Source organism: Salvelinus fontinalis, chromosome 20 (assembly GCF_029448725.1).
Source record: "Salvelinus fontinalis isolate EN_2023a chromosome 20, ASM2944872v1, whole genome shotgun sequence".
Classification (NCBI taxonomy): domain Eukaryota; kingdom Metazoa; phylum Chordata; class Actinopteri; order Salmoniformes; family Salmonidae; genus Salvelinus; species Salvelinus fontinalis.
The window spans coordinates 30047862-30182049 of NC_074684.1; the positions used below are offsets into that span (position 1 = coordinate 30047862).

Genomic DNA, 134188 nt, shown 5'->3' on the forward strand with positions numbered 1-134188 from the left:
GGAAAGGGAGTGCCAGAGTTACCTCTGCTGCAGAGCATAAGTTCATTAGAGTTACCAGCCTCTGAAATTGCAGCCCAAATAAATGCTTCACAGAGTTCAAGTAGCAGACACATCTCAACATCAACTGTTCAGAGGGTATGAATCAGGCCTTCCTGGTCGATTTGCTGCAAATAAATCACTACTAAAATACACCAATAAGAAGAAGAGACTTGCTTGGGGCAAGAAACACGAGCAATGAACATTAGACTGGTGGAAATCTGTCCTTTGGTCTGATGAGCCCAAATTTGAGATTTTTGGTTCCAACTGCCGTGTCTTTGTGAGACGCAGAGTAGGTGAACGGATGATCTCCGCAAGTGTGGTTCCCACCGTGAAGCATGGAGGAGGAGGTGTGATGGTGTGGGGGTGCTTTGCTGGTGACACTGTCAGTGATTTATTTAGAATTCAAGGCACACTTAACCAGCATGGCAACCACAACATTCTGCAGCGATACGCCATCCCATCTGGTTTGTGCTTAGTGGGAATATCATTTGTTTTTCAACAGGACAATGACCCAAAACACCTCCAGGCTATGTAAGGGCTATTTTACCAAGAAGGAGAGTTATGGAGTGTTGCATCAGTTGACCTGGCCTCCACGGTCACCCGACCTCAACCCAATTGAGATGGTTTGGGATGACTTGGTCCGCAGTGCTCAGCATATGTTGGTAACTCCTTCAAGACTGGTGGAAAAGCATTCCAGGTGAAGCTGGTTGAGATAATTCCAAGAGTGTGCAAAGCTGTCATCAAGGCAAAGGGTTGCTACTTTGAAGACTCTAAAATCTATTTAGATTTTTTTTTTTTATTGGGTTACTACACTATTCCATATGTGTTATTTCATAGTTTTGATGTCTTCACTATTATTCTACAATGTAGAAAATAGTACAAATAAAGAAAAACCCTTGAATGAGTAGTTGTGTCCAAAATGTTGACTGGTACTGTATATCCAAGTATTTCATTTTTATAGAAGACACACACTGGCCAATAAAACTTAAATGATGCTGTGTACAGATGGCTGTGACATTACTGTGCTTTATGTGGTGGGAGCCTGGGAGGGTCTCCACAGATGACAGCATTGGAACATCCATTGGAGACATTATACAATTTCCTTTCTTTCCTTTCCCCCTGACCCCCTCCAAGGACAGCGGGGGTCTTTTGTGTAACATAACGATCTTGTTGGGGGGGGGGGGGCGTTCTCTAAGGGTTGCTTTTTTCCCCGGTTGCAATTACTTAAAAGTCACATTCTTTACTATAGAGTTCTGTTGCTGGACCCTTTGTTTACGTTCAGGATAGGACACAATGTACCCTCTCAATCTCTTTCATATACCATTTCTTTCTTCCTCCCTTTTCCATATATAATCATGTATGATTTAATTCTTCCTGAAGGATAGGCAGAAAACATGGTTTTCATGGTTAAAACAAGTTTAAAGAAAGCTATTGGGTCTGGTTCCAAATGGAGAAAGTCTGCCTTCGGATACCACAATCTTAAATGTTCCAATAATGTTTTTTTCCCCCCATGTAACAGGCAAAGTAGAGGACATTTTTTTGGTAGGGACTGTACAATTTTTTTTACCTCAGTCCTTGATAAATTCATCAACAAAAGTAAATTGGTTGGAAACAAACTAAAGTATGTAACATTATGCTGCATAATCTCTGCAATAATACATAGATGAGTGCATCTGTGCATTTGCAGGTTGATTTAAACCAAAACCTAAACTCAGCAAAAAAAGAAACGTCCCTTTTTCAGGACCCTGTCTTTCAAAGATAATTCGTAAAATTCCAAATAAATAAACAGATCTTCATTGTAAAGGGTATAAACACTGTTTCCCATTCTTGTTCAATGAACCATAAACAATTAATGAACATGCACCTGTGGAACGGTCGTTAAGACACAAACCGCTTACAGACGGTAGGCAATTAAGGTCACAGTTATGAACACTTAGGACACTAAAGAGGCCTTTCTACTGACTCTGAAAAACAACAAAAGAAAGATGCCCAGGGTCCCTGCTTACCTGCGTGAACATGCCTTAGGCATGAGGCAAGGAGCCATGAGGACTGCAGATGTGGCCAGGGCAATAAATTGCAATGTCTGTACTGTGAGATGCCTAAGACAGCGCTACAGGGAGACAGGACAGACAGCTGATTGTCCTTGCAGTGGCAGACCACGTGTAACAACACCTGCACAGGATCGGTACATCCGGACATCACACCTGCGGGACAGGTACAGGATGGCAACAACAACTGCCCGAGTTACACCAGGAACGCACAATCCCTCCATCAGTGCTCAGACTGTCCCTCAATAGGCTGAGAGAGGCTGGACTGAGGGCTTGTAGGCCTGTTGTAAGGCAGGTCCTCACCAGACATCACCATCAACAACGTCGCATATTGGCACAAACCCCCCGTTGCTGGACCAGACAGGACTGGCAAAAAGTGTTCTTCTCTGACGAGTCGTGGTTTTGTCTCACCAGGGGTGATGGTCGGATTCACGTTTATCATGAGCGTAATGAGCGTTACACCGAGGCCTGTACTCTCAACACTGTGCGTTACAGGGAAGACATCCTCCTCCCTCATGTGGTACCCTTCCTGCAGGCTCATCCTGACATGCCCCTCCAGCATGACAATGCCACAAGCCATATAGCTCGTTCTGTGCGTGATTTCCAGCAAGACAGGAATGGCCAGCGAAAAGCCCGGATCTCAATCCCATTGAGCATGTCTGGGACCTGTTGGATCGGAGGGTGAGGGCTAGGGCCATTCCCCCCAGAAATGTCCGGGAACTTGCAGGTGCCTTGGTGGAAGAGTGGGGTAACATCTCACAGTAAGAACTGGCAAATCTAGTGCAGTCCGTGAGGAGGAAATGCACTGCAGTACTTCATGCAGCTGGTGGCCACACCAGATACTGACTGTTACTCTTGATTTTGACCCCCCCCCCCCCCTTTGTTCAGTGACACATTATTCAATTTCTGTTAGTCACATGTCTGTGGAACTCGTTCAGTTTATGTCTCAGTTGTTGAATCTTATGTTCATACAAATATTTACACATGTTAAGTTTGCTGAAAATAATTGCAGTTGACAGTGAGAGGACGTTTCTTTTTTTGCTGAGTTTAGTAACTAAACTCCACTTTGTATCTCTGAATAGTACTAAAAATTAAATGAATGGAAAGTTTTAATTGGAAAAGCAATAGAGAAATCAAGGGAACAATTGCCAGCAGCAGGACCATCAATATCTAATCAATGGATCTCCATCCCCCTATTTGCCAACGGGCTTTCCATTTATATGACAAAGAGTATCATCAGACTGTTCTTGTAAATCACAGGGAAGTTGGGATGTTAATATCAGTCATCTTTATGGCTACTACGTATAACAGAGAATTGATAATCTTAAACAAAGACCTCTAATGACCTCATAGTCCCTCAATTGAAAGCCTAACATTGAGCTAGCTAGGCCTACACCACAGTACAGCAACTCTCCACTATTTCCATCTCCAACTACATAAAGTACACTACACTTGATACTCTGTTTAAACGCTCCAGTGAAGATGTTTAAAATTACAAATGGTTTTAAATCCAGCCCCATGAAATAGTGTGTGTACCAGGAACAGCAGTTCATGACCTTGCATGCAAGAACTGAACCCATATATCAATTACACAGACAAAATTCTACACAACTATACCGATGGATCACAGTGTGTTTCATGATCAAAATTGGATGTCGTAATATATTATACATTTACATTTTAGTCATTTAGCAGACACTCTTATCCAGAGCAACTTATAGGGGCAATTAGGCTTAAGTGCCTTGCTAAAGGGCACATCGACAGATTTATCACCTAGTCGGCTAGGAGATTCAAAACAGCGACCTTTCGATTAATGGCCCAATGCTCTTAACCGCGAGGCAACCTGCCACCCATAATAATAGTGACGGATGCGGATATAGTTTTAGAAGTTCCATTAGGAGGGAGTTGAGGATTTTACCCACTGGGCATACCAGTATCATAACCAAGTACTGTGGAAATTACAGTAAAACCTCTCTCCAGAGACACGCTAGCAATGACGTCATTTTTGTCTGCCATAGTTTATATTTAGACCATAGGATTTCATTCAACTTAAGGGTGGGCATGTTTGTTGAAGAAAGTTACATCAGAGTGTAAATGATGGAATGCCATAAGATTATAAGGTTATTAATTACCTAATGGATACAAATCTGATGATGCTGTGAAATATCTTAATATTGTTCAGTGAAGTACTGTGAAGAACAGTATGTTTTGATAGTTAAGAGAGTGTGTTGTAAAAGTTTTTATAAATTCCTTATTGTTCTGGCTTTTGTGTCAGGCTGTATAATCCCTCATATTAAGAAATAATTCAGTTTCTTTTTCATATTTAGTGTATGACTCCTAGGCCATTGGAAACACTCAATAGGTTTTTGGCTGCAACAGCATCTCTTCAGGGCTACTGAAATATTGCACTGTGTAAAAGTAAAACATTTGAGAAAAATGTATAGTTGTTGTATTGTAGTTAATTATGTTTATAAATAGATCAAGTACATTAAATACATAACGATGTATTATCATAGTACATTTCATTTAATTAAAAAGCTTTGTTTCATAAGGTATTTGACAGAGAGACCCACCCATCAGAGAGACCCACCAAGGACCCAAGACAACATAGGCTTGATCTGTTAATGTTATTGATTGTGGCCGAGCAAGGTTATGAATGGGTGGGGAATGATATAGAAAAATGTATCTCGTCATTTGCGTCAAATGGTCTTTATTCATGTTTTTCTTTCAAATTTTTAAAAAGAACAAGACACATAGGGAGCAAAATTAAACCAGTCAAGTTGGCTGTCTTAACTTGTGAATAATAAACTAAATTAGTAACTTACAAAAAATAAATGGAAATTCATTATAATATGAATAGGCTACATGGGAATAACAGTTATGTTTGCAAGTTGAAAGCCAATGAATTGGGCGTATATGTTTTACATGTTAAGCTGAGCAATGAATGGAATAGGAATTTCAATGTCAATCTGTTTGTCACTCACTGTCACAAAAGACTCAGCATTTCTGGTAATATCCTGAAGGAACTCAGTGACCTTGGTGTGGATGGCATTAATACTCTGAATCATGGAGTCAATCCAAGACTGGATGTCAGCGTTGAGCTGCTCAATGGACATTTCAGCAAAGAGGTCGCGATATTCTCTGATAATTCTCTTGGCTTCCTCGATCTGCTGTGCAATATCAGACATGGCATGGGAGTCGATGGCTTCGCTGAAGACGTCACTCATCCATATGGTGAGTTTCTCCACATCCTGAGATTTCAGGGAGACAATGAGCTCTTCGGTTTTCTGCACGGTTAAGCGCAGGAATGCAGACAGCCTGCTCACAATATCCTCCAGAGGGACATCTCCGATTCTCTTCACAATGATGATCACCTGCTCCTGAATCTTCTCAATGGCAGCTATCAGGTCATCCAGGATTTCTCTCCCGCTGACCAGGTTGCTGGAGCCAGGAAGAGTGAATTTGATGTTTCTGATCAGTTCAAGGAGATCTGCACTGTGGGAGGCAAAGAATTCTGGAACCTTCTTGATAGCTTCCTCAACCAATTCAGCAAAGAATCTACTCAGTTTCTGGTAGGCCTCAAGACCGGACATCTTTCCCTCAAGTCCAGGAACCTGGAACTGGGTCTCTCTCAGGAACTTGATGGCAGCATCGAGCAAAACCTGAACATTCTTCTGGTACTGCCTGAGGACGAACATGACGCTGTCGGAGAGCTTATCTGTGATGACTGTAAGGTCCATAGCTGCAATGTTTTCTGCAGCCCTCTTGTAGATGACCTTGCCCTGATCCGAGATCTGTTCTATGCTACCCTCAAGTCTGTCGGCTATCTTCTGGGGAGCAGACAGGATATCCTCCATGCAAACTGCTGACATGATCTCAGGCACCTTCGCCTTCACTACCAGGAGAATCTCAGTGGGAACCTCGATATTCCAGGTGGTCTGAATGTTCAGCTTCTCAGAGTTGATCACAGACATTTTCAGGGCCATGATCTCCACATCAGTGGTGGGTTCAGACTGCATGAGAGAATGAAAACGGAAACAGAAATAAGTGAGTGAAACAGCATTGTAACATGCTCTACATGGCTGTCATGAACACATTGCAAACAGTACTTATCGAGCCATTGAAATGTACACAAGTCTTACCGGGTATCTGCCGTAGAGTCTTCCTTTCACTTGGGCTGGTTTCTTGGCCTGCAGCTGGAGTCCTAGGAGTCCGGCATTTGGAGAAGACACAGAGATGATGAGGCCTTCCTGGGCATTTCCAAAGACCTCCTGGTTGACTTCCAGAGTCCAGAGGGTAGGGACATTGACCTTAGCTGTATTTGTGATGGAGGCATCCATACCGTCGCTATTGAGGCTGATGGTGCTGTCATGGCTGCCCTCAACACACATCGCTTCCAAATTCAGGATAGAGGCCAGTTTCAATCCATTGTTCCTGTTCAAGGTGGCGGTACCATCAATCTTGGCCTTCAGAGCATCAAACTCAGAGGTGGAGAAAGCGTCAAATCGGACAATGATGTCATCCTGATTGAGGACAGCAGCATTTGCCTTCACTGTCAGCACAGCTGTCTTCATGGAGAACTCGTAGGTCAGGTCACCAAAAACAGGGATCATGATGTTGCTCTGCATTTTGGGCAGAGTGATTTTTGGCAGGGTGAGCTTGCTAAGAGCAGATGGAACATGCATAGTAGGCATTGTGATGAGACTGAAGTCAGGCACAGGAATGGTGAAACCAGACACTTCAATATTCAACACTGGAACTATGTATGCCGGAACAGTGAGAGTTTTGGGTAGCTCAATGTTGTATTTCTCGTACTCTGTCTTTGCCTGGTCAAATGAGGTAGAGAGAATGGCAACAGCCTTGTCCCTTCCAACTATCATGTTCTTGTTCAGACTTCTGGTGTGCTTGTTGATGGCATTGAAGATTGGCTCCATGTCAATGTCAATGGTGATCATCTCAGGGTTCTTCTTGTATGTGAGCTTGGTGTCCATGTCAAAGGTCTGCTGAGGTGTGGTCAAGAGCACACTCAAACCGGTGTCTTCCCACAGAGAGAACTCAGTCCTACCCATGAATTCTACAGCTCTCTTGGGAATGGAGATGGGCTCCATCAATGCATCAAGGTTCACTTCTCCATTGATCTGGGCGAAGACGTGGATTTCCTGCTCACCGTTGTCCATTGTGAAGTAGTGTGAGTATTTGTACTGGTTGAATCGTGCCAGTCCAGTCCAGCTAGCCTGCTGCACTCCAGAGTTGAGGGTAAAGGCTAAGTCATTCTGAAGATCAATCTTTCCAGTCAGCTTGAAGGGAAGCGCAACCTTGGTGTTTTCCTTGTTCTTGGTGTCAAACACAAACTCATAGGGTGTAGCGATGAAGTTGATTGAGTTGGAAATAATTCCCTCAACTTTACCTACCAGCTCTGTGTTGCAGTAGGCAGTTACCTCAATTTTCAGATCCTGCACCTTAGCCTCTGCTTTCAGTTCAGCAACACTGCTCTTGATGAAGGGAGTTTTGGTCTCAGTGTTGGCTTCAATGATGATGTGACTGAAAATGCTGGCTTCAGCATTCACATTCTGCTTCATTTTCAGGTTGTTGGTGTCGGTTGCCCCAGTGAAGATCAGTTTGACAGTGTTGAGGTTCATTACAATCTGCATGTCATACTTGTGGGTTCCTTCATCGGAGTAATCCTGGATGGCAGATTTACCGTTACCCTCATTGGTAAGAGTCAGAGTGACAATGCCACCTTCCAGGAGAGCAACTGCCTTCTGGGTAATGGCAGCCTCGCTGAAGATGTTGAGAAATGGGAGGTTCACATTGTGGTTGTAGGTAGTCTCCAGTGTGGTAGAGACTCCATTCTCCATGTCGAAGAAGGCATTGCTAACCAGCTCGGCGGTGTAGGGCTCAGTTGTGGCCTTGGCATTGGTCTTGGAGGAAGCCTGGACTGATGTGCCGTAGAAGGCAACTGTTCCTTGGTGGTCCACGGAGAACTCCGTGTGCATGATCTTGATGTTCTCAGAGACAGACAGGTGGCTCATCTTGGGCACAGCAATGTCAACTTTGGCATCCAGGGTGTAGGCGAACAGATCAAAGGTAGAAGTGGCCTGAGATTTGAGGATAGCGTAGAACTCTGGTGTCACTTCGGTAGTTGTGGCATTCCGGAACTCAGCATTGGTGCTCATACTGTAGTCAGGTGAGATGACACTGAACTCTCCGTTGAGTTTTCCGAAACAGGGGACCCTGCTCAGTTCGATGACTTTCTGTTTCAGCTCCTCGGCGAATGTGTTATAATCAAAAGACCTGATCTTCTCGGTCAGTCTATCGAAATAGACACTGATGTTGTCTACCATTTGCTTGAAGTCAAAGGCATTCAGTTCATTTACAAACTCATTCACATGTGCCATGATTTTGTTCAGCACGGCTTGGATATCAATAGACTTAAGAGCATTGCTTGCTGACTGAATGTGTTCTCTGAGCTGGTAGGACTTCATGATTTCCACAACCTCATCCATGATGTTCTCAACCATCTTTTCAACCTCGTAATTGGACAGGATCTCTTCAATTTTGGTGCAAACAGCATTCATCTTGCCAGTGATGTCATTTCTCTTGATCCACCTCATAATAGTGTCCCTGATTGACTTCAGGACATTCATGATTTCTTCAGTGGGAATCTTAGCCATCAGTGTAGGAATGTGGCTTTCAATGGAATTGAGGAAGTCCTTCAGGTTCTGAATGAACAGGTTGATGTCGAAGCTCTCAACAACTTGTTTCAGTTCACCCACTTTCCCCTGGATCTTGGCTCTAATTTCGTATTTGGTGTCAATATCCAGCAGCAGGCCTTTGCTGTTTTCCATCGTCATCATCGTGGCAATTTTGACTTGTTCAATGACTGCAGGGAGATGCTCAACAAATGGCAGCTGAATGAAATGGCTGTCAACATTCTTCTCGTACTTCAGGGAACCAGAGATGGCGTATTCCTCGTTTTCAACGGCCTTGTTCAAGATGGTGGTGAAGACAGCTCCTGTCATCTCCATTCCCATCGTTTCAGCATTGTTCAAGGCGCTAAGCTCTTGGTTGAATTCATGGTTATTCAGTTTGGATGTCATCTTCATTGAGGCATACTGCTCCTGAGGAGTCAGACGACTGGTGATCTTGTTGTCCAGGTTGGTCTTGACATAGTCTCCATTTTCCAGCTGGAGGCTGGTGGAGGCCTTCCATTCATGGGAGTGGGAGAAAGCCAGGGGCTCTGCCTTCAACAGGAACTGGTTGAACAGCTCAATGTTCTGAATTCCAAACATATTCGGAGTTCCGTTGGAGTTGAATAGAGCAGAAATGTCAACCATGAATGGCTCAGCGACAACGTTGACAGTGCTGTCCAAGTTCAGTGCTTGAGAGTTGATGCTAGCCACGCTGTTGAACTTGGTGGACAGACCAGCAATCTCGAGGTCAGCGGTGTGTGTCATCTGAGAGAGTGCATATTTTCCATTGGTGTTGCACTTAGCAGTGGTGGTCATGTCAGCAAAACTGATCTCATAAGTGTGCTTGAAATTGGCCTCTTCGGAAGAGACTCCCTTCAGGCTGCCGGTCAGTTCCATCTTGTAATCCTCTACCTTGAACATAGCCTCGTTGACAAAGTTAATCTCTGTGATCTTGAGGTCGTTTTTCACATTCACAGCAACACCCAAGCGCTGAATGTCAACAGAGATGTCGTGCTTGTAGGTGTTCTCCTTGTTGAAGAAGTTCTCAGTCTTGGAGCGGAGGGCCAGGGATTTAAGCGTGAGAGTCAGGCTGTGTGTGTTCTCAGTCTCCATTTGATACAGTTCAGCAACCAGCTTGTTGGTGAGGGCCAGGCCGTCTTCATTCACCTTCAGGTTCACTCTGTTCATGGTGTTGGCATCGAAGAGATTGCCCTTGAAAATGCTGTTTAGGTAGACCTCAGAGCTTGCCACTTTCCCCTCCAAGTTGAGGTCGGCAGTGGTCTCCCCAAAGGCCCCCTTGGTATTGATGGACACATGGGCCCCGGTGGTATCGACTCCACCATTGAAGACATTCTCGAAGGTTATGGGGCTGCTTTGGGCGGTGGTGGTGGCACTTGTTGCTAGACCTTCCTGGTTCAGCGTCAGAGCAGCCTTGTGGAAGGCGCGGCTGCCGAGGACATTGACGGAAGCGTCTGCATTGATCTCCAGGCTGGCGGGGTTCAGGGCTCCGGAGAGCAGGGAGTAGGCACGATTCTCGGTATCATCAGCCTGGTTTTCTACCCTGATGATGGCTTCATCCCTGGAGGCGGTGAAGTCCACTTTGCTGCGGATCATTTTCTCTTCAGCCTTGGTCACAGAGTCGGACTGGATCGTCAGCTGGGCCTCTTTGTAGCTGATGCTGAACTTGGTGGTGTGCTTAATGGGGTCGTTGTTCAGGTTGGTGTTGGACTCAATCAGAAGCTGCTCATTAGCATAGCCGGCCTTGAGCTTGTTGACAATCTCCAGGATTGGGGAGTTCACCCTCAGTGTGGACTCAGCTCTGGCTTCTTTCTTCATGTGTTCGTAAGAGAAAGACTGGGAATAGGTGGTGCTGGCGGTCACGGATCCAAGGGTTACACTACCATCCATGTTAGCATCTCCAATGAGCATGTCAGAGGCCAGGGAGGCCTGCGAAGTGATGTCCAGGGATGTCTGCAGACCCAGAGGGCTGAAGACCTGAATCTTGTGGTTGCCTGTGGCTCTCACTTTGTCTGACATACTGACGGTTTCCATTACCTCAAAGCTGGTGTCAATGAGCTTGTGGCTCAGGGAACCATTCAAAATCGCATTCAGAGAGTCTTCTGGCATGTCAGTGATGAGGGCAGTTCCTGTAATGAGACAAAACAAGGGACATGAAGTCACTATAGTACACACAAGGTAAATCAGTCAAACTGACTCAAGGTAGGTTATATTGTATGATCTAATTTGAAGTTATTTTGTAACATGTTTCTTCCTTTCCAAACATGATAATATGGCAATCTGTAAAACTACTAAACATTTCTGATTTGGAAGTTCAATTAACTTTTGTTAAGGTTATAAAAATCAAAAAAAGTTTTTAAAAAGTTAAGAGAAAAGGTTTACCTTCAGATGTGAAAGCGAGGAGTTCAATGGGACTGTCAGCCACCACCTTAAACTTGGCAATGTAGCTGGGGGTCTCCACAGAGTTGTTGCCACCGGAGACCATTCCCTCCCAGTTATAGTAGTTGCTGTTCACCTTAGCAGACACTTCAACCATTCCGAAGAGTGGCACAGTGAGCTTGTAGTCGTTGGGGATGGAGAAGGTGGGGACCTGGACCTCCTTGGAGGCAAGCTCCAAACCGACCTGGGGCACGGACAGATGTGGGGTGGTCAGCATGGCAGGGATCCTCAGCTCCTCAGATGACTTTCCTCCGAATGGCATAGGGATGGTGATGGTGACACGGTCCTTGTTGAACTGGTATTTGAATGTGCTCTCACTGTTGAAGGAATGAAATAATGCAAATAGTTTGTTACTATCAGACTATGATACTGGACACTGACATCACATAGAAAATTACTAGGCTCTATAAAAAAGAGACCCCAAAAAGAGTTTACTGCTTTCAGATGTACTTACGATTTCAGGAACAGTCTTTCAGGCATTGCGGGCATCGCCAACTCTGGCATGTTGTCCTTCAGTGTCTCAACCATGGGAACATCAAAGGTGATCTTGTCCATCCAAATGTTGACGGCCTGTTAAAAAACTATTTTGTTATGCGTTGATCTGCCACCATTGGTTTGACTTCATTGGAAGAATAAAACATGGAAAGAATTGAGGAGACTGTATGAAAAGGATTTGGGTGTTGTCTTACCTCAAGAGATTTGGTGAAGATGTGACGCATTTTCATGTCGGTCTTGACCACCTGCTTGTCCAGGATGTCCTCAGAGAGCTGCTTCAGCCATGCCTGGAGGGCTTCGGTATGAGGGATGAGCTTTTGGATCTCAGAGCCCATGTCGGACACCAGCTGAACCTCAACCTTGTTCTCATCTAAAAGGAAAACATGTTGCATTATTAGTACATTCAACTTTGAACCTTATGTCCATTGCATACTAGTCAAATAATCATACCACATAAAGATAGACCTCCTCCCTACACAATGGTGTGTTATGAATTTGTAGAATAAGCGTACCGTATTTGAAGATGACTCCCTGAACGGAGGTGGTCTCAGGGAGCTTGATGTCGCTCCTGAGCTCCAGGGTGAGTTCCTCTGCACTCTTCATAGTGGCAGTGATAGCTGCGTCAGTCTTGAGGCCAGGGACAACCAGCTGGACCTGCAGCATACTGTCGCTCATGGCCTCAAGCCTGGAGGAAAGAAAACCATCAGAATCTCTTTGTGATTCAATTCATTTCCAACATGTGCTGATCTATGAAGACATGAACCAATGAATGTGGCTAAAGGGGAGGGCTTTTGCGTTTACTTACTTGGCGCGGCCAATTAGAGACAGCTGAGGGATGTTCTTGTTGGTGATGTCGATGGTGATGGACTTTCCATTGGCTCTGCTGTCGGTGAGACCAATCCTGATTCCAGACTCCACATCATAGTCGGGGATCTGGATGTTGGTGGTCAGGATGTTCCTGTTCCTGTTGTATTTCATGGTGGCGGTGGCCTCAGTGGGTTTAGCACCTAGACAAGGAGGAAGAGAGTGAGTTGATTTTAACCACTGATTCACACCAAACAGTATGAACCATGGGAAATGTAGTGCTTGGACAGATGTTCCTACCCTCCGCTCTCAGTGTCATCCTCACGGTGTCAACCTTCTGGCGTCCCTCCTTTCCCTCGCTGAGGAGGTCATAGGCGAAGGTGGCGGTGTACTCAGAGACCTCGCCAGTGGGCTCGATATCAAGAGCAAACCTAGAACAGAGAGACTGTTGTTCAGTATGATGCTAGTTTGATCTTCAAATATGGTGCATTAGCAATATCCTTCCATAAACATTTACATTTACATTTACATTACATTTAAGTCATTTAGCAGACGCTCTTATCCAGAGCGACTTACAAGTACATACATTCATACTCTTTTTGTACTAAAAACACATCCAGACTCCCTCAAATGTTGTACTTACTTAGTCTCTCCATTGAGAGGGAAATAAGGAGCAGCAGCGTTGTCACCAGCTAAGTTGTAACGGACGGTGGTGCAGTACTTCACTCCAGAGGAGAGAGGGCTGCAGTTCACGACGTTGGTCCTGCCCTCATTCATGGGGGGGATCAGAGTAGCCTGACCAGAGGTAACTGTCAGAATTCTGTTGCTGTTGTTGAAGAAGTGCAAAATAACAAAAATGAATAACAAATAATGTGACTTTTGATACATTTACTCAATTGAAAATGAGAATTTGTTTTGTTTGTTTTTTATGTACCTGACTCTGAAGAGCTGGGTGGAGCCCTGAGGAGCAGGGATACCCAGCTTGATCTGGTTCTGCTCCATGGTGATCTTGGCGTTGACGGCGCTTTCGTGGTACATGTTGGTGTGCATCTCCACAACGGAGCTGGTAAACTCGGGGATGTGGACTCCCATCTGGGTCACAAACTCCACTCCCACAGAGGGCATGAAGGACACTTCCTGCTGTTAAAAGATAGCAGTGAGAGGCACATTAGAAAACTCTTGTACATAAATGCCTTCATTATTATAAATGTTTCATATATTATTATTACAAATGTTTATTACAAATGCTTGAGAATTTTTATACATTTCTACAAACAATTCGATACAAATGTATTAATAGTATGAAAACTACTGTTACTGAAAACTCAACAAAAAATGGAATTAGAATCTTGTGAAAGAATGTTGATTGAGTGCAGGAAGATAGCAGAGAACAGAGAGTGAGATATTTACCATGTTGCGGTGAAAGCGGAGGCCTCCCTTAGCTCCAGGAGCAAAGGTACCGGACAGAGAGAACTTCAGAGGGAAGCCAGAGGCAGTTGACAGGGAAAACTTGTTGTCCATGAAGATGTAATGGGCGAACACTTCATTGTCAGTGCCTGCCACCATCTTCTGCATGAACTAAACCCAGGAAGAAATGTAATCAATGTCATAACAATTAATATATATAAAATATACCATTCAGCAGATGCTGTTATCCAAAGCGACTTAAAAGTCATACATTCTTGAAAAATATTATAAACATTAAATTGTTCTTAGCAGGAAATAAAACAAGAGGGTTCTTCACACTTGGAGGTACACATATATGTAAACATGTGAATTACCTGCGTGGGCATGTCCTTGAGGAGGATCTCAGCGTACATGGCTGCGTATTGTGCAATGCCCTTCAGCTCGCTGCCCTTGATGTATCCAAGCTCAGTTCCCATGATCCTCAGATAGGCCATGGCTTCAGGGGACTCCTGAGCCTGCAGATCCTTTGCCAGCTTGTTGAAGTTGCGGATAATCTCCCTCATGATGTTCTCTGGGACCTGAAGAAAATATTTGAGAAGAGTTAACAACGACAATAGTAACACAAACTGAATGCAGGGAGTAATAACTTTTTTTTTTTACAAGATGTGTGGTAATCACCTTTGTTTTCTCATTCTTCAATGGGGCAGCGAAGTTCTTCAGAACCTCGTTCACCTGGTCTGGCATCTTGTCTCCAGCCCAGTACATAGCCTTGGATACGGTGTCAGGGAAGAACCCGCTCTTTCCGAACAGAGCCTCAATGGTTGGCTCAAAGTCTTTTCCCTCCATGCCAATCTATAGACAAAAAACCAAACAACAAACAGTCAATGCAATGTAGAGTGGATATAACAAAACCACACTACAAACCTATTATTATGGGTTACTAGACATAAAAACATCTTTCTGTTATTACATACCTCCCACATGTCCATGTTATAGCCGAAAGCCTTTAGGGTAGTCTCAAGCATGATCTCCTTGGGCAGTTGGCTGGTGGGATCAAAGATCATGTTTCCTTGCATGCTGGTCTTCATGTTGTTCATGGCAGCATCCATCTTGTAGTTGCGAGACATAGTAGTGTAGTCACCATGAGTGGTTGCAATGGTAGGGTCAGCGAGGACATCAAGGATCTTTTCGCCCAGCCTGGAGATTAGGATTACAGTATATTAAAGATCAGTACTAACACTAGATACTTCACTTTTTTGTAAAATATTATGACAGTCTGTTTCAGATGATATTTATACATACTTTATAGTCTCAGGGTCATTGGAGTGGATGATGTTGTAGATGTGAGAGGTCACGAAGGCCTTGACCTGCGCATTCTGCTCCTGGACCTCTGGTTTCTGCTCCTGCATCGACGCCTTCAGTATTTTCTTCACCAACTCCAAGTCACTTGCCTCAGGTGTCCTCATCAGAATCAGGTAGGCTGCCAGTCTCTTCTGCACAGCACCCTTAGCGTATGAGCTCACCCTGTGGAGGTTAGATCGCACCTGGAAAGGAAAAACAAAATGGCAGCTAATTAGTCAATGTATTCTTGAATGGAGAATGTGTGCCACAGTATAGCAGTGCATGGCCCTTATTCATAAAGTCTCAGAGTAGGAGTGCTGATATAGGATCAGCTTGTCTATTTAGATCATAAAAACATTATATAGGGACCTGATCCTAGATCAGCACTCCTACACTCCTTTTTATTCCTTCAAGTTCATTTTGGAGTTTGTATATAGTTTACCTCATCGGTCACAGACATGCGCCTGAAGGCCTGGATGGCAGCGAGCTGGACCTGCAGGGTTGTGGTGGGCTGTCTCATGCACTTCAGCAGGGTGGTCTTCACGGTAGCGTCGGCGGCCTCCATGGCTTCTCCTATGTTTCCAATAATCTGGAGTCCATTACAAATAAAGAGAGAGTCAGATAAGCAGTCAAAGAAGTCAAGCTTTCCATGTCATGTGATTAGGTGGGAAGAAGAATCTAAATAGTTGAGCAACAGGTGACAACATACCCTCAGGGTCAGGAAGGTCAGCTCCTTTTCTCCAGCACAATCAGCACCCAAAAGGGAGGCAAGGAACTCAGACACAGCAACGATCTCGGGGGTGACTTTGCCCTCAGCCTGATAGAGCCTAGTAACACAAAACAAGAGGGTGGCAATGAACATTTGGACCATAATGTTCATTAAACTAAATTGAAACCGTCAGTCATTGTCTATCAGTCAATAACCAAGTAGAGTATACATTTTGAACTTACTTTCTGACGACATTGCCTAAAGCAAACATGATGGGCTTGCTCTGTTTGTACTGAGCCATGCTGAGCATGTCTTTGACAAGGAGGCGGGAGGGGTTGGGCAGGAGTCCCAGGGCATAGACGGCGGCGTCGACTTCCATAGCTTCAGGTTTGAAGGTCCTGAGGTGCTGGAGCATGGCACTGCTACACTCAGGGGTACCGCACTGGGCCAGGGCCTGCCAGGTCAGGGCGTCCGATACGGACACCATCTCAGGGACGGCAGGGCTCATAGTCTCACCCTTCAGTCCCCGGAGCTCAGACACGAGTCTCTGGAAGGTGCTGGCGCGCTGGTGGCCCTGGTTGGTCTCGGACAGGAAGCTCAGTTCCCTCAGGGTGGCAAGAGCAGCATCTGCTGTCTGGATGACAGCTTTGTCCTCAGCAGCCTCCATGGGTAGACCCTTGAGGTTGGCCTCATCTTTAGAGAGTAAGATAGAAGACATTTAGTTTTAAAGGTCATTCTGCAAAGGCCATCTGGTACAGTACACATTCTGTACTTATAATTTGGGTAAAAGACCAATTTTGTCCATTTTTTTTTTTTTTTTTTAAAGGTTGAATAGTAAAGGGGACAAAAAAATGAAATTCTTACTGTGGTTGAAAACTCTTTCGTTGATCTTGCTAGTCTCCAGGAGAGTCAAAGTCTGTTTGACCAGTGTTGACACGCCATACTCAGTCCTGCATTTAGGAAGAGGATTGAAGAACATGTGACGAATTTTAAACTGGCCAGGATAAAATCTGGGCTAAAATCATTGCAGACTCAGTATTCTATTCATAGGATTAAACAGATTTGAAGTTGTCTGGATTTACTGGTGGGAGAAAGGCAGGAAGATGTGCTTCTCAGTACAGGATCCAGCAGTCATGTGCTTCTTCTGGTTGTCAAACTTGTAGTTGCAAGTCTGGGTGCTGCTGATCAGCTTGGACAGTGGGTATTGCTGTTGACAGGGAAGTACAATTAAACACTTTGTCAGGAACAATAATCATGATGGGTTTATGGTGTAAATCAAGGTTCCCCTAATGACGTGATTTTATTTGTCCCCTCAAGTAAAAAAATAAATTAAATAAATTAAATAAAAATCTGTTATATATTTTTTAATTGTTGGACATAAAAGACTAAAAACACAAGCAAAACAGCTCCAAGTGATTTTAATTTGGGAAATCTTTCCAACAATAATAGAGAGATATATGTGAATGTATACAAATGTAAGCAATGATGATGTTTTAGTAAAATATTTGAATCTGTTTGAGCTTCTTGCGGTAAATTTGCAGTCTACAAATTATTTGCAATTATGTTCGGGCCCCGTGACCTTCCGCTCAAGAAACAAATTGGCCCGCGGCTGAATCTATGATATGATATTCTATTAAAATGTAATGCTTAGTCGAAGAATGACCAAATGTTTTTTTGTAACTGATCGCCATAAAGTTCTCTTTTTGCAAGTTCCCCTCTTACCATGCCAGAGATGATAGCCAGGGGGCTGGTGTGGTCCTTCTGGGCAATGAAGCGGTCGCATTTGGACAGGTCCCTGGTGACGGTCACGTCAGTGGCGATGTCTTCTTTGGAGTTGACAGCGAAGTTGGTGCCACAGACTCCATGAAGGGTGGCCTGAACGTTGAGAGTTTTTTTTTTAAGTAAATGACGAACATACATCCATTTCGATTATTAAGTTAACACAATATACTTCGGTTTCTGTGATTCCTTGTCACATGACTGATACCAAGAAGGATATTTACAGATTATAGATCTAGAATGGTCAACTCAATAAGATAGACCACAGATGGACACACAAAGTTTTGAGATGAAGCTATTAAGGACTTTGACCTGCAGCTTTATCTATGGTGCAGTCATTCTAGGTAGTCATTCTAACAACTTGTTGTTTGGTATTTATCACCCTAGATAGCGGCATCTTATCTGTTTATTATGTCATTTGTATCTTGATACATCACAAACAAAATCAAATTGCCTTGATGACCCAGACCTATATGGACCTGATGACTGTTATGTCACGTCACCGACTAATTGGCTGTGAGCTGGCAGGTGAGGAAATTGCCTTGGTCAGCTCTTACCATGTCCTTGTTCTTCTCTTCCTCCAAAGCAGGCACGATAAGGGCTGAGACAATTCCCCTCTTGATGTTTAAGATGGTGGTGGTCTCATCCTCCTCAGGGAAGAGTTTCACACCTGTCTGTCCCTCAACCATGACCTTCAGGGGGTTCCTGGACAATAAAGGAGTGATCATCTTATTACGTATACTCTTATTCTGAAATGAAAAGGAATCTCCGCACATTCAGGATCAATGCACAATTGATTTTCTATTTATTTACGTTGAGCTTTCGGTAGTCAAACTTTCATCAGAGCGAACTAAGTATACTCGTATTCTATCATCAAGGGTTATCAAGCAATAGTGATAACGTACTTCGCCATGGCAGCCTGGAAAGCCTCAGCACCAGCAGCGGGCGCGAACACAGCGGAACCCTCAGTGTCGACGTGGATGACCTCGCTCAGGGAGCACTCTGGGGTGCGCAGGATGAAACTGCATGTTTGGGGCACATCAATTTCGACCTGTGAGAAGAAGGAGAAAAGGAACGCTCAGAGGACTGTCCCTTTAATGTCCCCTTCTGTAAGGGAGGAATGGAAGTTGAGTGAGAGCACGGAAGAGTTGCTGGAGGGCTCTGGGCTCAGCTGTCTGTCACGTACCTTGCAGGTTACTTTAGGGCCATTCTTGAGGTTGGTAGCTCCATTTACGCCATTAAGGGTCTCTGCTTCATACTGGTACAGAAATCTTCTGAAGTTCTTGAACCTCTTTGCCACTAAAAATAAGGGGGCATAAATTACTAACGTTGCAATTACAGTTATTAGCAAAAGGGAGCAATACGTAGGGACATGTTATGAAAGACATCTAATCTCTAGTGAGATAAGGAGTTCTGGACTCTACCTTTCGCATGATAAAATTGATTGTGTTGACTTTTGGCAAGTCAACATGACACTGATCGATGATCTCATCATAGAGTTCAAAGTCACACATTTCAGCTAAGACCAGTGCAAATTGAGTAGACCTAGGTGAAGTAATGTTCCCGAGAACCGTTGTGAGTACTAGACTACAAGGAGTTGAAACAAAGATTTGCCTCTTCCTCTATAGTGATAACTTCTCACAAAATCACTCTCCTTTTTTGTTTGATATCCTGTTTTGGGTTCTGATGACGTCAGAATTAGTATACGTAAATTATCAGAATTTTCCCAGAGAAAAAGCTAAGCATAAGTTTTGTCCCATCCTGTTCATTCACTCTTTTTAAATGTTTGCAAATTAAGTATAGTCTATAGGCTAATTCACAAAAATTCCATATCATGGAAGTATTGACACAACTCGCTTAGCATCTTACTCTGGAAAACCATGTAGCTATTTTCATTGTAATCCTGGGGTGAAACTAAATAGCTACAGACAGTAGCTAGCTAGAAAAGTCAACCGATAGTGAATGGTGATATCATCATAAGACTTCAAAGTCACACATTTCAGCTGACCAGTGCACGTTCAGTAGGCCTAGGTGAATTTTAGCAATGATCCCTAGAGTTGTTGTGATTAGGCTACAAGGAGTAAACGTTATAATAAAGATTTGCTTATTCCACTATGGTTTTCGAGTGGAGTCTGGAAGAATACATATTTTCATTGTAATCCTGAGGTAAAACAAAATCCCCTGAAGCTTGATTCCTAGCTAGCTAGCAATATGGTTGTTTCTCCTCTCTTCTCGTTGACATTTTGCAACTAACTTGTTGAAAACCCATTTTTCCCTAGAGACCATTATCTACTGGAAGAATACCGTCATCTAACATTTAAATAAATAAAAATAAAAACTTACAGAGACAAGTTGGAGATTGTCCCTCAGAATTCCCAATATCTTGCTCTGTGAATAATGAAAATAAAAAAGGATTAGGAAAAAAGTTGAAATACCAGTGCACAGAACATCATCCATTACAGCAATTGCCTGTCTGTAAAATGTATTCAGAGTATCTGCATATTTTCATTATATATATAGGCCTATATGTCAATGACAATTTAAAAAAGTGTAAGTAAGCTACCCAGAATTAGTTATATTGTCTCTTGTTAAATGTAGACCTATTTCAACACAACTGGATGTTTGCCGCACAAAACTACCAAAAAGTTGTGTAGAGAATGAAAAGCATGTATTAAAAATGGACCTCAAAAACAATGTGTGAATTGCGCTGTACTTACGGGCCAAGGCATAGGTGCCTAGCAGCAGCAGAAGGCAGAGCTTAGTATCCCCCATGATGGGTTGGAAGAAGCTCTGTAAGCCTTCGGGATAGAAGAGGAGGACTTCACTCTTTCAGTAAAGATTGATTCCTCTGCTTTGGCTCTCTGCTTTTATAGTTCTCACAACCCTCTTTCAGAGATCCAGTACTGCCAGAGTGCCGCCCTGGTTCCAGAGTTCAGGCAGTCCTTGTGGCAGGGCAAAGGTAGGCCTAACTCATTTCACAAACACTCCCAAGACTTGTCAGTCAGCACTGGACTTGATTGGACTCTCTGATTGTATTAGATTAGCTTTTTATTATTATCATTTTTATTTGATTTACAAACTAAGGTTTTTCATGCTTTAGAAACAAGTGATTGAAGTAAGGGGTTGTAAAATAAACCTGTGTGTTTTTTTAAACATTGTCACTGGTGCTCAAGCACTGTAGCACATTATTTATCATTGTTACATGGGATTTACTGTACACCTGTTCTGATATTTGTGTTGTATCAATTAATGTGGTCAGATGAGATTGGTTACCAGCAAGTCACTCAGAACATGCCTAATAACATGAATGATCTACTCTACCAACCAAAATAGGTTAGTTGAATGGATAAACGTAATTGAAAAAAATTGTATTTCAGTCATTTGTTTGCTGTATGCTTAATTATACTTCCCTGGAAGTCTATCTACAAGACCCTGAATGCTATTTTTCCAAATGAAAATCATATGTACACGTTTATAATGGACAGAAGTGTAAACAAAGGCCTTGTAATATGTACAACATAAGGCAACAGTAACACAACCACATTTCAGTTGATTAATATAGCGCCCCCCCTGGGCCAATCAAAGGTATTTTGTAAATGCCGGATCTTTATGGCAAGATTAATCATTTACCCAAGTTTAGTTAAAATCAGGCCAGTGGTGTCTGACATATTGTGTGTCTAACGTATGGATGGACAGAGACGGATCCATAGTTCCCCCTTTCGCCTCCATAAAGAAATCTATGAACCTCTTTGATCAGGATTCCCACAGAAGTGCACTCAGTCAGCGGGATGATATTGGCTAGAGTGAGAAGATAACTTCATCAGGCAGACGAACATAATGTGAAGTTGCATAAGTCCTTAAAAGAGTAACCTCAGGACTGCAGAACACTATTATGTACAGAAAATGTTTTGAGTGAACATTTAAGGCTTCATAGATAGCAGTCATAATTCTAAAAAGCAGGTTAAGAGAAAAAGTAGTCAAAGGAAACTGACTCTCAGTGCTTCAGTGTGCACACTTATATACCTTCAATGGCTAAATCAACTTGGATAGAAATCATTTGAATTAAATCTAAAAATTTAAAGAAATACAAAGTAAATCAATGTTTATTAACTTACTTCACAGTTGATTTTATGGCAAATTGAAAACTAGAGGCGACCAAGTTTGTGCTGATACAAAGCTGTTTTATTTACTGGTACTCCTTTAGGCATGAACAATGATTACATGACTGATTAGGCGACATTAACAATAGGTTTATGCCTACCTTAAGCGTTTAAAATAGACCAGGGAGCTCAGAAAGGGGGACACAGAAGGGACATACTGTTGGTCCCATACAGACTAGGGTTGAACATGGGTTGTAGGCCTCATTTTGAATTCAAATGTTTTATGCTGTTCATTTGTGTTGGCATGAACACTTTGCACAACTGCTGTTGTGGTAACACTTGAAAAATGTTCCTCCCCCCTCCTAGCACCCCTCCTCCCAAAAAACCCCACCAACAACAAATAAACAAACAAACAAAACAACATCAGAACAAACACACAACAACACAACTCCAACACAGTGGTGTAAAGTACTTAAGTAAAAAATACTTTAAACTATTACTTAAGTCGTTTTTGGGGGTATCTGTACTTTACTATTTATATTTTTGACAACTTTTACTTTTACATTTATTTTCTTTAGCAATGTACTTTTTACTTCATACATTTTCCCTGACACCCAAAAGTAATCGTTACATTTTGAATGCATTGTAGGACAGGAAAATGGTCCATTCACACACTTATCAAGAGAACATCCCTGGTCATCCTTACTGCCTCTGATCTGATGGACTCACTGAACATACATGCTTCGTTTGTAAATTATGTCTGAGTGTTGGAGTGTGCCCCTGAATATACGTAAATTTAAAAAACAAGAAAATAGTGCTGTCCAGTTTGCTTAATATAAGGAATTGGAAATAGTTTAGATTTTTACCTTTGACACTTAAGTATATTTAAAAACAAACACTTTTAGACTTTTACCCAAGTAGTATTTTTCTGGGTGACTTTACTTTTACTCAAGTATGACTTTTGGGTACTTTTTTCACGACTGTATCTACATGCATTTTTGCAAGGACGTAGCATTGGGCTCAATCACCTTCTTAAAACCACAAACTCTGACGACCCCTGGTGGCATTTTCTAAATGACCCATAATATTGTATGCTGCCTGTTATATCTAGCTTAGCTGTAGAAGAACGCACATCTGCACGGTTTCACATTATACAGTGGCTTGTGAAAGAATTCAGCCCCTTGGCATTTTCCCTATTTTGTTGCCTTACAACCTGGAATTAAAATGTATTTTTGGGGGGTTTGTGTCATTTGATTTACACAACATGCCTACCACTTTGAAGATGCAAAATATTTTTTCTTGTGAAACAAACAAGAAATAATACCCCAAAAAAACGAAAACTTGAGCTTGCATTACTATTCATTACATTTACATTTACATTTAAGTCATTTAGCAGACGCTCTTATCCAGAGCGACTTACAAATTGGTGCATTCACCTTATGACATCCAGTGGAACAGCCACTTTACAATAGTGCATCTAGATCTTTTAAGGGGGGGGGGGGGGGGGGGCAGAAGGATTGCTTTATCCTATCCTAGGTATTCCTTGAAGAGGTGGGGTTTCAGGTGTCTCCGGAAGGTGGTGATTGACTCCGCTGTCCTGGCGTCGTGAGGGAGTTTGTTCCACCATTGGGGTGCCAGAGCAGCGAACAGTTTTGACTGGGCTGAGCGGGAACTGTACTTCCTCAGTGGTAGGGAGGCGAGCAGGCCAGAGGTGGATGAACGCAGTGCCCTTGTTTGGGTGTAGGGCCTGATCAGAGCCTGAAGGTACTGAGGTGCCGTTCCCCTCACAGCTCCGTAGGCAAGCACCATGGTCTTGTAGCGGATGCGAGCTTCAACTGGAAGCCAGTGGAGAGAGCGGAGGAGCGGGGTGACGTGAGAGAACTTGGGAAGGTTGAACACCAGACGGGCTGCGGCGTTCTGGATGAGTTGTAGGGGTTTAATGGCACAGGCAGGGAGCCCAGCCAACAGCGAGTTGCAGTAATCCAGACGGGAGATGACAAGTGCCTGGATTAGGACCTGCGCCGCTTCCTGTGTGAGGCAGGGTCGTACTCTGCGGATGTTGTAGAGCATGAACCTACAGGAACGGGCCACCGCCTTGATGTTGGTGGAGAACGACAGGGTGTTGTCCAGGATCACGCCAAGGTTCTTAGCGCTCTGGGAGGAGGACACAATGGAGTTGTCAACCGTGATGGCGAGATCATGGAACGGACAGTCCTTCCCCGGGAGGAAGAGCAGCTCCGTCTTGCCGAGGTTCAGCTTGAGGTGGTGATCCGTCATCCACACTGATATGTCTGCCAGACATGCAGAGATGCGATTCGCCACCTGGTCATCAGAAGGGGGAAAGGAGAAGATTAATTGTGTGTCGTCTGCATAGCAATGATAGGAGAGACCATGTGAGGTTATGACAGAGCCAAGTGACTTGGTGTATAGCGAGAATAGGAGAGGGCCTAGAACAGAGCCCTGGGGGACACCAGTGGTGAGAGCGCGTGGTGAGGAGACAGATTCTCGCCACGCCACCTGGTAGGAGCGACCTGTCAGGTAGGACGCAATCCAAGCGTGGGCCGCGCCGGAGATGCCCAACTCGGAGAGGGTGGAGAGGAGGATCTGATGGTTCACAGTATCGAAGGCAGCCGATAGGTCTAGAAGGATGAGAGCAGAGGAGAGAGAGTTAGCTTTAGCAGTGCGGAGCGCCTCCGTGATACAGAGAAGAGCAGTCTCAGTTGAGTGACTAGTCTTGAAACCTGACTGATTTGGATCAAGAAGGTCATTCTGAGAGAGATAGCAGGAGAGCTGGCCAAGGACGGCACGTTCAAGAGTTTTGGAGAGAAAAGAAAGAAGGGATACTGGTCTGTAGTTGTTGACATCGGAGGGATCGAGTGTAGGTTTTTTCAGAAGGGGTGCAACTCTCGCTCTCTTGAAGACGGAAGGGACGTAGCCAGCGGTCAAGGATGAGTTGATGAGCGAGGTGAGGTAAGGTAGAGGGTCTCCGGAAATGGTCTGGAGAAGAGAGGAGGGGATAGGGTCAAGCGGGCAGGTTGTTGGGCGGCCGGCCGTCACAAGACGCGAGATTTCATCTGGAGAGAGAGGGGAGAAAGAGGTCAAAGCACAGGGTTGGGCAGTGTGAGCAGAACCAGCGGTGTCGTTTGACTTCGCAAACGAGGATCGGATGTCGTCGACCTTCTTTTCAAAATGGTTGACGAAGTCGTCTGCAGAGAGGGAGGAGGGGGGGGGAGGGGGAGGAGGATTCAGGAGGGAGGAGAAGGTGGCAAAGAGCTTCCTAGGGTTAGAGGCAGATTCTTGGAATTTAGAGTGGTAGAAAGTGGCTTTAGCAGCAGAGACAGAAGAGGAAAATGTAGAGAGGAGGGAGTGAAAGGATGCCAGGTCCGCAGGGAGGCGAGTTTTCCTCCATTTCCGCTCGGCTGCCCGGAGCCCTGTTCTGTGAGCTCGCAATGAGTCGTCGAGCCACGGAGCGGGAGGGGAGGACCGAGCCGGCCTGGAGGATAGGGGACATAGAGAGTCAAAGGATGCAGAAAGGGAGGAGAGGAGGGTTGAGGAGGCAGAATCAGGAGATAGGTTGGAGAAGGTTTGGGCAGAGGGAAGAGATGATAGGATGGAAGAGGAGAGAGTAGCGGGGGAGAGAGAGCGGAGGTTGGGACGGCGCGATACCATCCGAGTAGGGGCAGTGTGGGAAGTGTTGGATGAGAGCGAGAGGGAAAAGGATACAAGGTAGTGGTCGGAGACTTGGAGGGGAGTTGCAATGAGGTTAGTGGAAGAACAGCATCTAGTAAAGATGAGGTCAAGCGTATTGCCTGCCTTGTGAGTAGGGGGGGAAGGTGAGAGGGTGAGGTCAAAAGAGGAGAGGAGTGGAAAGAAGGAGGCAGAGAGGAATGAGTCAAAGGTAGACGTGGGGAGGTTAAAGTCACCCAGAACTGTGAGAGGTGAGCCGTCCTCAGGAAAGGAGCTTATCAAGGCATCAAGCTCATTGATGAACTCTCCAAGGGAACCTGGAGGGCGATAAATGATAAGGATGTTAAGCTTGAAAGGGCTGGTAACTGTGACAGCATGGAATTCAAAGGAGGCGATAGACAGATGGGTAAGGGGAGAAAGAGAGAATGACCACTTGGGAGAGATGAGGATCCCGGTGCCACCACCCCGCTGACCAGAAGGTCTCGGGGTGTGCGAGAACACGTGGGCAGACGAAGAGAGAGCAGTAGGAGTAGCAGTGTTATCTGTGGTGAGCCATGTTTCCGTCAGTGCCAGGAAGTCGAGGGACTGGAGGGACGCATAGGCTGAGATGAGCTCTGCCTTGTTGGCCGCAGATCGGCAGTTCCAGAGGCTACCGGAGACCTGGAACTCCACGTGGGTCGTGCGGGCTGGGACCACCAGGTTAGGGTGGGCGCGGCCACGCGGTGTGAAGCGTTTGTATGGTCTGTGCAGAGAGGAGAGAACAGGGATAGACAGACACATGGTTGACAGGCTACAGAAGAGGCTACGCTAATGCAAAGGAGATTAGAATGACAAGTGGGCTACACGTCTCGAATGTTCAGAAAGTTAAGCTTACGTTGCAAAGAAATAAAATAAAATACAAGATCTTATTGACTAAAATGATATAGTACTGCTGGCTGGTGAAGTAGCCTGGCTAGCAGTGGCTACGTTGTTGAAAGTGAAGCTGGCTAGGTAACCTCGACAATTTCACTAAATTTCTCTAAACTACACAATTATCATGGATACAAGGACAGCAAAGACAACTAGCTAACACTACGCTAATCAAGTCGTTCCGTTGTAATGTAAGTTTCTACAGTGCTGCTATTCGGTAGAAGTTGGCTAGCTAGCAGTGTTGGCTAGGTAGGAGGACGGCAGCGCGGCAGGCGAAAAATAGCTGGCTAGCTAACCGATAATTACTCAAAGCTACACAATTATCTTAGATACAAAGATAGCAAAGAAAACTATGTAGCTAGCTAACACTACACAAGTCATTCATCCCCCCCCCCCAAAAGTTAATACTTTGTAGAGCCACCTTTTGCAGCAATTACAACTGCAAGTCTCTTGGGGTATGTCTCTATAAGCTTGGCACATCTAGCCACAGGGATGTTTGCCCATTCTTCAAGGCAAAACTGCTCCAGCTCCTTCAAGTTGGATGGGTTCCGCTGGTGTACAGCAATCTTTAAGTCATACCACAGATTCACAATTGGATTGAGGTCTGGGCTTTGACTAGGCCATTCCAAGACATTTAAATGTTTCCCCTTAAACCTCTCGAGTGTTGCTTTAGTAGTATGCTTAGGGTCATTGTCCTGCTGGAAGGTGAACCTCCGTCCCGGTCTCAAATCTCTGGAAGACTGAAACAGGTTTCCCTCAAGAATTTCCCTGTATTTAGCACTATCAATCATTCCTTCAATTCTGACCAGTATCCCATTCCCTGCCGATGAAAAACATCCCCACAGCATGATGCTGCTACCACCATGCTTCACTGTGGGGATGGTGTTCTCGGGGTGATGAGAGGTGTTAGGTTTGTGCCAGAAATATTGTTTTCCTTGACGGCCAAAAAGCTGAATTTTAGTCTCATCTGACCAAAGCACCATCTTCCATATGTTTGGGGAGTCTCCTACATGCCTTTTGGCAAACACCAAACGTGTTTGCTTATTTTCTTCTTTAAGCAATGGCTTTTTTCTGGCCACTCTTCCGTAAAAGCTCAGCTCTGTGGAGTGTACGGCTTAAAGTGGTCCTATGGACAGATACTCCAATCTCCGCTGTGGAGCTTTGCAGCTCCTTCAGGGTTATCTTTGGTCTTTTTGTTGCCTCTCTGATTAATACCCTCCTTGCCTGATCCGTGAGTTTTGGTGGGCGGCCCTGTCTTGGCAGGTTTGTTGTGGTGCCATATTCTTTCCATGTTTTAATAATGGATTTAAATTGTGCTCCGTGGGATGTTCAAAGTTTGGGATATTTTTTATAACCCAACCCTGATCTGTACTTCTCAACAACTTTGTCCCTGACCTGTTTGTAGAGCTCCTTGGTCTTCATGGTTCCGCTTGCTTGGTGGTGCCCCTTGCTTGATGGTGTTGCAGACTCTGGGGCCTTTCAGAACAGGTGTATACATACACTGAGATCATGTGACAGATCATGTGACACTTAGAATGCACACAGGTGGACTTTATTTAACTAATTATGTGACTTCTGAAGGTAATTGGTTGCACAGATCTTATTTAGGGGCTTCATAGCAAAGGGAGTGTATGTACGCACCAGTTTTCGGTTTTTGATTTTTTTGAATATTTTGAAACAAGTAATTTTTTTCATTTCACTTCACCAATTTGGACTATTTTGTGTATGTCCATTACATGAAATCCAAATAAAATCCATTTAAATTACAGGTTGTAATAGAACCAAATAGAAAAAACGCCAAGGGGGATGAATACTTTTGCAAGGCACTGTATTTCACTCTCTCGTTTAATGACACGTGCCATTCATTCTCACAACCCATTTATCCGTAAAGCAGCACACTGTCGTAAACCATAACGTACAGCACGTTGTACCATACATAACACCCCCCCCCCCCTTTCCAAAACCAGGGACTGGTACCATATATAAAAATGTCCATAGGGCAAGAACCTAGAGTGATACCTGAAAGAAACATTAACCCTTTAACAGAAGAGGTAAACAACGACTCTCCAAACTAGCCAGCTCAGTCCATTAACCTGGAGGTTGACTAAGACACCTAACTGAGCTAAGTTTAAAAGGCATGCGTGTGTATCTGAACACGCCAGCATGTGTATCTGAACACGCCAGCATGTGTGACAATGGCCGTGAGGTCTCTTGCTGGCTGGGTGGAAGGGCACCTGAAGATAACCCTGACGCAGGTCGAGCTTCGTGAAGACCCTGGAGCCATGAAATTGTGCGGTCAGCTCCTAAGCTACAGCCAAGGGGTACTTATCTGGGACAACAGCCCTGTTCACAGCACGGAGAACCACACAGGTCCGTATTCCACCTGACTTGGCCAATTCTGTTGCCATGTGCAGGTAACTTGGTGGATAGCCGACCCACTGTCATCTCTCAGTGTGAACCCCAAGCCTGTGAAGAGGTCGAGGCCCAGGAGGTTGGCACCCCATTTTGAAACGTGAATGATGGCAGATGCTTGGGACCTGAAGGGTGCCTGCAATGTCTATCTTGGATCTACCATACCCACACAGGGCAGTGGTAGGTGACTGAAAAACTTGTAAGTGGCAAGGTTGAGCAACGACACCGCAGCGCTAGTATCCAGTAGCAAAGGCAAACCCACCTCGCCCAGCTGGACAGTACATGTCTTGAATGACACATGGTTGGTGGAGACGGTTTGGATTTCAGTGTGTTCATGTTGAGAGTGAGATGAAAATAAGGGCCTGTTCTGAGTGTGGCTAAAAGCTGAAAGACACACTTTTGCAAAATGATTGTATTTTGAACAGTTCTTGCATATTTTCCCATGGGCTGGGCAGTTTGAAGCCCTTGAATTGTGAGAGCTAGCCCCACAGTTGCCACAGCTATTTCTGTTTGTTTGTCTGTGTGCCTGCTGTACGGGCATGCTGGTGTCTGTGTCCATGCAGCTATCTATGTAGGAGTGCGTGCACAGCGCGTGATCGTTGTAGTGCGCATGCTCGGGCTGAAGTTGCTGTGTGAATGGCTGGGGGCAGAGAGTATACTGCAGAGCTGTCTGTCAGCATTGTAGAGCATTTCAAAGCCGCTTCAACCTGGAATACTATTTGAATAGCTCCATCAAGTTGTAAATTATTTGATTCCAAAAGCTGTTTCTCCCGCCTTGTCTTTTCACATATCGTCCCCTCTATCATCTGATCTCGTCCTGAAGTGTCCCATAGATCCCCTCAGATTAGCCAAGTAGCTTTGAATGGACTCACCCGGCCATTGATGTCTTTTCTGTATCGGTAGTGTCGAAGGAGCACTTGCTCTTTCCCCGCAAAGTGGTTCAGTAGGAGGCTGACTGCATGGAACATTCCACAGCTTCGAGATAAGTGTTAAAACTATCAAGCCAGTTATTCCACGGGAATGGAGGTTCACCAGGCACGGCGAGGAATGGTGCTGGCGTCGTTGCCAATATTATATCCAGTTTAGCTGTAGAATAACGCACATCTGCACGGTTTCACATTGTACATCACTCTCTCTCAATGACATATGCCACTCATTCTCACAACCCATTCTTCTGTAAAGCAGCACACTGTACCATACATAACACTACCCTCATAAAGGGCTTTTCGGATTCAAAACTATAAGTCCTACAAACACATGCATAGTACTTTCAGAAAGGTAAGAACCATACGATTCTGATATAGGTGTCAGAAACAATGTGACTACTGCCATATGTCCACCAGATGCACATGCGTTTTGCCATGTGTTGTTTTTGCCCGCATTTTCTGTACTTGGTGCACATGTGCTTCACACGGCTGCAGAACGGTTTGCAGCGAGGATAAGCCCTGTTTAACCAAAGCTAACAATTAGAACAAATGAAAGTTATTCTCCTGTCGACCTAATGGTTTCATAAACTGCCAGAGCTACCAACAGACTAACGTGCACAAGGGCACATTACAACAATTAATCTAGTTTGTTTCTATTCTGTCACTATCAACATCAATAAATTGAACTGGTTGTTCCCATATAGAGTACTGATTTTAAATCACTAGCTTGCCCTGCATGATGGCATCCTTCTAGCTTCGCCAGTGAGTTGTACTCCCCACAAATGAGAGGCTTTTAAATACTCAAGACCGATGGCATTCATTCAGATTAAATATGGAAACTTGAAATGTGTCCTCCCCATATTCAGTTATATTTTCGGTTTTATTACCAAAATTAAAACTATACTAAATATATTCACGTCACCCAATAATTTATAAAAACACACTGTTTTGCAACAAAGGTCTACAGTAGCCTCAACAGTACTCTGTAGGGAAGCACTATGGTGTGGGTGGAGGACAGCTACTTTCCGTCATCCTCTGGGTACATTGACTTCAATACAAACCTAGGAGGATCATGGTTCTCACCCCCTTCCATTGACTTACCCAGTAATTATGACAACTTCTGGAGGACATCCTCTAAACTATCAGAGGTCTTGTAGCATGAACTGACATATCAATTTACATTTGACATTTTAATCATTTAGCAGACGCTTTTATCCAGACCGACTTACAGTAGTGAGTGGATACATTTTCATACTTTTTGTTAATTCTCTGATCCAATCAAAGGATCAGAGAATGAATCTAGTACTGAAAGCATACGCTACAGCTAGCTAGCACTGCAGTGCATAAAATGTGGTGAGTAGTTGACTCAAAGAGAGAGAAAGACAATAGTTGAACAGTTTTTAACAAATGTATTTATTTAAAAAGGAGAAGCAAGGTTAAAAGAGAGAGAGAGATAGCTATGTTTAGTTGTATTTTTTTCACTTTGCTAGTGAATGGAACTAGCTAGCTTAGCGTGCTCAAACAGAGAGGGATGCTATGTTAGCTAGCTGGTGTAACGTCTGCTTCCAACTCACACTCTAATACACTTAGAGCCCCTGAATGCAGCTCACTTTCCAGCTCACACTCACACATATAGATCCCCTGAATGCAGCTCACTCTCCAGATCCCAATCACCCGAATTCTGATGACCTGTTCACACACCTGAATGTCATTAACACACACTATTTATTTCAGTTCTTTGCACTCCTTCTTTGTGAGGTATTGTTTGTTTTTGACACACTTCTCTTCGGAGTGCTGTTTTTCCCATATTTTACTCCTCCCGTGTATGATATTTTTGACCTGTCTCACTAACGACGCCTTTTGCGTATTCCCTGCCTGTACTTTAGCCTATTGGATTTCCTGTTATTTACCTATTGCCTGATCTCACGGACGACGTTACTAGCCTTTTCCCTGCCTGTACTGTTGCCTTTTGGACCCCCTGTGTATGACCTGCTGCCTGCCCCTGGACCCAGCTACCTGCCTCCTCCTGTGGTCCTTTACATTAAAAACCTGCTGCGCCCTGTGCTTGAAACCAGCTCTCTGTCTCCCTCGTGTTCATTACAGCTGGCTATGGCTCTCCAACAATAGCTATGTTGACTTGGGCGGTCGGTTTTACAGTTCATTAAATGTTTGTTTTGATACTCAGTCTTGGAGGTTGTGACAACGTGTCCAAACTGTTTCCGTGCACTGTTCATGCAATGGTTGCGCTGGTTGTATTTATAAGAGCCCTTGTGTGTTTTTTGTCTGCGTCCACATTTTGTTACAGTACAGCCTTATTCTAAAATTGATTAAATAAAAAAAAAATCCTCATTAATCTACACACAATACCCCATAATGACAAAGTGAAAAAAAGTTTTAGACATTTTGCAAATGTATTAAAAATAAAAAAACGTATTTACATAAGTATTCAGACCATTTGCTATGAGACTCGAAATTGAGCTCAGGTGCATCCTGTTTCTATTGATCATCCTTGAGATGTTTTCACAAATTGATTGGTGTCCACTTGTGGTAAATCCAATTGATTGGACATGATTTGGAAAGGCACACATCTGTCTATATAGGGTCTCACAGTTGACATTGCATATCAGAGCAAAAACCAAGCTATGAGGTCAAAAGAATTGTCCGTAGAGCTCCGAGACAGTATTGTTTCGAGGCACAGATCTGGGGAAGGGTACCAAAATATTTCTGCTTCATTGAAGGTCCCCAAGAACACAGTGGCCTCCATCATTCTTAAGTTGAATAAGTTTGGAACCACCAAGACTCTTCCTAGAGCTGGCCAAACTGAGCAATCAGGGGAAGAGGGCCTAGGTCAGGGAGGTGACCAAGAAGCCAATGGTCACTCTGACAGAGCTCCAGAGTTCCTCTGTGGAGATGGGAGAACCTTCCAGAAGGAAAACCATCTCTGCAACACTCCACCAATCAGGCCTTTATGGTAGAGTGGCCAGACGGAAGCCACTCTTCAGTAAAAGGCACATGACAGCCCGCTTGGAGTTTGCCAAAAGGCACCTAAAGACAGACAATAAGAAACAAGATTATCTGGTCTAATGAAACCAAGAATAAACTCTTTGGTCTGAATGCCAAGCATCACATCTGGAAGAAACCTGGCAGCATCCTTACGGTGAATTATGGTGGTGGCAGATTCATGCTGTGGGGATGTTTTTCAGCGGCAGGGACTGGGTGTCACGATCGTCGTCAAGGAAATGACCGGACCAAGGTGCAGTGTGGTAAGCCTACATTCTTTTATTTTTAATGTTGCCAACAAAAACAATAACAACGTTTTTCAAAACGAACGTGAAGCTCTGTAAGGCTATACATGCCACTAACAAAGACAACAACCCACAAATGAGAAAAGGAAAAAAGGATGCCTAAGTATGATTCCCAATCAGAGACAACGATAGACAGCTGTCCCTGATTGATAATCATACCCGGCCAAAAACAAAGAACCAGAAAGCATAGACTTTCCCACCCGAGTCACACCCTGACCAAACAGACACAGATAATAAAAAGATCTCTACAGTCAGGGCGTGACACTGGGAGACTAGTCAGGATCGAGGGAAAGATAAACTGACCAAAGTACAGAGAGATCCTTGATGAAAACCTTCTCCAGAGCACTCAGGACCTCAGACTGGGGCGAAGCTTCACCTTCCAACAGGACAAGGACCATCTGTACACAGCCAAGACAACGCACGAGTGGCTTCAAATCAAATCACATTTTATCTGTCACATACACATGGTTAGCAGATGTTAATGCAAGTGTAGCGAAATGCTTGTGCTTCTAGTTCTGACCGTGCAGTAATATCTAACAATTTATCTAACAATTTCACAACAACTACCTTATACACACACAAGTGTAAAGGAATGAATAAGAATATGTACATACAAATATATGGATGAGCGAGGGCCGAACGGCATAGGCAAGATGCAGTAGATGGTATAGAGTACAGTATATACATATGAGATGAGTGATGTAGGGTATGTAAACATTATGTAAAGTGACATTGTTTAAAGTGACTCGTGATGCATTCATTACATCAATTTTTTTATTATTAAAGTGGCTAGAGATTTGAGTCAGTATGTTGGCAGCAGCCACTCAATGTTAGTGATGGCTGTTTAACAGTCTGATGGCCTAGAGATAGAAGCTGTTTTTCAGTCTATCGGTCCCAGCTTTGATGCACCTGTACTGACCTCACCTTCTGGATATTAGCGGGGTGAACAGGCAGTGGCCTAGGTGGTTGTTGTTCTTTATGATCTTTTTGGCCTTCCTGTGACATCGGGTGGTGTAGGTGTCCTGGAGGGCAGGTAGTTTGCCCCCGATGATGCGTTGTGCAGACCTCACTACCCTCTGGAGAGCCTTACGGTTGTGGGCAGAGCAGTTGCCGTACCAGGCGGTGATACAGCCCGACAGGATGCTCTCGATTGTGTATCTGTAAAAGTTTGTGTTTTTGGTGACAAGACAAATTTCTTCAGCCTCCTGAGGTTGAAGAGGCGCTGTTGCACCTTTTTCACCACGCTGTATGTGTGGGTGGACCATTTCAGTTTGTCCGTGATGTGTACGCTTCGGGACAAGTCTCTGAATGTCCTTGAGTGGCCTAGCAAGAGCCCGGATTTTAACCCGATCGGTCATCTCTGGAGAGACCTGAAAATAGCTGTGCAGCTCCTGCTTTCCCCCAGTCTCTATTTTTTCTCGTCCTCCTGGTTTTGACCCTTGCCTGCCCCTGACTCTGAGCCTGCCTGCCGTCCTGTACCTTTTCCCCACCTCTGGATTACCGACCTCTGCCTGACCTGACCCTGAGCCTGCCAGCCGTCCTGTACCTTTGCCCCTGTTGCTGTAATTAACATTGTTACTTCGACATGGTCTGCATCTGAGTCTTACCTTTATCCTGATAATACGAACTGAACCTGACTGACCCAGCAGACCCGGGCCAGCTGCGCGACACCATCTCCTCCCAAGGAGCCACCATCGGGAGACACGAGGAACTGCTTCGTGGCCTTATGGAGGGGGTCCAAATGTTGGCTAAATGCTATGACCGGGCATTGGATAGTTTGCTGAAGCAATTCCGCGGGTTGTCTGGGGTCAGTCAGGGCCAACTCCCCCCCCCCGGGAGAGCTCTCACCTGGGCTACAGCAGCCAGCCATATGCGTTAGTCTGGAGGGGTTCGTGCGAGAGGTGAAGAAGGTTTTTTATGCCCCGTTCTCCGGGAGAGAAGCTGCCCGGAAGCTAATCCAGCTTCGGCAGGACTCCTGCAGTGTGGCTGGCTGTGCGGTGGATTTCCGCACGTTGGCAGCAGAGAGTGCTTGGAACCAGGAAGCACTGTTCGATATGTTCCTGCACGGCGTCTCAGAGGAGGTCAAGGACGATCTTGCTGCTCGGGAGTTACCTACGGACCTCGATTCCCTCATCGCTTTGACGATCCGAATCAATGGGCGACTGTGGGAACGACGTCGGAGAGGAAATTAGACTTCGCTCGCACATCCAGGGATTCCATCTTGCCTCAGAGTCATCCCGGAACTTTCCTTCTTCCCTTGTTCGCACCCCTGTTCATGCCATTCTGCTGTGGGGAGGCTAAATCCCTCTGGGTCCTCATTGACTCTGGGGCCGATGAGAGTTTTTTGGATGCTACCCTGGCTTCCGAGCTGAACATTCCCACTCAGCTCCTTTCCACTCCTATGGATGTTAGAGCACTGGGCGGGCGCTCTATAGGCCGGGTCACTCATATTACCACTCTCATCAACCTACGGGTGTCAGGGAATCACAGCCAGACTATTCAATTCCTGCTCATCAAGTCTCCTCAGATTCCCGTGGTATTGGGACTCTCCTGGCTCCAGCGACACAATCCCCTTATCAACTGGTCTACTGACGCCATCATGGGCTGAAGTCCGTTCTGCCACGCCCAGTGTCTGAAATCAGCGCAACCTGCCCCGGGACATCTTCCTGGGGGCTCGGAAGGTGCCCCGGACCTCTCCGGCGGAGTACCATGACCTCCGGGAGGTGTTCAACAAGGACCGGGCTGCTTCGCTTCCGCCGCACCGACCATATGACTGCGGGATTGATCTTCTCCCTAGCACCGCCTTCAACATGGCCAGCGGCCACTACGAGTATTTGGTCATGCCATTTGGCCTCACCAATGGCCCTGCTGTATTCCAGGCTCTGGTAAGTGATGTTATCCGCGACATGTTGAACCGGTTCATCTTCGTCTACATTGATGACATCCTCATCTTCTCCCACTCCCCTCAAGAACATGTGCTCCACATCCGACAGGCTCTTCAATGTCTCCTGGAGAACCAGCTGTTTGTTAAGGCAGAGAAGTGCGAGTTCCATCGTTCCACCATCCCCTTTCTGGGGTACATCATCTCCGCTGGGAGTGTCCAGATGGATCCCGGGAAGGTGAGCGGTGGTGGACTGTCCCCTGTCTTCGTCCAGGGTGCAGCTACAACATTTCCTGGGGTTTGCCAACTTCTATCGCTGTAACGGCAGTCTATTTCGTCCTCCTCATCGGACGAGGAGAGGCGAGAAGGATCGGAGGACCAATGTACAGCGTGGTAAGTTTCCATGATTTAATAACATGAAAACAATATACAATTACAAAATAACAAAACAAACTAACCGTCACAGTCCCGTGTGGCACAAACACTAACACAGAAAACAACCACCCACAAAATCCCAACACAAAACAAGCTACCTATATATGATTCTCAATCAGGGACAACGATTGACAGCTGCCTCTGATTGAGAACCATATTAGGCTGAACACAGAAACAGACAAACTAGACACACAACATAGAATGCCCACCCAGCTCACGTCCTGACCAACACTAAAACAAGCAAAACACATAAGCACTATGGTCAGGACGTGACAGTACCCCCTTCCTGAGGTGCGGACTCCGAACGCACCCCTAAAACTCAAGGGGAGATTCTGGGTGGGCATCTGTCCGCGGTGGTGGCTCCGGCGCAGGACGAGGACACCACCACTGTCTTTGTCCCCCTCCTTAGCGTTCTTTGAGTGGTACCCTCGCCCCCGACCTTGGCCTAGGAATCCTCCTCAAGGCCCCCACATGATTTAGGAGACAGCTCAGGACAGAGAAGTATCTCAGAACAGAGAGGTATCTCAGGACAGAGAGGTAGCTCAGGACAGAGAGGTAGCTCAGGACAGAGAGGTAGCTCAGGACAGAGGGGCAACTCCGGACTGAAGGGCAGCTCCGGACAGAGAGGCAGCTCCGGACAGAGAGGCAGCTCCGGACAGAGAGGCAGCTCCGGACTGAAGGGCAGCTCCGGACTAATGGCAGCTCCGGACTGAGGGGCAGCTCCGGGCTGAGGGGCAGCTCCGGGCTGAGGGGCAGCTCTGGGCTGAGGGGCAGCTCATGACTGGAGGGCAGCTCATGACTGGAGGGCAGCTCATGACTGGAAGGCAGCTCATGACTGGAAGGCAGCTCATGACTGGAGGGCAGCTCATGACTGGAGGGCAGCTCATGACTGGAGGGCAGCTCATGACTGGAGGGCAGCTCATGACTGGAGGGCAGCTCATGACTGGAAGGCAGCTCATGACTGGCGGGCAGCTCATGACTGGAGGGCAGCTCATGACTGGAAGGCAGCTCATGACTGGAAGGCAGCTCATGACTGGAGGGCAGCTCATTACTGGAAGGCAGCTCATGACTGGAGGGCAGCTCATGACTGGCTGGCGGCTCTGACAGCTCCTGACTGGCTGGCAGCTCTGGCAGCTCCTGACTGGCTGGCGGCTCCTGACTGGCTGGCGGCTCTGGCGGCTCCTGACTGGCTGGCGGTTCTGGCGGCTCCTGACTGGCTGGCGGCTCTGGCGACTCCTGACTGACTGACGGCTCTAGCGGCTCCTGACTGACGGACGGCTCTAATGGCTCGGGACAGACGGGCGGCTCTAACGGCTCGGGACAGACGGGCGGCTCAGATGGCGCTGGGCAGACGGATGGCTCAGATGGCGCTGGGCAGACGGATGGCTCAGACGGCGCTGGGCAGACGGATGGCTCAGACGGCGCTGGGCAGACGGATGGCTCAGACGGCGCTGGGCAGACGGATGGCTCAGATGGCGCTGGGCAGGCAGGCAGCTCAGACGGCGCTGGGCAGGCAAGCAGCTCAGACGGCGCTGGGCAGACGACCGACTCTGACCTGCTGAGGCGCACAGTAGGCCTGGTGCGTGGTGCCGGAACTGGTGGTACCGGACTGGAGACACGCACCTCAAGGCTAGTGCGGGGAGTAGGAACAGTGTGTACAGGGCTCTGGAGACGCACAGGAGGCTTAGTGCGTGGTGCCGGAACTGGAGGTACTGGGCTGGAGACACGCACCACAGGGAGAGTGCGTGGAGGAGGAACAGGGCTCTGGAGCCGCACTGGAAGCCTGGTGCGTGGTGTAGGCACTGATGGTACTGGGCTGGGGCGGGAAGGTGGCGCCGGATATACCGGACCGTGAAGGAGTACACGAGCTCGTGAGCACCGAACCTGCCCAACCTTACCTGGTTGAATGGTCCCCGTAGCCCTGCCAGTGCGGCGAGGTGGAATAGCCCGCACTGGGCTATGCTGGCGAACCGGGGACACCATTTGTAAGGCTGGTGCCATGTACGCCGGCCCGGGGAGATGCACTAGAGACCAGATGCGTTGGGCCGGCTTCATGACACCCGGCTCGATGCCCAACCTAGCCCTACCAGTGCGGCGAGGTGGAATAGCCCGCACTGGGCTAAGCACGCGTACTGGGGACACCGTGCGCTCCACCGCATAACACGGTGTCTGACCAGTACGACGCCCTCTCACTCCACGGTAAGCACGGGAAGTTGGCGCAGGTCTCCTACCTGACTTCGCCACACTCCGCTTTTTCCCCCACCCAGGAAATTTTGGGGTGAGCCTCTCGGGCTTCCAGCCACTCTGCCTTGCTAGCGCCTCATAATGCCGCCTCTCCGCTTTTGCTGCCTCCAGCTCCGCTTTGGGGCGGCGACACTCCTCTGGCTCTGCCCAGGGTCCTTTACCGTCTAGAATTTCCTCCCATGTCCATTCCTCCTGGTACCGCTGCTGCTGTCGCTGCTGCCCGTTGCCACGCTGCTTGGTCCTGGTATGGTGGGTGGTTCTGTAACGGCAGTCTATTTCGTCCTCCTCATCGGACGAGGAGAGGTGAGAAGGATCGGAGGACCAATGTACAGCGTGGTAAGTTTCCATGATTTAATAACATGAAAACAATATACAATTACAAAATAACAAAACAAACTAACCGTCATAGTCCCGTGTGGCACAAACACTGACACAGAAAACAACCACCCACAAAATCCCAACACAATTCAAGCCACCTATATATGATTCTCAATCAGGGACAACGATTGACAGCTGTCTCTGATTGAGAACCATATTAGGTTGAACACAGAAACAGACAAACTAGACACACAACATAGAATGCCCACCCAGCTCACGTCCTGACCAACACTAAAACAAGCAAAACACATTAGCACTATGGTCAGGACGTGACAATCAACGCTTTATCCGGGGTAACAGCACCCTGGCTTCCCCCCTGTCAGCACTTACTTCTCCCAAGGTTCTGTTCACGTGGTCCCCTGCTGCTGACCGGGTGTTACGGGACCTCAAACACCATCCTGGTTCATCCATATGATGAAAATTATGAAAGACAAGCATTGTAATTTGGATTTCCGAAAAGTGAGTGTGGAAGAGGTGAAAAACTGATTGTTGTCTATTCAGGGCCCCACTTGTTTAGCTTTGCCTGTTTTGCATGTTATATTGGCATTAATATGTGCCAAATATCAGTTTGCAAGCAATGTAAAAAAATAAAAAAAATAATCATTGAGTTAATACAATAATCATTGAGCCACATACAAACATGGTCTCTTTTTTTCTTTATTGAGTAAGTCAGCTCCAAAATTTGTGTGTTTCAGCTTAGCTCAGTGCTTTCTGTGGTGGTGGGGCAGCCAGCGGAAAATACTAAGCGTAGAGGTTGGTAATGTTCTCTAGTTGTACCGTGATTGGCTCAGTGTACTCATGGGGACACTTAGCTAGCTAGCAGTCATCATGATGAATAAAGTCGACAATCTACTGGCAAATCCTTTTCAATCCTTGTCATATGAAGAGAAATTATGAAGAGAAATTATAGATAAAACGCATCGGTGCTCATTGGCCATTGGACATAAACATTACAAAACAGGTTGGATATCACAAATTCAACAACAAGTTGTTTGGAAGGAATCAGTGTCTAACTGCAAGCATAGCAAAGCAATCACTAGCCTGCTATTCAGTGGAGTGGATGTGTGGTCCAATTCTGGATTTAAGAGTCTCTTTTCCAAGCTTAAAATTAGTTTTGAAAACTACTTGAAACTCAGTGAATTCAAGACAACTGGGAATTCGGGGGAAAAAACTAGCTCCGACTGGGAAAATTGGTTGGAATTCCTCTTTCTCAACTTGGAATTCCTCTTTCTAGTGCTCCGACCTGAAGATCACTAACGTCCTGATTCGACCTTGTTTTTTTCAGAGTTCCCAGTTGTCTTGAAAGAACCATAAATCCAGAGAATGCCAGACTTTGATGCCCACGAAGGACCTCCGTGCCACCTTCCTGTTCAAGTGAGCAAAGCACAACAAGGTGAGTCCAAAAATGTATTGTATGCTGCTCATAATATTATATTTTACCTTTATTTAATTAGGCAAGTCAGTTAAGAACATTAAGAACAAATTCTTATTTTCAATGAGGGCCTAGGAACATTGGGTTAACTGCCTTGTTCAGGGGCAGAACGACAGATTTTTTTACTTTGTCAGCTCGGGGATTTGATCTTGCAATCTTTCGGTTACTAGTCCAACGAGCTAACCAGTAGGCTACCTGCCACCCCGCTGCTGCCCCACTTTCATGCATACTGTAGCCAAGAAAGTAATACTAAGTATGTGTTGTGTAGTAAGCTGTTAGTAGCCCATGTGCCTCACCCTAACAATTTTGTCCCTTTTACCATCATAATTTATCCTACTTTTCTGACTTGGTGGTGGACATGTAGCCTATAGCCTGTTTTAGATAAATGTCATCATCGAATATTGTAAGAGCTTTCATTGTCTGCTTATATGCACCCTTTATTTATCCTGCGGTTCTGACTTGGTGTACAGAGAGAATACTGTAAGAACGGCCCATGTTCTGAATTCTGTCGCTGTACATTTCAAAAGTGCTGAACAAATAGTTATATTGACCATGTCCGTCCTAGCTTGCTCATTGTCTTAATCGAAATCATGGATTGCCTTATATCCACTCGTCGTCCCCTTATGCCATAGTTTGTACATCTCAATTGTCAGTAGAAACCACATTTGTTAAAGCATGTCAACCATATCAGCCAGGTTTTTTATATGAGGCTGAATGAACTGTTTCGCTGCCAGACAAGGCTTTGCTGATAGCCAGGTGTAGCAATGGTAAAGTATTGGGACTGCTGTTGGGACTCTGCTGTTGGGACAGCTTTATGTAGGCCCTAACAGTTTGTGGGCACTGTTTTTCACCTTTATTGTCCAGTTAATGTATATCCCCCCCATTATTTGTGTTTGTCCCACCAAGATAAACATGCTAAAATCGCTACTGGTTGTCTATCAACAATGACAAGCCACCTGGGTCTGACAACATAGATGGAAAATTACTGAGGATAATAGCGGACGATATGGCAAGTAGGAGTGGCAATATCGTCCCCTATTATCCTCAGTAATTTTCCATCCAAGTTGTCAGACCCAGGTGGCTTGTCATTGTTTGTCTTCAATCTAAGCCAAGAAAGTGTCACGACCGTCGTCTAGGTGGAAATGACCGGACCAAGGTGCAGCGTGGTCAGCGTACATTTTCTTTTATTTAGAATGTCGCCAACAAAACAACAAATAAACGACTGTGAAGCTTACTAGGACTATAGTGCCACTAACAAAGCCAACTACCCACCAACACCAAAGGAAAAAAGGCTGCCTAAGTATGATTCCCAATCAGAGACAACGATAGACAGCTGTCCCTGATTGAGGACCATACCCGGCCAAAACATAGAAATACAAAACATAGAAATAAAGAAACTAGAATGGCCACTCTAGTCACAGAAAGTGTGTGCCCTCAGGCCTGCAGGGAAGCAAAAGTAATTTTGCTACTCGCTACCCCAAGAATAGTACAGCCCCCTTTACTGGCTCAAATAGCCTACCAATCAGCCTGTAACCAACCCTTAGTAAACTTTTGGAAAAAATAGTGTTTGACCAGATACGTTTATTTTTTACAGTAAACAAATTGACAGACTTTCAGCACGCTGATAGGGAAGCTCATTCAACATGCATGGCACTTACACAAATTACTGATGATCAGCTGAGAGAAATTGATAATAAAAAGATTGTAGGAGCTGTTTTGTTAGACTTCAGTACGGGTTTTGACATTATCGAGCATAGTCTGCTGCTGGAAAAATGTATGTTTTATGGCTTTACACCCCCTGCTATATTGTGGATAAAGAGTTACCTGTCCAACAGAACAAAGAGGGTGTTCTTTAATGGAAGTCTCTCAAGCATAATCCAGGGCAGCTGTCTAGGCCCCTTACTTTTTTCAGTCTTTACTATTGACATGCCTCTGGCCAGTGTGTATGTATGCGGATGACTCAAGACTTTACACGTCAGCTACAACAGCGAATTAAGTTACTGCAACACTTAACAAAGAGCTGCAGTCATTTTCAGAATGGTTATCAAGAAATACAGTAAGTAAGTCCTAAATATTTCCAAAACTAAAAGCATTGTATTTAGGACAAGTCATTCACTAATCCCTAAACTTCAGGTAGATATTGTAACGGCTCTCTTTCGGTGAGTGAGTTGACCAAGGCACAGCGGGTGATGAATACATAATGTTTTAATGACAAGACGGAAAAACACGAAACGAAATACACTTGAAATGATTTACAAAATAACAAAACGAACTAGACAGACCTAAACTATGAACTTACATGAAACGAGGAACACAATAAACAGGAACGACCGAACGAACGAGACGAGACAGTACCGTGTGGTGCAAAATACACAGACACAGCGACAATCACCCACAAACAAACAGTGAGAACCTCCTACCTTAATGTGACTCTCAATTAGAGGAAAACGCAAAACACCTGCCTCTAATTAAGAGCCATACCAGGCAACCCAAAACCAACATAGAAACGGAAAACATAGACTGCCCACCCAAAACTCACGCCCTGACCATCACACACATACAAAACAACAGAAAACAGGTCAGGAACGTGACAGAACCCCCCCTCAAGGTGCGAACGCCGGGCGCACCAGCACAAAGTCCAGGGGAGGGTCTGGGTGGGCATCTGACCACGGTGGTGGCTCAGGCTCCGGACGCTGTCCCCACACCACCATAGTCACTCCCCGCTTCTGTATTCCCCTCCCAATGACCACCCTCCAACTAAAACCACCTAAATGAAGGGGCAGCACCGGGATAAGGGGCAGCACCGGGATAAGGGCCAGCACCGGGATAAGGGCCAGCACCGGGATAAGGGGCGGCAGGTCCTGGCTGAGGGACTCTGGCAGGTCCTGGCTGAGGGACTCTGGCAGGTCCTGGCTGAGGGACTCTGGCAGGTCCTGGCTGAGGGACTCTGGCAGGTCCTGGCTGAGGGACTCTGGCAGGTCCTGGCTGAGGGACTCTGGCAGGTCCGGGCTGAGGGACTCTGGCAGGTCCGGGCTGAGGGACTCTGGCAGGTCCGGGCTGAGGGACTCTGGCAGGTCCGGGCTGAGGGACTCTGGCAGGTCCGGGCTGAGGGACAGCTCCTGACTGTGGGGCAGCTCCTGACTGTGGGGCAACTCATGACTGTGGGGCAGCTCATGACTGTGGGGCAGCTCATGACTGTGGGGCAGCTCATGACTGTAAGGCAGCTCCTGACTGTAGGGCAGCTCCTGACTGTAGGGCAGCTCCTGACTGTAGGGCAGCTCCTGACTGCCTGGCGGCTCCTGACTGGCTGGCGGCTCCTGACTGGCTGGCGGCTCTGGCAGCTCCTGACTGGCTGGCGGCTCTGGCAGCTCCTGACTGGCTGGCGGCTCTGGCAGCTCCTGACTGGCTGGCGGCTCTGGCAGCTCCTGACTGGCTGGCGGCTCTGGCAGCTCCTGACTGGCTGGCGGCTCTGGCAGCTCCTGACTGGCTGGCGGCTCTGGCAGCTCCTGACTGATGGACGGCTCTAATGGCTCGGGACAGACGGGCGGCTCTAATGGCTCGTGGCAGACGGATGGCTCAGAAGGCGCTGTGCAGACGGATGGCTCAGAAGGCGCTGTGCAGACGGATGGCTCAGAAGGCGCTGTGCAGATGGATGGCTCAGAAGGCGCTGGGCAGACGGATGGCTCAGAAGGCGCTGGGCAGACGGATGGCTCAGAAGGCGCTGGGCAGACAGATGGCTCAGACGGCGCTGGACAGACAGATGGCTCAGACGGCGCTGGGCAGACAGGCAGTGCAGAAGGCGTTGGGCAGACGGCCGACTCTGCCCTGCTGACGCGCACAGTAGGCCTGGTGCGTGGTGCCGGAACTGGAGGTACCGGGATGACGGCACGCACTTCAAGGCTAGTGCGGGGAGCAGGAACAGGGCACACTGACCTCTCGAAGCGCACTATAGGCCTGGTGCGTGGTACCGGAACTGGAGGTACCGGGCTGAGGGCACGCACCTCAGGGCGAGTGCGGGGAGAAGGAACACTGCGTACAGGGCTCTGGAGACGCACAGATGGCTTAGTGCGTGGTGCCGGAACTGGAGGCACTGGGCTGGAGACACGCACCATAGGGAGAGTGCGTGGAGGAGGAACAGGGCTCTTAAAACGCACTGGAAGCCTGGTGCGTGGTGTAGGCACTGGTGGTACTGGGCTGGGGCGAGGAGGTAGCGCCGGAAATACCGGACCGTGCAGGCGTATTGGCTCCCTTGAGCACTGAGCCTGCCCAACCTTGCCTGGTTGCATGCTCCCCGTAGCCCGTCCAGTGCGGGGAGGTGGAATAACCCGCACTGGGCTGTGTTGGCGAACCGGGGACACCATGCGTAAGGCTGGTGCCATGTAAGCCGGCCCAAGGAGACGTACTGGTGGCCAGATATGTAGGGCCGGCCTCATGACATTTGGCTCAATGCCCAATCTAGCCCTACCAGTGCGGGGAGGTGGAATAACCCGCACTGGGCTATGCAATTAGAGGAAAACGCAAAACACCTGCCTCTAATTAAGAGCCATACCAGGCAACCCAAAACCAACATAGAAACGGAAAACATAGACTGCCCACCCAAAACTCACGCCCTGACCATCACACACATACAAAACAACAGAAAACAGGTCAGGAACGTGACAGATATTGTAATAAATAATGTGGAAGTTGAGCAAGTTGAGGTGACTAGACTGCTTTGAGTAACCCTGGATTGTAAACTGTCATGGTCAAAACATGTTGATGCAACGTAGCTAAGATGGAAAGAAGTTTGTCCATAATAAAGCACTGCTCTGACTTCTTAACAACACAGGCCCTAGTTTGTGTGGTCAGGTGCCACAAAGAGAGATTTAGGAAACTTAAAATTGGCTTAGCACAGCTGGTCCTTAGATGTAAACGGAGAGCTAACATTAATAATATGCATGTCAGTCTCTCATGGCTCAAAGTAGAGGAGAGATTGACTTCATCGCTACTTGTTTTTGTAAGAATTATTGACATGCTGGTCTTATGGCTTGGGGGTAGAAGCTGTTAAGGAGCCTTTTGGACCTAGACTTGGCTCTCCCGTACCACTTGCAGTGCGGTAGCAGAGAAAACAGTCAATGACTTTGGTGACTGGAGGCTATTACCATTTTTTGGGCCTTCCTCTGACACCGCCTAGTATATAGGTCCTGGATGGCAGGAAGCTTGGCCCAAGTGATGTACTGGCCATACGCACTACCCTCTGTCGGATGCCGAGCAGTTGCCAAAGCAAGCGGTGATGTAACCGGTCAGGATGGTCTCGATGGTGCAGCTGTAGAACTTTTTGAGGATCTGGGGACCCATGTCAAATCTTTTCAGTCTCCTGTACAGTACATATTCTGCTGTTCTATCGCGCGTGATGTCAGAGGGAGAAAAACGGTGTTTGTTGTTTGCAGTAACTTCTTTGTTGTTGTAACATCACAGACAGAAGTGGTAGTTCCACTGATTAAGGATTCCAGCTTTAAAGGTAGACTCAGTGATTTAAATGTAAACAGGATAGTGAGTCAATTTCCACAACAACTAAGAGCGTTGAAGCGTGAGGCTCAACTTCTCTCCTGTTTCGGTGTCGTGGATACCAATCTGTGAACAGCATGAAGCGAACCTGTGCCCATGCACAGATACTGTGTGTGACTGTGAGAGTGAAGTCTTGCATCTCGCTCATCTAAATATCTGCTGTAATGCTCATGGCAACCTCATTTTGCTGAGTCTACCTTTTAATATTCGTATGTATTTCATTTCTATATTGCCTTTGATAATTGTCCACCGATGACCATAATATGTTGTGAGGAGCCACTCCCTCACCAGTCATGGTTGGAATACTGTTTGTTCTGTAGTTTGTTCCCATGACAAGCCATGTTGTTTTTTCAATCATTGCATTACTCCCGGACGAAAGCTAGACATGCTGAAAAGTTGTAAATATTTTGTTCCATTGGACATTCCACCTCAATAAAAACATTTTAATTCCAAGAAGAGTGTCTTGGTCCTCCTTGCTTTTTGATGCCCATACTAAATAATTAAAGAGGTGCTTATGAACGGAAAAGTTACACAAACTTATGAAAAATAAAGAAAGTTGCACACTATACATAGTCACACACTTTATGTCCCAGTTATTTAATTAGTGTAGAACAGCCAATATCCTCAAAATTGTTCACACTTAAACTAGCTACCTACTGACGTGATGTTACCCGCTGCTGCTCTGAAGCCTGAATACCCTAAGGGTGCTGTATAAAATGTGAAATGCATTCCGCCCCGAGTGATTCCCTAGTCACTAGTCAACCGGAGTACATTTATCTCAATGTCGTTCTACACAGGAGAGAATTGGTTCTTAACAAGACAACACATCACAGCCACAAAACATGCTGTGTTAGGTGTACAGCAGCATACATCAGCCCTTCATTCGAGTAGTGCTATGTTACAGTAATATGTACTTTGCATCCCTTGGAGATACATAAACAGGTTAGGATTACAGTCAGATCAGAAATGAAAAATGTATATTTGAAATAGGAGGGCAGTTTTGATAGCATTCCATGTACAAGTATTTGATAATGCTCAATGATGTGTTTGAGCCATAGTTTGTGTCCTGTGATTCCATAATATCGGATGGTTTTAAAGATCAGCAAGAGACTTAATATTATTCGTATAGGCTTTCCACTTTGCTCATTTTTAAAGTTATATTCGGGCTATGTCTAAAGATCTCTCAACACTGAAAGAAAGTCAGTCTTATCAATATTAATAGTGTCTATGGTTCACATCGCTCATTTGCATCACTAATGGAATGCCTGTAGTTAAAATACTGAGGATCTCAAAACATACACATAGCAGGTGGAAAAATATAAATCAAACATAATGCTGTATAAATGTTATTTATTTTGTACTCTCATATTGCATCTTGTATGGTACAGATAGATAGGGAAATAGGACTCAACAGTATTTCATTTTTATGTTCGTAAGTGTACCACTTGTCATTTACACAAAAATGATAAAATAATAGCTGCATGTTTACCTAAAGGCTTTAAAGACGTGCTGAAATACTTGTTTGAAGTACATTCCCAGCCCTGTGCCTCTGAGTAGCATAATGTTAAACAGATGGGTAGTGTTAGACTCAGGGTTCAGTCTGTGACGGTATCTCACTGGTGGAAGGGAAAGGGAAGCTCGATCTCAAGCCTTCCACCGCTAATTTTGATGAAAGCCTGGGCCTCCTCAGAAGCCTGCTTTAGAAGACCAGTGATGGCGAGGTTGAGCTGGTTAACCACAGACTGAACCATGTCAGCGACGTGTTCAATTGCTATGTTCACTTGCTCCATGTTTAACACAGTATTGACTTGGTCCAGGACGGTCTTGATCACGCCGACAAGGTTATCGTACAGAGCGTTGATGTAGATAGCGACGGCATCCAGATAGTCAGACTTCAGAGTGTCAACAAACTCCTGGGCCTTCTCAACGATGACCTTCAGGGTCTCGCCAAGCTTCTCCAGGACCATGTCAAGGCTCTCCAGATGCTTCACCAGACCAACAAGCTGGGCAAGAGCATGCTTCATGTTGGCTCTCATGTTATCTATGATCTGGCCTCCAGTCATCACATCACCAATTGGCATAGTGACTTGGATGTCGCTGATCATATCGACCAGAGCATTGAAGGAGGCCTCTGCACTGTCTATGCCCACCTGGATGGCCTGCTCAACCATAGTGGCAATGCCAGTGGTCAGCTGCTTGAGGACCTTAGGCAGGGTGGTAATTTCCTCAGAGCCAGGGAGCTTGAACTCTGTCTCCCTAAGGAACTTAATGGCAGCATCCAGAAAAACCTGGATAGTTTTCTGGAACTGGAAAACAGTGTTCCTGAAGAGGATTGACAGCTGGCTCAGCTCGGCTGCGTGGCTGTTGGCAGCAGTGTAGGCTTCCTCAATGAGGTTGATGATAGAGCTTTTCAGCCCCTCCACATGCCCGAAGATCTCATACTTGTTAGAGAAGCTGTTCAGGGTGGATGTGATGGCAGGTAGTCTCTCCTTCAGACCCAGGAGCATGTCGTGGGGGGCCTCCATGTTGTAGGCAACCTGTAGTTTTATCTTATCGGCATCCTTAGAAGTAGCTCTGATGACCAAGATGTCAACATCATCCTCAGGGGCAGACTGTTAGATATAGGAGAAACACAACACATTTCAATTGACCTGTACAATAGGGTGACATCTATTTGACTTGTGAATAGGGACACAAGTATTGAGTATTTTAAGATGAATGAAATTAAAAGAAACGCACAGCATAACGGCTGTAGAGTCTAGCGCTCAGCTGAGATGGTTTCCTGCCTTGGAGCTGAAGACCCAAGAACCCAGTGGATGGAGTAGAGATGGAAGCACTGACGCCATCTCTGCGGGCAGCATAGCGGAAGTTCACATCAGTGAAGGTTGGGCTGGTGATGTCCACATTCAGGGTGTGGTGGGAGACACTAAGAAGTTGAAGAAAAACAGTGTGATCAGTTACTGTCTATTCAATCATAGTTTAATTAAGCAATAAGGCCCGAGGGGAGTGCGGTATATAGCCAATATATCACAAACCCCCAAGGTGCCTTATTGCTATTATAAACTGGTTACCAATGCAATTAGAGCAGTAAAAATAAATATTTTGTCATACCATGGTATACGGTCTGATATACCACAACTTTCAGCCAATCAGCATTCATGGCTCGAACCACCCAGTTTATAACTCCATGTAATACATGTGTGTAGTAGAAGGTCAAAAGATGTAGACTTTATTTGCTCATGCAATAGTCCTGGATTGAAGTGAATTGAAGGTACATTATTGAGTATTTACCTTCCCTCCTCTTGACGCTTCTTCCTGAAATGCACAAATGACAAAACAAACCATACTAATACACATTCAGGTATCTTCAAATTGCAAAATGTTTGTAAGGATTTGATTAACATTGTGCTAACAAGCCTAAATAATTTGTTTCAATATGTATTATGCATTGAAATCAGCCTGTTTAAAAGTATTACTTTACCTCATAGCCTGGGTAATCACATTCTGAATGTCCATGGTCAGGTCTGCATGGGTAAGGACAGCCTTGCCATTCACGCTCAGGGCTTCGTTCTCAAAGCTTGCAGTGAAGGAAGCTGTTGAGGCAGTTTCAATTTCCTCAAATACAAGTATTTTGCATCAAATGATGACATTATAGAGGTCATTTTTATAATTTTACCATCCACGTCGTAATCCAGGAAGTTGATGACAGAGGTAGCAGATGACTTCAGTTCGGCCTTGAAGACAGGGGCATCACCCTTCAACTCAGCTGCCAGATTTGTGGTGTACACAGGGGTGGCAATCTTGGCGGTGGTAGAGATCTTCTGCTTGGTACCTGTCAGCTCGACAGCAGTCTTCTCAAAGAGGGAAATGTCACCCACGTTGCTTGGCTGAGACATGTCAATCTCAACATCAGCAGTCAGTGATGTCAATGGTGCAAAGTCAATGGTAGCCTGGGCTACATGCTTTCCCTTGGTGTTGAAGGTAATCACATTGGCTTCGTTGTTACTGGCGAATTTCAGCACTGCATACACATGGCTCACGGATGCCTCAACAGCCAGGTTCTCATCCACATCCATTTCCAGGACAGTTGTCTCACCGTTGCTGAGTTTGGCATTGGCAATGATCTTTGAGGTGGAGCGTAGGCCATCAGCATTCAGGTAGATGTTAGCTTCATTGTCCAGAGCTCCCAAAACAGCATTGTATTCCAGGATTGTGGTATCAATGTTGCCCTTGATGGATGACTCCACAGAGATGTACTCAAGGGTTCCCTCTAGCTTCAGGCTGTGGTCAGCCTCTACCTTGCCAATTGCTTTGATAAGGGGCAGGTTGAAATCACCTTTCAGCTTCAATGTAGAGGCAGCATTTGGCTTGGTCTTGGTGTCTGCAACAAATTGCTGATTGGCTTCTAGGTTGAAGATGGGCAGGGCAATCTTTGCAATGGTAGCCACAGACACCGCAGCTTCCAGGTTGTCGGTGCTTAGGCTGAAAGTGCTGTCATGGTTTCCCTCAATGTGGGCATTCTCCAAGGACAGGGATGTGGCCAGCTTAAAACCTCTTTTGGTGGTCAAACTGGTGGTGCCATCAAGCTTGGTCTTAAGAGCCTCAAAAACGGAGGCTGTGGTAGCTCCCAGGCGGAACACAAGGTCGTCCTCGGCGTAAAGTCCGGCATTGGCATTCAGATTGAAGATGGGTGACTTCAGGGAGAGTTCGGTGATCAGGTTGCCCAGAGAGTAAAACTGACTCTTCTGGTACAGGATCTTGGAATCAACATCAAGAGACTGCTCTGTGGTGGTCAAGATGTTCTTCAAGCCAGTATGCTCATACAGGTTCAGATCGCTGATGGCTGGAATGTGCATGTTAATGAAGGGCAGATCAATCTCTGGGATGCTGATGGGGTTTGTCAGGAATTCAAGATTTGCTTCACCATTCATGGTAGCAAAGATGCCAGCCTCCTTTTCGTTGTTGTCAATAGTGAAGTTGTAGGAGGATTTGTACTGGTTGAAACGGGCAAGAGCCACAGTGTTGATCTGTTGAGCTTCAGGCTTGATTGTGGCAGAGTAGTCATTCTGGAGATCAATCTTGGCCATCAGTGCCTCGTTGAAGCTGAGCTTGGTGTTTCCCTTGTTCTGGAAGTCAAAGACAACTTCAATAGGATGAATTTTAACAGTGAGAGAGTTTGACAGGATTCCACTGAGATCTCCAACAAGCTCTGTGTCATGGTTTGCCTTCAGTTCAACCTTCATATCTCCTAAATTGGCATTTCCAGATGCCACCAGAAGGCTGTTCTTGATGGCTGGGCCTTCTGCCTCAGAGCGGGCCTCAAATGTGATGTGACTGAGAATGACTGCATCAGCGTTCATGGTCTGCTTCATCTTCAGAAGGACAGTGTCGGTGTCAGCGGAGATTGTCAGCTTAGCAGTGCTGGGACTGATGGCGAAGTGAAGGTCACACTTGTGTGTGCCCTCGTGAAAGTTGAACTTCATAGCACCATCATTTCCAATGGTCAGAGTGATTGTTGTGTCCTCCAGGCGGGCAACAGCCTTTTGGGTCACAGAGGCACCATTGGTGAAGCCAAGGATTGGGATATGTATCTGGTGGTTGTAGGTAGTGTCCACAGATGCAGACATACCACCCAATGTGGCAAAGAATGCATTATTGACAATGTCAGCCGTGTAGTGTGCAGTGGTTGCCTTGACTGTGGTCTTAGCTGAGGCCTGGGCTGCAAGGCGGTAGAGGGTCACTGATGCCTGGTGTTCTACTGCAAGTGCAGTGTGGGTAAACTTAAGATTCTCTGCAACTATCACACGGTTCAACTTGGGGATGGCAACGCGAGCAGTGGAGTCCAGGTTGTAGCTGAATATCTAAAAAATGGGAGATATGGCCTGGGAGGTTAGGAAAGCAGTGAGCTGAGGAGTCTCCTCACTGTCAGTAGAGTTCTGGAGCTCAGCAGAGGTCCTAATGCTGTAGATGGGGGTGCTGACTTTGATCTCACCATAGAGCTTGCCAAAGCAAGGGAGACTGATCTCACTGGGAATGGCAGGGAGCTTGATCTCAGGGATCTGGAGAGTTGGAATCTCTAGGAGCTTCTCTGTGGCCATCTTAGGGAGGGCAGGGAAGGAGAACTCTGGGAATGTGATCTCTGGGAGAGTAATGTCAGGTAGGGTTGGCAGGTAGCTCATGGTCAGGTCTCCGAAGAAAACATCCAAATTAAGATTCTGGATCTCAAAGTTGACAATAAAATCTATGAGCTCTGTGACCTTCTGCTTGATATCGTCAAAGGAAACGGTGGTGGCTGGCACTGTGTGGAAACCCAGGATAGTGAACTCAGGGATATCCAGCTGTGTTGGAATTTCAATCTCCTGAAGCTTCTCCAGGCTGACCTTCATGGAGGGCATGACCAGGTCAGTGAGAGGGATGGTGAATGAAGGAAAGTCCAGCTCAGCTGTCTTCAGTCCAGTAACAACACCCTCAATTATCTGCTTGACCTCGCTGACAATTTGTTGTTCACCAGCAAACTTCTGGATCACCTCAATCACATTGCCAAACACCTCATTTATGACAGTGATGACCTTGGTGTAGTGTTCGCTCACCTGCTGCAGGTATGAGATGATATAATTTCTAAGGTCCATATCGGTGATTCTCTGCTTTAGCCTCTCAGAAATTGCCTTAAGGTCATTAAGGATGGCATGGTCAGCTATGTCCTTCACTGTTTTGATCATGTCTGCAACCTTGATTTCCCTCAGATGTTCAATGTAGTTAAGTGCAGATGACACAACAAAGTTGACAAACTCTCTTGAAGCCTGAAGTTTCTGTGGGATCTCAAGTGCCTTGATCAGCTCATTTACATGAGCGGTGTATTCAGCAATCATCTGGTTGGTTTCATCCACATAGGCATTGTAATCAAATGACTTCAGCTTCTGGATAACAGAGTCAAGATATTCATTCACCTGTTCAATTACCTGTTTGATCTCAGTAGCTTTTAAGGAGTTGATGGCTTCTTCCAGCATCTGCATTACCTTCGCTGGGATATCGATGGCCTTCAGCTTATTAACAAGGACCTGAATTGTTTCATCGATTTTGAACTGCTTAATTAGACCCACAACCTTCTCCAGGACTGCTTCAACCTTCTTGTCAACCTCATACTTGACAATCAGTTCTGTCAACTTGGCGTGGAAAACATTACATTTGCCAATGATGTCCAATTCCTGGATCACTGCCTTGACAGACTCAATCATCTTGCTGATCACTTCAGTGGGAAGGTGTTCCATCAGCTGCTCAACATGAGCTTCCAAGTTGATGGAGGAAATGTAGTTTCTCAGATCCTCAACAGTTTTGGTTCTGTCAAAGTTCTCAATGAACTGCTTTAATTCACTCACTGCATTTTCAATTTTAGCCTTGATTTCAAACTGGGCATCAATGTCGTGCAGGAGTGAAATGCTGCTGTCCTTCAGTTTCTGCATGTCAATCTGCTTGATCAGCTCTTCAATGGCATCAATGACAGCTACGATCATAGTAGTGATTTTATACTCCTCGTTGATGGCATTCAGCTCCTGGCTGAGCCTCTCAATTACAGTTTCAGACAGGGTGCCACTCGCGATCATCTCCTTGGTAGCAGCAACAATGCCCTGGATACTGGATGCCAGGCCCATCAGCAGTTTTTCAACAGCAATCTTGAGGTTCACAAGGGAGGCCTCTAGGTATTCCAGAGTGATGGCGTACTCCTCGGTGAGGGCAATCAGGTTCTGTTTGAGCTGGACAGACTTGCCTTCCAGATTCAGTTTGGCAACAAAGTCACTGACATGATGGGGCAGAGCCTCAAGCTTAGCCTTGACCTCATCACTATTGATGTAATTCTGAATAGCCTCTGCCATGTTAACAATAGTGATCTTGATGTTTTCCAGGATTGCAGGCAAACTTTTGAGGAATGGCAGGTTAATCATGTGACTGTCAGTGTTCTTATCATACTTCAGGAAACCAGAGATTGTGAATTCCTGGTCTTCACTGGAAGCTGTGTTCAGGAGGCCGGTGAGGAGGGTTGCAGACAGCTCCAGTCCAAGCCTTTCAGCATTGTTGTAGGCACTCACTTCCTGATTGAGGGCATGGTTGTTCAACTTTGACTTCATCCTAAGTATGGCCCTCTGCTCCTGGGGAGTCAGAAGTGTGTCTATCTTGTTGTCAATTGTTGTTTCCAGGGGGAAGCCATTGTCCAGCTGCTGGGTGACAGAAGCTCTGCATTCATGAGAGCTGGCAAAAGCCAGGGGCTGTGCTTTAAGGAGGAACTTTCCATAGAGCTGAGCGCTCTGTTTGCCATACAGAGTCAGGTCACCATCAGCATTAAAGATGGCATCAAGATTGAAGTTGAAGGGAATAATGCTGGCACGGATGGTGTTGTCGAAGCGGAAAGGCTGGGAGTTGAAGCGGGCATCATTGTGGATTTTTGCAGCAAGGCCAATAATTTCAAGCTCAATGTTGTGGCTCATGTGAGCACCAAGGAGCTTTCCAGTAGTGCTGCACTTAGCATTAGCGGTCAAGTCTGCATAGTTGATCTCATAGGTGTGTTTGAGCTCTTCCTCACCATAGGCCGCCTTCAGGCTTCCAGTAAAGTCAATTTTGTAGATCACTGCCTTCAGCTGAGCCTCGTTGACTAGGTTGGCTCCCAGCAGTTTCAGGTCATTGTTCACATTTACAGAGGCAGTGTAGTCCTGCAAGTCAATGGTGATGTCATGTGTATAGGAAGTGCTCTCGCTGACAATGGCCTCAGCCTTTGAGTTGAAGGCAAGGCTGGAGAGAGTGATGGTCAGTGAGTTGGCATTCTCAACCTTCATGTCATTCAATGCACTCTTGGTCTCAATGGACAGAGTAGCCTTGGAGGCATCAATTCCACCGTTGAAGGTGTTCTCCATGGTGAACAGGCCCTGCAGGGTGATTGTTCCGCTTGTGGCCAGGCCATCCTTGTTCATTGTCAGGGTAGCTTTGTGTGCAGCTTTGTTCTCAAGCAGCTTTACAGTGGCATCACTGTTCACAGCAAGGCCATTGACATCCAGGGAGCCAGTGACAAGAGAGTATATGCGATTCTCAGAGTGGTCAGCGTTGGTCTCCATCTTGATTGTGACTGCTCCAGAGCCAACAGAAGCCTCAGCCTGGTTGTGGATCTTCATGCCAAGGGCAAGGGCATTGGTGTCACATTTCAGAGAAAGCTGGTTATCCTTGAAGGCAAGTTCAGCAGCATGGGTCAGGATGTCTTCGAATGCATTCGTGTTAGACACAATAGACAGCTCGCCATTGGCAAAGGATGCAGCAATGGTGTTCTGGGCCTTAAGAATTGTTGAATCAATTTTCAGGGAAGAATCAATCTTTGCCTCTGGTCTGAATGGGAAGATGGTAAAAGACTGGGTGGTGATTGTGGTGCCATAGACATGTCCTGCTTTGACTGTTCCCTCCAAGTTGCTATCACCAGAGATCTTCAGTGTTGGAGCCAGTATTGGCGCTTCAGAATTGAAGTCAACTTGGCCGGTGTGCTCTAGATTTACACTCAGACCCATGGGGCTTGTTGCTTCGATTTTGCTGCTGGATTTCACATTGATCTTGTTGTCTGTAACAGTGCCAACTTCCCTTATGCTAATGCTGGCATCAATGAGCTTGTGGCTCACGGAGGTCTTCACATGGGCCTTGATGGAATCAGCAGGAGTGGTGGCAAGCAATCCAGATCCTATTTACAACACAGAAGGAACAATTATTGATTATTGCACAACTAAACATGTTCCAGATGGTGTAATAATCTATTATTTACAAAGACATTAGAACATGTCTGGAGGTGGAGCGCTACCTTCAATCTTGATGCACAGGAGTTCCATTGAGCAGCTGCCTGTCACATCAAACTTGGCAGAATAGCTTGGTGTCTCAACGGCATCTTTGCCAGCAGACACTGAGCCCTCCAAGTTGTAGAAGTTGCTCTTCACTTTTGTGGACAGCTGAGCTTTTCCGAAGAGGGGCACAAACACATCAAGGGTCTCTGGGATGAAAAGCTCAGGGATCGGGATCTCCATGGATGCAATGTCCAAGCCAAGCAGGGGCAGAACCAGGTGTGGTGTGGTCAGTGCAGCTGGGAAGTTCAGCTCCTCAGATGATTTTCCACCAAGAGGCAGGGGAATGGCGATGAAGATACGCTCATTGTTGAAGTGGTAAGCAGCTGTGGCCTCACTGTTTAAGAAAATTATATTTAATCTAATTAGTCATGGAACCCCACCCCCAAAAGAAATCAGTTAATGTATTGATAGAAAATGATTCTTATGGTAGTTGATTGATGTAACTTACGCATTCAGGAACAGTTTCTCAGGCAGAGTCATCTCCGGCATCCCAGGGACTCTCAGGTTCTGCATGTATGGGATATCAGCAGCATATTTCTCAAGGTAGTTGTTGGTTGCCTGTAATAGAAATACAGTACCAGTCAAAAGTTTGGACACACCTACTCATTCCAGGGTCTTTCTTTATTTTTACTATTTTCTACATTGCAGAATAATAGTGAAGACATCAACACTATGAAATAACACATATGGAATCATGTAGTAACTAAAAAAGTGTAAAACATATCACAATATATTTTACTTTTGAGATTATTCAAAGTAGCAACCCTTTGCCTTGATGACAGCTTGGCATTCTCTCAACCAGCTTCATGAGGTAGTCACCTGGAATGCATTTCAATTAACATATGTGCATTGTTAAAAGTGAATTTGTGGAATTTTGTCGACCTTCTTAATAAGTTTAAGCCAATCAGTTGTGTTGTGACAAGGTAGGGGTGGTATACAGAAGATAGCCCTATTTGGTAAAAGACCGAGTCCATATTATGGCAAGAACAGTTCAAATAAGCAAAGAGAAACGACAGTCCATCATTACTTTAGAACATGAAGGTCAGTCAATCCGGAACATTTCAAGAACTTTTAAAGATTCTTCAAGAGCAGTCGCAAAAACCATCAAGCACTATGGTGAAACTGGCACTCATGAGGACCACCACAGGAAAAGAAAACCTAGAGTTACCTCTGCTGCAGATGCTAAGTTCATTAGAGTTACCAGCCTCAGAAATTGCAACCCAAATAAATGCTTCACAGAGTTCAAGTAAAAGACACATCTCAACATCTGTTCAGAGGCGACTACGTGAATCAGGCCTTCATGGTCGAATTGCTGCAAAGAAACCACCACTAAAGGACACCAATAATAAGAAGAGACTTGCTTGGGCCAAGAAACATGAGAAATGGATATTAGACCGGTGGAAATCTGTCATTTGTTCTAATGAGTAGCAGAGTATGTGAACGGATGATCTCCGCATGTGTGGTTCCCACCGGGAAGCATGGAGGAGGAGATGTGATGGTGTGGGGGCGCTTTGCTGGTGACACTGTCAGTGATTTATTTACAACTCAAGGCACACTTAACCAGCATGGCTACCACAGCATTCTGCAGCAATACACCATCCCATCTGGTTTGAGCTTAGTGGGACTATAATTTGTTTTTCAACAGGACAATGACCCAACACACCTTCAGGCTGTGTAAGGGCTATTTGACCAAAAAGGAGAGTAATGGAGTGCTGCATCAGATGACCTGGCCTCCACAATCACAGGGCTTAAACCCAATTGAGATGGTTTGGGATGAGTTGGACCGCAGAGTGAAGGAAAAGCAGCCAACAAGGGCTCAGCATATGTGGGAACTCCTTCAAGAATGTTGGAAAAGCATTCCAGTTGAAGCTGGTTGAGAGAATGCCAAGAGTGTGCAAAGCTGTCAGCAAGGCAAAGGGTGGCTACTTTGAAGAATAGATTTTGATTTGTTTAACACTTTTTTGGTGTTAAACAAACTATTTCATGGTTTGATGTATTCACTATTATTCTACAATGTAGAACATTTTAAAAATATAGAAAAACCCTTAAATGAGTAGGTGTGTCAACTTTTGACTGGTACTGTAAATATTGTAATATATTAAGTTCAGTGAGGACAAATAGTGATCATAAGATTAAAGTGTTTTTTTGTTGTTTTACCTCTGCAGACTTGGTGAGGATGTGACGGACCTTCATGTCGGTCTGGCCCACCTGCTGATCAAGAACATCACTGACCATCTTCTGGATTGCCTCGGCATGAGGGAGGATGTTCTGGATCTCAGAGTTCATGTCAGACTTTACCTCAGCCACAATCTTCTCGTCATCTACAAAGTAAGATTCATTAAAGTAATGAAGTAATTAAAGTAAATTAAATTTAATGTTAATGACTTTCCCATGGATACTTGACATTTAAAGTCTGGCAAAGCTCTCAGAAACATACAGTTAAAATTGATCATGAAGCAAAACAATTTATCATTGTACACAATCTGGTCGTTATTGAAAGCCTGCATACCATATTTTAGGGTGATCTTTTGCACTGAGGTGGTCTCTGGGAGCTTGATGTCACTCTCAAGCTCAAGTTCCAATTCCTCACCACGCTTCACGTTGGCTGTAACTGTGGCGTCAGCCTTGATTGAAGGGACAAGCAGCTGCACCTGCAGCATAGCATCCTTCATGGCCTCAATTCTGCATAGAAAACCATGAGTCAGTTGGAATTTGGAAGAAAGGGAACACAGAAGAAACCAAAACAGGGAAGTACTTTGTGGGGCAGCATTGTCAGCTTACTTAGCGCGGCCAACCAGGGACAGCTGAGGGATGTTCTTGTTGATGAGGTCAATGGAGATGGAGTGTATTCCTTTGCCCTTGGTGTTGCCATCCACAACGCCCAGTCTGATTCCGGCCTCCAAGTCAAAGTCAGGGATCTGGATGTCGGTGGTGAGGACATTCTTCTTCCTGTTGTACTTCACAGTGGCTGTGGCCTCAGTGGGGTCAGCACCTGTGTCCAGGATAAACTGAATTAGTTAGTCACCAAGGAAAAGGTTGTATGACAGAAATGGAAGGACTGTGTTACTCTAAAAGAGGGCTTTTGTAACTTAGAGCTATACCTTCTGCCTTCAGGACCATCTTAACAGTGTCAACTTTCTGACGACTTTCTTCTCCCTCCCGGAGGAGTTCGTAGCCGATGGTGGCCGTGTATTCAGTGACCTCACCAGTGGGGTGGAGCTCCACAGCAAGCCTAAATAAATGTTTCATTTCCAAAAGTTATGTCTAAGATCAATTTCTACCTGAAAATAGGAAAACATAAATGGAGCATGTTAAAATGTATTTGCATAGAACTAGTACTTACTTGCTATCTCCGGTAAAGGGGAAGTAGGGTGCAGTGTCATGGGAGCTAGCATCAGAGTACTGAAGGGTGGTGCAGTACTTCATACCAGCTAAGAATGGAGTGCACTCAGACACATCAATTCTGTCCTCTACCAGAGACGGGATGGGTTTCACTCCAGCAGAGGTCACTCCGAACAGCTTGTTGCTATAATAGGGGTCGCGGAAAGGAAATGTTTAGGCTCTGATAAATATTGGTCATCAAGTGTTATCTGAATGATACTCTGACACTTACGTGATGCTGATGAGCTTGGCAGGACCCTGAGGAGCAGGGATGGTCAGCTTGACCTGGTTGTCGGCCATGACGATCTTAGCGCTGAGCCCACTCTCATGGTATAGGCTGGTGTGCATCTCCAAGCCAGAGAGAAGGTACTCAGGAATGTGGGAACCAACCCGGGCCACAAACTCAATTCCAGCGGAGGGCATGAAGGAGACCTCGCTCTGTGGGAAAGGGATCAGTCCAAGTATATTATATAGATATGCAAAAAGACTGACGGACTTCACATGTATTAGGGTTACTACAAATAGAAAACAGATCAGTGAAAATAAATATAAAAGTTTACCATGTCGGGTGTAATGTGCAGTCCTCCCTTGATGCCAGGGGTGAAGGTACCAGACAGGGCAATCTTCAGTGGTACACCAGTGGCAGTTGGCAGGAAGAATTCGTTATCCATGAAGATGTAATGGGCGAAGACTTCATTGTCAGCGTTGGTCATCAGTCCCTTCATCAGCTGTGGAACATGTAGATTTCAGATTTTGGATAGTAAATTGAGTTTACATTTTTTATCATTGATATGTCATTCTTGCCAGATGAGTTAACCTTAATGTATATCTGAAGTGATAGTGTTGCTTTTTTCCATATCTTTGTACATACATCAGTGGGGAACATCTTGAGTACGTTGTCAATCATCAGACCAGCAGAGTAGGCCATCTTCTCCATCTCATTGGTCTTCAGGTATCCAAGTTCATTTCCCAGCAGTCTCAGGTAAACCATAGCCTCAGGGGACTCCTGAGCCTTCAGATTCTTGACCAGTTTATTGAGGTTGCGGCCAATTTCTCTCACAATGTTCTGGGAAGCCTACAGAATATTTTTTTCAAGGAAAGAGGCAGTTAGCTCATGCTACAATTAAATAACTAGGATTACAATCACACAAATTAAAATGTTTGGTAAGGAAAGAAGAAGAACATAGTATGGTTTTGAATACCTGTCTCTTCATTCTGTCTTTCTTCAGAGCGGGCATCATTCTCTTCATGACCTCACTAACCTGCAGAGGCATCTTGTCAGAAACGAAGTAGACGGTCTTTAGAACTGTGTCAGGGAAGAATCCGTTCTCTCCGAACAAAGCCTCAACAGTTGGCTCAAGTCCTTTGCCTTCCATGCCAACCTTACAAGTGAAGAGAATGTTTACCATGAGACTGATAGAAAAATAAGTGTATATTCTGCAAAAAAAACATCATCCCTATAATAATTTTAGAGAAACAACTCAAATAGTATTTTTTACCTCCACCATGTCAACATTGTAGCCGAAGGCCTTCAGGGTCATCTCCAGCATGACTTCCTTGGGCAGATAGCTGGTGCCCTCGAAGAGCATATTTCCTTGCACAGATCCGATCTTGTAGTTGCGGGAAAACTTGGTGGGATCCATGACAGTTCCAACCTCATTGCCCTGCAGGGCATCAAGAATCTTCTGTCTCAGCCTGTAATGGATGGAATAATTTATTATATGTTCAAACCTATGATGAGGAGGGGAGAATCGAACAGAATATTTCTGTTAGCTGAGGCAGTAAATACTGCAGATGATATCTCTCGTACTCATGTGTCTCGGCTGCTGTGGATTCCAGTATGTTAGTCAGGTGGGAGATGACAAAGCTCTTGGCCTGCTGGTCTTCTTCGATGGGCAGAGCGGCGGCCAGCTGAGCCAGTTCAGCAGGCTGAGGGTCTTTCATCAGCACCAGGTAGGCAGCAACACGCTTCTGCAGGGGGCTAGCACCACTCAAAACAACCTGCATGAGCACCTCTCTGCCCTGTAAACAGGAGAATGTGTATAACAGTTCTGCAGTGAAAAAAGAGTTGACGGTTTCCATATACACTGCTCAAAAAAATAAAGGGAACACTTAAACAACACAATGTAACTCCAAGTCAATCACACTTCTGTGAAATCAAACTGTCCACTTAGGAAGCAACACTGATTGACAATACATTTCACATGCTGTTGTGCAAATGGAATAGACAAAAGGTGGAAATTATAGGCAATTAGCAAGACACCCCCAATAAAGGAGTGGTTCTGTAGGTGGTGACCACAGACCACTTCTCAGTTCCTATGCTTCCTGGCTGATGTTTTGGTCACTTTCGAATGCTGGCGGTGCTTTCACTCTAGTGGTAGCATGAGACGGAGTCTACAACCCACACAAGTGGCTCAGGTAGTGCAGCTCATCCAGGATGGCACATCAATGCGAGCTGTGGCAAGAAGGTTTGCTGTGTCTGTCAGCGTAGTGTCCAGAGCATGGAGGCGCTACCAGGAGACAGGCCAGTACATCAGGAGACGTGGAGGAGGCCGTAGGAGGGCAACAACCCAGCAGCAGGACCGCTACCTCCGCCTTTGTGCAAGGAGGAGCACTGCCAGAGCCCTGCAAAATGACCTCCAGCAGGCCACAAATGTGCATGTGTCTGCTCAAACGGTCAGAAACAGACTCCATGAGGGTGGTATGAGGGCCCGACGTCCACAGGTGGGGGTTGTGCTTACAGCCCAACACCGTGCAGGACGTTTGGCATTTGCCAGAGAACACCAATATTGGCAAATTCGCCACTGGCGCCCTGTGCTCTTCACAGATGAAAGCAGGTTCACACTGAGCACATGAGCACATGGGACAGACGTGACAGAGTCTGGAGACGCCGTGGAAAACGTTCTGCTGCCTGCAACATCCTCCAGCATGACCGGTTTGGCGGTGGGTCAGTCATGGTGTGGGGTGGCATTTCTTTGTGGGGCCGCACAGCCCTCCATGTGCTCGCCAGAGGTAGCCTGACTGCCATTAGGTACCGAGATGAGATCCTCAGACCCCTTGTGAGACCATATGCTGACACATGCACATTTGTGGCCTGCTGGAGGTCATTTTGCAGGGCTCTGGCAGTGCTTCTCCTTGCACAAAGGCGGAGGTAGCGGTCCTGCTGCTGGGTTGTTGCCCTCCTACGGCCTCCTCCACGTCTCCTGATGTACTGGCCTGTCTCCTGGTAGCGCCTCCATGCTCTGGACACTACGCTGACAGACACAGCAAACCTTCTTGCCACAGCTCGCATTGATGTGCCATCCTGGATGAGCTGCACTACCTGAGCCACTTGTGTGGGTTGTAGACTCCGTCTCATGCTACCACTAGAGTGAAAGCACCGCCAGCATTCGAAAGTGACCAAAACATCAGCCAGGAAGTATAGGAACTGAGAAGTGGTCTGTGGTCACCACCTGCAGAACCACTCCTTTATTGGGGGTGTCTTGCTAATTGCCTATAATTTCAACCTTTTGTCTATTCCATTTGCACAACAGCATGTGAAATGTATTGTCAATCAGTGTTGCTTCCTAAGTGAACAGTTTGATTTCACAGATGTGTGATTGACTTGGAGTTACATTGTGTTGTTTAAGTGTTCCCTTTATTTTTTGAGCAGTGTATATATTTTTTTAAAGCTAATAGGATAAGAGTGAGTTACCTCCTCAGGGACAGGGGTCTGTCTGAATGCCTGAATGGCAGCCTGTTGGACTTCCAGGGAAGCGGCGGGCTCGTTTACACACTGGATCACAGCAGACTTCAGGGCAGGACTGGCGGCTCCCATGGCTGCAGCCATGTTACCAATAACCTGGGGAGCAGAAGGCAGCAGACATGAATTATTCTGATTCAAATTGTTGCTTGCTGTGTGAGTAAATCTGAAAAAGCTAAGGAGAGCGATGGAACATTCACCCTCAGGGCCAGGAAGTTCTGCTCCTTGTCGCCGGTGCAGTCACCCAGCTGGGCGCCTGCAAACTCAGCCACAGCCTCAATCTCAGGGGTCACTTTGCCCTCGGCCTTGTAGAACCTGATGAGGAACACAATGTCAGAATTTCAACATAAGAATTTCATTGTCTGCATCTGCTCAGTTCCATTTAGAAAATATGTTGCTTTAAAATGTCTGTTTACCTCTTGACAACATTGCTCAGGGCATACAGGATAGGCTTGCTCTGCTTGTACCGTGCCATAGCCAGCATGTCGTTGACCAGGAGGGCAGAGGGGTTGGGGACCAGTCCCATAGCGAACACGACTGCATCAACCTCAAAGGCAGAGTTGTCAAAGGTCCTGAGGATCTGCATGATGGCACTGCTGCACTCTGGGGTACCGCACTGGGCCAGAACCTGGTAGGTCAGGGATCCGGACACCTTCAGGGCCTCGGGGATAGCAGGGCTCAGGGTTTCAGCCTTCATTCCACGGACCATGCTCACGAGCTGCTGGAAGAGGTGGGCTCTCCTCTCACCGTTGGACAGAGTGGCCAGTTCCCTCAGGACGGCCAAAGTAGCATCCTTGTCCTGAACAACACTCTTGTCCTCAGCAGCTTCCATTGGCAGACCCTTGAGGTTGGCCACATCTGCAGGAAGATAAAGTCAGTTTTGACAGTGAGCGGGTGAAATCAATTATCTCAATTATCTCTGACTGTCTACAATAATCATCTTCATAATTAGAATGCAATGTAAGTGATACTTACTGTGGTCAAAAACTCTCTCATTGTATGTGGAAACCTCCAACAGAGTCAGGAACTGCTTGCCAACGTTGGTAACGCCATACTCTCCCCTGTGGAAAGCCAAAGAGATGATAAAGACGTATGCAACATCTCTTACCATTGCAGGTACGTATTTCATAAAACATGATAGGCATAATGTTTTCCACACTTGTGAGAGAAAGGCACCAGGATGTGGGTCTCAGTGCAGACACCAGAGATCATGTGCTTCTTGTCATTGTCAAACTTGTAGTTGCAGGTCTGGGAGCTTCTGATCAGCTGAGCAAGAGGATAGTGCTGTAGGAGGAGAAATTATTAGTGTTTCGTTTTTTTTTGTAAAGGAGTTAAAAAGTGAATAAGGAGTAATATTAGTTGTCATTTCAGCTACTGGAGCGGAGAAAAATAATTACTTTGAATGGTTTTTGGAAAGGAGTTAAAAAGTGAATTAGGATTAATAAATTATTTAAAATGTATTTCAGAATCTAACCAGCGACTTTTACTGTTTTCCAGGCTTACCATGCCAGAGATGAGGGCCAGGGGGCTGGTGTGGTCCCTCTGGGGGATGAAGTGGTCACATTTGGACAAGTCCCTGTTGAGAGTGATGTCAGTAGCGATGTCCTCCATGGCGTTGACTATGTAGTGGGTCTTGCACATGCCGTGGATGGTGGGCTGAGGGGAAAGTCAATGACCCTTGTCATATTTGAATAAATATAAATACTGATTTATGTTTTCTGAAAAACTGAATGTGACAAATTGCTCTCTGCAGAGCCATGAACATAATTTTCTTGGCTAGTCTTGTACCTTGTAGTGCATCACGTCGGCGTGCCAACAGTACTGCATTCTCTTTAATTTATTATTGCTTTATTACACAATAATTACATTTTTGTTTCTTGGATTCACTAAAACAAGCACCAATATGTACCATTGTTTACAATTGTATTGAATAATATGAAGTAATCAGGTACACTGTTTATTTTACCTTTATTTAACTAGGCAAGTCAGTTAAGAACAAATTCTTACTTTCAATGACAGCCTAGGAACAATGGGTTAACTGCCTTGTTATGGGGCAGAATGGCAGATTTTTACCTTGTCACCTCAGGGATTCGATCTCGCAACCTTTCGGTTACTAGTCCAATGCTCTAACCACTAGGCTACTCTAAAGTACCCATTGGAGTAATAAAGTACTCAATAAGAAATGACTTGCTCATATCACTGAAACTACACTGTAGGACAAAGTGTGTAGTTATGATTAGGGTGTTTTCTGAGAAGATCAACATACCATTTTCTTGTTGTTCTCCTCTTCCAGCAGGGGCACGGCAAGGGCAGAGACGATACCTCTCTTGATGTTCAGGATGGTCACGGACTCATCCTCCTCAGGGTACAGTTTCACATCGTACACTCCCTCAACCACAACCTTCAGAGGATGTCTGAGCAGGGACAGAGAGGTGAAAGGTTGGATACCAGTTGTTAACTCCAAATTACAATGTGTTTAATAGAAGAGAGGGCAAGGAATTTTTAACAAATATTGGGGACAAGGGTTGGGTTAGGGCATGTGTGACAGCCTTTGGGGTCTTACTTCTCCATTGCAGCAGTGAAGGCATCAGATCCGGGGGCAGGTCCGAACACAGGGTTGCCCTCTGAGTCCATATCGACAACCTCACTCAAGCTACAGCCTGTGGTGCGCAGGATGTAGCTGCAAGACTGAGGAACTTCAATCTCGACCTGTAGGGGGAGACAAAGAGGTTAGACGGCTTCCTTACTGGAATGTTGCATGAGGACAATATTAATGGACTGAAGTGAAGGCTTAATGCTCTGAGGTATGATGTCTACCTTGCAAGAGCACTTGGGTCCATTTATGAGATTGGAAGCTCCATTAATGGCATTCAGCGACTCTGCTTCGTACTGGTATTCATATTTGTGAAGGCTCTTGTACCTTCTTGCCACTAGGGAGAGATTAGAAATTGTATTTTGAATGTGTTTGAGTAAAGACCCGTCATGTTGCCATAACAGTGAACAAACTGCAGCACATTGGTAGGATAAGCAATGATTTGTTGGTACGTACGCAAGCATGTTGGATGTTCTTCAGCACCATCGTCTTGGGAGTCTGTGAGAGGATAACGCAATTTTGGTCAAAGCAGGATTATACAGAAGTTTTATAATTAATTACAACATGACTGAAATCGTTTTTAAGTGTGTAAAAAAAGCAGCTTTTCTTTCTTTGAAGTGTGTGGGTGCAGTTATGTATCTGTTCAACTGCCTGTCCCCTCTACTCACTTTACTATCAAATCATGTGGGCGTGAGGGGGAACTGCCCCCAAACGTTTAAAATAAAAACTGTGATATTGTTTACATCCCAGAAAGTGATATTTGCATGTCTGCACTGTCAGAATTCAGATATTTGTAAAATTGCTTGCACAGTATCACTTATTAAATCATACATTTTGTGAGAAAACACTGTTTTACAAGACTAAAAATAGAGGACAAAAAGCTCAAAGACAGATCTCGACTAGCTGAACAGGACTTTCATCATTTCCATTTTATTTGGATGGTTCAGGTTCACCATCAGAAATAGTTTAGCTGATATACAGTCAATGTATTTGGCGGTTTTGAAGAAAGTCAACTTGTAATTTGCAACAGGGACAGTGCTTATTTTACGAGATTAACTGTGCAATGTCGAGAGGAGATGCTTCAGTTCACTCTGTAAGTGTTATTTTCCCCCAAAAAATGATTTTGCTCACAAAATGACATAATAGATATTGCACATGCAAAGTAAAATGCACATAGCTAAAAACACCCACTTTTATAAACACATTCTAGTTGTTCAATTTAACAGCTACCGATATTTTGGTTTGGCATTGGAATATTTATTTATTTAAAATTAAACATTTCCGAATGCAACACTTCTAAAGAAAATACCTTAAATCTGAAAATTACAAACATGAAAACTTAAGAAACAAACTACTACTGGGTAAAAGTTCATTTTAAATCTTTTTAAAAAGTTAACAGCTACATACATGTCTCTTTGGTATTATAATATGTAAAACAAAAAATGTCCAAAATAAAAACTTTTAAAGCATATATTTAATATCTGAAAATAACCAACATGTAAACTCAAGAAACAAACTACTACCTGGTAAAAAATGATTTTTATCCACAGCAGGGACCAGTCAGAGAGGTACTTACGGGTTAAGGCAAGGGTGCTCAGAAGAAGCAAAAGAGAGAGCTTTGTGTTCCCCATGATGGGTTCGTTGCAGCTCTTTCCTTTGCGTTGGCGAGTACTCGTCGAGACTGATTTCTCCACTCCAGCAATAGTCTTTTATACCCTAGGGATTCTATAGGAAGGGAAGGTGGGAGCTACAGACAGTGCTACCCCTACTCCAAAGTCCATCCCATACGTATGTGTGGAGGGACAAAGGCAACTAGTTTCATAAAACTGTCCATGGATATGATAACAAACTTGCAGAATCAGTCATTTTTGTGCAGTAGTAACGCGTATTTTCCAAGATTAGGAAGACCACTAAAGAAAACAGCAAAAACTAGTGATTTCTCTCAATGTCAATGAATTGCGAAGGTTTCATCTTATTTCACACATTTTATATATATTTTTTCCTGATAAAACTACAATTCACATGTTAGAAGGGGATTGAGCCAAAAATTAGGCAATACATAATCCCAACTATGATATAGTATAATTTTAACTCAATGTCATAAAAGCATGCATTCAACAACATAGCATTGACAAACTATATAAAAGCAATACATAACCTATTACTAAACGTTTTGTTGATACACATTAGAACATATTTATGTGCTTAAGATGGAGACAATGAAGAGTAAATACTTCCACTTGTTTAGTTTGAATTGGTTAATTAAGCAGATCATGCTATGGCTATCAATTACTCCCATCTTAGGATATTCAGAGGGATATCACATTCACAAGAAACAAATAGGTCATCACTGTGTATGTATCTATGGACTTATGACTTATCTATATTGCATGGACATAGTATACTTAATGCATTAGGCAAGTGTAGCAAGGCCTGGCCACTGCCACTGATTGGAGCGAGGCGGGTCTGGGTACAGAGCTACAGGCAAGGGTGAAGTCCAAAAAAAGGCTTTATTGCATCATTTTCTTGACTAACAAAAAGCTGACTTGCATATAAATTCAAACTGAGAATTCAAACATAAGCTTATAGGTCTACATGATCTATATTCAGCCTCTCTTCATTCAATATGGAGATGAGAGTTCAGAGCCACAAAGGTAATCATTTCTTTGCAGGGTATTATACTGATATTTCCTGTGCATTGATAACGAGTGATGGAATTGGCCATGTGTGTATCATTATCAACAAACTCTTCAAAGGAGCACTGATTTGTCAATGTCTTTGTCTTGAGCGCACGTGTGATGTGAAATCTGCTTAGCACAGGGAACATATTCTCACGCCTATAAATCTCAATGTCTGCATTGGATTAAGATAGGCAGACTGTACCTACCAAAAACCATTTTTATTTTACCTTTGTTTAACTAGGCAACTCCATTAAGCATAAATTCTTATTTTCAATGACGGCCTAGGAACAGTGGGTTAACTGCCTTGTTCCGGGGCAGAACGACAGATTTTGACCATGTTAGCTCAGGGATTTGATCTTGCAACCTTTCGGTTACTAGTCCAACACTCTAACCACTAGGCTACCTGCCGCCCCAATGTTCTAAATTAACATAGCCAACGCCATTCCTCACATATTGCATTTGAGCTGTTTAAGTGTAAAATATTTCAGACGACTCGTGATGCTTTATTCATTCCGTACATGGAGGAGTTTAACTTCCCTGAGACACTCAGCAGCACATCACAACCCTCTTCTTCATAATTGGTCCTACACAGTACGCCTAGGCCACACATGACCGTGTGTCACGCCCTGACCTTAGAGAGACGTTTTATTTCTCTATTTGGTTAGGTCAGGGTGTGATGTGGGGTGGGCATTCTATGTTTTGTGTTTCTATGTTTTGGCCGGGTATGGTTCTCAATCAGGGACAGCTGTCTATCGTTGTCTCTGATTGGGAATCATACTTAGGCAGCCTGTTTTGCCACCTTAGTTTTGTGGGATGTTGTTTTTTGTTAGTTCAGTGAAGCGTACAGAACGTTACGCTCGTTATTCTTTTGTTGTTTTGTTTGGTGTTCTGAGAGAATAAAGAATCATGAACATGTACCACGCTGCACCTTGGTCCCCTTCTTCCGCCGAGCGTTACACCGTGCATCAATGGCAGTGTTAAAATCTACTCACTGGGCACACACTGGTTGAATCAACGTTGTTTCCACGTCATTTCAATGAAATTACATTGAACCAATGTGGAATAGACGTTGAATTGACGTCTGTGCCCAGTGGGTAGTGTCCCCATTACCATTATTTACTGGGTGGAGATAGGCGGAGCCACTGTTAGACCGTTTGGTAGACACATTTTTCAAGTCTATAACAACTGTGCACGCACAGTCTCCATTCATTCTCAGTCGTTATATCTCTGATTTAGGCTACTGCACACCAAATAAGAAAACATTAACTAACAATTATTGAAATGTTTAAATGTGTGTTAATTTGTACAGAATGTAACTAATGTATCACTGATAAAGTGAAAACAATTTTCTGATAATATGATGCCAACATTTTCAGGTCACAAAGAGTGGTACGTATATTGTCTCTTGAAATGAAGAAAGAAATTGTGCTTTGAGAGGCACCTTTAATTCCTCCATATTTTATTTCTCAAAAGAGCATAATTTAAATGTAAACCACTAGATGGAAACAAGTCCACATCACAGATATGCACCTGAGCATTTTACAGTACTTTTTTATCAACCATGTCCATTATTAACCTGGTTACTAATAAGATAAGATAAACGTTATTGTCCCTGAGAAAGCTTTTGTCTTAGACATACAGTGTTGCTGTGTAACATTACAGCAATGAATAACTTATCGCATACAGTACCAGTCAAAAGTTTGGACACACCTACTCATTTCAGGGGTTCTCTTTATTTTTACTATTTTCTACATAGCAGAATATAGTGAAGACATCAGAACTGCATGTATGAAATAACACCTATGGAATCATGTAGTAACCAAAATAGTGTTTAACAAATCTAAATGTATTTTATATTTGAGATTCTTCAAAGTAGCCACCGTTTGCTCACTCGTGGCATTCTCTCAACCAGCTTCTTTTTTTTTTCTTTTTTTTTTAACCTTTATTTAACCAGGAAGGGCTCATTGAGATTTAAAATCTCTTTTTCAAGAGCGTCTTGGCCAAGATAGGCAGCACCAAGTCATTACAAAAATTACAGACAGACAATATGAAAAACTACAAGTAATCTAGTAAAAACCATTGAATTCACAAGAGTATAACAAAATCAAAAACAGCAAATTAAAAACATTGACAGGTCAGGGAATCAGCCTCAAAATCCTTCATCAGTGATTTAAAAACACCAATCGGGACAAGTTCTTCCAGTTTAAAAGTATTTTGTAAGGTGTTCCAAGACGATGGCGCAGAGTACATAAAAGCCCTTTTACCAAATTCAGTTCGGACATTTGGAACAGTTAGCAGGATAAAGTCCAGCGAACGAAGAGAGTACCCACCACATTTCTGAACAATAAAAATGCCCAAATAAAAAGGTAGTAAACCCAAAATGGCTTTGTAAATAAAAGTATACCAGTGACTGAGCCTACGAGTGACTAGAGAAGGCCAGCCAACCCTGGTATACAAAGTGCAGTGGTGCGTAAGGGTTTTGCAGTTTAAAACAAATCTCAGTGCCATGGTAAAGAGTGTCAATTGATCTCAAACACTGAGTGGAAGCATTCATATATAAAATATCCCCATAGTCTAGTAAAGGCATAAATGTAGCTGATACTAGCCTCCTTCTGGCTTCAAAAGAAAAACAGGCCTTATTCCTAAAATAAAATCCCAATTTCAGCTTCAATTTTTTTGTAAGTTGTTGAATATGCAATTTAAAAGAGAGGCTGTCATCAATTAGAATTCCAAGATATTTAAATGAGGTTACAACCTCAATCTCCTTGCCCTGACAGGTAGTAATAGGTGAAAGGTTCAGAGGTCTATTTATTGCATTAGAAAACACCATTAGTTTAGTTTTGTCAGTATTGAGGATAAGCTTCAATTGACACAAGGTATGTTGAACAGTATTAAAAGCAGTTTGCAAGTTCTGGAAAGCTTTTGTAAGAGATGAGGCACAACAGTAAATAACAGTATCATCAGCATAAAAATGAAGTTGTGCATTTTGGACATTTTTGTCTAAATCATTTATATAAATAGTGAATAAGAGAGGACCAAGTACAGAGCCTTGGGGCACACCATTAAGGACAGACAATTTAACAGACATAAGCCCATCAAATTGAATGCACTGAGTTCTATCAGACAGATAGTTAGCAAACCATGCAACTGCATGCTTCGAAAGACCTACACTCAACAATCTCTGCCTTAGTATAGCATGATCAACTGTATCAAAAGCCTTAGAGAGATCAATAAAAAGTGAGACACAGTGCTGTTTTTTGTCAAGGGCTTCAGTGATATCATTTAAAACCTTCATGGCTGCTGTAATTGTGCTATGCTTCTTCCTGAAGCCCGATTGGTACATTGATAAAATAGAGTTAGTAAAAAAAAAAACTATTTTAGCTGTTCACTTACAAGGGTTTGAGATTGGCCTATAATTATTTAAAAGATTTGGATCTCCCCCTTTTAAAAGTGGTAGGACAAATGCTGATTTCTAGATCTTTGGAATTTCATTACATTCCAGGGTTAGATTGAACAGATTCATGAGGTCGTCACCTGGAATGCATTTCAATTAACAGGTGTGCCTTGTTAAAAGTGATTTGTGGAATTTCTTTCCTTCTTAATGCTTTTGAGTCGATCAGTTCTGTTGTGACAAGGTAGGGATGGTATTCAGAAGATATCCCTATTTGGTAACAGACCGAGTCCATATTATGGCAAGAACAGCTCAAATAAGCAAAGAGAAACGACAGTCCATCATTACTTTAAGACATGAAGGTCAGTCAATCCAGAAAATTTCAAAGATCTTTTAAAGTTTCTTGAAGTGCAGTCACAAAAACCATCAAGTGTTATGAGGAAACTGTCTCTCATGAGAACCGCCACAGGAAAGTAAGACCCAGAGTTTCCTCTGCTGCAGAGGATAAGTTCATTAGAGTTAACTGCACCTCAGATTGCAGCCCAAATAAATGCTTCACAGAGTTCAAGTAACAGACACATCTCAACATCAACTGTTCACGGGAGACTGCGTGAATCAGGCCTTCATGGTCTAATTGCTGCAAAGAAACCACCACTAAAGGACACCAATAAGATGAAGAGACTTGCTTGGGCCAAGAAACATGAGCAATGGACATTAGACCGGTGGAAATCTGTCCTTTCTTCTGATGAGTCACAATTTTAGATTTTTGGTTCCAACCGCCGTGACTTTGTATGACGCAGAGTAGATGAACGGATGATCTCTGCATGTGTGGTTCCTACCATGAAGCATGAAGGAGGAGGTGTGATGATGTGGGGGCGCTTTGCTGGTGACACTGTCAGTGATTTATTTAGAATTCAAGGCACACTTAACCAGCATGGCTACCACAGCATTCTGCAGCGATACGCCATCCCATCTGGTTTGCGCTTAGTGGGACTATCTGTCACGCCCTGACCTTAGTTCCTTGTTTATGTCTCTATTTTGGTTTGGCATGAGTTGGGGTGGACATTCTATGTTTTGTTCTATGTTTTGTATTTCTAGGTGTTTGGCCTGGTGTGGTTCTCAATCAGAGGCAACTGTCTATCATTGTCTCTGATTGAGAACCATACTTAGGTAGCCTCATTCCCACCTGTGCTTGGTGGGTAGTTGTTTTGTGTATTTGCACCTTGCAGAACTGTTTGTTAGTTGTTTTGTCATTTTTGTTCAAGTGTTCGTATTTATTAAAAGTATTATGAATACTTACCACGCTGCACTTTGGTCCTCTTCTCCTTCTCCCGACGACGTTCGTTACACTATCATTTGTTTTTCATCAGGACAATGACCCAACACACCTCCAGGGTGTGTACACTGGCTTGCGAAAGTAGTCACCCCCCTTGGCATTTTTCCTATTTTGTTGCCTTACAACCTGGAATTAAAATAGATTTTTGGGGGGTTTGTATCATTTGATTTACACAACCTACCTACCACTTTGAAGATGGAAAATAGTTTTTTATTGCGAAACAAACAAGAAATAAGACAAAAAAACTGAAAACTTGAGCGTGCATAACTCTTCACCCCCCAAAGTCAATACTTTGTAGAGCCACCTTTTGCAGCAATTGCAGCTGCAAGTCTCTTGGGGTATGTCTCTATAAGCTTTGCACATCTATTTTTCCCCATTCTTCAAGGTAAAACTGCTCCAGCTGCTTCAAGTTGGATGGGTTCCGCTGGTGTACAGCAATCTTTAAGGCTTTGACTAGGCCATTCCAAGACATTTAAATGTTTCCCCTTAAACCACTCGAGGGTTGCTTTAGCAGTATGCTTAGGGTCATTGTCCTGCTGGAAGATGAACCTCTGCTGGATGGTGAACCAGTCTCAAATCTCTGGAAGACAAACTGTTTTCCCTCAAGAATTTCCCTGTATTTAGCACCATCCATCATTCCCTCAATTCTGACCAGTTTCCCAGTCCCTGCCGATGAAAAACATCCCCACAGCATGATGCTGCCACCACCACGCTTCACTGGGATGGTGTTCTCAGGGGGATGAGAGGTGTTGGGTTTGCACCAGACATAGCGTTTTGACCAAAAAGCTCAATTTTAGTCTCATCTGACCAGAGTACCTTCTTCCATATGTTGGGGGCCTATGGACAGATACTCCAATCTCCGCTGTGGAGCTTTGCAGCTCCTTCATGGTTATCTTTGGTCTCTTTGTTGCCTCTTTGATTAATGCCCTCCTTGCCTGGTCCGTGGGTTTTGGTGGGCGGCCCTCTCTTGGCAGGTTTGTTATGATGCCATATTCTTAATTTTAATAATGATTTTAATGGTCCTCCGTGGGATGTTCAAAGTTTCTGATATTTTTTTTATAACCCAACCTTGATCTGTACTTCTCCACAACTGTACTTTGTTCACACACATCTGTACACATCTGTACTTTGTTCACACATACTGCAGCACATTGCACATGAGATACGACACAAACACAACACGACACAAAAGCTACAGTCTGGCATTCGAAAAACAACAAAATAGCCACCCTACCACTTGTTTTGGTAAACAATTCAGGAATGAGGCTGGCGAAATTGAACCACTGTCAAATTCATAGATGGAGCTATGGATGCAAGGACTGACAGTTCATAAGATTAAAATGATAGTTTTAACCATGGTTTGAAGCTATACAATGTTGAAGCAGTAATGGAATGGGTGGTTGGAACTTGAAATGATGATGCAGATTTTGTACTGAATTATGTTTTTTGTGTGTGTAAATATGTTTCGGCTATAGGACTTGTTATGGTTTGGAATATTACTTTTCAGACAGAAAAAGTGCTCAGACATCTGATGACGGATTTCATGGCTATTTGTGTTGGTTAAAAGTGAGTAATCAAATACAACTTTTATTAATCCAACTGTTTCATCGAAATGTAGTCTTCTGCTCTGAACACATTTGAGAGGTGCACAGGGTCAGCCACTGTCAAGTAGGAACAACGGTGGGAAATATAACTTGGGATCTGTAACCAGCAGCCCCCCAGTTAGCAATCCAGATTCCAGACCCCACGTTTTAGTGCCTGGCTAGAGATTATAACCGGCGACCCTCCGGTTACAGGTCCTCCTCTCTAATCTGTCGGCCAGGGGTTTTCAGTGACCTTCGCCCAGGCAGACTGATGACTTACCCACCTCCCATCATACAAAAAAAAAAAAAAAAAAAAAAAATCTTGTCTTATCATCAGGTGAATGATAATGGCAAGTAAAACTTATCAACATTTTAAAATGAATATATTTCATTATTTTGACATCCCCACAGAGGAAGTGTAAACTCTGAAATAATATATTACTTAAAAAGGTATCTTGGTAGTGTAGAGAAAATGTTGCAGTTGAAAAGCTAACTTTTAGCAATTCTACTAATTTTTCGAGCTGAGAGAAAATAATAGAAAGAAATGTACATAGTTACCAGTATGTATTTTCCCAAATTTTCCAAACGTTTATACTTTTTAGTTTCCATAAAATGTCCTTAGCTAAAAATACCAATACAGTATGTACACTCTAACTACAGCTATAGCGATGAAACTTGCCTACAGAACCCTCAACTCTGAGATAAAGCCATTCTAGAAAACCAGAAGCCAGTCAAAACCAAAACCATCCCATTCCTTGCTATGACCTCAGGTCATATGCCCCTGCTCAAGTCTCTGAAGAGGTCAAACTCCGGGACAACCTGTGACCCCTCTAGTTCTAAACTGGGTGACACACTCCATTGTGATAGAAAATTACATACTTACCTGATTTGTTTGATGTTAATAGTAAACGATTATTTACTTAACAAACAGTAAGATATTTCTGTCCTGTTAATGCTGTGTTTTATGGTCTCCACTCTAGTTCCCTGCAGCTAATCTGGGCGCATGTTCACTAGAGATGGCTTGAGCTGACAAATGAGTTAAAGACTGCATTACATAAACAAGATGTGGTGGGTGTAACCGAGATAGAGATACCCAGGAGGAGTTTAGAACAAGTCCTCATTGTCTCTAAATCATCCTTGCATCTGTGAACTAAGCCAGGGTGGGGTTAAGACAACAACCCACATGCAGATAACAACAGGATGAACCCAGAGTGGCTTATGATGCTCCTTGGTCTGCATTCATTCAGGCTATTTTGTTTGGATTTCAGAGCAGCTGATTGAATGTACCAGAGCGCAGAATAACTGATGAATTTACCAATGCTCAACGCCGGTTGAATATGGTCGTAGACGTAGACGTTAGGGTAGACGTTAGGGAAATAACGTAATTTGAATTATTGCCAGCAGCACAGTTAGTCACCAATGTTTTGAATAAACATGTAAAAGCCTAACCAGCTCTGCTAGGTGAGTAGAATGGAGAGTGAAGATGTATTCTCTTGTTTGTGTCTGGAAGTAGCGTTAGCTAGCAAGCCAGCCAACTCTAGCCAGTTAGCTTAGGTGTGAGGCAAGAAAATGATTATATTTTGTGAGGTCAGAGAGCTTGGATCAACCCTGCTCCTTAGTAGATTTTGGGGTTGAATAACCCTTGTAAGAATTAAGGACAGTGGATATTACGTACCATATTAAAATTGGCAGTATATATGGGCAAGAGCACAAATTATGTTGACAAATAGTCAAGCTTTGTTTCACACCAGTGAGCGTGTAGATATTGGCCTTCTGTGTTGATACAATATGTAGTGAATTTGTTATTGGCGTGAAAAGACGAAGAAACTCATACCAAACATCGCCACATTAGTAAACTATGTGGCAGAGCAGGGTCACAAGGTATTATATGGTAAAGTACAACCGGCAAAACAAGAGAACATATTTGGGAGTTTTGAGAACAATGCGACCCAGCTTTTGATTTTTTATTAATTAGTAAAAAAATTGGAAAACATAGTTTCACTTAGACATTATTGGGTATTGTGTATGTATAGTATTGTATGTATTTGTATTTGTATTTACTAAGGATCCCCAATAACTGCTTCCAAGGCAGCAGCTACTCTTCCTGCAAACCAGCAACATCAAGGCAGTTATAAGCAATTTAAAATATTACATATACATTTCACAAAACTTTTCACAACACATTAAGTGTGTGTGTGTGACTCCTCACAGTCCCTGCTGTTCCATAAGGTCTATTCCTATCTGTTCTTAAAATCTGCTTCTCCTGCTTGCATCAGTTACCTGATGAGGAAAAGAGTTCCATGTAGCCATGGCTCTATGTAGTACTGTGAACCTCCCATAGTCTGTTCTGGACTAGTGTTGTTAAAAAGGCAGAGCAGCACTTTATTATGGACAGACTTCTCTCCATCTTAGCTACTGTTGCATCAACATTTTTTGACCATGACAGTTTACAATCCACTGTTACTCCAAGCAGTTTAGTCTCCTCAACTTGCTCAAAGCAATGCTTTGAGTTTTATAACTATTTAGGACTAACTTATTTCTTGCCCCCCATTCTAAAACTGACTGCAGCTCTTTGTTGAGTGTTGCAGTGATTTCACTCACTGTAGTAGCTGACGTGTATAGTGTTGAGTCATTCACATACATAGACACACAGGCTTTACTCAGAGCTAGTGGCAGGTCATAAGTAAAGATTTTTAAAAAGTAAGGGAAGACCCCCATGAAATGGACAAAAATTAATGGCTACTTCATTGGGCGAACCATATACACAATCGCAAATACTACTCAAATGGACATCAAAAATATATCGCTCGTTGGTGTTGATTTCAGCCTGTCCATTTGGGGATGGTAAATACCTCATTAAATACATTGGAAATGTACAACTGTACACTGTCCATTTGCAATGTATTACTATGGGTATTTACCATCACAAATTGGACATGCTCTAATATGCTGCAGAAATGCCCAATTGACTGGCTCGTTGAACCGACCAGTGATAGTGGTTCCTCTCTATTGCTCGTTGGTGTTGATTTCAGCCTGTCCATTTGGTGATGGTAAATCCCTCATTAAATACATTTGAAATGTACACTGCCCATTTGCAATATAAAATGTACAATGCCAATATATCAAGTCAGCCATCATTCAATAAGATTTCATACTGACACCAAACTTCTACATACTGACACCAAACTCACTTTGTCCAACTCTTTTAGAAGCCACCTATCGCATGAGGGTTGCCTCATCACAGATATGAGATTTTGGAAAGCTAGAACCTTTTTAACCCTTCAAAACAGCCCCTATGACCCCAATTTAAGGCACTTCCGGTTGTCACAGGAAGCTGAAAGTAAACACATATCCTCATTGGGACACGCGTATACAGAATCACGGGTTTCAAGTCTTTACGTTGTGAACTGACTGATTTACAGAGGGTTGAATGCAGTGTTTTTCACTAACTGTAGTTTATGAAATCAAAAATAGTTTTAGAGTCAATTTAACCACTTCCGGTTGCTCCAGCTAGCTTAAAATCAACACAGATAATCCTCATAGTGGCCTGATGGATTGTCATTGAAGACAGTTTGATATGGCAATCATAACCTCACATAGGCATCAGGTTGAAGTTAGGGGAGCAGGCAATGTATTCCTATGGGGAGAGATATCAATGTAAACTTTTAGAAGAAAACACCATGTTTTCACTGTTAAGGGTTAATTCCCTTGCACATATCGGGAGGACCCTTGGAACGTTCTTGTGGTTGAATTGTGTTTCTAGCTTCAACGGTTCTGCCGCTGTCACCCAAAAGCCCATAAAATGTAGGTCAGGCTTCATTTTGGGCCTACTTTTTTGCACGGTCGCTGCGAGCGAGCTACGGTTAAGTGTGGCGTCTCATTGAACTCGGCACGGCCTAGAGACTATGGTGATGCTATCTTTTTCCCTTTCTGTGGTGATTTCAGCCTGCCCATTTGTAGATTTCAGCCGTATTTGATGGTAATGTTCATACTTCCCCTTTAGGATATGAAGGAGACCATTCAGCTAGAATAACTCTGCGGCTTATCCACCCCAACCTCCCCCCGATGAGCCCATTGAAAACGGAGTGTCTCTGTGTGACCCAGGGTCCATAATATGTCAAATGGACGTGGCTGTTTCTCGGCCTGAGAACCTTCTAGAGCCACATAACTCCCAGTGCACTACCGGCTTAAGCTCTAAAACAGGTTTATAAGTTTCAGAGTTCTAGGTCTAACGGTTCTTTGATGGTTCGAACGCCGGAAACTATTGCAGGCTCTGTGTGTCTGTAAGCCCCACACTCAATGTTGGCTGTGTATGTGTTTGAGTACTATTCTTGGGTAGCGCAAGGACTTTTGCTTCCCTCCAGGTCTGAGGGCACACACTTTCTTGTAGGCTTGAAGATATGGCAAATAGGAGTGGCAATATCGTCCACTATTATCCTCAGTATTTTTCCATCCAAGTTATTACACCCAGGTGGCTTTTCATTCTTGATAGACAACAATAGTTTTTCACCTCTTTCACACTCACTTTTCAGAAATCAAAATTACAACGCTTGTCTTTCATAATTTGGTCAGTTATACTGTACTTGGATGTGTAGTGTCAGCATTTGTTGCTGGCATGTCATGCCTAAGTTTGCTAATCTTGCCAATAAAAAAATAATTAAAGTAGTTAGCAATATCCATTGGTTTTGTGATGAATGAGCCATCTGATTCAATGAAAAATGCCCAAAATCTAATTTAATGTGCTCCAAAGCTTTTTACTATCATTATTTTATATAATTTATCTTTGTTTCATAGTATAATTTCTTCCTTTTATTCAGTTTAGTCACATGATTTCTCAATTTCCAGTGCGTTTGCCAATTGGTCATGCAGCAAGACTTATTTGCCATTCCATTTCTATTTGTATTTGTATTTATTATGGATCCCCATTATCCCCATTCCTGGGGTCCAGCAAAATTAAGGCAGTTCATACTTTTGCCTCTCAACCATAAAGTTTTCAATTCCTCATCAATCCACGGCATTTAACAGTTTTTACAGTAATTTTCTTAATAGTGGCATGCTTATTAGTAACTGGAATAAACAATTTTATAAATGTGTCAAGTGCAGCATCTGGTTGCTCCTCATTACACACCGCAGACCAGCAAATATTCTTTAGCTCGTCGACATAAGAATCGCTACAAAACTTATTGTATGACCTCTTATACACTATATTAGGCCCAACCTTTGGAACCTTGGTTTTCCTAGATACATATGGCTATTATATTGTGATCACTACATCTGATGGATTTGGATACCGCTTTAAAGCAGATTTCTGCAGAATTAGTAAAGATGTGATCAATACATGTTGATTTAATTCCTGTGCTGTTTGTAAATACCCTGGTAGGTTGACTGATAACCTGAACCAGGTTGCAGGCACTGGTTAGAGTTTGAAGCTTTTTCTTGAGTGGGCAGCTTGTGGAAAGCCAGTCAATATTAAGGTCATCCAGAAAATATACGTCTCTGTTGATATCACATACATTATCAAGCATTTCACACATATTATCCCGATACGGACTGTTAGCACTTGATGGTCTATAGCATCTTCCCACCAGAATGGGCTTTAGGTGAGGCAGGTGCACCCTTAGCCATATTACTTCAACAGTATTTAGCATGAGATCCTCTCTAAGCTTTACAGGAATTTTGCTCTGTATATAGGCCGCAACACCGCAACCATTGGCATTTCTGTATTTTCTGTTGATGTTATAGCCATGTATTGCTACCACTGTGTCATCAAGGGTATTATCTAAGTGAGTTTCAGAGACAGTCAGAATATGAATGTCTGTTACTTGCAGTTACTATTGATTTCATGAACCTTGTTTCTAAGGCTACATATGTTAATGTGGGCTATTTTTAGCACTTTTCTGGGTTGCTTGATTGTTTTTATTGCTTTACTGGGAAGCTTATCAGAAGTAGACATGACAATGTTATTTATGTTTGAGCTGATAGTGCAGGATGAGCTGCACACAGTGGACTTCCTACTAGGGCACACCGTTGTAACAGTATAACCCTGGTTAATAGACACATGATTACTGTATACAATAGCTGTAGGATCGATAGAGTTATTCCGGGAAGTTAGTCGGACATAATTTAGGTTACTTACATTGTGACTGCCAACGCCCCTGGGATAATGGAAATTTGCTGCAGCATTTTTACAATTCAGCGATGAAATGGTAGGGATTATCTGAGCTGGGTTCGGGTCATTGATAAGTCATTGTCTCAAGCCAGCCGTGAAAGAGTCCAGGAGCCAAGATGATTTGGATGGACTCCGTCATTCCCGTTGAGCATCTTCTGTTTCCAGAAGGTGTCAAAGTTATCTATAAAAGTTATTCCAACAGAGCTACAGTAGTCTTTTAGCTAGGTGTGTAATGCCAGTAGCCTGCTGAATCTTTCACACCCACGGACCAGACATGCACACAAACATATAAAGTAGGCATTGCTGTTATGATTTCAGTTGTCCTAGATGTCCTTTGTTTTAAATATATATATTTTTTGCATTGTTGTTTGCTGTTTTCTTCTGTCTTTCTTCTGTCTCTATTATCTAATTTTATGAGCAGTGCAATTATGTTGGCTTTCACATTGCCATGCTCTATGCAGAAATACATCTCTTATAAAATCAAATACATCTCTTATAAAAAGTCAGAAGTTGACGTACCAAATACAGCCAAATACATTTAAACTCAGTGTTTCACAATTCCTGACATTTAATCCAAGTAAAGAATCCCTGTCTTCGGTCAGTTGGGATCACCAGTTTATTTTAAGAATGTGAAATGTCAGAATAATAGTAGAGAGAATTATTTATTTTAGCTTTTATTTTTATCATCACATTACCAGTGGGTTAGAAGTTTACATACACTCAATTAGTATTTGGTAGCATTTCCTTTAAATTGATCAACTTGGGTCAAACGTTTCGGGTAGCCTTCCACAAGCTTCCCACAATACGTTGGGTGAATTTTGGCCCCTTCCCCCTGACAGAGCTGTTGTAACTGAGTCAGGTTTGTAGGCCTCCTTGCTCGCACACGCTTTTTCAGTTCTGCCCACAAATTTTCTATCGGATTGAGGTCAGGGCTTTGTGATGGCCACTCCAATACGTTGACTTTGTTAAGCCATTTTGCCACAACTTTGGAAATATGCTTGGGGTTATTGTCCATTTGGAAGACCCATTTGCGAGCAAGCTTTAACTTCCTGATTGATGTCTTGAGATGTGGCTTCAATATATGAACATAATTTTCCTACCTCATGATCCCATCTATTTTGTGAAGTGCACTCCTGCAGCAAAGCACCCCCACAACATGATGCTGCCACCCTGTGCTTCACGGTTGGGATGGTGTTCTTCGGCTTGCAAGCATCCCCCTTTTTCCTCCAAACATAACGATGGTCATTATGGCCAAACAGTTCTATTTTTGTTTCATCAGACCAGAGGACATTTCTCCAAAAAGTATGATCTTTGTCCCCATGTGCAGTTGCAAACCGTAGTCTGGCTTTTTTATGGTTTTGGAGCAGTGGCTTCTTCCTTGCTGAGCGGCCTTTCAGGTTATGTCGATATAGGACTCATTTTACTGTGGATATAGATACGTTTGTACCTGTTTCCTCCAGCATCTTCACAAGGTCCTTTGCTGTTGTTCTGGGATTGATTTGCACTTTTCGCACCAAAGTACCTTCATCTCTAGGAGACAGAACACGTCTTTCCTGAGCGGAATGATGGCTGCGTGGTCCCATGGTGTTTATACTTGCGTACTATTGTTTGTTACTATTGTTTGTACAGATGAACGTGGTACCTTCAGGCGTTTGGAAATTGCTCCCAAGGATGAACCAGACTTGTGGAGGTCTACAATTCTTTTTCTGAGGTGTTGGCTGATTTCTTTTGATTTTCCCATGATGTCAAGCAAAGAGGCACTGAGTTTGAATGTGGGCCTTGAAATAGATTCACAGGTACACCTCTAATTGACTCAAATGATGTCAATTAGCCTATCAGAAGCTTCTAAAGCCATGACATCATTTTCAGGAATTTTCCAAGCTGTTTAAAGGCACAGTCAACTTAGTGTATGTAAACTTCTGACCCACTGGAATTGTGATACAGTGAATTATAAGTGAAATAATCTGTCTGTAAACCAATTGTTGGAAAAATTACTTGTTATGCACAAAGCGCAAACCGACTTACCAAAACTATAGTTTGTTTACAAGAAATTTGTGGAGTTTGAATTCTTTTTTTAATGACTCCAACCTAAGTGTATGTAAACTTCTGACTTCAACTGTAGATATTCCATAAAAAGTCTGCCGTTTCCAGCTACAATAGTCATTTACAACATTAACAATGTCTACACTGTATTTCTGATCAATTTGATGTTATATTAATGGACAAAAAAGTTGCTTTTATTTCAAAAACAAGGACATTTCTAAGTGACCCCAAACTTTTGAACTGTAGTGTACATAAGCTTAACTTTGATTTGAATATTTCTTAAACTAGACCATTAACAAATTGTTTGTTTTTAAGCAATGTTTCTCTGTTGAAAGTTTGAGACTTTAAGAGTATAGAACGTGTTATTGTTTTGACAGTTGAGAAGTTCAGTGAATGAATTTGCAACAAAGTTGCATCTCACTTAAGTCCCATGCTCATAGAATGGCACCCTCTAAGTTTCAGAAAAGATTGCCTATTTTTTGCTATTGAAGTAAGGATCTGTCACACACCCGACTGTACTTAAGGTGCAGGAGATGAAGAGCAATACCGTAATGGAATAAAGTCTCCGCACACTCAGAATCAATGCACAAATTTCATTTAATTAGCTTTCGGTCTCAAGACCTTCAACAGAGCATACACAAACACACAGTGACCACATATAGCTAATGTGTGTCAATGCAATCAAACATGATGAGCAACATCTGCGTTTAAACACATACTTGAAAGCCTAAAATATACAAAATACCACAAAGTGAGGTTTATAATGTTTTACCCCATGCTTAAAAATAATTAATGCTGTATGGTATAATTAAGCAATAAGGCCAGAGGGGGTGTGGTATATGGCCAATATACCACGGCTAAGGGCTGCTCTTAAACACGACGCAACGCAGAGTGCCTGGATATATTGGCCATATACCACAAACCCCAGAGGTGCCTTATTGCTATTATAAACAGGTTACCAACATAATTAGAGCAGTTCAAATAAATGTTTTGTCATACTCGTCAGCCAATCAGCATTCAGGGCTCGAACCACCCAGTTTATAATAGACTTTATTGATACACTTCACTCTTTACATCTTGAATAGGATAGACAAGGGAAGTAGAACACAACAAAGTAATGCATTTCCATGTTGGTACATCAGTAGTCATTTACACAAAATAATAATACAACATATTTTTATCAAGTTGTACATGTTAACTTGACTGCTATAAATACATGCTGAAACACTTATTGGGCTAAGTGTCAATTTTTTCCCTCCCAAGCGAGCATATGTGTTTAACAGATGGCAGTGTTTAATATACTCAGGGTTTAGTCTGTGGGTATCTCACTGGTGGAAGGTCGTTCTCAAGCCTTCCACTAACTTTCACGAAAGCCTCATCAGAAGCCTGCTGCAGAAGACCAGTGATGGCGAGATTGAGCTGGTTCACCACAGACATGCTCATCTCCATGACTCCACGTTGTCAATGGTCATCTGGATGGCCTGCTCAAGAATGGAGGCAATGGCGCTGGTCAGCTGTTTGAGGAGCAGCACAGGCAGGGTGGTTATCTCCTCATAGCCAGGCAGCTTCAACTGAGTCTCCTTCAGGAACTCAATGGCAGCATCCAGGAAGACCTGGATGGTTTTATTATACTGGGCAACAGTGTCCCTGAAGAAGATTGACAGCTGGAGAACATGGTGGCAGACAGCATTGAAGGCTTCGTCAATGTGTTCGCCTGAAGTTAGGATGAGCGTGTAGATCTCGAACCTGTCTACGAAGTTCTCCAGGGTGGATGTGATGGCAGGGAGTCTCTCCTTCAGGCCCAGGAGCATGTCGTGGAGGGCCTCCTTGTTGTTGGAAACCTGTAGTTTTAGATTATCGGCGTCATTGGTAGTAACTCTGATGACCAAGATGTCAACATCATCCTCTGGGGAAGACTGTTGGATATAGGAAAAACATAAGAGTAAATAACAATTTCAAAATACTTTAACAATACGGTGAAATGTATCTGACGTGTAAATAGGCACACAATAAATATTTTAAAATATGAAAGACACTCACAGCATAACGGCTGTAGAGTCTAGCGCTCAGCTCAGATGGTTTCCTGCCCTGGAATTCAAGACCCAATAACCCAGTGGATGGAGTAGAGATGGAAGCACTGACGCCATCTCTGCGGGCAGCGTAGCGGAAGTTCGCATCAGTGAAGGTTGGGCTGGTGATGTCCACATTCAGGGTGTGGCGGGAGACACTAAGTAGTTGAAGAAAAACATGACAAGCATAATCAGTTGCCATCTTCATTTATACTTGTGTGGTTAAGGTAGTTCTAAAAGTAACGCTCAGCCTTTGTTTTATCTCAGACATAGAGATAAGGAAGTTAAGATACTTTTTACAATATTTACCTTCCCTCATCTTGGCGTTTCTTCCTGGTATTCACAAATCAAATTAAACCAACTGTGTTAACTGATATTGAAATATCTTCAAATCTACATAATGTCTGTTATTTTGATTAACACTGTGAGACTAAATAATGTCCCAATGGGTATTATACATTGAGAAGGGGTCTGTTAAAAAGAAACTATTACCTCATAGAGTGTGTAATCACATTCAGAATGTCCATGGTCAGGTCAGCATGGGTCAGGATCATCTTGCCAGTCAAGCCAAGGGCTTCATTCTCAACATTTGCTTTGATGGAAGCTGTTGAAAGTAGTTAGAGTTACAAATAATTTGAATAACAATTTACAGTAAAAGATCGGTGACAATATGATTAGTTTTTCATCTATTACTTAAAAATAATGCAAATGTCAAATAAATTTACCATCCATGTCATAATCCATGAGAACAATGGCAGAGGTAGCAGATGACTTGAGTGTGGCTTTAAGAACAGGGGAATCACCCTCCAACTCAGCTGCCATATCTGTGGTGTACACAGGAGTGGCAATCTTGGCGGTGGTAGAGATCTTCTGCTTGGTACCTGTCAGCTCGACAGCAGTCTTCTCAAAGAGGGAAATGTCACCCATGTTGCTTGGCTGAGACATGTCAATCTCAACATCAGCAGTCAGTGATGCCAATGGTGCAAAGTCAATGGTAGCCTGGGCTACATGCTTTCCCTTGGTGTTGAAGGTAATAACATTGGCCTTGTTGTTGGTCACAAATTTCAGCACTGCATACACACGGCTCACGGATGCCTCAACAGCCAGGTTCTCGTCCACATCCATCTCCAGGACAATTGTGTCACCATTGCTGAGTTTAGCATTGGCAGTGACCTTTGAGGTGGAGCGTAGGCCATCATCATTCAGGTAGATGTTAGCTTCATTGTCCAGAGCTCCCAAAACAGCATTGTATTCCAGGATTGTGGCATCAATGTTGCCCTTGATGGATGACTCCACGGAGATGTACTCAAGGGTTCCCTCTAGCTTCAGGCTGTGGTCAGCCTCTACCTTGCCAATTGTTTTGATAAGGGGCAGGTTGAAATCACCTTTCAGCTTCAATGTAGAGGCAGCATTTGGCTTGGTCTTGGTGTCTGCAACAAGTTGCTGGTTGGCTTCAAGGTTCAAGATGGGCAGAGCAATCTTTGCACCGGTAGCCACAGACACTGCAGCTTCCAGGTTGTCAGTGTTCAGGCTGATTGTGCTGTCATGGTTTCCCTCAATGTGGGGGTTCTCCAGAGACAGGGATGTGGCCAGCTTAAGTCCTCTTTTAGTGGTCAGGCTGCTGGTGCCATCAAGCTTGACCTTAAGAGCTTCAAATACGGAGGCTGTGGTAGCTCCGAGACGGAACACAACGTCGTCCTCAGCGTAAAGTCCGGCATTGGCATTCAGATTGAAGATGGGTGACTTCAGGGAGAGTTCGGTGATCAGGTTGCCCAGAGAGTAAAACTGACTCTTCTGGTACAGGATCTTGGAATCAACATCAAGAGACTGCTCTGTGGTGGTCAAGATGTTCTTCAAGCCAGTATGCTCATACAGGTTTAGATCACTGATGGCTGGAATGTGCATGTTAATGAAGGGCAGATCAATCTCTGGGATGCTGATGGGGTTTGTCAGGAATTCAAGATTTGCTTCACCATTCATGGTAGCAAAGATGCCAGCCTCCTTTTCGTTGTTGTCAATAGTGAAGTTGTAGGAGGATTTGTACTGGTTGAAACGGGCAAGAGCCACAGTGTTGATCTGTTGAGTTTCAGGCTTGATGATGGCAGAGTAGTCATTCTGGAGATCAATCTTGGCCACCAGTGCCTCGTTGAAGCGAAGCTTGGTGTTTCCCTTGTTCTGGAAGTCAAAGACAACCTCACTTGGATCAATCACAATGTTGAGTGAGTTGGACACTATTCCACTGAGATCTCCAACAAGCTCTGTGTCATGGTTTGCCTTCAGTTCAATTTTCAAATATCCATAGTCAGCATTTCCAGATACCACCAGAAGGCTGTTCTTGACCTCTGGGCCTTCTGCTTCAAACCGGGCATCAAATGTGATGTGACGGTACATGTCTGCATCAGCGTTCACGGTCTGCTTCATCTTCAGAAGGACAGTGTCAGTGTCAGCAGAGATTGTCAGCTTAGCAGTGCTGGGGCTGATGGCGAAGTGAAGGTCACACTTGTGTGTGCCCTCGTGAAAGTTGAACTTCATAGCACCATCATTTCCAACGGTCAGAGTGATTGCTGTGTCCTCCAGGCGGGCAACAACCTTTTGGTTCACAGAGGCTCCATTGGTGAAGCCAAGGATTGGGATATTTATCTGGTGGTTGTAGGTGGTGTCCACAGAGGCAGATATTCCACCCTCCATAGCAAAGAATGCATTATTGATAATGTCAGCCGTGTAGTGTGCAGTGGTTGCCTTGACTGTGGTCTTAGCTGAGGCCTGGGATGAGAATCCGTAGATGATCACTGATGCCTGATGTTCAACTGCAAGTGCATTGTGAATGAACGTAAGGGTCTCTGCAACAATCATGCGTCTCATTTTGGGGATGGCAACACGAACACTGGAGTTCAGGTTGAAATTGAGGATCTCAATACTGGGTGATGTGGCCTGGGTGGCCAGGAGAGCAGTGAACTGAGGAGTCATCTCATTTTCAGTGTTGTTCCAGAGCTCAGCAGAGCTCCTGATGCTGTAGACTGGGGTGATGACACTGATCTTACCATAGAGCTTGCCAAAGCAAGGGACGCTGATCTCACTGGGAATGGCAGGGAGCTTGATCTCAGGGATCTGGAGAGTTGGAATCTCTAGGAGCTTCTCTGTGGCCATCTTAGGGAGGGCAGGGAAGGAGAACTCTGGGAATGTGATCTCTGGGAGAGTAATGTCAGGTAGGGTTGGCAGGTAGCTCATGGTCAGGTCTCCGAAGAAAGCATCCAAATCAAGCATCTGGATCTCAAAGTTGACAATGAAGTCGATGAGCTCTGTGACCTTCTGCTTGATATCGTCAAAGGAAACGGTGGTGGCTGGCACTGTGTGGAAACCCAGGATAGTGAACTCAGGGATATCCAGCTGTGTTGGAATTTCAATCTCCTGAAGCTTCTCCAGGCTGACCTTCATGGAGGGCATGACCAGGTCAGTGAGAGGAATGGTGAATGAAGGGAAGTCCAGCTCAGCTGTCTTCAGTCCAGTAACAACTCCCTCAATTATCTGCTTGACCTCGCTGACAATTTGTTGTTCACCAGCAAACTTCTGGATCACCTCAAACACATTGCCGAACACCTCATTGATGATGGTGGTGACCATGGTGTAGTGTTCGCTCAGCTGATGCAGGAAGGAGATTATATAATTTCTGAGGTCCATATCAGTGATTCTCTGCTTCAGGCTGTCAGAAATTGCCTTAACGTCATTAAGGATGGCATGGTCGACCATGTTTTTCACTGTTTTGATCATGTCTGCAACCTTGATTTCCCTCAGATGTTCAATGTAGTTAAGTGCAGATGACACAACAAAGTTGACAAACTCTCTTGAAGCCTGAAGTTTCTGTGGGATCTCAAGTGCCTTGATCAGCTCATTCACATGAGCGGTGTATTCAGCAATCATCTGGTTGGTTTCATCCACATAGGCATTGTAATCAAACGACCTCAGCTTCTGGACAACACAGTCGAGATACTCGTTCAGCTGGTCAATCACCTGTTTGATCTCAGTAGCTTTCAAGTAGTTGATGGCTTCTTCCAGCATCTGCATTACCTTCCCTGGGATATTGATGGCCGTCAGCTTGTTAACAAGGACCTGAATTGTTTCACCAATTTTAAACTGCTCAATGAGGTCCACAACCTTCTCCAGGACTGCTTCAACCTTCTTGTCAACATCATATTTGACAATCAGTTCTGTCAACTTGGCATGGAAAGCATTCAACTTACCAAAGATGTCAAAATCCTGAATCACTGCCTTGACAGGCTCAATAGCCTTGCTGAATCTTTGCCAATCTTGCTGAAACTGATCTATCAGCTGCTCAACATAAGCTTCCAAGTTGAGGGAGGTAATGTAGTTCCTCAGATCCTCAACAAATTGGGTTCTGTCAAAGTTCTCAATGAACTGCTTCAATTCATTCACTGCATTTTCAAGCTTAGCCTTGATTTCAAACTGGGCATCAATGTCGTGCAGGAGTGAAATGCTGCTGTCCTTCAGTTTCTGCATGTCAATCTGCTTGATCAGCTCTTCAATGGCATCAATGACAGCTATGATCATTGTAGTTAATTGATACTCCTTGTTGATGGCATTCAGCTCCTGGTTGAGCCTCTGGATGACAGTTTCAGACAGGATGCCATTCACAATCATATCCTTGGTAACATCAACAATTCCCTGAATGCGGGATGACAGATCAATCAGCAGGTTTTCAAAAGCTGTCTTGAGGTTCACCAGAAAGGCCTCTAGGTCTTCCAGAGAGATGGCATACACCTGGGTGAGGGTAATCAGGTCCTGTTTGAGCTGGACAGCCTTGCTTTCAAGATTCAGTTTGGTAACAAAGTCACTCACATGCTGGGGCAGAGCCTCAAGCTTAGCCTTGATCTCTTCACTGTTAATGTAATTCTGCAGTTTCTCTGCCATATTAACAATAGTGATCTTGATGTTTTCCAGGATTGCAGGCAAACTTTCAAGGAAGGGCAGGTTAATCAAGTGACTGTCAGTGTTCTTATCATACTTCAGGAAACCAGAAATTGTGAATTCCTGGTCTTCACTGGCAGCTGTGTTCAGGAGGCCGGTGAGGAGGTTTGCAGACAGCTCCAGTCCAAGCCTTTCATCATTGTTGTAGGCACTCACTTCCTGATTGAGGGCATGGTTGTTCACCTTGGACTTCACCCTGAGTGTGGCTTTCTGCTCCTGGGGAGTCAAAAGTGTATCCATCTTGTTGTCCAGTGTGGTCTCCAGGTAGAAGCCATTGTCCAGCTGCTGGGTGACAGAAGCTCTGCATTCATGAGAGCTGGCAAAAGCCAGGGGCTGTGCTTTAAGGAGGAACTTTCCATAGAGCTGAGCGCTCTGCTTGCCATACAAGGTCAGGTCACCATCAGCATTGAAGATGGCGTCAAGATTGAAGTCGAAGGGAATAATGCTGGCACGGATGGTGTTGTCGAATCGGAACGGCTGGGAGTTGAAGCGAGCATCATTTTGGATCCTTGCAGCAAGGCCAATAATTTCAAGCTCAGTGTTGTGGCTCATGTGAGTACCGAGGAGATTTCCAGTAGTGCTGCACTTAGCATTAGCGGTCAAGTCTGCATAGTTGATCTCATAGGTGTGTTTGAGCTCTTCCTCACCATAGGCCGCCTTCAGGCTTCCAGTAAAGTCAATTTTGTAGACCACTGCCTTCAGCTGAGCCTCGTTGACTAGGTTGGCTCCCAGCAGTTTCAGGTCATTGTTCACATTTACAGAGGCAGTGTAGTCCTGCAGGTCAATGGTGATATCATGTGTATAGGAAGTGCTCTCGCTGACAATGGCCTCAGCCTTTGAGGTGAAGGCAAGGGTGGAGAGAGTGATGGTCAGTGAGTTGGCATTCTCAACCTTCATGTAATTCCATGCACTCTTGGTCTCAATGGACAGAGTAGCCTTGGAGGCATCAATTCCACTGTTGAAGGTGTTCTCCATGGTGAACGGGCCCTGCAGGGTGGTTGTTCCGCTTGTGGCCAGGCCATCCTTGTTCATTGTCAGGGTAGCTTTGTGTACAGCTTTGTTCTCAAGCAGCTTTACAGTGGCATCACTGTTTACAGCCAGGCCACTGACATCCAGGGAGCCAGTGAGAAGAGAGTATATGCGATTCGTTGAGTATTCAGTGTTGGACTCCATCTTGATTGTGACTGCTCCAGAGCCAACAGAACCCTCAACCTGGTTGTGGATACTCATGCCAAGGGCAAGGGCATTGGTGTCACATTTCAGAGACAGCTGGTTATCCTTGAAGGCAAGTTCAGCAGCATGGGTCAGGATGTCTTCGAATGCATTCGTGTTAGACACAACAGACAGCTCGCCATTGGCAAAGGATGCAGCAATGGTGTTCTGGGCCTTAAGAATTGTTGAATCAATTTTCAGGGAAGAATCAATCTTTGCCTCTGGTCTGAATGGGAAGATGGTAAAAGACTGGGTGGTGATTGTGGTGCCATAGACATGTCCTGCTTTGACTGTTCCCTCCAAGTTGCTATCACCAAAGATCTTCAGTGTTGGAGTGAATATTGACACTTCAGTATTGAAGCCAACTTGGCCGGTGTGCTCTAGATTTACACTCAGACCCATGGGGCTTGTTGCTTCAATTTTGCTGCTGGATTTCACATTGATCTTGTTGTCTATAACAGTGCCAACTTCCCTTATGCTAATGCTGGCATCAATGAGCTTGTGGCTCACGGAGGTCTTCACATGGGCCTTGATGGAATCAGCAGGAGTGGTGGCAAGCAATCCAGATCCTATTTACAACACAGAAGGAACAATTATTGATTATTGCACAACTAAACATGTTCCAGATGGTGTAATAATCTATTATTTACAAAGACATTAGAACATGTCTGGAGGTGGAGCGCTACCTTCAATCTTGATGCACAGGAGTTCCATTGAGCAGCTGCCTGTCACATCAAACTTGGCAGAATAGCTTGGTGTCTCAACGGCATCTTTGCCAGCAGACACTGAGCCCTCCAAGTTGTAGAAGTTGCTCTTCACTTTTGTGGACAGCTGAGCTTTTCCGAAGAGGGGCACAAACACATCAAGGCTCTCTGGGATGAAAAGCTCAGGGATCGGGATCTCCATGGATGCAATGTCCAAGCCAAGCAGGGGCAGAACCAGGTGTGGTGTGGTCAGTGCAGCTGGGAAGTTCAGCTCCTCAGATGATTTTCCACCAAGAGGCAGGGGAATGGCGATGAAGATACGCTCATTGTTGAAGTGGTAAGCAGCTGTGGCCTCACTGTTTAAGAAAATTATATTTAATCTAATTAGTCATGGAACCCCACCCCCAAAAGAAATCAGTTAATGTATTGATAGAAAATGATTCTTATGGTAGTTGATTGATGTAACTTACGCATTCAGGAACAGTTTCTCAGGCAGAGTCATCTCCGGCATCCCAGGGACTCTCAGGTTCTGCATGTATGGGATATCAGCAGCATATTTCTCCAGGTAGTTGTTGGTTGCCTGTAATATAAATATATAGTCATATATTAAGTTCAAAGTGGACAAAATAGTGATCAGACGATAAAAGTATTTTTTTTAAAGTATTACCTCCACAGACTTGGTGAGGATGTGACGGACCTTCATGTCGGTCTGGCCCACCTGCTGATCAAGAACATCACTGACCATCTTCTGGATTGCCTCGTGAGGGAGGATGTTCTGGATGTCAGAGTTCATGTCAGACTTGACCTCAGCCACAATCTTCTCGTCATCTAAAAAGTAGGAGAAATTTATTGTAAATTAAATTAAATTTGAATGACTTTCCCATGGATACTTGACATTTAAAGCCTGGCAAAGCTCTCAGAAACGTACAGTTAAAATTGATCATGAAGCAAAACAATTTATCGTACAAAGGTTGGTCGATATTGAAAGCCTGCATACCATATTTTAGGGTGATCTTTTGCACTGAGGTGGTCTCTGGGAGCTTGATGTCACTCTCAAGCTCAAGTTCCAGTTCCTCACCACGCTTCACGTTGGCTGTAACTGTGGCGTCAGCCTTGATTGAAGGGACAAGCAGCTGCACCTGCAGCATAGCATCCTTCATGGCCTCAATTCTGCATAGAAAACCATGAGTCAGTTGGAATTTGGAAGAAAGGGAAAACAGAAGAAACCAAAACAGGGAAGTACTTTGTGGGGCAGCATTGTCAGCTTACTTAGCGCGGCCAACCAGGGACAGCTGAGGGATGTTCTTGTTGATGAGGTCAATGGAGATGGAGTGTATTCCTTTGCCCTTGGTGTTGCCATCCACAACGCCCAGTCTGATTCCGGCCTCCAAGTCAAAGTCAGGGATCTGGATGTCGGTGGTGAGGACATTCTTCTTCCTGTTGTACTTCACAGTGGCTGTGGCCTCAGTGGGGTCAGCACCTGTGTCCAGGATAAACTGAATTAGTTAGTCACCAAGGAAAAGGTTGTATGACAGAAATGGAAGGACTGTGTTACTCTAAAAGAGGGCTTTTGTAACTTAGAGCTATACCTTCTGCCTTCAGGACCATCTTTACAGTGTCAACTTTCTGACGACTTTCTTCTCCCTCCCGGAGGAGTTCGTAGCCGATGGTGGCCGTGTATTCAGTGACCTCACCAGTGGGGTGGAGCTCCACAGCAAGCCTAAATAAATGTTTCATTTCCAAAAGTTATGTCTAAGATCAATTTCTACCTGAAAATAGGAAAACATAAATGGAGCATGTTAAAATGTATTTGCATAGAACTAGTACTTACTTGCTATCTCCGGTAAAGGGGAAGTAGGGTGCAGTGTCATGGGAGCTAGCATCAGAGTACTGAAGGGTGGTGCAGTACTTCATACCAGCTAAGAATGGAGTGCACTCAGACACATCAATTCTGTCCTCTACCAGAGACGGGATGGGTTTCACTCCAGCAGAGGTCACTCCGAACAGCTTGTTGCTATAATAGGGGTCGCGGAAAGGAAATGTTTAGGCTCTGATAAATATTGGTCATCAAGTGTTATCTGAATGATACTCTGACACTTACGTGATGCTGATGAGCTTGGCAGGACCCTGAGGAGCAGGGATGGTCAGCTTGACCTGGTTGTCGGCCATGACGATCTTAGCGCTGAGCCCACTCTCATGGTATAGGCTGGTGTGCATCTCCAAGCCAGAGAGAAGGTACTCAGGAATGTGGGAACCAACCCGGGCCACAAACTCAATTCCAGCGGAGGGCATGAAGGAGACCTCGCTCTGTGGGAAAGGGATCAGTCCAAGTATATTATATAGATATACAAAAAGACTGACGGACTTCACATGTATTAGGGTTACTACAAATAGAAAACAGATCAGTGAAAATAAATATAAAAGTTTACCATGTCGGGTGTAATGTGCAGTCCTCCCTTGATGCCAGGGGTGAAGGTACCAGACAGGGCAATCTTCAGTGGTACACCAGTGGCAGTTGGCAGGAAGAATTCGTTATCCATGAAGATGTAATGGGCGAAGACTTCATTGTCAGCGTTGGTCATCAGTCCCTTCATCAGCTGTGGAACATGTACAGTTGAAGTCGGAAGTTGACATACACCTTAGCCAAATACATTTAAACTCAGTTCTTCACAATTCCTGACATTTAATCCTAGTAAAAATTCCCTGTATTAGGTCAGTTAGGATCACCAGTTTATTTTAAGAATTTGAAATGTCAGAATAATAGTAGAGAGAATTATTTATTTCAGCTTTTATTTATTTATTCACATTACCAGTGGGTTAGACGTTTACATACACTCAATTAGTATTTGGTAGCATTTCCTTTAAATTGATCAACTTGGGTCAAACGTTTTGGGTAGCCTTCCACAAGCTTCCCACAATACGTTGGGTGAATTTTGGCCCATTCCTCCTCACAGAGCTGGTGTAACTGAGTCAGGTTAGTAGGCCTCCTTGCTCGCACACACTTTTTCCGTTCTATAGGATTGAGGTCAGGGCTTTGTGATGGCCACTCCAATACCTTGACATTGTTGTCCTAAAGCTATTTTGCCACAACTTTGGAAGTATGCTTGGGGTTATTGTCCATTTGGAAGACCCATTTGCGACGAAGCTTTAACTTCCTGACTGATGTCTTGAGATGCTGCTTCAATATATGCACATCATTTTCCTACCTCATGATCCCATCTATTTTGTGAAGTGCACCAGTTCCTCCTGCAGCAAAGAAACCCCACAACATGATGCTGCCACCCCCGTGCTCCGGTTGGGATGGTGTTCTTCAGCTTGCAAGCCTCCCCCTTTTTCCTCCAAACATAACGATGGTCATTATGGCCAAACATTTCTATTTTTGTTTCATCAGACCAGAGAACATTTCTCCAAAAGGTACGATCTTTGTCCCCATGTGCAGTTGCAAACCGTAGTCTGGCTTTTTTAATGGCGGTTTTGGAGCAGTGGCTTCTTCCTTGCTGAGCTGCCTTTCAGGTTATGTCGATATAGGACTCGTTTTACTGTGGATATAGATACGTTTGTACCTGTTTCCTCCAGCATCTTCACAAGGTCCTTTGCTGTTGTTCTGGGATTGATTTGCACTTTTCGCACCAAAGTACCTTCATCTCTAGGAGACAGAACACGTCTTTCCTGAGCGGAATGACGGCTGCGTGGTCCCATGGTGTTTATACTTGCGTACTATTGTGTGTTACTATTGTTTGTACAGATGAACGTGGTACCTTCAGGCATTTGGAAATTGCTCCCAAGGATGAACCAGACTTGTTGAGGTCTACAAAAAAAAAATCTTAGGTGTTGGCTGATTTCTTTTGATTTTCCCATGATGTCAAGCAAAGAGGCACTGAGTTTGAAGGTAGGCTTTGAAATACATCCAAATGTACACCTCCAATTGACTCAAATGATGTCAATTAGCCTATCAGAAGCTTCTAAATCATTTTTTGGGGAATTTTCCAAGCTGTTTAAAGGCACAGTCAACTTAGTGTATGTAAACTTCTGACCCACTGGAATAATCTGTCTGTAAACAATTGTTGAAAAAATTACTTGTGTCATGCACAAAGTAGATGTCCTAACCAACTTGCCAAAACTATAGTTTGTTAACAAGAAATTTGTGGAGTTGTTGAAAAACGAGTTTTAATGACTCCAACCTAAGTGTATGTAAACTTCCGACTTCAACTGTAGATTTCAGAGTTAGGGTAGTTTACATTTTTGATCATTAAATATCATTCTTTTTTTCTTTTCTTTTTTTCTTCTTTTTTTTCTAAATTTTACCCCCTTTTCTCCCCAATTTTCGTGGTATCCAATCGCTAGTAATTACTATCTTGTCTCATCGCTACAACTCCCGTACGGGCTCGGGAGAGACGAAGGTCGAAAGCCATGCGTCCTCCGAGACACAACCCAACCAAGCCGCACTGCTTCTTTAACACAGCGCGCCTCCAACCCGGAAGCCAGCCGCACCAATGTGTCGGAGGAAACACCGTGCACCTGGCCCCCTTGGTTAGCGCGCACTGCACCCAGCCCGCCACAGGAGTCGCTGGAGCGCGATGAGACAAGGAAATCCCTGCCGGCCAAACCCTCCCTAACCCGGACGACGCTATCCCAATTGTGCGTCGCCCCACGGACCTCCCGGTCGCGGCCGGCTGCGACAGAGCCTGGGGGCGAACCCAGAGACTCTGGTGGCGCAGTTAGCACTGCGATGCAGTGCCCTGGACCACTGCACCACCCGGGAGGCCCTTAAATATCATTCTTGTGAGATTAATTCTCAACCCTCCTCACCCCTCACATTTTCACCCCTCCTTATGACCAGCACTGTTCTATTCTGACTGCACTAGACTCCAGACTTAAAGTAGAGACACTCCCTCCCTGGTTGAGAGTCAAACTTGATGAAGCTGTCTTCTCTTACCTTGTGTTGTTATTGATAACGTCACTGGTTAGTCTGACAGATTAGGAAATTATTAAACACTCTTGGCATGAAAGCAAGGGATTTTTCTGGTTTTCAACTCCCACAGTGTTTGAGGACTGTACACAATGTTAAAGACTAGTTTGTTTTGCTACTTTGATTCCACTATGTTCCCCTTATATACGGTGAGCTCCAGAAGTATTTTGACAGTGATATTTGCATCTGCATGGCTTGCTGTTTGGGGTTTTAGGCTGGGTTTCTGTACAGCACTTTGTGACATTGGCTGATGTAAATAAGGCTTTATAAATATCTTTGATTGATTGATTAACCTATAGATTCAAAAACTATCTTTAATGTCTATGTGAATTGATAGTGTTGCACTTTAATGTATTTTGTACATACATCTGTGGGGAACATCTTGAGTACGTTGTCAATCATCAGACCAGCAGAGTAGGCCATCTTCTCCATCTCATTGGTCTTCAGGTATCCAAGTTCATTTCCCAGCAGTCTCAGGTAAATCATAGCCTCAGGGGACTCCTGAGCCTTCAGATTCCTGACCAGTTTGTTGAGGTTACGGCCAATTTCTCTCACGATGTTCTGGGAAGCCTACAGAATATTTTTTTCAATGAAAGAGGCAGATAGCTCATGCTACAATTAAATAACTAGGATTAAAATCACACAAATTAAAATGTTTGGTAAGGAAAGAGGAAGAACATAGTATGGTTTTGAATACCTGTCTCTTCATTCTGTCTTTCTTCAGAGCGGGCATCATCCTCTTCATGACCTCACTAACCTGCAGAGGCATCTTGTCAGAAACGAAGTAGACGGTCTTTAGAACTGTGTCAGGGAAGAATCCGTTCTCTCCGAACAAAGCCTCAACAGTTGGCTCAAGTCCTTTGCCTTCCATGCCAACCTTACAAGTGAAGAGAATGTTTACCATGAGACTGATAGAAAAATAAGTGTATATTCTGCAAAAAAACATCATCCCTATAATAATTTTAGAGAAACAACTCAAATAGTATTTTTTACCTCCACCATGTCAACATTGTAGCCGAAGGCCTTCAGGGTCATCTCCAGCATGACTTCCTTGGGCAGATAGCTGGTGCCCTCGAAGAGCATATTTCCTTGCACAGATCCGATCATGTAGTTGCGGGAAAACTTGGTGGGATCCATGACAGTTCCAACCTCATTGTCCTGCAGGGCATCAAGAATCTTCTGTCTCAGCCTTTAATGGAAGGAATAATTTATTATATGTTCAAACCTATGATGAGGAGGGAACAACCGAACAGAATATTTCTGTTAGCTTCGGCAGTAAATACTGCAGATATCTCTCACGTACTCCTGGGTCTCAGCTGCTGTGGATGCCAGTATATTAGTCAGGTGGGAGATGACAAAGCTCTTGGCCTGCTGGTCTTCTTCGATGGGCAGAGCGGCAGCCAGCTGAGCCAGTTCAGCAGGCTGAGGGTCCTTCATCAGCACCAGGTAGGCAGCAACGCGCTTCTGCAGGGGGCTAGCACCACTCAAAAGAACCTGCATGAGCACCTCTCTGCCCTGTAAACAGGAGAATGTGTATAACAGTTCTGCAGTGAACAAAGAGTTGATGGTTTCCATATATATATTTTTGAAGCTAATAGGAAAAGAGTGAGTTACCTCCTCAGGGACAGGGGTCTGTCTGAATGCCTGAATGGCAGCCTGTTGGACTTCCAGGGAAGCGGCGGGCTCGTTTACACACTGGATCACAGCAGACTTCAGGGCAGGACTGGCGGCTCCCATGGCTGCAGCCATGTTACCAATAACCTGGGGAGCAGAAGGAAGCAAACATGAATTATTCTGATTCAAATTGTTGCTTGCTGTGTGAGTAAATCTGAAAAAGCTAAGGGGAGCGATGGAACATTCACCCTCAGGGCCAGGAAGTTCTGCTCCTTGTCACCGGTGCAGTCACCCAGCTGGGCAACAGCAAACTCAGCCACAGCCGAAATCTCAGGGGTCACTTTGCCCTCGGCCTTGTAGAACCTGATGAGGAACACAATGTCAGAATTTCATTGTCTGCATCTGCTCAGTTCCATTTAGAAAATACGTTGCTTTAAAATGTCTGTTTACCTCTTGACAACATTGCTCAGGGCATACAGGATAGGCTTGCTCTGCTTGTACCGTGCCATAGCCAGCATGTCGTTGACCAGGAGGGCAGAGGGGTTGGGGACCAGTCCCAAGGCAAACACGACGGCATCAACCTCAAAGGCAGAGTTGTCAAAGGTCCTGAGGATCTGCATGATGGCACTGCTGCACTCTGGGGTACCGCACTGGGCCAGAACCTGGTAGGTCAGGGATCCGGACACCTTCAGGGCCTCGGGGATAGCAGGGCTCAGGGTTTCAGCCTTCATTCCACGGACCATGCTCACAAGCTGCTGGAAGAGGTGGGCTCTCCTCTCACCGTTGGACAGAGTGGCCAGTTCCCTCAGGACGGCCAGAGTAGCATCCTTGTCCTGAACAACACTCTTGTCCTCAGCAGCTTCCATTGGCAGACCCTTGAGGTTGGCCACATCTGCAGGAAGATAAAGTCAGTTTTGACAGTGAGCGGGTGAAATCCTTTTTCAATCATCTTCATAATTAGAATGCAATGTAAGGGATACTTACTGTGGTCAAAAACTCTCTCATTGTATGTGGAAACCTCCAGCAGAGTCAGGAACTGCTTGCCAACGTTGGTAACTCCATACTCTCCCCTGTGGAAAGCCAAAGAGATGATAAAGACGTATGCAACATCTCTTACCATTGCAGGTACGTATTTCATAAAACATGATAGGCATAATGTTTTCCACACTTGTGAGAGAAAGGCACCAGGATGTGGGTCTCAGTGCAGACACCAGAGATCATGTGCTTCTTGTCATTGTCAAACTTGTAGTTGCAGGTCTGGGAGCTTCTGATCAGCTGAGCAAGAGGATAGTGCTGTAGGAGGAGAAATTATTAGTGTTTCGTTTTTTTTTGTAAAGGAGTTAAAAAGTGAATAAGGAGTAATATTAGTTGTCATTTCAGCTACTGGAGCGGAGAAAAATAATTACTTTGAATGGTTTTTGGAAAGGAGTTAAAAAGTGAATTAGGATTAATAAATTATTTAAAATGTATTTCAGAATCTAACCAGCGACTTTTACTGTTTTCCAGGCTTACCATGCCAGAGATGAGGGCCAGGGGGCTGGTGTGGTCCCTCTGGGGGATGAAGTGGTCACATTTGGACAAGTCCCTGTTGAGAGTGATGTCAGTAGCGGTGTCCTCCATGGCATTGACTATGTAGTGGGTCTTGCACATGCCGTGGATGGTGGGCTGAGGGGAAAGTCAATGACCCTTGTCATATTTGAATAAATATAAATACTGAATTATGTTTTCTGAAAAACTGAATGTGACAAATTGCTCTCTGCAGAGCCATGAACATAATTTTCTTGGCTAGTCTTGTACCTTGTAGTGCATCACGTCGGCGTGCCAACAGTACTGCATTCTCTTTAATTTATTATTGCTTTATTACACAATAATTACATTTTTGTTTATTGGATTCACTAAAACAAGCACCAATATGTACAATTGTTTACCAGGTAGTTTCCAATTGTATTGAATAATATGGAGTAATTATGTACACACTATTAGTAATAAAGTACTCAATAAGAAATGACTTGCTCATATCGCTGAAACTACACTGTTATAAAAAGTGTGTAGTTATGATTAGGGTGTTTTCTGAGAAGATCAACATACCATTTTCTTGTTGTTCTCCTCTTCCAGCAGGGGCACGGCAAGGGCAGAGACGATACCTCTCTTGATGTTCAGGATGGTCACGGACTCATCCTCCTCAGGGTACAGTTTCACATCGTACACTCCCTCAACCACAACCTTCAGAGGATGTCTGAGCAGGGACAGAGAGGTGAAAGGTTGGATACCAGTTGTTAACTCCAAATTACAATGTGCTTATTTGAAGAGAGGACAAGGAATTTTAAACAAATATTGGGGACAAGTTTTGGGTTAGGGCATGTGTGACAGCCTTGGGGTCTTACTTCTCCATGGCAGCAGCGAAGGCATCAGATCCGGGGGCAGGTCCGAACACAGGGTTGCCCTCTGAGTCCATATCGACAACCTCACTCAAGCTACAGCCTGTGGTGCGCAGGATGTAGCTGCAAGACTGAGGAACTTCAATCTCGACCTGTAGGGGGAGACAAAGAGGTCACAATGTTTACTTATTCTGCAAACATAGGAGACGGGACAGCATGACAGCATGAGAACTTGTGGGCTACCCTATGTGATTAGAACATGCAAGCTTGCGTTCAAATTTGCTAGAAATTTCTGTCGTTGTCTCATTGCAAACAATGACATTCAGTTTTTTCATGAGTCACCAGTATGTACACAGCATAACTTTTATGTTACTGTAATATTGATATATTGATGGGCTTACCTTGCAAGAGCCCTTTGGTCCGTTCCTGATGTTGGAAGCTCCGTTCAGGGCATTCAGGGACTCTGCTTCATATTGGTATTCATATTTGTGAAGGCTCTTATACCTTTTTGCCACTAGAGTGGAGGACAGAAATATATTGCAAAGTTAAGACAGATAGTTAATTATATTCCAAACAAGCTCATCTACTACTGCTTAACACATAGAATTGGACTCTTTATTGATCTCGGTAGTAATTGTTGGGTGTGCGTCCGATGGCAATAAATCGCCTGCTTTCTGTTAGAGCTAAAACAAAGCCTTTGTGATTTTTCACTTACGTAAGCATGTTGGATTTTCTTCTTCAGCATTGTCTTGGGCATCTGTAAGGGAAAGATGCATAAGTATGTTTCTTTTGAAATACAGTGTATTTGAAAATGTGACTAGCGACTGTCTTGCTTATTAGTCTATGAAATATGTTAAACGAGATATTGGCCTGATCATTTTAAAGGCAGATGATTCCAAGGTGCTACCACACCTTTAACCTTTAAAATGTACAATATTTGATGCACATTTCTGTAAAAGAATGTAATACATCTTTCTTAAATGTATGGTGTAAAATGTTGGGATTGGGAAGAGGGGCGGAAGATGAGGAAAGTTGGAAAGGGTTATATAGGGCAGGGGGCGGCAACAGTGAGGGATTACTTTTGGCCCCCCAAAGTTTTTTTGTTAAATTGTTGTTGTTCTGTTTTGTTTTGTCATAAAAGCCTGTAAAATCAACAGGAATTCAGAGAAAAAATTTGTTAAATTTAGGAAATCTGTACCCAAGTATTCCCACAATTTAAAAAAAGAGATGTGATCGTGACTCAATGTAATCAAGATATAAAATGTATTCTTATTTTGCAAATGCAATATTTTTTTGGCCTTAGTTGTGGTCAATTTGCAGTGTACAAATTATTATAACTGTGTTCCTGACCATCCGCTCTGACAAAAAATCGTCCTGCAGCTGAATATAGGTGCCTACCCCTGATAAGGGTAATGTAAGATGCTTCCACTTTGTGATGTGATATATTAACATTTCAATACATACATTTCATGCAAAATAGGCTTATTTGACATCAATTTGGCATCTGTTGAAAACTATAAACCTCTCCAAATTAAAACATATGATAAGTGTTACAAAAACCTTTTTCCATAGACAGTTAATCAACCACGTTTTCCAGAAGCAGGGAAAGGTCAGAAAGATACTTACAGGCCAAGGCAAGGGTGCTCAGAAGTAGCAAAAGGCAGAGCTTTGCGTCCCCCATGATGGGTTCGTTGAAGCGCTTTCCTTAAGGTTTGAGAGTACTCAGTCGAGACTGATTCCTTAACCCCAGTACAATGTTTTTATACTCCGAGAGACCGGAGGGGTTGGTGGGAGTCACAGACAGTACTGATGTCCCTGCTCCAAAGTCCATCCCACCCATCCCTTTGGAGGGACACAGGCGAGTGGCTGTTCATGGATTCCAAGCATCTGTAAACGTTATCTATTAGTCATATATATTTTGTTAATCATATAGATTTAAGCAGATATAATGATACACTGACAAGATATTTATTTTGTTCGTTCCCCCCCAACACACATACACACGAACACAACTTCGTTCCACAACATAATACCTATGTTTTTAAGTACATACTGGTATATAGCTACATTGAACTTGTTTTTATTCAATCTTTTTGTATTCTGTGTTTTTTATATACACCACTGTTCAAAAGTTTGGGGTCACTTAGAGATGTCCTTGTTTTTGAAAGAAAAGCAAATTTTTTGTCCATTAAAGTAACATCAAATTGATCAGAAATATGGTGTAGACATTGTTAATTTTGATAATGACTATTGTAGCTGGAAACAGCTGATGTTTTTTATGGAATATCTGTCCATAATGGCCTTAGTTATCTTTGTTTTCTGTATTATTTTAGTTAGGTCACGGTGTGACATGGGGGATGTTTGTGTGTATTTGTCTCATATTGGGTGGTTGTATTGTATTAGGGGGTTTGGTAGAGTTTATGGGGTTGTGTTCAGTGTAGGTGTCTAGGTATGTCTATGGTTGCCTGAGTGGATCTCAATCAGAAACAGCTGTCTTTCATTGTCTCTGATTGGGAGCCATATTTAAGGCAGCCATAGGCATTAGGCTGTTGTGGGTAATTGTCTATGTCTAAACGTTAGTAGCTGGTGTGTGCACTTTCGTTTTGTAGCTTCACGGTTGTTTTGTTAGTTTGTAAAGTGTTTCGTTTCGTGTTCATCTTCTTCTCTCATTAAAAAGAGGATGTATTTATATCACGCTACGCCTTGGTCCACTCATTCACCCGAAGACAATCGTGACAATATCTACATAGGCGTACAGAGGCCCATTGTCAGCAACCATCACTCCTGTGTTCCAATGGCAGGTTGTGTTAGCTAATCCAAGTTTATCATTCTAAAAGGCTAATTGATCATTAGAAAACCCTTTTGCAATTATGTTAGCACAGCTGAAAACTGTTGTTGTCACACCCAGATCTGTTTCACCTGTCTTGTGATTGTCTCCACCCCCCTCCAGGTGTTGCTTATTTCCCTGGTGTATTTATCCCTGTGTTTCCTGTCTCTCTGTGCCAGTTCGTCTTGTATGCCTCTCAAGTCAACCAGTGGTTTTTCCCGTACTCCTGCTTCTATTCTCTTTTGCTAGTCCTCCCGGTTTTTGACCCTTTCCCGTTTTCTGGACTCTGTACCCTCCTGCCTGACCATTCTGCCTGCCCTGACCTCGAGCCTGCTTGCCACTCTGTACCTCCTGGACTCTGAACTGGTTTTGACCTTTTGCCTGTCCACGACCATTCTCTTGCCTACCCCTTTTGGATTGTTTAATAAATATCAAAACTCAAACCATCTGCCTCCCGTGTCTGCATCTGGGTCTCGCCTTGTGCCCTTATAGTTGTACTGATTAAAGAAGCAATAAAACTGGCCTTCTTTAGACTAGTTGAGTATCTGGAGCATCAGCATTTGTGGGTTCGATTACAGGCTTAAAATGGCTTTCTTCAAAAATACTTTCTTCTGAAACACATCTGTCTATTCTTGTTCTGAGAAATGAAGGCTATTCCATGCGAGAAATTGCCAAGAAACTGAAGATCTTGTACAACGCTGTGTACTACTCCCGTCACAGAACAGCGCAAACTTGCTCTAACCAGAATAGAAAGAGGAGTGGGAGGCCCCGGTGCACAACTGAGCAAGAGGACAAGTACATTAGAATGTCTAGTTTGAGAAACAGATGCCTCACAAGTCCTCAACTGGCAGCTTCATTAAATAGTACCTGCAAAACACCAGTCTCAACGTTAACCTCACTAGGGTAGGGGGCACTATTTTCACCTCCGGATGAAAAGCGTTCCCAAAGTAAACTGCCTGTTACTCAGGCCCAGAAGCTAGGATATGCATATAATTGGATAAATAGATTTGGATAGAAAACACTCAAGTTTCCAAAACTGTTAAAATAATGTCTGTGAGTATAACAGAACAGATATGGAAGAAAACCTGAGAAAAATCTATCCAGGAAGTGGGATTTCTTTATGTTTGTAGTTTTCCATTGACTGCCTATACAGATTCATATGGCTTCCACTATATGTCAACAGTCTTTAGAAATTGTTTCAGGCTTGTATTCTGAAAAATGAGGGAGTAAGACCACTCTGAATGAGTGGACACTGCAGTGTCCCAGAGGTTTTTCACGACCGAGAGCGCGCCTTTCTTGTTTTCCTTTTATTTTGACAAAGCTTTTGTCCGGTTGAAATATTATTGATTATTATGACTAAAAACAACCCGAGGATTGATTATAAACATTGTTTGACATGTTTCTACAAACTTTACTGATCCTTTCCGGATTTTTCGTCTGCCTTTGAGCCTGTGGATTACTGAACAAAACGCGTGAAGAAACAGAGGTTTTTGGATTTAAAGAGGGACTTTATCGAACAAAACAAACATTTACTGAGTAAATGGGAGACTTTTGAGTGCAACCATATGAAGATCATCAAAGGTAAGTGATTCATTTTATCGCTATTTCTGACTTGTGTAACTCCTCTACTTGGCTGGTAACTGTTTGTAATGATTTGCCTGCTGGGCGCTGTTCTCAGATAATCGCATGGTATGCTTTCGCCGTAAAGCCTTTTTGAAATCTGAGAGGTTAACAGTGAAGAGGCGACTCCGGGATGCTGGCCTTATAGGCAGAGTTCCTCTGTCCAGAGTCTGTGTTCTTTTGCCCATCTTAATCTTTTCTTTTTATTGGCCAGTCTGAGATATGGCTTTTCCTTTGCAACTCTGCCTAGAAGTTCAGCAGAGGTAACTCTGTATCTTCCTTTCCTGTGGTGGTCGTCATGAGAGCCAGTTTCATGATAGCGCTTGATGGTTTTTGCGACTGTACTTGAAGAAACGTTCAAAGTTTTCAGAATATACTGACCTTAATTTCTTAAAACAATGATGGACTGTCGTTTCTCTTTGCTTATTTGAGCTTTTTGCCAAAACATGGACTTGCTCTTTTACCAAATAGGGCCATCTTCAAATGTTATTGGTCACATACAGTACACATTGTAGCAGGCTCAAGTGTGTGGCGTTTCCACATCACCTAGTTCAATAACCAGAATGCAAATGGGGAATTTATTAGGGATATTTGCACACGGTGGGGAAGGGGGGGATCCAGCAACCAGTTCACAACGGGTAATGGTACAGATAATTCTCCTGCTTCTCACACTCTCCATAACATGCATTTCCCTCTCGGTCCTCTCCCTCTTTGTGCAGCCTGCTTCTTCTTTTATCCCCAAGCACTCAATGGCTTAATGATCCACCAGCTTGCCTCGTTGGGGCAGGAAGTCCATATAAGGCTCGGGGGTGGAGCCAGCGGGCTGCAAGATATCTTCCTTCAATCACCACTCCCCTCACCTCTCCCTGCCATCTGCCCCCCCCCCCCCGGTCCAGCTCCCTAGAGTCTAGAGTATCCCTCCTGGAGAGGGCATTGGCATTTCCATGGGCTGCACCTGATCTGTGGACGACAGAAAAAGCAAAGGGCTGTAAGGACAGGAACCAGCAGGTGACCCGGGCGTTACTGTCCTTATTCCGTGACATCCAAACCAGTGGTGCATGGTCCGTCTTTGTTCCCGCAGCAACAGCTTCCTGCTAATGTATACGACTGGGTATTCCTCACCTTCTTGTAGCTGTGATAGGATGGCACCCACCCCTGTTAGAGATGCATCGGTCTGTACCACCAGTGGTTTGGAGAAGTCCGGGGTCACCAGCATGGGTCCAGAACACAGGGTTCCCTTTAGTTCCTGGAAGGCTTTCTCCATCTCCTCAGTCCACGTCACCTGGGCGGGCAGACGGCTCCTGGTCAGATCTGTCAGGGGGCTGGCTAGGGAGGCAAAGTGGGGGATAAATCTCCGGTAGTAACTAGTCAACCCCACAAACGTGCGTATCTGCTTCTTGGTGAGGGGGCGGTGCCAATCCCAAATCGCCTCAACTTTCTTCACCTGGGGTTTTACACATTCCCTCCCAATCATGTAGCCCAGGTACTCAGCCTCCCGCAAGCCGAGCCGACATTTCCTCAGGTTAGCTGTTAGCCCCGCCCCCTGTAAGGTCTGCAATACCGAGCTCACCTGGTTTAGATGGGTCTCCCACTCGCTCCCATGGATTACAATATCATTGAGTTAGGCCGCCGCGTACTCATGATGGGGACGGAGAACCCGGTCCATCAACCTCGAAAGTGGGCGGGGCCCCGTGCAACCCAAAGGGCAGCTTCCTGTAGTGGAACAGCCCGTCCGGGGTGGTGAAAGCAGTTTTCTCCCTAGCCTCGGTAGCTAAGGGCACCTGCCAATAACCATTCGTCAGGTTGAGTGTGCTGATAAATTGGGCGGTCCTTAGCCATTCTGTTAGTTCATCAATTCATGGCATGGGGTAGGCATTGAACTTTGAGATTTCATTTAACTTTCTAAAATCAATACAGAAGTGAATGGTGCCATCTGGTTTCGGCATCAACACCATTGGGCTAAACCACTCACTATTCGACTCTTCGATGATTCCAGCTTCCATCATAGCTTTACCTCGGTCCTAACGGCCTTTCTCCTTGCTTTTGGTATGCGGTAGTGTTTCAACTTCACCCTTTTTTCCAGGTTCGGTGAGGAAGCTGTGCTGTACCCGATCGGTGTGTACCGGTTCACTGGAGAATACATCCTGGTTTCGGCCGACCAACTCCGTCAGCTCCTGCTTCTGTGCTTGGCTCAGCTGCTCCCCCAGTGGCACCTCCGCTGGCTTGGTCTCTATGGTAGCCTTCTTCGGGGTAATAGAGGAGAGTACATCACGTGCATTACATTTCTATAACACATTCACATGGTAAATCTGGGTCAGATCCCTACGTACTGGCTGTCTGACCCAATAATTAACTTCACCCACTTTCTCAAGGATTTCATGTGGCCGAAACCAGGATGTGGTTTCGGCCAAAAACATACATTCTGAGGTGGGGACCAACACCAATACTTTGTCTCCTGGCTGAAAGTCTCTTCGTTGTGTCCCTCTGTTGTACACCCGCGCTTGGGCATCCTGGGCCTCCAGCATGCATTTCCGTACCAGGGGCTACAGGGTTGCCATCCGGTCTCATGTCTTCCACGTGTTCCACCATGATATGATGGGGCGAAGGCTGCTGTTCCCAAGCTTCTTTAACCACATCCAGCAGTCCTCGGGTCGTCTCCCGTACAGGAATTCAAAGGGAGAGAACCCTGTTGAAGCTTGGGGCACTTCTCGGATCGAGAACATCAGGTAGGGTACTAGCTGATCCCAATTCCTTCCGTCCGCCTCATCACCTTCTTTAGCATCTGCTTTGGGGTTCTATTGAATCTTTCCACCAATCCACTGGGTTATTTTCATTAGTTTGCAGAGATCCTTCATGATTTGGGACATGAACGGGGTTCCCTGGTCGGTTAATATCTCGTCGGGGATGCCGACTTGGGAGAATAACTCACATGCGATTCTCTTGGTAGCCATGGTGCGCAGGGGAATGGCTTCTGGGTACCTGGTGGCATAATCCAGAATCACCAGGATGTATTGGTGCCCTCGGTTGCTCTTGGGTAGAGGTCCCACTAGGTCCATTGCGATCCTGCTGAAAGGGACTGAAATTATGGGTAGGGGTATTAAGGGCCTGCCAAAGTGCGGTTTTGGCGCCACCTGCTGACACTCCGGGCAACTGCGGCAGTAATCCTCCACTGCAAAATATCTTCCTTCAATCACCACTCCCCTCAACTCTCCCTGCCATCTGCCACAACATATTTAGCAGATGTTATTGAGGGTGTAGCTAAATGCTTGTGTTCCTAGCGCCAACAGTGCAGTAGTATCTAACAATTCACAACAATACACACAAATCTAAAAGTAAAAGAATGGAAATAAGAAATGTATAAATATTAGATTGAGCAATGTCAGTTGGCATTAACTGTAATACATTAGAATAGAAAACAGTATATACATATGAGATGAGTAACGCAGTATGTAAACATTATTAAAGTGACTAGTTTTCCATTATTAAAGTGGCCAGTGATTCCAAGTCTATGTATATAGGGCAGCAGCCTCTAAGGTGCAGCGTTGCATAACTGGGTGAAAGCCAGCTAGTGATGGCTATTTAATAGTCTGATGGCCTTGAGACAGAAGCTGTTTATCAGTCTCTCGGTCCCAGCTTTGATGTACCTGTACTGACCTCGCCTTCTTGACGATAGCAGGCGAACAGGCCGTGGCCAGGGTGGTTGATGTCCTTAATGATCTTTTTGGCCTTCCTGTGACACTGGGTGCTGTAGGTGTCCTGGAGAGCAGGTAGTTTTCCTCCGGTGATGCGTTGGGCAGCCCGCACCACCCTCTGGAGAGCATTGTGGTTGCTAGGGGTGCAGTTGACGTACCAGGCGGTGATAGAGCCCGATAGGATGCTCTCAATTTGTTATCTGTAAAAATTTGTGAGGGTTTTAGGGGCCAAGCCAAACTTCTTCAACATCCTGAGGTTGAAGAGGTGCTGTTGCGCCTTCTTCACCATGCTGTCTGTATGGGAGGATCATTTCAGATCGTCAGTGATGTGTACACAGAGGAACTTGAAGCTTTACACCTTCTCCATTGTGGTCCCGTCGATGTGGATAGGTGGCGTGCTCCCTTTGCTGTTTCCTGAAGTCCACGGTCAGCTCCTTTGTTTTGTTTACGTTGAGTGAGAGGTTATTTTCCTGGCACCACTCTCCCAGGGCCCTCACCTCCTCCATGTAGGCTGTCTCGTCATTGTTGGTAATTATGCCTACTACTGTTGTGTCGTATGCAAACTTGATGATTGAGTTGGAGGCATGCATGGCCACGCAGTCATGGGTGAACAGGGAGTACAAGAGGGTGCTGAGCATGCACCCTTGTGGGGCCACTGTGTTGAGGGGGGGGTTCAGACCCAGGGCCCCGAGGTGTTGTTCATTGACTATAGCTCAGCATTCATCATTCTTACATAGGTATTCCTCTTGTCCAGATGGGATAGGGCAGTGTGACTGCATCGTCTGTGGATCTATTCTGGCGGTAAGCAAATTGAATGGGTCTAGGGTGACAGGTAAGGTAGAGGTGATATGATCCTTAACCAGCCTCTCAAAGCACTTCATGACATGATGACAGAAGTGAGTGCTACGGGGCAATAGTCATTTAGTTATGTTAACTTTGCTTTCTTGGGTACAGGAACAATGGCGTACATCTTGAAGCAAGTGGGGACAGCAGACTGGGATAGGGAGAGATTGAATATGTCCGTAAACATTCCAGCCAGCTAGTCTGCACATGCTCTGAGGACACGGCTAGGGATGCTATCTGGGCCGGCAGCCTTCCGAGGATTAACATGCTTAAATGTCTTACTCATGTCGGCCACAGAAGAGCCCACTGTCCTTGGTAGTTGGCCGCGCCGGTGGCACTGTATTATCCTCAAGTGGGTGAAAAAGGTGTTTAGCTTGTCAGGAAGCAAGACGTCGGTATCCGCGACGTGGCTGGTTTTCCCTTTGTAGTCCGTGATTGTCTATAGACCCTGTCTCATGCGTTTTGTGTCTGAGCTGTTGAATTGCGACTCCACTTTGTCTCTGTACTGACATTTTGCCTGTTTGATTGTCTTACGGAGGGAATAACCACACTGTTTGTATTCGGCCATATTCCCAGTCACCTTGCCATGGTTAAATGCAATGGTTTGCGCTTTCAGTTTTGCGCGAATGCTGCCATCTATCCACAGTTTCTGTTTTGGGTAGGTTTAAATAGTCACAATGGGTACAACATCTCCTATACACTTCCTGATGAACTCAGTCACCATATCCGTGTATTCATCGATGTTATTCTCAGAGGCTACCCGGAACATATCCCAGTCCGCGTGATCAAAACAAACTTGAAGCATTGATTCCGATTGGTCAGACCAGCGTTGAATGGACCTTAGCACGGGTACTTCCTGTTAGAGATTCTGTCTATAGGAAGGGAGGAGAAAAATGGAGTCGTGATCAGATTTGCCGAAGGGAGGGCGGGGGAGGGCCTTGTAGGTATTTCGAAAAGTTGAGTAGCAGTGGTCCAATGTTTTTCCAGAGTGAGTACTAAAGTCAATGTGTTTGTAGAACTTCTGTAGCGTTTTCCTCAAATTTGCTTTGTTAAAATCCCCAGCTACAATAAATGCGGCCTCAGGATATTTTTTATTTATTTATTTTTATTTCACCTTTATTTAACCAGGTAGGCAAATTGAGAACACGTTCTCATTTACAATTGCGACCTGGCCAAGATAAAGCAAAGCAGTTCGACACATACAACAACACATAGTTACACATGGAGTAAAACAAACATACAGTCAATAATACAGTGAAAAATAAGTCTATATACAATATGAGCAAGTGAGGTGAGATAAGGGAGGTGAAGGCAAACAAAATATATATATAAATAAATAAAAATATAAAAAGGCCATGGTGGCGAAGTAAATACAATATAGCAAGTCAAAACTAACACTGGAATGGTTGGTTTGCAGTGAATGAAGGTGCAAAGTAGAGATAGAAATAATGGGGTGCAAAGGAGCAAAATAAATAAATACAGTAGGTAAAGAGGTAGTTGTTTGGGCTAAATTATAGATGGGCTATGTACAGGTGCAGTAATCTATGAGCTGCTCTGACAGCTGGTGCTTAAAGCTAGTGAGGGAGATAAGTGTTTCCAGTTTCAGAGATTTTTGTAGTTCGTTCCAGTCATTGGCAGCAGAGAACTGGAAGGAGAGGCGGCCAAAGGAAGAATTGGTTTTGGGGGTGACCAGAGAGATATACCTGCTGGAGCGCGTGCTACGGGTGGGCGTTGCTATGGTGACCCGCGAGCTGAGATAAGGGGGGACTTTACCTAGCAGGGTCTTGTAGATGACCTGGAGCCAGTGGGTTTGGCGACGAGTGTGAAGCGAGGGCCAGCCAACGAGAGCGTACAGGTCGCAGCGGTGGGTAGTATATGGGGCTTTGGTGACAAAACGGATGGCACTGTGATAGACTGCATCCAATTTATTGAGTAGGGTTTTGGAGGCTATTTTGTAAATGACATCACCGAAGTCGAGGATTGGTAGGATGGTCAGTTTTACAAGGGTATGTTTGGCAGCATGAGTGAAGGATGCTTTGTTGCGGAATAGGAAGCCGATTCTAGATTTAACTTTGGATTGGAGATGCTTGATGTGAGTCTGGAAGGAGAGTTTACAGTCTAACCAGACACCTAGGTATTTGTAGTTGTCCACATATTCTAAGTCAGAGCCGTCCAGAGTAGTGATGCTGGACAGACGGGCAGGTGCAGGCAGCGATCGGTTGAAGAGCATGCATTTAGTTTTACTTGTATTTAAGAGCAATTGGAGGCCACGGAAGGAGAGTTGTATGGCATTGAAGCTCGCCTGGAGGGTTGTTAACACAGTGTCAAGAGAAGGGCCAGAAGTATACAAAATAGTGTCGTCTGCGTAGAGGTGGATCAGAGACTCACCAGCAGCAAGAGCGACATCATTGATATATACAGAGAAGAGAGTCGGTCCAAGAATTGAACCCTGTGGCACCCCCATAGAGACTGCCAGAGGTCCGGACAACAGACCCTCCGATTTGACACACTGAACTCGATCAGAGAAGTAGTTGGTGAACCAGGCGAGGCAATCATTAGAGAAACCAAGGCTGTCGAGTCTGCCGATGAGGATGTGGTGATTGACAGAGTCAAAAGCCTTGGCCAGGTCAATGAATATGGCTGCACAGTACTGTTCCTATCGATAGCGGTTAAGATATCGTTTATGACCTTGAGCGTGGCTGAGGTGCACCCATGACCAGCTCTGAAACCAGATTGCATAGCGGAGAAGGTATGGTGGGATTCGAGATGGTCGGTAATCTGTTTGTTGACTTGGCTTTCGAAGACCTTAGAAAGGCAGGGTAGGATAGATATAGGTCTGTAGCAGTTTGGGTCTAGAGTGTCTCCCCCTTTGAAGAGGGGGATAACCGCAGCTGCTTTCCAATCTTTGGGAATCTCAGACGACACGAAAGAGAGGTTGAAAAGGCTGGTAATAGGGGTGGCAACAATTTCAGCACATAGTTTTAGAAAGAAAGGGTCCAGATTATCTAGCCCGGCTGATTTGTAAGGGTCCAGATTTTGCAGCTTTTTCAGAACATCAGCTGACTGTATTTGGGAGAAAGAGAAATGGGGAAGGCTTGGGCGAGTAGCAGAGGGGAGGGCAGTGCTGTTGACCGGGGTAGGGGTAGCCAGGTGGAAAGCATGGCCAGCCGTAGAAAAATGCTTATTGAAATTCTCAATTATAATGGATTTGTCGGTGGTGACAGTATTTCCTATCTTCAGTGCAGTTGGAAGCTGGGAGGAGGTGTTCTTATTCTCCATGGACTTTACAGTGTCCCAGAACTTTTTTAAGTTTGTGTTGCAGGAAGCAAATTTCTGCTTGAAAAAGCTAGCCTTGGCTTTTCTAACTGCCTGTGTATACTGGTTTCTAGCTTCCCTGAGAAGTTGCATATCACGGGGGCTGTTCGATGCTAATGCAGAACGCCATAGGATGTTTTTCTGTTGGTTAAGGGCAGTCAGGTCAGGAGAGAACCAAGGGCTATATCTGTTCCTGGTTCTAAATTTCTTGAATGGGGCATGCTTATTCAAGATGGTGAGGAAGGCATTTTTAAAAAATATCCAGGCATCCTCTACTGACGGGATGAGATCAATATCCTTCCAGGATACCTCGGCCAGGTCGATTAGAAAGGCCTGCTCGCTGAAGTGTTTCAGGGAGCGTTTGACAGTAATGAGTGGAGGTCGTTTGATCGCTGACCCATTACGGATACAGGCAATGAGGCAGTGATCGCTGAGATCTTGGTTGAAAACAGCAGAGGTGTATTTGGAGGGCAAGTTGGTTAGGATGATGTCTATGAGGGTACCCGTGTTTACGGAATTGGGGTGATACCTGGTAGGTTCATTGATAATTTGTGTGAGATTGAGGGCATCAAGCTTAGATTGTAGGATGGCTGGGGTGTTAAGCATGTTCCAATTTAGGTCGCCTAGCAGCACAAGCTCTGAAGATAGATGGGGGGCAATCAGTTCACATATGGTGTCCAGAGCACAGCTGGGGGCAGAGGGTGGTCTATAGCAGGCGGCAACAGTGAGAGACTTGTTTTTAGAGAGGTGGATTTTTAAAAGTAGGAGTTCAAATTGTTTCGGAACAGACCTGGATAGTAAAACAGAACTCTGCAGGCAATCCTTGCAGTAGATTGCAACACCGCCCCCTTTGGCCGTTCTATCTTGTCTGAAAATCTTGTAGTTAGGGATGAAAATGTCAGAATTTTTGGTGGTCTTCCTAAGCCAGGATTCAGACACGGCTAAAACATCTGGGTTGGCAGAGTGTGCTAAAGCAGTGAACAAAACAATCTTAGGGAGGAGGCTTCTAATGTTAACATGCAAGGCTATTACGGTTACAGAAGTCATCAAAAGAGAGCGCCTGGGGAATAGGAGTGGAGCTAGGTACTGCAGGGCCTGGATTCACCTCTACATCACCAGAGGAACAGAGGAGGAGTAGGATAAGGGTACGGCTAAAAGCTATGAGAATTGGTCGTTTAGAACGTCTAGAACAGAGAGTAAAAGGAAGTTTCTGGGGGCGATAAAATAGCTTCAAGGAATAATGTACAGACAAAGGTATGGTAGGATGTGAATACAGTGGAGGTAAACCTAGGTAATGGGTGATGATGAGAGAGATATAGTCTCTAGAAACATCATTGAAACCAGGTGATGTCATCGCATATGTGGGTGGTGGAACTGAGAGGTTGGATATATAGTGAGCAGGGCTAGAGGCTCTACAGTGAAATAAGCCAATAAACACTAACCAGAACAGCAATGGACAAGGCATATTTACATTAAGGAGAGGCATGCTTAATCGAGTGATCATAAGGGTCCAGTGAGTAGAGGTTGGTTGGGGTCACGGCGATCCAGACAGCTGGCCGGGTAGCTGGCTATCGGTAGCAAGATAACATAGGATGGAGGTCTGTTTTTATTTTTTATTTATTTTTTATTTATTTATTTTTATTTATTTATTTTGTCACCTCGTTCGTTTCCGTCGGTAGATTAGTGGGGTTCCGTGTGGTAGAGGGGATCGATCCAATTGGCAAAGTTGATATAGTGACCCAGGGAAAAAAAATAATAAAAAAAATAATTTAAAAAAATAAAAAATAAAAAAAATAAATAAAAAAAAATTGTCCGGTATATTTATTTAGATAGCAGCCGATAAGACAGCTAATAATTAGCAGATGGGTATTCAGAAACGTCGCAATGGAAAAGCCTGTTGAAACCACCTCGGACAATTACGTCGGCAGACCAGTCGTGATGGATCGGCGGGGCTCCGTGTCGGCAATAAAGGGTCCAGTCCAATTGGCAAAAGAGGTATTGTAGCCCAAGAATTCGCTGGTAGGCCTCTTCGGCTAGCCGGCAGATGGGCCTAGCTCGAGGCTAGCTCAAGGCTAACTGGTGCTTGTTTCGGGACAGAGGTATTAGCCAGTAGTAGCCACTTGGTTGCAGCTAGCTAGCGACGATGATCCGGTGTAATTGTCCAGAGCTTGCGTCAGGAATCCGGTGATGTGGTAGAGAAAAAGCAGTCCTATATTCTCTGGGTTGATATCGCGCCTGCAGACTGGCAGGTATTGGCCCGAGCTGAAGCTGGCTGGTGTCCGAGTTAAGGGTGAAGACCGCAGCAGTGGCTAACTGACTACTAGCTAGTAGCTAGTTATCTGGCTAGCTTCTGATTGGGGTTACGGTTCTAAAGTATAAGAAAATAGCAGATCCGTACCACATTGGGTGAGGCGGGTTGTGGGAATGTATATTCAGTTCCAAGATGGAAAGTGAAATTAAAATATATACGAAATGTATACAAAAAATACGAGGACTATTTACGCGGGACAAGACGGGACAAGACAAGACAAACACACGTCCGACTGCTACGCCATCTTGGAGCAAATGATATGTGGTTTTCAGTTTGCATAAAGTCCAGTGTAGTTATTTGAGGGCCGTCGTGGTATCGGCTTGAGGGGGAATATACACAGCTGTGACTATAACCAAAGATAATTATCTTGGGAGGTAATAGGTTCTGCATTTGATCGTGAGGTATTCTAGGTCGGGTTAACAAATGAGTAGTTAATCATGAATCATACACCCCCACCTTTCTTCCTCCCTGAGAGTTCTTTATTCCTGTCTGCGCGAAGCACTGAGAACCCAGCTCGTTGTATGGACGGGGACAGTATATCCCGAGAGAGCCATGTTTCCGTGAAACAGAGTATGTCGTAATCCCTGATGTCTCTCTGGAAGGAGATCCTCGCCCTGAGCTCATCTACTTTATTATCCAGAGACTGAACATTAGCGAGTAATATATTTGGAAGCGGTGGATGGTGTGCACGCATTCTGAGTCGGACAAGATAGTCCACTCTGAATACCTCTTCTCTGCCGGTGGTGTTATGGAGCAGCCTCTGGAATAAATTCAATTGCCCTGGGGGTTACGAACAAAGGATCCAATTCGGGTAAGTTGTATTCCTGGTCATGATGCTTGTGAGAAACCGTCGCTCTGATATCCAAAAGTTCTTTCCGGCTGTATGTAATAAAACAAAAAAAGTCTGGGCTAATAACATAAGAAATAACACACACAAAAAAAATATTGCAAAGCTGCTTAGGAGCTAGAAGCAGAGCTGCCATATCTGTTGGTGCCATCTGTCCAAAGTCCAGGTTGAATCTTCTGTAAACACCCATACCTTGTCACAACACAACTGATTGGCTGACTGGTTCATTTGTGGAAAGAAATTCCACAAATGAACTTTTAACAAGGCACACCTGTTAATTGAAATGCATTCCAGGTAACTACCTCATGAATCTGGTTAAGAGAATGCCAAGAGTGTGCAAAGCTGTCATCAAGGCAAAGGGTGGCTATTTGAAGAATCTCAAAAGTAAAATCTATTTTGATTTGTTTAACACTTTTTTGGTTACAACATGATTCCATATGTGTTATTTCATAGTTTTGATGTCTTCAATATTATTCTACAATGTAGAAAATACTAAAAAATAAAGAAAAACCCTGGAATGAGTAGGTGTGTCCTAACTTTTGACTGGTACTGTATATATATATAAAAAATATATATTTATATTTAATAGAAACAAGCTGTGCAATCATAATTCTTTCTAAATATACATTATTTATGAATATTTATGCATTATAAATTCTTAATTTGATTCATGCGATAAATCTGTACACATTTCTAACACAAAATGTAAAAAAGTAGGAGCAGATCATTTTGTTGCCTTGGTTACACAGCTATCAATGCATTTTACTTACATACATACTGTACAATGGTAGTAAAGATTCCTTGCTGCAAAAAAGTTATTGTGTCCCGTATCAAAGACAGGCTGACATCTCCTGTATGCTCCCATTCTTTAATGAACAAAAGTTCTCAACAACAAGCCATGTGTATCATTATGAAGTTCATTTGAAGTTGTAAATCATCAAAATGAATTGACGTCTTTGATTGGCTTCAGTGCCAGGACACTTGCCAATATTTGGTATCTTTGCCAAACTCTGAACTAGGTGAGACAATGAACCCCAATGGTTCATGCAACATTTGATTCCCCTGCAGGTATACAGGACTGGCTGGAGAGACAACACATACAGTAGCAGAAACAATGAATAACTATGCTTTTATTTTCTCCTGTTTGGTATGTTTGTAATTTATATTTTGATAAAATGTATAACTCTACATTTCATCAATTAAAATTGATTAAAGGACATGGTTTGATAAAGACCTAATGGAAAGTTTACCAGTCAATACAAACACACTTCACATGGATGTTGAGAATGGGTAAAGGTGTATAACTAATTGACTCAAGGAGAGGACCAAAAGATGGAACATATTAGGACAATATCTCAGAGGTTTTTGTTTCAGAGGTTTTTGTACCTCTCTGATTCAGAGGGGTTGGGGTTAAATGCGGGAGACACATTTTGGTTGAATGTATTCAGTTGTACAACTGACTAGGTATTCCCCTTTCCCATTCCCTATCAAATTAAGCCCTTCAAAACACTAGAATATCTTATGAGGCATGGTTTTTAATCTCATTTATGTACGTTACAAGTCCAGATGGGATCAATATTCTAATTGAACATGTATAACCAACCAATATCTGCATCATGCTTTAAACATACAAAATTATAGAAATGACCTGCTGTGCTACGCTAGCGCTGCATAGAAAAATTATGTCACAGCGTTCTTGAAAAGTAAAATTACATTACCATCAATTATATTGCTAAATTACTGCATCAGATGAGCAAATCTCAGAAACCTGTCTGCCAGGTAGAAAAGTCTCCTCACAGTTTATATTTGTGCTGAGGATTGCCTCCCCAGCACATTGTTACCACAGGAGGTTGGTGGCACCTTAATTGGGGAGAACGGGCTCGTGGTAATGGCTGGAGCGGAATTAGTGGAATGGTATTAAATACATCAAACACATAGTTTCCATGTGTCTGATGCCATGCCATAGACTCCATTTCAGCCATTATTATGAGCCGTCCTCCCCTAAGCAACCTCCACTGATTGCTACATTGCTGACTGATAGTCAACCTCCGACTCATTTAACTAGAGCCCAGTTGTTCTCGACCAAGGTACAGGAAGGGATCAGTGCTCACTGAGTACGGTCATTGATCTTTGAGTGCCTGATGGAGAGATGGAGAGATAACTTTATAAGCAAGGGTCAAAAGTGGAGATCGTTATGCTGATGCATGTATTTGCAAAGAGTCTCCAAATGGATCCTTGACTACAAAGGGTCAACGGAACACCAGTACGATGACATTAAGTACCGTTTGTACGTACTTTGAATCATCAAATGGAAGGAGAGGATTGATAACACACAACGTACACCCATCCAATCATGCCATAGAGTTTCTATTTGTTAATAAATTGCAACATGTGTCCAGTCTCTGCCAATGGGTTTATTTGCAGGTTATATTTAGATTGGGGGATGAACAAACTCAATATCAGATCACTATCTTTTCAACTCTATCGTGCATAGAGTCAGTTTCCCAACACATGCCAAGAGGGAACACATACACTGAACAAAAATATAAACGCAACATGCAACAATTTCTAAGATTTTATAGTTCATATAAGGAAATCAGTCAATTGAAATGAATTCATTAGGCCCTAATCTATGGATGTTACATGACTGGGAATACAGATATGTTGGTCACAGATACCTTTTAAAAAAACGTAGGAGCGTGAATCAGAAAACCAGTCAGTATCTGGTGTGACCATTTGCCTCATGCAGCGCGACACATCTCCTTCGCACAGAGATGATCAGGCTGTTGATTGTGGCCTGTGGAATGTTTTCCCACTCCATTTCAATGGCTGTGCAAAGTTGCTGGATATTGGTGGGAACTGGAACAAGCTGCCATACGCATCGATCCAGAGCATCCCAAGAATGCTCAATGGATGACATGTCTGGTGAGTATGCAGGCCATGGACGAACTGGGATATTTTCAGCTTCCGGGAATTGTGTGCAGATCCTTGCAACATGGGGCCGTGCATTATCATGCTGAAACATGAGGTGATGGCGGTGGATGAATGGCATGACTATGGGCCTCAGGATCTTATCACGGTATCTCTATGCATTCAAATTGCCATTGATAAAATGTAATTGTCTTCGTTATCCGTAGCTTATGCCTGACCATAACATAACCCAACCACCACCATGGGGCACTCTGTTCACAACGTTGACATCAGCAAATCGCTCGCCAACACGACACCATACACGCTGTCTGCCATCTGCCTGGTACAGTTGAAACCTTGATTCATCCATGAAGAGCACACTTCTCCAACGTGCCAGTCGCCATCATAGGTGAGCATTTTCCCACTGAAGTCAGTTATGACACCGAACTGCAGTCAGGTCAAGACCCTGGTGAGGACGACGAGCACACAGATGAGCTTCCCTGAGACTGTCTCTGACAGTTTGTGCAGACATTCTTCGGTTGTGCAAACTCACAGTTTCATCAGCTGTCTGGGTGGCTGTTCTCAGACAATCCCGCAGGTGGAAAGACGGATGTGTGGGTCCTGGGCCTGCGTGGTTGCACGTAGTCTGCGGTTGTGAGGCCGGTTCGACGTACTGCCAAATTCTATAAAACAACGTTGGAGACGGCTTATGGTAGAGAAATAAACATTACATTCTCTGGCAACACCTCTGGTGGACATTCCTGCAGTCAGCATGTCAATTGCACGTGCCCTGTGGCATTGTGCTGTGTGACAAAATTGCACATTTTAGAGTGGCCTTTTATGTTCCTCAGCACAAGATGCACCTGTGTAATGATCATGCGGTTTAAACAGCATCTTGATATGCCACACCTGTCAGGTGGATGGATTATGTTGGCAAATAATAATAATAATAATAAATGCTCACTAACAGAGATGTAAACAAATTTGTGCCCAACATTTGAGAGAAATACGTTTTTTGTGCATATGGAACATTCCTGGGATCTTTTATTACAGCTCATGAAACATGGGACCAACACTTTACATGTTTCGTTGATATTTTTGTTCAGTATATGTAGGATTCAAGGCATTACTGCAAAATGAGCAAAGTAGCAGCAGAATCCCAATGTTTCATGTCCACGTGCATTGCTTTATTGTTGCTTGTTGTGATACAGGCATGTCATTTATTCACTAGTTGGTCAATTGGTCATTACGTTTATCTTGAGAGCTTTGGCGAACTGCCAGCTCAGGAAGACTCTTACCAGTACTGAAGAAAATTACTGAACGTAGCTAGAGAGACAGCTACCACTCAACTGATGCAACCCACCGATATCACTGAACTGATACAAACCACTGATATCACTGAGCTCATACCCACCGATACCAACGTTGATTCAACCAGTTTTTGCCCAGTCAGATTATTCATATTAGGGATATCAATGGTTAACTGGTTGGCTGGTTAGCTGGTTAGCCAACCATAATACATTTGCCCGTCAAGATTATAGATTTAATGGTTATCATTTTTATACGCTTGCTACCATAACTATATGAAAATGTGTTCAAATACAGGGCAGCACAAGCAACCACTTAAAACAAGCATGTCATCATCACAGATCATAAAACAAACAACACTCACATCCATGCCATTATTTTGAGGGTTAATATTAAATCCAAATTAAAATAATAATAAGTCATGTAGATTTTGTTTCCCCTATATACAGTACATCTCACAGGCCTTTGTCAGCAGTAATTTTACTTCCTTATTCTGGTGAAAATATGTGTGAGATGCATATGTAGGATTTAGTTCCAGTCTGAGAAACCTAGAGTACGTAGAGCCATTTCAAAAAACAACATCACAACGCATTGCTTTTTGCTTTTGGGGGGACAGTCTGACATATTTGACTTGAAGCCGAAAGAAAACATATTTCTAATTCAAATGATGATTTTGCAGGACTAAGATCGCCGTAAAACATAAGGGGTGACCTCAGGGCATTGTTTTACAGCTTGGCAAGTTGACAGATAGAGTCAAACTTTGTCTTCAACAAAAGACAACGAAAAACCTCAGATTTTGCATGTGCATTTAGAGAGGATGTCTGCAGATGCTACAAAATTCACCCGATGTTGACAGCCCATAGATATACAGGAAATAGGTACAGGATGCTTCAAAGGGATTTTACTGTAGACTGGTGCATTAAAACTCTATGACATTAGGCTCCCTAGGCAGACCTGTTGCCTTCCACATTAACAATGTTCTGACATACACATCTGCACAGACACGAACATCCGATTGAAATGGATGCGCAGTAAATCCGTCCAGAGCCTTATCCGCTTGTGCCCTGGTGTAAACATCTTCACCGGACCCAAAACTGGTAGCTAACTATATGGAGATCGTGGAGGATATTTTCAATTAATGTACAGTGCATTCTGAAAGTAAAATTGATTAAAAAAAAAATTTCTTCTCATCAATCTACACACAATACCGCATATTGATAAAGTGAAAACAGGTTAAGAAATTTTTGCAAATGTATTAAAAGTAAAAATACCTCATTTACATAAGTATTCAGACCCTTTGCTATGAGGCTCGCAATTAAGCTCAAGTGCATCCTGTTTCATTGATCATCCTTGAGATGTTTCTACAACTTGATTGAAGTCCAGCTGTGGTAAATTCAATTGATTGGACATGATTTGGAAAGGCACACACCTGTCTATATAAAGTTCCACAGTTGACAGTGCATGTCAGAGCTAAAAGCAAGCCATGAGGTTAAAGGAATTGTCCTTGGCATTATGCTGTGGCAATGTTTTTCAGCGACAGGGACTAGGAGACTAGTGACGATCGAGCGGGAAGATGAATGGAGCAAAGTACAGAGAGATCCTTGATGAAAACCTGCTCCAGAACGCTCAGGACTTCTGACTGGGGCGAAGGTCTGGCCAAGATAAAGCAAAGCAGTGTGACACAGACAACAACACAGAGTTACACATGGAATAAACAATAAACAAGCCAATAACACAATAAGTAAGTCAATGACACAGTAGAAAAAGAAGAAAGTCTATATACAGTGTGTACAAAAGGCATGAGGAGGTAAGCAAAAAATAGGCCATAGTAGCGAAGAATTACAATTTAGCAGATTAACACTGGAGTGATAAATGAGCAGATGATGATGTGCAAGTAGAGATACTGGTGTGCAAAAGAGCAGAAAAGTAAATAAAAACAGTGTGGGGATGAGGTAGGTAGATTGGGTGGGCTATTTACAGATGGACTATGTACAGCTGCAGCGATCGGTTAGCTGCTCAGATAGCTGATGTTTAAAGTTGGTGAGGGAAATAAAAGTCTCCAGCTTCAGCGATTTTTGAAATTCGTTCCAGTCACTGGCAGCAGAGAACTGGAAGGAAAGGCGGCCAAATGAGGTGTTGGTTTTGGGGATGATCAGTGAGATATACCTGCTGGAACGTGTGCTACGGGTGGGTGTTGTTATCATGACCAGTGAACTGAGATAAGGCAGAGCTTTACCTAGCATAGACTTATAGATGACCTGGAGCCAGTGGGTCTGGCGACGAATATGTAGCGAGGGCCAGCCGACTAGAGCATACAGGTCGCAGTGGTGGGTGGTATAAGGTGATTTGGTAACAAAACTGATGGCACTGTGATAGACTGCATCCAGTTTGCTGAGTAGAGTATTGGAAGCTATTTTGTAGATGACATTGCCGAAGTCAAGGATCGGCAGGGTAGTCAGTTTTACGAGGGTAAGTTTGGCGGAGTGAGTGAAGGAGGCTTTGTTGCGAAATAGGACGTCGTTTCTAGATTTGATTTTGTATTGGAGATGTTTAATGAGAGTCTGGAAGGAGAGTTTACAGTCTAACCAGACACCTAGGTATTTATAGTTGTCCACATATTCTAGGTCAGAACCGTCCAGGGTGGTGATGCTAGTCGGGCGGGCGGGTGCAGGCAGCGAACGGTTGAAAAGCATGCATTTGGTTTTACTAGCGTTAAAGAGCAGTTGGAGGCCACGGAAGGAGTGTTGTATGGCATTGAAGCTCATTTCATTGAAGCTCAACTTCATTGAAGCATCCCACTGCTGGCTTGCTTCTGAAGCTAAGCAGGGTTGGTCCTGGTCAGTCCCTGGATGGGAGACCAGGTGCTGCTGGAAGTGGGGTTGGAGGGCCAGTAGGAGGCACTCTTTCCTCTGGTCTAAAAAATATCCCAATGCCCCAGGGCAGTGATTGGGGACACTGCCCTGTGTAGGGTGCCGTCTTTCGAATGGGACGTTACAACGGGTGTCCTGACTCTCTGAGGTCATTTAAGATCCCATGGCACTTATCATAAGAGTAGGGGTGTTAACCCTGGTGTCCTGGCTAAATTCCCAATCTGACCCTCAAAATCATCATGGTCACCTAATAATCCCCAGTTTACAATTGGCTCATTCATCCCCCTCCTCTCTCCTGTAACTATTCCCCAGGTCGTGTTCTCAGTCAACTTACCTGGTAAAATAACGGATAAATAATAATTTGGAGGTTAGTTAGCACAGTGTCCAAGGAAGGGCCAGATGTATACAGAATGGTGTCATCTGCATAGAGGTGGATCAGGGAATTGCCTGCAGCAAGAGCCACATCATTGATATATACAGAGAAAATAGTCAGCTCAAGAATTGAACACTGTGGCACCCCCACAGAGACTGCCAGAGGTCCGGACAACATGCCCTCTGATTTGAGACACTGAACTCTGTCTGCAAAGTAGCTGGTGAACCAGGCGAGGCAGTCATTTGAGAAACCAAGGCTATTGAGTCTGCCGATAAGAAAACAGTGATTGACAGAGTCGAAAGCCTTGGCCAGGTCGATGAAGACGGCTGCACAGTACTGTCTTTTATCGATGGCGGTTATGATATCGTTTAGTACCTTGAGCGTGGCTGAGGTGCACCCATGACCGGCTCAGAAAGCGGATTGCCCAGCGGAGAAGGTACGGTGGGATTCGAAATGGTCAGTGAACTGTTTATTAACTTGGCTTTCGAAGACTTTGGAGAGGCAGGGCAGGATAGATATAGGTCTATAGCAGTTTGGGTCTAGAGTGTAACCCCCTTTGAAGAGGGGGATGACCGCGGCAGCTTTCCAATCTTTAGGGATCTCAGACGATACGAAAGAGAGGTTGAACAGGCTGGCAATAGGGGTTGCAACAATGGCGGCGGATAGTTTTAGAAAGAGAGGGTCCAGATTGTCCAGTAGCCAGGAGGAAGGTATGGCCAGCCGTAGAGAAATGCTTATTGAAATTTTCGATTATCATGGATTTATCGGTGGTGACCGTGTTACCTAGCCTCAGTGCAGTGGGCAGCTTGGAGGAGGTGCTCTTGTTCTCCATGGACTTTACAGTGTCCCAAAACTTTTCGGCGTTAGAGCTACAGGATGAAAATTTCTGCCTGAAAAAGCTATCCTTTGCTTTCCTGACTGACTGCGTGTATTGGTTCCTGACTTCCCTGAACAGTTGCATATCGCGGGGACTATTCGATGCTATTGCAGTCCGCCACAGGATGTTTTTGTGCTGGTCAACGGCATTCAGGTCTGGAGTGAACCAAGGGCTTTATCTGTTCTTAGTGCTGCATTTTTTGAAAGGGGCATGCTTATCTAAGATGGTGAGGAAGGCACTTTTGAAGAACAACCAGGCATCGTCTACTGACGGGATGAGGTCAATATCCTTCCAGGATCCCGGGCCAGGTCGATTAGAAAGGCCTGCTCGCAGAAGTGTAGTGATGTAACATCATGTAGTGTTACAAATGGTCTTGAACAGCATTAGATAAGGATTTGGTCTCAATATTGTATGAAATGTCACTTATGATGTTGTAATATACTAGCTTTTGTCCACTGTCCTAGATACAGTGCCATACAATAATACAACAGTTCAGTGTGTCTTACATAATCTTTATTACGAAAGATTTGTTTGAGATTGTACACCATGTTCTTTGCTGGAGTGCTTCCAGAATCTTCTTCAGCCAACAAGAGAGATCAATGCTGTATTCAGTCTCTTTCCTTAACCATTATTAGCCCAGAAAAAGTTACTAACATTTGTGCAAGTCACCTATTATCCTTCTAATTGTTCTATTTTCATGATATGGTTAGAAATATTTTGTTGTGATATTTTTTTAAACTATTTACATTTTACTATTTTTTATTTTATGCACTTAGAGATTATTCTTGTATAATGAAAAGCGTTTTACAAATGTAATACATAATATTATTATTATTGTTCTAACCAATGATTAGATTGCTTTCTTCTCCTCTCAAAGATATATTCAGGCCTCTACTGTAACTGATGAAGAAAAACCTTTGTGACCAACTCTGTCAGTGACATATGATCAAGTATCTTTATCACAGCAAGCTAGAGGATTAGCCATTACATTTACATAGGGCTTAACGTTATCACATCAGTGCCACTGCCCCAGAGAAAGCAAAGCATGAAGTTCAAAAGGTCTGTCTGAGACTGCCTTACACGTGACCAAAACTGTCCTTGTGTGTAAAGGGGATAGATTCATACATTGAAATGGTTAGTTTAGAAACTGTACTTTGTTGAACTGTAAAAAAATAATAAGTCTCATAAATATAGAATAGTTTTCTGGGTTTTTCCCCCCCAATTTTAGTAGTTTTCTTACTTCAAGAGAAGTACTTTGACGACTTGTCACAGCAATCCACCAATTTAATTTCCTAGTTTGTCATATTAGCTATTTCTAATGTTCGCTTCCAACTTCGCTACATTTCTATATATTTTTTTTTTAAATAGCTCACACATACTTCAACCAAATTTACATCACATCATCCATCCAGAAGATTTGTAATCGTCATAGAATTCATGTTTTTCAAACAGAACTTCTTCCAATGTTTTTAATTAAAGTTTTCATACATATTTTTTTATCTGTAGAGCATGTACGGAAAGTAACACAGAAATCTTGTCTAACTTTTGATAATGGTTGAAAACAGTTCTGAGACAAATAAACAAATATTTTGGAGTGATGTCATCAAGATATAAGTTACATGAAAGTATTTGTAAGCTATTTTGCAATGTTTTTTAGAGTAGCATAGCAAACCAATGAAAACAAATTGGATGCTAACATACCAACATGCTAACATGACAACCTAGGTCTAAGATATCAAAATGGTGAATTGCTGTCAAAAGTGATCATATAACTTCTCTTGAGGTAAAATAACTATTAAAGGGCCAATCTGTGGTTGAAACAATAACAAAGTATTGCCCTGCCTCTGTTTTGGTAAAAAGCTGCAGCATGGGCCTGGAGAAATGTAACCACTCTCAAATTCATAGACAGAGCTATGGATGCAAGAACTGACCATCCATGATATCAAAATGATAGTTTTAACCATGTTATGAGGCTATACAGTGGGTGTTTACATTTACAATGTTTACCAACAGAGTAAAACAAGCTTATATTTTGGGGTTCTGAACGGGTATGACAGTTGAGCTAAGCTCATGCGACATTTATAAGTTATATTCTTCAAGAATCAATGGGTATACAGTGAGGTCCAAAAGTATTTGTTGTTTTGGCTCTGTACTCCAGCACTTTGGGTTTGAAATGATGCAATGACTGTGAGGTTAAAGTGCAGACTGTCAGCTTTCATTTGAGCGTATTTTCATCCATATCGGGTGAACCGTTTAGAACATAGTGGACAGTCCGCCCATTTTAGGGAACCAAAAGTATTGGGACAAATTCACTTATATGACTATTAAAGTAGTCAAAAGTTTAGTATTTGGTCCCATATTCCTAGCATTTAATGAATGTACCACTCATTTATATTGTGCCCAAAACAAATGAATGGTAAATAATGCATTTTGGAGTCACTTTTATTGTAAATAAGAATAGAATATGTTTCTAAATACTTCTATATTCATGTGGATGCTACCATGAATACAGATAATCCTAAATGAATCATGAATAATGAGTGAGAACGTTAAAGAGGCACAACGATCAAACCCGGAAGACATGCTAACCTCTCACCATTACCTATAACAGGGGGATTAGCATTTTTTGGGGGGGTATGATATTTATGCCTTTGTATCTTTCTCACTCAACATTATTAATTCATGATTATCTGTGTTCATGGTAGCATCCACATGAATGTAGAAGTGTTTAAAAACATATCCATATTCTACACTGTATGAATCCATACACTAACACAAACAAGCAGACTAACCTTGTACATACATGCCCTGACCGAACACACACACACACACACACACACACACACACACACACACACACACACACACACACACACACACACACACACACACACACACACACACACACACACACACACACACACACACACACACACACACACACACACACACACACACACACACACAATGTTACTGGACTTTATTCAGCACATTTGTGTTGGATCCTACCTTTGCTCTCTCGCTGATGTGCTCAGTCAGTGTATCTCCTGTGCACACAGCCATGACACATGCAGGGAAGAAAGCCCCAGGAAATCACTCCTTGATAACAGTGTTCCAGGAGTCGTCTCATGGTCAAGAGTCGTGACACTAGACTAGAATCATGTCTAGGGCGGCAAATTGGTGTTGAGTCACAGTAGTAGCAAAGTACTGTTGGCCTAGTTATCCCCAGTTTTAGGGAATGGGAAATAACATATTTTGTAGAATTTAGTGATATGAACTAAATTGCCTCAAGATTAGAGATGCAGGCCGGTAACCGGAGGGTTGCCGGTTTGAATCACTGAAATGATTGGGGGAAATCTGCAGGGACTAAGAAGGCAGCCAGAGGTTTTATCGGCTTCAAATCCCATATACTACCTACTGCCATTGTGCCCTTGAGCAAGGCACGTTACCCCTAATTGATACAGTGGTGCTTCTCTACAGTAGTCCCTGTACTGCTCCCAGTCTGTGATGGGTGTTGTGTACTGCTCTCAGTCTGTGATGGGTGTTGTGTACTGCTCCCAGTCTGTGATGGGTGTTGTGTACTGCTCTCAGTCTGTGATGGTTGTTGTGTACTGCTCCCAGTCTGTGATGGGTGTTGTGTACTGCTCCCAGTCTGTGATGGGTGTTGTGTACTGCTCTCAGTCTGTGATGGGTGTTGTGTACTGCTCCCAGTCTGTGATGGGTGTTGTGTACTGCTCCCAGTCTGTGATGGGTGTTGTGTACTGCTCTCAGTCTGTGATGAGTGTTGTGTACTGCTCCTAGTCTGTGATGGGTGTTGTGTACTGCTCTCAGTCTGTAATGGGTGTTGTGTACTGCTCTCAGTCTGTGATGGGTGTTGTGTACTGCTCTCAGTCTGTGATGGGTGTTGTGTACTGCTCTCAGTCTGTGATGGGTGTTGTGTGCTGCTCCTAGTCTGTGATGTGTGTCAGGTTGGGTACTGGGACTACAAAACATTAAGAATATCCCTGCAAATGGACCAATAAATCAAGTATTGAATAGTATTTGTATAGATCATGATATTCTTACTAGACCAGTTATCACAATGACAATATAACAAGAAAAATACACATATCAGAGTAGGTATGATATTGATATTCCAGGTAAGTTGACTGTGAAGGTTGTTGGTTGCAAGGGGAAGGGGTTTGGGGTCTACTTAGCTAAGAGGGAAAAGTGCCCCCTATTGCCCATCCAGGTATCAAGCCAAAACCTAGCTACTTATCTTCAGATGAAAGCCATCAGAGGGAACTTAGCTACTTATCTTCAGATGAAAGCCATCAGAGGGAACCTAGCTACTTATCTTCAGATGAAAGCCATCAGAGGGAACCTAGCTACTTATCTTCAGATGAAAGCCATCAGAGGGAACCTAGCTACTTATCTTCAGATGAAAGCCATCAGAGGGAACCTAGCTACTTATCTTCAGATGAAAGCCATCAGAGGGAACCAAGCTACTTATCTTCAGATGAAAGCCATCAGAGGGAACCTTGCTACTTATCTTCAGATGAAAGCCATCAGAGGGAACCTTGCTACTTATCTTCAGATGAAAGCCATCAGAGGGAACCTTGCTACTTATCTTCAGATGAAAGCCATCAGAGTGAACCTAGCTACTTATCTTCAGATGAAAGCCATCAGAGGGAACCAAGCTACTTATCTTCAGATGAAAGCCATCAGAGGGAACCAAGCTACTTATCTTCAGATGAAAGCCATCAGAGTGAACCTAGCTACTTATCTTCAGATGAAAGCCATCAGAGTGAACCTAGCTACTTATCTTCAGATGAAAGCCATCAGAGGGAACCTAGCTACTTATCTTCAGATGAAAGCCATCAGAGGGAACCTTGCTACTTATCTTCAGATGAAAGCCATCAGAGGGAACCAAGCAACATCTTCAGATGAAAGCCATCAGAGGGAACCAAGCTACTTATCTTCAGATGAAAGCCATCAGAGGGAACCTTGCTACTTATCTTCAGATGAAAGCCATCAGAGGGAACCTAGCTACTTATCTTCAGATGAAAGCCATCAGAGGGAACCAAGCTACTTATCTTCAGATGAAAGCCATCAGAGGGAACCAAGCTACTTATCTTCAGATGAAAGCCATCAGAGGGAACCAAGCTACTTATCTTCAGATGAAAGCCATCAGAGGGAACCTTGCTACTTATCTTCAGATGAAAGCCATCAGAGGGAACCTAGCTACTTATCTTCAGATGAAAGCCATCAGAGGGAACCTTGCTACTTATCTTCAGATGAAAGCCATCAGAGGAAACCAAGCTACTTATCTTCAGATGAAAGCCATCAGAGGGAACCTAGCTACTTATCTTCAGATGAAAGCCATCAGAGGGAACCAAGCTACTTATCTTCAGATGAAAGCCATCAGAGGGAACCTAGCTACTTATCTTCAGATGAAAGCCATCAGAGGGAACCTAGCTACTTATCTTCAGATGAAAGCCATCAGAAGGAAGCTAGCTACTTATCTTCAGAAGAAAGCCATCAGAGGGAACCTAGCTACTTATCTTCAGATGAAAGCCATCAGAGGAATGGGGGAAGGTACGGCTGCAGACAGAAAGCCACTTGGATTGGAAAACTATCCATTTGAAAATGTTTATCTTTATTTGGAGCATATATTGAACATTGGAGCATATTGACATGGCTCAATCAGGCTACTGTACTGTACTAAAAATTCTGATCTGCACCATTACGCAGTTGTACTTAGGTAGTTATCACCCATTTCCATGCCCCCCCAATGATGTTTGTTACACTGACAATGGCTGAGTCTTGATATAGAAGACAAATGTCTCCACATTTCTTTTGCATATTCAAGAAGGTCATTCAAAAGAATTCCGCAATTAGAAAACAAGTTGAATGTCCACTACTGTTTTTTTCTCTGTTTGATAAAAATGGTAAAACAAAATTAGACACATTTTAATTGCAAAACATAAAATAACAGTGAATCTGAGAGACAAATGCATAAAAATAAATAAGATAAATAAAATGGGATAAAATCAATAAAATAGATAGTATGACTAAAAGCACAAAAAAAAGGTGTCTTAAGTTCTTTCTTAAAAATGTCTACAGTGTCTGAGGCCCTCAGATCCTCCGGCAGGTTGTTCCAAAGGCCAGGACCATAGTGGCTGAAGGAAGCCTCACCAAACTTTTGGTTCTGATTTTTGGAACAACTAAAGGGCGGAACTAACGGACTAAAAGGAACTGACGGATCGACTGGTACTTTATCTTAAAAGCATGTCAGACATAGTTTTGTGTGCAGGGCCACATAGTGCTTTGAAAATCCATTCTAAAACTGATAGACAACCAATGCAGGGACTTTAAAATAGGTGTTATATGTGCTTATTGGTTAATCACGCACTTTGAAAACACGTGAGAGTATTTACATGTGCACACTGCAAACCATACAAGTAGGGTACAGTTGTCAGTCTGTGCCTCTTTAAGATATGACTACGACTGCATTGATCAGACTTCCAATCTTATCACCTATCTTTAACCCAGACAAGTTTATCAGAGGCAGACATAGGGTTCAATCTTATCACCTATCTTTAACCCAGACAAGTTTATCAGAGGCAGACATAGGGTTCAATCTTATCACCTATCTTTAACCCAGACAAGTTTATCAGAGGCAGACATAGGGTTCAATCTTATCACCTATCTTTAACCCAGACAAGTTTTTCAGAGGCAGACATAGGGTTCAATCTTATCACCTATCTTTAACCCAGACAAGTTTATCAGAGGCAGACATAGGGTTCAATCTTATCACCTATCTTTAACCCAGACAAGTTTATCAGAGGCAGACGTAGGGTTCAATCTTATCACCTATCTTTAACCCAGACAAGTTTATCAGAGGCAGACATAGGGTTCAATCCGTAGCACTGAAGATCCGGCTGTAGCACGATTGAAATTGAAAGGTAATTTCCGATTGAGACGACATATGCAGCGTTAACTGTGAATACAGTCTCCACGAACATGTGTACAATGCCTTTAAATTTCAATCACTCTAGAGCGCAGATCTTCACCGCAACGGATTGAGTCTAGCCCCTAACGTTGGTCATCAATTTATAAAGAAATACCTTGAAGACATGGTACTAGCTGGATAATGCTGCCCTACTATCAGTATTGTGACAGTTCAGGAACAGCTCATACCTGATGGCTACTGTCCACTACGAATCAAATCAACAACAATAGTTGTGTAGCAGGAGAGCGTGAGGAATCAATCTGTAGGTACAAAGGCGAATGTTTGAGCTAGGACCTATGGGAAGAGACAGTACAACACTGACATATATCGGTTACACAGTATTCTGCCTCTCTTTAGAGAAGTGTCCTCATATACCCATGAGGTGCATGAGGAGGATGAATCTCACAGCTGCCACCAATATAGCAAGAGAGAGTAATAACTGTGTCTGGGATTTGAAACATAGCTTCTACAATGCAGAGGCGAGCGCCTAACCCCTGGGCATTACAACGCTCACATACACCGATTACAGTATTATGAGGGTAACTTCAGCTTACTGTGTACCGGACTCTCTCAACTACTCGACTTCGAACATCAGTTAATATGTTTGAATATGCAATCAGGTTTTTATCTAATTTTAACCTATAGATCTCAACCACACATCAGGGTTGCAATATTTGGTTTTATTTCAAGTTGAATTCACAGTTGTAGACAACTCAATCACATATCAACCACAATTAGATGCTTATTTTATGTTGTAATCTTTGCCCGGTGGGTTTGCTAACCTGTCTCATGCCTTACAGACATGCAATAGTAATGCATGATCTCCATGTTTGATCAATACTGTTTATGCATTTCGCAATTTATCCTGTCTATTTGTTAAGTTCTTACTCTGACCCAGTGATCATACCAAACAATAATGTTAAATTCTTCTTACTCTGAGCCCTATCTTTCTATAACAAAAACAAGTCCTGATAACCCTGAACATAACGCAACTCTTGATTGAAAGAATGTAACCTCAAATCGACACATTGGCTGTTTGCTCTAATATTCATTCAGTCTGTGACAACAGCAATTGAACTCTATTAACCTGATTATATGGAAGAATTACACTCTACGTATTAAGAAAACATTTGCTTACTATGACTGTGATGTGCAGTTGTCTCTCTTACTGTAGCTAGCTACTTTAAAGGCCCAGTGCAGTCAAACATCTGTTTTCCCTGTGTTTTGTATCATATTGTACAACAGCTGATGAAATTAACACTGTAAAAGTATGAAAAAAAATGTGATCCGTGTTATTTCCTGATAGTTGCTGGTTGAAAATACAATCTACACAGGACCTTCTAATCAGCCTGTTTGCATGGGTGGGTGTTTTGGCTTGCCTGGTGACATCACCAGGTGGTATATTGGTTAATAGTTTCCCCTCCCCATTCAGACCACTACCAGACAGTCCTAGCAAAATTCTTGCTTGACAAAAATGTTTTTTTATTTTTTTATTAAAATTTTAATGGAAAACTATTACAGTAAGGTGCTTAATTGTTACCCAGAAATGATTTGATATTGATATGAAAACGTCTGCATTGGGTCTTTAAGATAAATGGGTAAGTCGCTCTGGATAAGAGTGTCTGCTGAATAAAATGTAAACATACTATTAGCTTAGTTTACTGTTGTCTACAGATTGCAAAGTTAACGGAAACTTCAGATGTTGATGAAATGAATGATTTTCATAGAAGAGAACTATAGACGCTTTAGGATGCGCTTTATGACACTTATGGTTGCGTCATGAACAACACTTCAAGTAAAGTGTTAGACACATCATGGTTGCCAATAACATGTTTACATCTGTACTAGTCTCCTTCCCAGCTGTGTGTCTCTTGAAGCTTGACAAGCAAGATATATGCAATGATGTAACAGGTGATATATTTGGCTTTTAGCGACCTCTTGTGGATTATAGAGTAAAGTTCCTGGGTAGTGATCCTGCTTACTTTTCCATGTAGGCCATCCTTCAGCGTGTTGCCTTATTTATGATCACAATTCAGTCTGGATCTCAGTAACATAACTCCAAAGCGTTTTGTGAGGATGGCAACTCACTCAGACATTTCCTCACCAGTCTTTCATCGCCTTGAAATCCTCAATATTAATGTAATCAACAAACTTCAGGTCTGTGTGTTCTTATACCAATTCAAAATGAATCTTATCTGTGTTTCTTTAATATCGCTATTCAAATTCAACAGCTGCAACTCTTTCAAACACAAAATTAACAAATATCTAGGGGGGAGGTGCCTTCCAAGTGTGTGTGTTCCTACCATCGTCAGCTTCCTCCTGTCCCAGCTTGGGCAAAGTAAAAAAGTTATCGAATGTGATGTTGTGGCCACAGAGTCCCTTTATCATGTCTAGGACAACCCGCCTCCCTTGGTTCTTCTCAAGGGCTCCTCCATCTGCCTTCCCCGTAGACACTTGCAAGATCCACGCATTTGATGAAGCAGCATCACAGGCAGCCCAGATCTTGATTCTATATTTTGCGGGTTTAAACGTTATGTACTGCCTGTAGGGGCAGCAGCCCCTAAATGGCATAAACTGCTCATCAACAGTAACATTGGGCCCAGGGTTGTAAAACAGGGGAAGGTGGTCCACCCACTTGTCCCACACTGATCTGATTGCAG

At 44.0% G+C, this 134188-nt stretch overlaps 4 protein-coding genes across 5 annotated transcripts; all 4 read right to left on the reverse strand.

Annotated features, from left to right (window-relative positions):
• Positions 1-4780: 4780 nt before the first annotated feature.
• Positions 4781-20613, reverse strand: LOC129817687 (apolipoprotein B-100-like). Its single transcript, XM_055873168.1, has 26 exons — positions 20489-20613; positions 20115-20159; positions 18958-19070; positions 18677-18822; positions 18329-18476; positions 17715-17867; positions 17075-17199; positions 16857-16942; positions 16235-16685; positions 15993-16110; positions 15726-15872; positions 15245-15486; positions 14917-15139; positions 14621-14794; positions 14317-14520; positions 13946-14113; positions 13470-13675; positions 13179-13361; positions 12836-12966; positions 12537-12738; positions 12244-12416; positions 11926-12101; positions 11691-11806; positions 11180-11553; positions 6230-10926; positions 4781-6100 (listed from the first exon to the last, which is right to left on the reverse strand). Exons 1-26 carry the CDS (start codon positions 20541-20543, stop codon positions 5009-5011), a joined length of 9948 nt encoding a protein of 3315 aa, XP_055729143.1. The 5' UTR covers positions 20544-20613; the 3' UTR covers positions 4781-5008.
• Positions 20614-46595: 25982 nt separating this feature from the next.
• LOC129817693 (apolipoprotein B-100-like) lies at positions 46596-60010 on the reverse strand. The gene is given in 14 exon segments (XM_055873182.1): positions 46596-48639; positions 48767-48953; positions 49319-49342; positions 49509-49620; positions 49704-55736; positions 55854-56227; positions 56342-56451; positions 58051-58214; positions 58403-58575; positions 58675-58885; positions 58995-59125; positions 59237-59419; positions 59507-59712; positions 59835-60010. Coding segments are annotated over 14 exon segments (9072 nt in total). The 5' UTR covers positions 60000-60010; the 3' UTR covers positions 46596-47640.
• LOC129817881 (apolipoprotein B-100-like) lies at positions 59999-66000 on the reverse strand. Its single transcript, XM_055873481.1, has 15 exons — positions 65994-66000; positions 65834-65946; positions 65580-65725; positions 65283-65481; positions 64520-64672; positions 64176-64300; positions 63992-64077; positions 63433-63874; positions 63217-63331; positions 62947-63115; positions 61085-61361; positions 60774-60969; positions 60477-60656; positions 60159-60349; positions 59999-60002 (listed from the first exon to the last, which is right to left on the reverse strand). The coding sequence occupies exons 1-15, from the start codon at positions 65998-66000 to the stop codon at positions 59999-60001; spliced, it is 2403 nt and encodes an 800-aa protein (XP_055729456.1).
• Positions 66001-83391: 17391 nt separating this feature from the next.
• Positions 83392-102477, reverse strand: LOC129817694 (apolipoprotein B-100-like). 2 transcript variants are annotated; one of them, XM_055873183.1, is made up of 29 exons: positions 102368-102477; positions 101457-101498; positions 101143-101255; positions 100748-100893; positions 100452-100599; positions 99876-100028; positions 99532-99656; positions 99348-99433; positions 98814-99255; positions 98612-98726; positions 98364-98510; positions 98053-98264; positions 97743-97938; positions 97447-97626; positions 97116-97319; positions 94210-94377; positions 93882-94087; positions 93612-93794; positions 93370-93500; positions 93050-93260; positions 92778-92950; positions 92448-92608; positions 92251-92360; positions 91763-92136; positions 85607-91645; positions 85374-85485; positions 85191-85214; positions 84853-85039; positions 83392-84728 (listed from the first exon to the last, which is right to left on the reverse strand). In XM_055873183.1, exons 1-29 carry the CDS (start codon positions 102420-102422, stop codon positions 84252-84254), a joined length of 10920 nt encoding a protein of 3639 aa, XP_055729158.1. In that variant the 5' UTR covers positions 102423-102477; the 3' UTR covers positions 83392-84251. The 2 variants fall into 2 exon arrangements, with proteins under 2 accessions (XP_055729158.1, XP_055729159.1); XM_055873184.1 differs by lacking the exon at positions 85191-85214.
• Positions 102478-134188: the final 31711 nt, after the last annotated feature.

What these genes read in the sequence shown, in the direction of transcription:
- LOC129817687 (XM_055873168.1), bottom strand. Translation starts at nt 20,543, where the DNA reads ATGGGGGATACTAAGCTCTGCCTTCTGCTGCTGCTAGGCACCTATGCC. An exon ending in TGGCTATCATCTCTGGCATG is followed by an intron (nt 17,200 to 17,714) that starts GTAAGAGGGGAA and finishes CCCTGTCAACAG; the next exon opens with CAATACCCACTGTCCAAGCT. An exon ending in AATGACCCTGAGACTATAAA is followed by an intron (nt 15,140 to 15,244) that starts GTATGTATAAAT and finishes CCTAATCTCCAG; the next exon opens with GCTGGGCGAAAAGATCCTTG.
- LOC129817881 (XM_055873481.1), bottom strand. An exon ending in GACCCAAGTGCTCTTGCAAG is followed by an intron (nt 65,726 to 65,833) that starts GTAGACATCATA and finishes CTCCCCCTACAG; the next exon opens with GTCGAGATTGAAGTTCCTCA. An exon ending in TGGCCCTCATCTCTGGCATG is followed by an intron (nt 64,301 to 64,519) that starts GTAAGCCTGGAA and finishes CTCCTCCTACAG; the next exon opens with CACTATCCTCTTGCTCAGCT.
- LOC129817694 (XM_055873183.1), bottom strand. Translation starts at nt 102,422, where the DNA reads ATGGGGGACGCAAAGCTCTGCCTTTTGCTACTTCTGAGCACCCTTGCC. An exon ending in GATGGTCCTGAAGGCAGAAG is followed by an intron (nt 93,261 to 93,369) that starts GTATAGCTCTAA and finishes TCCTGGACACAG; the next exon opens with GTGCTGACCCCACTGAGGCC. An exon ending in CATGGATTATGACATGGATG is followed by an intron (nt 85,486 to 85,606) that starts GTAAATTTATTT and finishes TACTTTCAACAG; the next exon opens with CTTCCATCAAAGCAAATGTT.